The following is a 144,179-nucleotide window of genomic DNA, read 5'->3' on the forward strand; positions in this document are numbered from 1 at the left end:
TTCCATTCAGAAAAGGTTACATGCTGAACTACAAAGCAGGAAATTATTCCTAACTGAGGTCATAATTTCCTGATTTTTCTGAATGGGATCGTTGTTGGATGGAACGAATATCGACAGTGCATGGGAAACATTTAAATAACACTTAAATAATGCGATATCAAAATATGTTCCGAGAGTTCGAAGAATAAATAGAGTAGGAGTCAAATGGATGCGTAATCTTATTAAGCAAGAGGTTTGTAAGAAAAGAACGATGTGGAAGGAATGCCGTTTGGAAAAGGATGAAGTCTGTTATGAACGTTATAAGCAGCAGGCTATAATCACAACTGATGTAATTTGTGACTATTATAGCCTTTGCGGAAAGCAAAGTCTGATTATGAAATGAAACTAGCTCTGCGTGCTAAAGACAATCCACAAGAATTCTATCGATATGCTGCAAGTAAAAGAAAGAATGAATATGAAATAATAACTCTTCTAAATTCAGATGGCGTGAGGGTTACAGGTGCAGAAGAGGTTGTTCAGTTAATGAGTGCTCATTTCGTTAAAAGCTATCAACCTGGTGAACGCAACATTGAGCTCACTGTTACCTCTTCACTAGAGGAAGAAACGCAGGTGTGTGAGGCCGAGCTATTAGAGCTGTTGCACAAACTGAATAAGAATTCAGCAATAGGGACTGATGAAATATTAGCACGTGTGCTTAAAGCGTGTTCAGCTGAACTGGCCATGCCTTTGACGAGGATGTTTAATATGAGTCTCAGAACAGAGAAGATTCCGCAGGAACAGAAGGAATGTATGGTAATTCCATTGCACAAGGGTGGTGCAGATGTATCGAACTGTCGACCAATTAGTATCTCAGGAGTGGTGGTGAAGATTTTGGAAAAAATGATTAGGGCCCGCATTCATGACCTTCCCCTAAGGGATGGTCATGTTTTAGCAACTTACTGACATTCTATAACAACGTTACCATTGAACTAGACAAGGAGAATGGATACACCATGACACTTTTGGAGTTTGCTAAGGCTTTTCACAGAATACAACATGGCAGACTGCTGCAGAAATTGGAGAAAATGGGTTTGGTTTATAAAACATTAGCATGGATAAGAGGATGGCTGACTGACAAATATCAAAAAGTGGTATACGAGGGATCTGAGTCTTCAAGTTTAAGGTAACAGGTGTACCACAAGGATCAGTGTTTGGTCCACTGTTAGTCAATCTGTACATTAATGATATTGGGAAGGATTTGACAAGCGACATACAGTTATTTGCTGATAATGCAAAGATAGGTAGGGTAATCAGGAATGCTGCTGATATGCAGTGCTCATGGGAAAATGTCAGTACCAGTAAATGTAAAGTCATTCACTTCGGCATGATTACATATCCAATATCGTATTATATTGATGGGATTAGGCTAGAAGAAACTGGTGAAGCTAGGGATCTACCTCACTTGGACTATTGTGCGCAGGTCTGGTCTCCTTGTTTCCGTTGTGATTCTGATATATTTGAGAGAGTACAAAGGAGAGTGTTAAAAATGATATCAGGGTTGTGGAGACTGATTATGAAGACAGACTGAGAATTTGTAGACTGCAGCCACTGCAGAAAACAGGAGAAAGAGGGGTGATATGATTGAGATTTACAAACTGCTGAAAGGGTCATACAGGATTTCAATTGATGGGATTTTTCAATTTATTGAGGGTAGGGAAAGGAAGAGAGGGCATCCTTGGAAGCTGAGAATGAAGGCCGCCAAGAAGGATGTGAGGGCTAGATTTTTCTCTCAGAGGGAGAGGGTGGTGCGTGATTGGAATGAATTGCCATTGGATGTTGTAAGTGCAAGCAGTGTGAATGAATTCAAGAATTAGAATGATAGCTGGCGTGTGTAGTATGTGGTCTCTGAGTTCCTGGCGGTCTCTCTTTAATACTACTACTACTACTAATAATAATAATAATAATAATAAAGTGTAAAATGTAAAAATTAATTTTCTGCTTTGCAAAATTTCAGTTAAATTCAGTAAGCTCAATATGTTTATTCCATCAAATTTAATTCAAATGCAGTCGATAAGTTTTGGTCACTTTATGCAATTTGGAAATATGGCTCAGATACGCTATTCGCTTTTCATCTTTTTATCACTTAGATACAAAGAAAAAGTAACGTCTCCAATTGTATTTGTATACCTTCGGGTACCTTCTCTATTGCTTCATCGGGATCCTTTCCCATATTATTAGCAAAGTTTTCATCTCCCCGTTCATCACCAAAAAGGTCAGTTTTCTCCAAATCTAAGGGACGAATTACAGAAGAGTTAGGTTCTTGGGGTGGAAACTTAGAAGGCGGCGGAGGAGGTGGATCCATTGGCTTTTTCACAGTTTTATTTACTTCTTTCATCGAAGTCAAGGGATCTATGGAAAAATAATAATTATTTTAAATCTATTTTAAAGTCTTTCTGTTGTGTGAATATATTAACAACATAAATATTTAAAGTGTATGTTATCACACTAAACCATTTTAATTAGATAGGTTTCTAATCACTATTTTCAAATATAATTTTGTTCTGAAATACGTGTTTAACTTGTAACGCCAAGTAACCTCATCATATCTAATGCCCATATTATCGTCTCTGCTTTTGACCAGTCAATTATTTTAATTCATGATCCAAATAGATACTTAATACTTGTGTCACAAATATTACACATTATTTTATCTTCGAAAAACAGAATCAGAATAATGTGCAGTTTTAGAAGGTCTAGAATCTCACTTCCAACATTTTACAATTTACAAATTATTCGTGTTCAGAGTTTTATAGAGCGACTAATGTCATCATTCTAATGGCATACATTTTTGGTATCCCAAAGGTCTTCAGCAAAACATGAATTCTTTGCAGCTTGGAGTACTAGTTGCTGTAATGTTCAATTATTCTAACAAGAAAAATAATATCCTTGTGGAGATTATAATCCCTATTCCCATAATATACGTTGTACATATTTCAACTTAATCAAGCTATTATTATTCACTCTTTAATCAAGAGAAAGATATACGCTGGAACAGTTATACGAGCATCAATGCAAAGTTAAGGAATTAGCTACACCTGATAAAAAACAAAAAGAAAATTTGTTATTTAATTAGTGAACTATCTTTGATGTCTTCTCCAGATGTTAGGCGATTGTAACAAGCACTAGCACAGCCGCAACATTTAAGTGATGATTCGATTTGTGACGTTGGGTCATTATACTTTTAAAGAACATTCACATTTAGTTTCAGTTCACATACAGCGCAAACTTTAATTCGATATAACTGAAAAATTTATTCATTAATTTAACATTTCCTATATTGGCTAGAAAAAATTTAGTATGCAGAGAAATAGCGAAATATTTTCATTTTACCTTCATTCCGAGGTGAAATAAAGGCGTGGGTTAATCCTTTTTCTGCTGATGATCTTTTTTGTGGGTTCTTCCGCAGAAACAGCTTCAGAAATTCAACCATACGTAAAATTTCCTCCGACGCAATCTGACAGTTGGGATAGCATAACTTCCATTTTCTCTGTAGTGTAGACGCATTCATCATTTTCTTGATCGTTTTCACAGAACTTTGCTTGAACATCCTGTTCATCTTTCGTCTGTATTCAAAGACGGTAAAGACTTCCATGGCTAAAATTCCAAAACTCCACAAGTCCAAATGTTCGCCGTTACACAGCCCATATTTCGTCCAGAATGACTTGGTTTCTGGAGGATAATAAATCTTTGGTAATGGAGAGCGATTAAATGCTTTGATGATGTCAAGTCCACGAAAATCTCCAAGTACTGCTCTGTGATTGTGGTCAATAAGGACGTGGTCCGTCCGAAGATCCATATGACAAAGGCGTGATTTATGAAGGTAAGCTAATCCTTTAAGGACGTCCCTTAAATACGCCTTTCCGGTCTTCAAAGCATCGCAGCTTAAGCGGTATTCTTTCTGTGCTATAATTTGACTTAAAGTTCTATAATGCAATGGAATGAAGAACAAACTAAGTCTCCTACCTATATTTACGGTGTCCTGAAGGGGAAGAATATTCGGATGATTTAACGTTTGCCATACAATGTTTTCTCCGATGGTACTGTAATCAACAACTTTGACTGCAATATCTTCCTTCGTTTCGTTTTTCAATTGAACTACAGATCCATATGCGCCATTTGTCACGACTTTAACTAATTCGAAATTCCTTTCCTTTTCCAACCAGTCGATGGCATATTTTATACTGGGGTTTGTTCCAGCTTCTTCCTTTGTCTTAGCTTTGTTTTTTTGGCGCCAAGGAAAAGACAGAAATCTGTCCATTTTTCCGGTCTGCTTCGAAGAAACCTTACAAAGATACGATTGCATTGTTAGTCATTATGAATGCATTTGAACAGTAATGATTTTTAAAAATGGCCGAAGATTATTTCTCGCAACAGTGCAATTTTAAAAGTGCATTGTTCACTTCATATTGTCAGTATTCTGCAATAATATGAAATGCTCATAAAACTAATATTTCTCATATTTTCAATCTACACCAGGGCTGTCCAAAACACGGCCCGCGGTGCAAATTTGTACGGCCCGCCTGTGGGTTTTGATGTTCGCCAGCGAAAAAATAAAATAACAATTTGAATTGAATGCGTATTAGATATTTTAATTCTATCACCAATCGATAATCTCGATGTCGGTAATTTTATTTGGTGTTTTTACATCGTATACCCACGTGTTTTTCAAATATCAAATGTTTCAAAGAAGTGTTCTTACACTTTTTTATTCTAACAGAAGTGAAAAAGGAGAAGATTTTTTTTTAATTACTACCAAAGGGAGGTAGCCAAAATTGGACTTAAGATGTGCTCAATGCTCGGGAACACATATATTTGCGAAAGCACTTTTTAAACGGTGAAATTCATTAAATCAAAGTACAGATGTTCATTGACAGATAATTCTCTTGCAAATTTACCGCGATTGGCAACAACAAGCATCGAAATTGATACTGGTACTTGGGTACCCGTATCCCGTATCGAAGCCGAACTATCCCAGAGCTCTCTTTTTTTTGCGGCCCTCGGATTACCTAAGGTTGGACTACCCTGATCTACACCTTGGAAGACATTTTATTCATCTCACAGAACTAATAAAACTGGGAATAATTCTGTTGTAATTATAAGCATTTTATAACTTCTCTGTGGCTTATATTGATTCATTTGAAATCTTATTCTACCTTCTTCTATACAAGTTATTTATGTTCTTAAATTAACACTTAATTTATTGGAAGAAAAGCAAAGTTAATTTTTTTTTTAAAATGTGACTCCTATCAAAGAAAAAGTGTTGGTAGTCACACTGAAAATACTGTGATATGAGTATGCGATATGAAAAAAATGTAATATCAGGGAGAAAAAGTAATTCCAACTCCATTACGAGACTTGAAAAAACCCAGATAAAGGTTCTCCGCTTCGCGATCTAGACGGGATTCGAACCAAGATCTTTTCTGCCAACAGACATCCTCAGAACAAACTGGGCTACCCAAGGCTCCAGTGTGTGTGTGTGTGTGTGTGTGATATCCCCGAAAGTTATTTTCGAATCTCTAGCTTTGTGGATTAAATCAATTTGAAGTCATATTATATGCATTTCAATTTTGGTTTCAATCTGATTGACTTGTAATGAAAACATTTGGTATTCATTATCACTATATTTATTTTCTCTTGGAGGTTTTCTCTTCAACTGGACTATTTGTAATAGTAAAATCAAATGAACAAATATCTGCAGTGCGCGTGCCAAAAACGGATCAATGATTCATAAACGTTCTATTACTCTTTGACACACCAGTAGGGAATACAAATACGATCATCACTGGAAAAAGCTTTTTTTTTTTAGGTGTGTTACGAATATCACTCCGGCGAAAGCTACGAAAATATTGGCAATCGAAATTTCTATAATGAATAATTGTCGTAAATTTTTAATTTTCGATATTTCTTATAAACTTTAAAATATCTTGCAAGCGTTACGCGAGTTGGATCATGTGGGTAAGCTGCAAAGTCAAAATCTCGACGTGGACCAGTTTTGAACCTCAACAGCAGTTTCGCGATTGTCTGTAATGATTTAATTCTTTATTTTTCTAGGAGAGTGGTCAGTAAACGACAAGCATAATAAACTTAATAAGCTATTCGTTATTTTACTTTCATATAATTGTCATTACTATCTGATTCATTCGTCATAACAACAGACGGTTCCACAGTGAGCTAATATGTACTTGTTTCATTTTTTACGGCAGAAAAACAGGAAAATCAGTTTAGTATAAACCAATCATAAAGTGTATGCCAATCTGACACACACTCATCAATCGGCAGACCATGCTGCCCATAGTTAAATTTGGGTGGTGCAGTTTTTTACCAGTGTCATGTGCAGATGGGTGACTGGACATGGCATTCCTGACAATTTCTCTTTCGAAGAGACTGATTTTGTCCGCGCGCGCATTTCGCTGACATGATACATTCTTGTAAAGGTGATAGTTTGCTATGTTAATGCTCAGTAATTAAAATAAAAAATAGATATCTACATTTGTCATACTGAGTGCTGAATAATTGGGTTTTTGTAAACTAGCCCTGTACTTGATGCACGCATAAATCTGTGGTACCAATAAATAATTCAGTTTTCGTCTTCATAAACGAAGAAAGGCTTTCGAAATCTGTCGCGGTGAATGTCGGTGAAAAATTGGATCCCATCCATTTCCCATGGCTGATTGAAGCGCTGTCGTTTATTTCTTATCGCCTCTGCTTGAGCATTTCTAGGTCGAAGCGGTAATCTTGGCAGAGATCTTAATTAACTACTTGGCTGAGTAAGTAATTGAATTAACCATGGAACTCGTACGTGATAAACAAGTTTTCAAGGGAAGATGATATCTGGTAATAATTAATTACTTGCTTACGCTGTGGTGTATATATACACTTGATAAGCAACTCCGTTCATACGAGACAAATTCATCTCCGGGATGAATTTGTCAATGCTTCCTCACGTCCTTCTCATAATACTAATGCTTACGAAAATGATCCGTTATTTGCTGCTTGAAGAGGTGAATATTGTTTTCGTTTGTTATTTCACATCACTTAAACTCAGTTCTCTTCAAGTCTGCAGTTATGTTAATCAAAGAAAGCACCTTGTAATTCCGTCTCAACGTAGGTGTTTCCATACGTCATTTTTCACATATTTTCATGAGCCTTTCTTTCACTACAAATGCTGCGTTTATATCAAAATTTAATATAGAACAGTACCCATTATTTCTCGCCTTCGTATTCCCTATAGCAAACTTTATAATGTTTGACAAGTTCAAATTAATATTTTTCTCCATTTTTTTTGTAATTACACATTTCTATTAAACTATACCAGTTTTCTTTTACATTTCTTATTGTTAAATCCAGTTATGACTTTTGAATAATTTCAAAAGTCATAACTGGAACAAATTTGGAACAAATTTGTTCCAGTTATGGAACAAATTGTAGCAGGCAGTTTCGAGAAGAAAATTGAGTTTTGTGTTTCTTTTGGAAAATTCAACTACTTGCTGACATCATATGACAGCGAGAAGTAACAACTGCTTTACCTTAACTCAAAAACTAAGATATCGAGAGGGTGACCTTTCCAGTAGGGAAAAAAGAGAAAAGGAAAAAACATCTGTCTTATCTTTCGGTATTTCATAGTTTTTTGATAATAATTAATTTCGAAACGAAAGATGAGATTCCATTCTTCCAAAATTCTGGATTTCTATTAGGAATGCAAACACGTATCCAGCAATTTTAAAAACAAATACTTCTTTCATTAGTAAAATGGTTCATTATGATCCACCTACGAAATTTTGTAAACCAGTACTACATTTAATATCGCAGGTAGCTAATGCTTTTTATATTTTTATTTTTTACTTAATTCGGAAAGCCTGATCCAAACACGAAATGAAATTTTTTTATTGTAAGTCACAGAAATTTAGTTGGATAGAAGGTAAGCTTACCAAGATTTATATCATCCTGTGCTTAACTACAGAAATCCATGTTTACGAAAATCACCAAACGCCACTAATCACTAATTTCTCACGTTTTCCCAAAGACCAATTATTTCTTGAGTAAATTTCGGACCTCACTTTTGAGAGTACACGCGTCTTAATGATTTTATAGGTGTTGCAAATTTCTCCAGATGTATTTTGTTTGGTTTATTATTATTATCAGACTTCCATGGAGTCAAAAACCTCATGAAGTCCCTCAGTCACACGCACAGTTTATCATCATACCACGCCTTAAATATATTCACCGTCTCCATGGAGTACCTCATGTGCCACCCCTGCCCTGCCCTGTCTCATTCTTTGTAAAGGCTCTTCCGCATTAATCTGGTAATAACCCCTTACCAACTTGTACGTCTCTATGACATCACCCCTCTTCCTCCTGTCCACTAGACTCTGCAAATTGTATATTCGCAACCGTTATTCATACTGAACATTCCAGAAGCCACCTTAGCCAACCATCTGTGGGCCCGTTCCAACATCTCTTCATCCTTTTGAAAACTAAACGACCAAATCTGTGCAGAATGATTCATCTGTGAGTTGATCAAAGCCTTATACTATACAATGAAACCATAACATCCTTACTTCTTCACGCCAGCGCCCCCTGCATCATCATTCTTACAATCCACTGCGCTACCCTCACAATTTTAGCAAATGTCCATTTAATTACCAATACTCATTTAGTTCTCTGGAAGGAGAACTTTAAGATGCAAATTTACAAAGAAGAAAATATTCACAGATACAGGCAAATATTCTTCATTATTTGTAGTAAACTGTCGTTACAAAATGAAGGATTACAGTTGTTCAAAACTGCAGTTGCCATTGTTGCCACTAGATTGAATACGTGCTCACGATTACACAGCAACTGAATCATCTCTAAAGTAACAATTTAATAGATTAAATACTGAAAAATATGTTTAAATTTTAAATGCAGATGAACAATACGTCTATGGATAGAGCAGATGTGGAACTGAATTTAGTTTCTCAAAAGTAATTTTACAGGCTAACAGAAAAAGCCACAAAAAATAATACACAAGAACATGGCGTATCAGAGATCTCTCTCTTATGGAAGTACATAAGAAACTACAGCTTTAACAAGAAAGAAACTTCAAAGATTGTTTATTAGTTTCATTCTGATATTGAATATCATAAGAAAAGAAATAAGTAGGAGACTCCGTAGCTAAGTCAGTATAGACGAAGCCCTTTGGTCGGAAAGTCGTGGGTTCAATTCCCCTCAGTGACGTGATGAACCTTTATCTGGTCTCTTTCGATTAAAGCTGAGTTAGCCGGTCTCATGCGGTGGTCTCATCCCAGAACAGGCAAACCGGTCCCTTGAACACACGGATCTACAGATGGGACAAACAGGGAAGCATAGGGTTGACCACCTTATTCTCGATACGGTAGCGGTTAAGTGCAGCAAACTCCTCGATACCGCAAGGTAAAAAGGGAAGGAAGGAATAATAAGTAATAAGTAGCTTGAGTACATAAGCATGTACTCAAGATCTACTGCTCGATGACGATGCCGAATTCACACAGCAATTAAAATCCAACAGTCTTGTAGTATCTTTTTCTCTCTGTATATTCGCACCTCTGGTAGGAAGATGTACAGGATGACCCATAAGTCACGCAGGGTTGAAATAAATGTTTTTTTTTTTCATAATTAATAAAATTTCTCCTTTTCTGTATTTCATTATAACAAAAATAAACATGACTATAAAATAAAAAAGTTATAAATATTTAAACCATTTCGTGACTTATGGGCCATCCTGAATACACACAGTACAAGACAGTTAGCAGTAAAGACCTGAGGCTTTAATCCCATCTATAACGTGGGAAACATTTCTAAGGAATTTCCGACTGGTAATAAGCTAGACGTGTCAGACCGAAATAACGAAGTTCTCGCCCCTGCAAAGCAAACTCACTGGTCAGAGAGTACACGTAATTACAAAGATAACAATCTCTGTAGATAGAAGTTAATTTTATGTACAAAGGAGTTAATTTTCTAACATACCATTATCTAGATTTATATGACAGCAACACGCCATTGAGGCTATTAAATTAAGAAGAAGACAGAGCAGAGATATACATATTCCCACGACTTGGAGTTAATCCTCACTAACATTTCGTGAAAGTTCATAATTTTATAGCCTATCTATATAATCTGTTATGTAACATTTCTCAGATCAAAATCATTGCGATCAGATAATCTCGAATTAATGCCATAACTGAAATCTCTCACAATTTTAGATCAAGTTTTCACTGTTTCAGTAGGAAGCACTGTGTTGGTCTCATTGGGAGTAGTATATTCGCACCTCTGGTAGGAAGATGTACAGGATGACCCATAAGTCACGCAGGGTTGAAATAAATGTTTTTTTTTTCATAATTAATCCTCCGACAAGCTATTCGATTTACCTACTTTGTAATGATTTAAAAACATATACTGTGTGCTGTATGGGACGAGATAACAGAAAAGTATGCTGTGAGTATTTGAATACGGATTAATACAGCACTTAATGATATCGATTCAATGTTTTGTTCTTCTTCATCGTCGGAATTAATTTTTGTATTTGTTTTCATATTGGTTCTGCCCAGGAAAGGTTTCTTATAAATTTATAAAAACCAAAAGAAGATTTTTTTATATTTTCGTACCGTTTTGTATTATATATTTATTTATGGTTTTTCCCAAGTTTATCCTGGGGTTATTCATCCCGCAAAGCAGGTAAACCGGCCTTGAGAACTCAACACTACAGGACATAGGATACACCGGGGCGTAGGGCTGACCACCTTATCCTGTGAATGGTTCCAGGTCCGATGATTAATAATCCCTAGACACCTCAAGGTAAAAGAGGGTAAAAGGAAGATGAGATGAGATGAGATACTGTTGCTTAGTTTATTGAACCTGAAAAAATTCTTAAATGGACTCGCTGATCCACGAGTCACATTTTCTACAGTCGTGATATCCTTAAAATCTAAATTTCCTGACACAGGTTGTTCAAACTTCCGTGAAATTTAAGTTTTTATTGCAGTACATTGGAAAACCTACACAGAAGCGGTATCGTGTGGATTCCTCCTCCTCCTTCAAATTATTTACATACCATCACACCAGAGTCTCCATAGCTCGGTCGCGTGAATGTCGTGAGACCTTTGTCCTTCGGTTAGGAAGACCTGGGTTCCATTTCTGTTCGATAACGTGAGATTTTCATGTGAAGGTGAATTAGCCGGCCTCATACGTCCATGATGGGTGTTTTTTAATCTTGGAAATTGGACTATTTATTTCATCCTGAATTACATATCCCCAACCAAAGAACACTTGCGGCCCGCAAAGAGAGCAGACGGACAGGGACTGAAGCTGGGATGTGATGTGTAAATCTTTGATTGACGATGGACCCTAATGCTATAATCGAAACACTAACAACAATATTTAAGATGGTATATGCTGTATTTCGAAAGTCTTATTTCAGCAGACGTCAAGGACGCGAAGCACCTTTATATCTGGTTTTCGACTGATGTTAGCGGTCTCTTAAGGAGGTTGCAGAGATTTCCTCTCAGAAACCCATGATCCATGATTTAATTACAACCGATTACTTTAGTTGTAATTAAAAACAAATATATCTTACACTTCAAGTAATGAAAATGGTCAGCTCCGCACTACATCGTCTTTACATTATGCATCATATTGAATCTTAAATGGCATTATAGACAAATATACGTTGGCTAAATTAATGTGCACGCATTAATTAGGCCAACCTATCACTCTCATCTGAAAATAGCCATTGCATTTAAAGCAAAAAGTGTCTATTCTGATGGGGTAGGCAAATTTAAATTCAAATTTAAAACTTTAGTTTGCTTCGATTTCCTTTGAAACATACTTTTGAAACTTAACTTAAGCACATAATAATTAATTAAAACGGTAACCCTCGAAACAGCTCGGAATTTTCGACATTACCAACATATCTTTTATAATGTTACAGAAACATAAAAAGACTTCTTTCCAATTAAAATCTAAAATTCAATGAAGAACAGGTGTTTCTGGTGGAAATATTGTTGGTGGCTTGTCAAGAAAAACATTAACGATGGAAGAAGCAAAAAGAAATTTCAAAAGGTTAAAAAAATGTCTTAGGTTTCCACTCTCAGTGATAGATAAATTTCGTAGAACCTGTCTTACAAAAAATTCAAAGAAAATAAGAGAAAACTTGTTAATTTATATCACGCTTTGATAACTGTTCAAAAAAAAATAAAATGTGTTTATTTATAAACAGAATCTGGAAAGTAATTAGAAATAGTTAGCTCTTTTTGATACTTCTTTTTCTCCCGAATTAAATATAAAAACACATTCCATTTTACTCAAACCGTCTATTATATTACAAAAAGTGTGTACATATATATGTGTAAATAAATTTTTTACCTTGGGAATAATGTATATTAGGGTTACCAAGTAATTTTATAAACTTGGTTATTTACTCCTAATCCCAAGTAAGCAAACAGTTAAGTTTGCGCCTGAAACGTAGTTCAAGTCTAAATGTGGTGCAACACCAAGGCAACTCATTGTAAAGGTGCGTAAAGCTCTGATCACTATTCTTAGTATTTTCCATTATGTAAAGCACATCTCACTAAGAGATGTACACTGCAATGCATTATGGGTGGGGTCACTACCCAGACCGGTTTCAACCTTTTTTGAGGTCTCCTCAGTGAGTAGCTAGACCCTAAATACCAAGGTTTTAGCAATACAGAGCCTTATCAACTTTACCTATGCAAGTTGCTAAAAGGTGTTTTTATTTTTAATAATCTCTGAAGGAGATATAGATGTAAATAATTTTTTTACCTTGGGAATAATGTATATTAGGGTTACCAAGTAATTTTATAAACTTGGTTATTTACTCCTAATCCCAAGTAAGCAAACAGGTAAGTTTGCGCCTGAAACGTAGTTCAAGTCTAAATAAAGGTGGTGAATATAAAGGTGGTAGAAAATACTAAGAATAGTGGTCAGAGTTTTACCCGCCTTTACAATGAGTTGCCCTGGTGTTGCACCACCTTTAGACTTGAACTACGTTTCAGGCGCAAACTTAACTGTAGTTTTTAAAAGTATTAAAATCTCAATTTTTAGAAAACCTACTGATATTGACAGATATCTTCATGGTTCTTCCCATCACTACCCTCCGCAAAAATTTGGTATTATTTCCAACACACTGGGCCAAATCGTTACTAACAGAAGAAACAGAAATTGAAAATGAACTCCTTTTTCTTAAAAAGACTTTTATTAATAATGGTTTCTCTCCTAATAAGATTGAAAATTTTCTTTCTCTCTGTCACTCAACTGCTTCTGAAGATCCCTACCCCCCCCCCCCAGAGCCTTTATTTCTTTGCCTTACATCAGCTCTCTTTCACCAAAACTTGCTAAAATTCTCAAGAAATTTAACTTCAGAACTTGCTTCGCCACGCTCCCAAAACTTCGCCCCATACTTAGTAAACCTAAAGAGAAACATCTTCCAACTCAGTTTCTAGGAGTCTACAAGATTTTATGTGATTATGGAAAGCCATACTACGGCCAAACTGCTAAATCCATCCTTCTATGTTTGGAAGACAACCGCAGAGATATCTCCTACAACAGGACTAGAACCAGCGCTCTCTCTAGCCACTTTATGTTCTCTGTTAACTCAGATGAAGGCCGCCAACACATTGTGGACTGGACACAAACTTCTAATATCCATGTGCGCTATGATGAACTTCAAAGAAAGATTGTCGGATCTAGAGAAATTACCTTAGATTCTTCCCATATCAACAACAGCCTAGGTTTCAATCTCTCTGACGCACACATTGCCTCTGTTCAATACTGGGGCACTCGTGACAGCACGTAGTCAACTTTTATTTGGAACTCAAGCTCATACTACTGTTTTCAAAATGTACTACTGTCTTTTGTACTAGTACTGTTAATGCAATTTTTAAGCCTCTGTTATTTTTTGTATTTTTCTTTGATTGTGATACCTGAAGAAGTTGATCCATTCAACGAAACTAGTAAACTAGTAAATCTTTTTAAATAAACCATGTCATCTCTTTATCTCTCGGTATCAGTCATTTAAACTAATTTATAATATTTTCTACCGAGTAAAAATGAATAATCACAACATATATATATACACTAGGGGGCTACGGCGCCCAACCCCCCGTGTTCCGGAGTGTCGAGTCTTCAAAAGGGGACTCTGCTCCCCCCCCCTTACGCCTACGCCGCCCAACCCCCGAGTTCCGGACTGGTAGGCCGGTTCTCCTTGAATTTTGATGAATCGAATTTTGAAGACTCGAAAGGGTGTTTCTGCCCCTCCCGGCCTCTGCGGCGCCCAATCCGCCCGAGTTCCGGACTGGTAGGCCAGTTCTCCTTGAATTCTGCTTACTCGAATTTTGAAGACTCGACACTCAGGGTAGCCCCTGAGTTTCAAAACGTTTCAAATAACTTGACAAAAAAACGTGACACAAAAACGTTACAAAAAAAAAAAAGGCTTATCAGTTTACATCTATAGGGTAGATATATTAGCCCAAAAAAATCACGAGTATTGTAAGGAAAGCTGAATCAGAGTATGAAAAGAAACTGACTGTGTGTACAAGCTCAACAGAAACCCAAAATAATTTTACTATTATGCTTCAAGTAAAAGAAAGAATAAATGTAGAAGAATAGCTTTAGTGAATGCATCGCTAATAAATGCTCAGTTTGCTAAGGTCCATCAACCTGGTGAATGGTGCACAGCTACCAACACAGTGAATGAAATGGTTATACAGCAGATGTATAACTTGGTTTAGAATTCGTTAATATGAACATTGGAATAGAGCATATGCTATAGGAATGTTACACTGAACTCGTTAGGGTCTTCACAAATATTTGTATAACTTGAATCTCAGTTCAGGAAAGCTCCCCAGTGGATTAGAGTCCGATTTTCCATTGTATAACGGTGGTTTAAAACAGGTAGGTCTAATTATATCGGCAATTCAATATCTCTGGAGTGGTGGCACCGAAGATTTTAGAGAAGTGGCAAGAATTCGCGTACAGAAATGTATTGACGGACAAACTCTACTTCGAAAAGAACAGCTTGGATTTACTAAAGGAAGGTCGTGTTTGAGCAATTTGCACATATTTTATAATAATATTAAGGCTGAGTTTAGATAAAAGGAATGATAATACTATTAGGCCTTGCTATTTGATAGGATATCAATTGCAATGCTGTTACACAACTAACGAACGCATATCAGAAAGTGGTATATGAGGACAGGTGAATCTGTCAGATTTAAGGTCATCAACGGTATGCCGTGGATACATTTACCCAGGGATAAATCCTTGGGTTCAATCTATACATTAATGATATTGGGAAGGATCTGACAGGGGATGTTCAATTGTTTGCTGATGATGAAAAGATTGGTATGGGAAAAAATCAGGGATTTAACTGATATAATATACAGCACTTACGGAATGATTTGAATAAGCTTGAAGTGTGGACAAATGATGTCAATTCGATTTACATAAGTATAAAGTTATGCGCTGTTTCTGGAGTTCAGAGAGGATAAAGATGTTATAGAAATGATGCAAAGTACAGTTATTTCAATGGTGATATCAATATTACGAAAGGTAACACCCTTCAAGATGAAAGGTATAATCTACCTTTCATCTTGAAGGGTGTTATTAGGATATAAGTTGATGAAATTTTTCGTCATTATCCCACTTTCAATATATATATATATATATATATATATATATATATATATATTGAAAGTGGGGTAATGACGATTTTTTTTCATAACCATGTTTATAGCTCCTAATTTTGCTACTCACACATCAAGCTTTATTTTTCTTCTCCCATCTATAATGTTCACTCCATGGGGCTTGCGACTTGCAGGCACGGGCATGGCTAACCCGGGGTCCCAGAGCTAAGTATGATCTATTTCAAAGCTTTTGGTCATACTTTTCTCTAACTCTTCCACTTCCTGCTTCTACCCTCATACTAACATTCTTCCTAATGAGGATTCTTTACTTAAAACTTTCCGTCTGTCTCTTTTCTTTCTTACTAACTCTAGGAGGAGGTCCTCCATTCTCCCTGAAGCTATTAGAGGACTCGATGACTAGGGGTGTTTCCTCCTCTTTCAACTAACCACTAATATCTATAGTAGTGGGCAGCAGCGTTACTTGTATTAACCTCCTGTAGCATATATGTTACAATACTGCGACGTGGAAGGCGAGGGGAAACCACCCCATAATATTCCCAAGTAAATGCAGCAATGGAAGTTAAAAATGAAATCAAGATTGGCGATGGAGCGTTCACTGAAGGAGTCATTCCCGGCAGGAGAAGTAATCGGGCTTCTCAGGTCGATAGCCAACGAAATCCTGGTACTCATTCAAAAATAATGACAAGAAATAAGCTGAATATTGGAAACATGGAATGCAAGAACACTACTAGAATAAGGTAAAAGAGAAAATGTGAAAAAAGAAATGGAAAGACTTGAAATAGACATTCTGGGCATTAGTTAGACGATATTGGAGGGACAGGGTAATTTCTGGAGTGGAGATTTTCGGATAATATATCAAGAACAAGAGAAGGGCCAGTCAGGTGTTGTAATAATGCTTCATAAAAATGTTGGAAAGTTAATCACTACAATAATTAACTATAGTGACAGAATCATGGCGATAAGCATTCAAAATGAACCAGTAAACCTCAATATTATAAGTCTACATACCAACATTACAACATAGCGATGAAGAAATAGAAGAAATTTATGAACAAATAGAAGAAATCTGGAGCAGCTTTAAAGACAGAGACAATACAATAATAATGGGAGATTGGAATGCTATAGTGGGAGAAGAGAGCAATGATAATGTTTCAGGAAGATTTGGTCTTGGAAGTAGGAATGAAAGAGGAAAGCAATTAATAGAATTTTGCACACAAAAACAGTTAGTTATAACAAATACACTACTTCAAGTTCCAAAAAGAAGAAGATACACTTGGAAAGCACCTAGGATTCAAACAGATATCAAATAGATTATATATTGGTCAAGAAAAGATACAGAAACCAAATAAAAAATTGCAAAAGCTATCCAGGTGCCGACATTAGTAGTGACCATAACCTTGTCTTAATGAAAACAGAACTGAAACATAGGAAACAAATCCAAATATACAAACCAATAAGATGGAACCTTGAAAAATTAAAGAGTAAAGAAGTAAAGAGAGGATACCAAGAGGCAACTGATCATAACATTCCAGAAAACATAAATAGTCAGAATAATATTGAAAACCAATGGATATGATTAGAGTTAATTACAAATTCATCAAATCAATTATTGAAAAATGCAGAAAAAGAAAAAAGAAAACATTGGATAACAGATGAAATATTTGGCCTTATGGATGAAAGAAGAAAATATAAAAATGCTGTTAAGAAGATGTAGCCAAATACAAATATCTTAAAAATCAAATTACAAGAAAATGTAGAGAAGCCAAAAAAGAATATCTGGAAGAACAGTGTAATAACATCGATGAATTATTTAAATAAGAAAGCATAGAGAAAGTCTATAAAGAAATTAACAAACTGACTTTCAAATTTAAGAAGAACAGCAAAAACAATGCTATAAAAGATGAAAATGGAAAATTACTAATAGAATCTGAGGATATATTAACGGAATGGAAGAATTATCTTGAAAATCTCTATAATGGCGACGAACTTGAGGTTGATATCAGCATAGGAAATCAAAATGGAGATAATCTAGGACCCCCAATAATGCGAGAAGAATTTGATAAAGCACTGTCCGAAATGAGTAAGGGAAAAAGTTCAGGTGTAGATAATATTCCTATAGAACTGCTACAAAATCTAGGTGATGAGACAAACATCTTACTCTATCAATGAATAGCCCAAATCAATTAATAGCTCTATCAATTAATAGCCCAAAATGATACAGGAGAAATACCAAGGGAGTTTATGAAATCAACCATAATACCAATACCAAAAAAGAATAATGCAAACAAATGCAGCCAATTTAGAACAATAGCTTTAATCTCACATGTTAGCAAAATTATTCAAAATAGAATTTATTCAAAAATAGATTGTCTATTGGATGAAGACTAATTTGGATTCAGAAAGAATAAAGGAACAAGAGAGGCAATACTCTGTTTAAGAACAATAATAGAGAGAAGATTAGACCTTAGTCAAAATACTTACAATTGCTTCCTTGATTTAGAGAAAGCGTTTGATAAAGTAAACCAGCAAACACTCCTAAAGTGTCTAACTAATTTCGGCATAGATTTGAGGGATAGGAAAATAATTTATCAAATTTACGAAGATCAAAATGGACGGAATAAAATCAATGATAAAAAGAAAATAATAAATATAAGGAGTGGAGTAAGACAAGGATGTATACTTTCAACACTTTTATTTAATTTATATATTTAAAAGGCCATTCAGGAAACTAAAGATAAAATAAATAGTGGCATAAAGATAAATGGTCAGCAAATCATGTGTATGAGATTTGCTGACGACATAGCAGATCTTGTAGAAGAAAACAGAAGAACGTCAAAAACAATGCTAGAATTACTAAATAATAACTTTCAAAAATATAAAATGAAAATCAACACAGATAAGGCTAAAATCATTGTTACAGGCAAACTCCCTATCAATATAGAGCATATAGACATCAGCGGGAAACAAATAAAACAAGTGAAAAGCTTTAAATATTTAGGAAGCCTAATAACAGAAGATGGCAGAACAAAAGAAGACATAAATTCAAGAATGAACAATGAAAAATCCCAATTCTCTAAGATGAAAAGCATTTTAACAGGAAACCTCAACCTACAATTGAAAAAAAAATTAGTAAAGACATTGATATGGAGCACTGTAAGGATGTGAAACCTGGATTCTAGGTAGAGAAGATGTACGAAAATTGGAGGCTTTCGAAATGTGGCGGTGGCGCTTTAAATCTATCAAAATTAGAAGGGATAGGTGGTTTGGACATATATTTCGACATGATAGACTTGTGAAAAGAATAACTGAAGGTAAAATAGAGGGGAAAAGAAGAAGAGGCAGACCAAGGAAAAGCTTTCTTAACCAAGTCAAAGACAGCACGGGTTTAAGGAGTTACCAGGAGGTTAAGAAGAAATCCAATGACAGAGCAGAATGGAGGAATTTGCTGATGAGCTACCAGTCCCAAGACTGATGCAACTGATGATCTATGCAACTTACAAAATCTACGTAAAATATTTCACGCAATAACATTACATAATCGTCAAGTCTGTATAGCATTAAATTATTCAATTAGCTATTTTTTTATTCTATTAGCATTCTACCGACGACAGCAACAACTGCAGCGTTTAATATGTTATCCGGGTATCGCCCATGACATTCACTGAATGTCATGGGCTATACCCGATAACATATTAAACACTTAAATGTGCTGTGTTACGTAATTAAATTGGAATTATTTCAGAGTTTTCATTACATAGTTATAATCATATTCGGAAACGTATTTGATCAACCCATTTCGCAGTTAAATTATCATCTGATCCGTTGAAATAACCGCAGGTATCACGAATTGAGAGTGAACGTTGCTCAATCTCCACACGTTTCAGATTATAAGTATTTCTTAAAGGACATTTCGGGCATCCTTCCGTCAGTAGTCATAAATCTCTCTCTCTCTCTCTCTCTCTCTCTCTCTCTCTCTCTCTCTCTCTCTCTCTCTCTCTCTCTCTCTCTCTCTCTCTCCCCTCTCTCTCTCTCTCCCTCTCTCTCTCACGAATCAAATGCTGACGACTGACAATTAGTCCTGGATTGCATAATCTTTGGTCTGTACACTTTTCGTATCTGTACGTTATTGTAATTATTCCGTTCAGTCGTCAGCTCTACACAGTGGGTAAATTGGAGATTAGTGATCTGGAGCATTAAATCAAAACACTGCATAATGTTCAGACTCACTGCATTCTTAACAACGTAATAGTGTGGTATCCATGCTGCAATCTCGAACTAGTTATAAATCAATGACATGGTTTATAACCATGGGATTTCCACTTACTTGTAATGGTCGTAGTCATCTGTGGGGTCACGTATAAAGTGGCCGCTCAGTGTATACCGTACACGTTTCGTACCTAGTAAGTCATATATTTTTGAAAACCCAAATGACAGCATCGCGAAGCTAGCATTAATATGTATTTACGTTTCATTCTTTCAACAGGAGGATTTGCTCTGGAAGAAGGTGATTGCCTGGCACTTAACGAGGCCGAATTCTTTCGTTATTCTCCAGGAGGTTATGATCCCAAAGAGGGTGTGAGCGCAGAACTATGTAAAAACAGATGTGGGTCTCACTTTTTGCCCTATGCAGGGGTTGTTGCAAATAAGCAATGTCTTTGCGCGGACAACCCTGAAGGTATGTTTTAATTTTATTATCAGTTTTAAATCTTTTTATTTCACAGATAGCCACACAATGACTGAATATGATTAATCTCCTTAACTTTTCTTTAAACTGTGTGAAGATCATTTTAAAATCTCTAAGTCTATACTAAAACTATTTGTATTCTCGGAGTTATCAACAGAATGAACATTGGCTATTTTCACTTTTTTCTTCAATTAGTAAGTTTATTGTAACTTACATGCAAATCATAATATTTAACGCTATTACTGTTAGAAACAAATGTTCCTAATTATTGATGTAAAGAATGCTAGTATAATCTTAACTGACATGCCAGCAATCCATACAGCACATATCCTCAGTGGCCATTTTAACAGGAACACCTCCCTATTTAGGAAAACAGATCGTTCCTAAAGACGTTGAGTCATGTGACTGCACTTTGCTATAATAAATCAGGAAGACAGGTATCCCGACTGTTCTGTACATTGTGCTAGATGCATCATTTGAGATGGTATGATTGACGTGCGAGTACGTCACAAACGTTTCTGGGATTTTCACGCACGACAGTGTTCAGGGTGTACCAGGAGTGGTGAAATAACCAGATAATTACAAGCAAACAGTAGCCCTATGGACGGAAACAGTTCATTGATTCACGAGGTCAAAGAAGAATGGCAAAGATAGTAAAACAGGAGGGCCACAACCAGTCAAATCACAGCTCGGTACAGTGATAATCAGAACTTCATCTCGAGTGCACAGTGCATCACACTCTCTCACGGATGGAGTACAGTAACAGACCCGAGTCTCAGTGACGTCAGCTAACAACTGGAATATGCGACTTCAGTAGACAGGTGATCACCAATGCCAGATAGCTGACGACTGGAAAGGTATCACCTGATCTGACGACCCAGTTTGCGCTGCATCATGATTACTTATAGCAGAGCAAGAATCATTGCAGCAACAACATAACACCATGGACCCTTCCTGCCAACTAGCAAGAGCTCGGGCTTATTATGGGGATGGGTGTAATTGCGTAGGGAATATTATCCTGACACCTGTTCACCTGGTGTCAGGTCCCCTGACACCAAGTGAACACCACCTGAATGCCACAGGCTCTCTTAGCATCGCTGCTGATCATGTCCACTAATTCATGACTGCAGTTAACTCAATGTCAAATGGATACTCCCAGCAAAACGATGCACCATGCTACAAAGCGTGTAGAGTGTTGAAGTGGTTCAAGGAACACGACAGCAAGTTTTCTTTACTTCAGTCGCAAGCTCAGTTCCTGGACCTCAATCCAATAGAGCACTTCTGTTTGGGAGGAGCAGTTTGCAGCAGCAACGTGACGGCATCGTCTGTGCAACAATTTCGCGATGTTGTCATTGTAAACGTATGCATACTTCATCAAACGCCACAGAGAATACAGACCGTTTTTATAGCAAAAAAACAAGGGGTTTTCCAACTCATTATTAAATGCTGTTTCTAATAAAGTGGCCGCTCGGTGTATATTTGAATTGTATGTTGGTTGTTGTTGTTATGGGTATGCATTTAATGGATATAATTAATCCTATAGGTTCGCTATGCATCCTGTAGCATTTACTTAATTAGCAGATGCTACTGGAAAGTAGTCACTGATACTTGAACATTAAATAGCTGCTTTATTCTCTTTATTGCAATATTCACGTAATAATTCGTAGATTTTTTTATTCACTGCCTATAATAATTTAATTAGTTTATTCTGAATTATATAACTATACGGTGGTTAATTTTTAGTTATAGCTTAAAATTCTTATAGCGCTGTAGCCATTTAGACGCACATTGAAGTGTTAAAGTCTGACCTTTGCTACTGTCATTCTTTGTTGAGTATACAGTAATTCTAATTAGCCTTCCGTTTACATTTATATACTGCTATCGACCCAATCGGATTATTTGAGTATCCCTTTCAATATTTCTGGATATGCATAGAAAGCGTTTGGTTCGTGTCTCTTTTTTATATATGCCAACTAGCGAAATATGATTATGTATGTGTTGCAGCCTGCTGGGGACCATTTATGAAGCTATACAGTATAAGCAGCAATAGCAATTGTTGTGGAATTCCTGAGGTTATTGACTGCATGTTTGGTTTACTCTCCTCATTATGATTTTAAGTATTTAGATTACCAGTGAATTTTTTGCAACTATTCGGTAGTTCCACGAACCGAAGCAATTAAAGGAAACCACAGTTCGTAGGTAATTATTGATATATTTCTTTTCGTTATTAATCGAAATATGTATTTTCTTGAGAAATATATTTATGCTTTAGTAAGCGCATACGATATCACCTCGGACTCAGATAACGAGTAGACACGAACATCATCGGGCTTTTAATAATTATTTTGTTCTATTTTTAGAATATTGCCCTGTAATGTGCACATTTAACGACGTAGTGAGGTAATGCCATTCATTATTCTCTATGGTCCATATTGTAACTTACATCGATAGATATTATTATTGGGGTGTGTACTCATAAAATTAGCATTTAACTTGAGTTATGAAATACTCAAGGCGTATTATAGATTCCCTTCTATTTCTGTTTTTTTTTATTGTTTATTTTATTGTTTTCTTTTTCTTGAAAAAATCCTGAGGTCATCTTAAATTCTAATTTTCATTCTGATTTTTTTTTGCTTTTATTCAAATCTATTTTTATGAAGTACATTATTTTAGCTGCGATGTAAAATATAAAATTACAATACATTTTTTCTACAATTAGTTTTTGAGATATTTCAAGATACAGACGAAGTACTTCAGAAGTACTTCAACTGTATCTTAAAACAGACCAGGTCTGTAAATTCCTTTTCGATGAGCAGTTGCATTCGTAATTATGCAAAATACGTCTTTCGATAGTATGGTTTATTACGAAGCATGTGTAAAAGCTGCGGTTTTGAAAGAACTCTCAAAAAACGGACTTTCACATGTGTTTAAGAAGTGGACGCAATGTTGGGGAAAATGCATTGCGTCTCACGGTAGTTACTTCGAAAAAGACCATGTAAATGATGACGATTAAAGGTAATCTGTTTTCTGTATAAATATAGTCTGATAACTTATTGAACAGCCTCCGTATATTAATCCTAATCGTATTGTTAATAGCAAAAGTATCGTTTGCATAATCAAGAAAATTGTACCTACATTCACTTGTATGTGAATTCAGCCAACTGCAGATTTTAATAATTATGATTACTGAAGTTAAAATAAATAAATTTATCTGGAAAAAATTTAATGTATTTTATTGGTGATATGTCCTGGAAGAATGGGAAGGGGAGGTTGAATTGAAATTAGTAACAGATGGGATAGAATATATATATATATATATATATATATATATATACATACAAAAGTCCTAATGGAGTGCGACATGTGTTTTAGTTTACAATTTAAACTAAAATTCCGAGAATGAATTTACTTTAGTGAAATTATAGCCATTGTTATCTCTGCCTGTTAACAGCGTATTAAAAAAATAAAAAAACATATTTTTAGGAAAGGTAAAAAAAAAGGTACTTTATAAATGTTTAAACTGTAGCTTAAGTTGATCAATCTAAGGATGCTAATAATTTATACTAGATCTAAGAACGAGCATAGCCCTAAGAACGAGCTCGGTGAGTAATTAAGAGTAGCGCCAAGGCATACCTAAAATTGGCATCGACAAGTGGTTACTTTAGGTGATATTTTTATTTGAAGCAAATAGCAATGTAGTAGAAATATGTCTCTACCAGGATTGATTTTATTTCCTTTGGAATGCTTAAAAAACACGGTCAAATCTGCTCGAGACAACGATTTCCATGGCTTTTTTTTTTCAACTGAAAATGGTAAAATGTAATGCTGCCTATTAGAATATGTACTGGGAAGTCAGGGAATGCATCCAAAAGATGTCACACCACAAAATAAATATTTAATAGAAATCAACGCTCAAAGTTTTTTTTTAAAAAACTCATCATATTTCGAGGCCATTTTTTGTTTTTAAATATATTTGCTTTGGTTTTTAGTTAGTCCGAGAGAAGCTGTTCATCTTTTTCGTTTCATATCCTGCAAGTAAAAGCACACACCAAACTGACGTGAAGAAAGAATTCCATCACGTATGACACTGTCAGTCAAAGAGCTTCCTCAGTTAGAAATATAATATGAAAGTGCATGCTTTGCCTGATGTTCAAATGTTCCCAAAATCCCCAGTTTTTTTTTTATGAAAAGCTAATTTTTTTCTGATTTAACATATTTTTTTTAAAAACAAGATACTCACAAAAACAAAAAAATGATAGTGAATATATATTAATCAAAAGCAAAATTATTGTATCCAAAACGTTTCAGTATTTGAATAAACTTTGTATCACAAACTGAAAAAGCTGAATAAGTGATTGTTTTAGCGCTGATTTGAGTTTTGAATTAAATTTTTTTTCTTATGATTTTCAAGTGAATTTTTAATTAAAATGCAATGTGTAATTGAGTTCTGAAGTGGTTAATTATTATTTTTATGTTTTAAGAGTCTCTAAAGGTTTTTTTTAATTTATTTTAAACTTTTCACATTTTGTTAAAGTATAATTTACAGTAGGTTTAGTTTTACATACATATTCTCTTGAAAAGGAAGGGAAATTAATACATTTTAGATACTGCTTACGGTAACAACGTCAAGAAACTGTTTTCTATTTGCTCGCTATGGCATTGTTTTTTTCTTGGATAAGAATAATCAAGGTAAGCCAACATGCACACAGTGTAATACATTGGCAATAATTATATTATAACGACACGACCACTATATAGAAAAGCAGTTTTTTTCCATCTGCTCCTGTATGAATGGATGTCCAAAGCATAGTCTGCCAATCCTGACTTGCTGTAATGACAGTAGCATATGTATTGCTTGTGATCTCCTAGGTGAACATTAACAGATCCCGTCGGTACATAGTAGCTCAGGGTTACCAATTTTAAGTGTGATTTGAACGTGGTGTGAAGATTATTTCTTAATAATTTAATTTAATTAGTGGATACATTAGCACAGTATTGATATAGAAATCAACTATAATGTCTGAATACTTTTATTGTGAATTTAATAAAGATTTAATTTTTTTATATAAATGTATAGGTGTTACCTGTGAGGATAGCAAGTGACTTGACTGTTGGACAAGTTTATAAGTGGGATTGATGTGTTATCAGCTATGGTGTGTAGGAAAATATTAGATTTGTGAATTTCTGAGACACAGTAAATACGAGGTGATTTAATCTGAAAGGGCTTCAGTTTCTTTTAATGATTGCTTTGGACAATAATTTATGAACTCTTCTATTTATCTATTTTCTAGAAAGCTAGTGCGCGCGCGCACACACACATACATTGGAAGATGCTTGCATTACGATAGCACCATCCATCATCTAGCCCAGGAGTACGGGCACCTTAGAGTTATTACTTGTTCTAGTAATGCAACTGCGGAACTCAAAATATCTTCGGTACACTTCTTTGGCCAATGGCTACAGCTACTAAAAAATACATTAAAAATAAATTGTTTTCATATTAACATTTTTATAAATTTATAAAATACATGTTCCTAACTACCTCCCCCCCCCCCTCTCTGAATAGAGAAGAACCAAATCACTACTATTATTTTCCATATATACGGGGTACATCTGAGAAGATAGCAAAATCACTAAAGAAGCAATCTTCACACCACTTTTCAAATCACATTTCAAACTAGCAACTTTGATCCTGTCACCAAAGTACGTACTCTGTCACATTCTGCAGTGTATAAAGAGTTCTGCGACAGCAACATGTCCTACTATGAATAGACAGAAGGATATGTTAAGGCAGCCTTGTATAACAACAGAAATACAACTGCTACCATCATTACGATAAATCAGGACTAGACAATGCCTTAGATACCCCCCCTCCCCTCTCACACGACCGCATGTAAGAAAACCAATGTGCTATATAGAATTAGTTAAAAGTCGAAAGTATTGTGAGACTCGGCAACAACTAAATACTTTTGAAATACTCGCCTAAACTCAGCGTTATTATTTGTCACATATTTGCTGTTTGTTGTGATAACAACAAACAGCAAATATGATTCAAATATGTTCGGATTATATACATTTAATGAATTTGAGTTAGACATTTAATTTACTGGACATAATTAGAATACACATGCCATATCGTTCAGTTTATATCTACAGAGTGAAACGAATGTTTCCGAAAAACTTGACATTAGGGTGAGTCTGTGCACTTCTGTACATAGAAACGATGCAAGGTGAACAATATGCATATTATGTTAATCAATTCTCATTGTTTTTTTTTTAATATCGTGATGTAGGCATATTTGGTATTATGTACATTGCAGTAGTTTAGTAATGACACTAACACTAAAAAGAAGGGAGAGGACTGCTTACAAAAGTCTAATCAAATTAATTTTATGCGAACAAGATAAGACTATATGCGACAACAAAAAAAAAGGGCTCGATTCCTCTGTAAGCGCCATACTTCTGTGGGAAAGTCAGCATTATATTTTGCAAACCTTTCCAGTACAAAATTTGAATTTAAAAACAAATCATGTTTTAAAATTCCAATTTCGTACAATAAAAGATAGTGTATGTGACAGTATTAATTTACGTTCTTCACATATAATGCAATTGTACTGTGTATTACGACAGAGGGAGAATTTGTACATACGCAGAAGCGTATACTTTCGAAATGCGTGCCGATTTAAATCTACAAATTTTAAACTTATAAATCTAAATAATACAACAGTGCAATCGCAAAGACTTCTGCTGTTGTATGTGCACTTATACTGTAATTTTATGAAAATATATAGTAATAATGTAATTCGGTTATAACTATGGAATATTTTTGCACTTAAAGCAATGTGATGTTATTAATGAAGTTGTTCTGTTTTTCATTTCATATAAAAGCATTTTTAAGTTTAATTAAAAGTTTTGATCAAAATAATCACATTTAGGCTCTCAATCCATTGATGTTACATGAAATAAGGTTTCAATCATTTTTGGAGAAGTATGTTCTTCGAATTTCTTGTCCTGTTAATTAGTATTCAGTGAACTGTTTATCAATAAATTTTGTTATATATAAATTCCTTTCCATGAATTATGTTTAATGAACTGTCTTTCGATTAATTAATTTTTGGATATTTTTCGGAAGATTTTCTGCTCTTCACACCATTCTAGCTATAGTACTTACATGCACCATGGCTTACATTTCTTCATGTGGAATAATTTTTGTTTCGTATTAGAACATAAAAAATTCTCCAACGCCTTTTACTCCCTTATCCCTACCTTTTGAAGACAAATAGTCAGTGATGTCTCTATCCTTCACAGACAGTGAACTGAGCTTATCAACGACCAAGGCTTTCAAGGGGAGAAGTTTGACAGGCAACTGACGCCATCTTGTTGCCCTAACCTCCCCCCCCTCAAAAAAAAACTCCTACAAAAGAAAGTTCCTCTGAGTCGTCGATTTTATAGAACCGATGGAGATCTTTCTCCGGCAGCCTAGCGCTATGGCAGAAAACCATTTCGATAGGGCTACACAGCACTTGTTTCAGAATTATATGATATATCACGTTTCTTTGTAAAGTACAGTGGATTAACCTTCGTTAGAATTACAAGGTAACTAAGCACTCATCACTGTTTGTATATTTGCAGTTGAAAGAATGCCAGCCGTCAACAAAGAGGACTGTCAGTCTCCAGATCAGCTAGTAACGTTTTACAAATCGTACATTGTGATTGAGATAACTGGATTGAAAATCACTCCTTCCGAATTCGTCATGAAGACTCAGACCGAAGTTTCATTCGACATTTCTACTGACACAGGAGAAAACTTAGAATTCAGCATCGACTTTGGTGATGGAAGTACTTTAATCACAAGAAACTTGACTAATCTTTGGCCTCACAAGTTTTATATTCCAGGAATATACAGAATCGCAGTGTCTGCTATTCCACTAGGAGCATTCGAGGTAAGAAAATTACATTAGTAATGCTCCTTGTTATTTCTATCATGTTAGATTACGAATTTTAAATAAACTATTGCAATGAGGGGATGTTGAACGTTTTCTTCTGAAATCAGTATATTTTGGATAAACAAAGCCATTTATATATGAGTAGCCTTCCCGAGCGCTATACTTTTACATTTTAGAAAGAAAATAAAGGAAGTATATTTACGTTTGCATCATTTTTTAGTGGTTATCGTATGTTTATAGGTTTCATGCGGTGAGCATGTGATTGACAAAGAGGACATGTTATTTTGGAAGGGAAGAATATTAATCGATATTGAATCATTATACAATACAAGAATTGGAGAGAAATAAGATGTCACATGGCCAGCCTGGTTGGCCGAGTGGTTAGTGTATCGGCTCACCAACCAAGGGGATGCAGGTTCGAATCCTGCCCAGGGCATGGGTGTTTGTGATTGTCTTGAGTGAAAAATACAGGCTGATCATCATCAAGAGGTCACGTGTTCCCGGTCGTTTGTCGAAGGTGGCAGAGAAGCTCTATCTGTAATTTCAAAGATGCAAAACTAAAAAAAATATACACTCTATATATAGACGAGATTGTTATTATTTAATAAATAGATTTTTCCACTAGGTGGGGGATCCCCTATCTTTAATATTACATAGAGAGTAGTTAGTGATTTATTATATTCGCTATTGGTGGGGTTAACTCAATTGGATAAAGCGAATAAGATTGTCCATTGTTATCGGCATGTCCATTCTCTTATACTAAAACTTTATCGTCTTAAATGTTTTCTTCCCGTAACTTCCCGATAAATGATTGTCAACAATCAAAAACAACAACAACCACAGCTGCAAAGTTGTCTTGAATGCTTTAACTTTCCTTTTAAGGCTACTCTAATGAAAAATGATTTTGCTTATGCTTGTTTATCGGAATCAACTTCCGATAAACAAGTATAAGGGACTTGCAGATGAGGTTTGCTTTCTATTGATTTAAGAATAAGTAAGTCAAATAACTGTTTGATTAATCTGGTATAGCCATATAAATGTTACTATTTCTTGTTTGTCTCGCTACCATCGCTACTAATCATCGATACCATGCAGTTTGTTCACTGTATATTCAAACTTGGAATGTTCTGTAGACTGTTTCCTGTCAGCCTAAATCAAATAATGCGAAAAACAAATTGTCGCTTGCTGAATAATATTTTTGAAATGACAACAAGCCACAAGCCTTACAAATTCAAGGAGCTATACTACCTCCCTCATTCAGAGTGGTTTTTAAACACATTATATACACAGTAGGATAGCGCCCACAATATGATGACTCGAAAATACATATAGCATCCCCTCGGCCATTCAGGAAGGGCTGTTATATTTGACTGCTTGGTTAGTCAGAACAAGTGTCCTTTTGAGAGTAGAACAAGGCTGAAAATTTAGTTGACACTTCTATCGGTTAACTAGTTCCGGGAGATTGGATGACAGGATTCTTCCGGTTTTGATTACTGTTTAGTGCTGAATTAATTTTCTTTTCTTTTTTTAACATAAAAGTATGCCAAAAGCATTGTTATTATCCGAGTCCCTTTCTGCATTGGGTCGAACATGTAGAAAGAGACTCAAATACGGATATATTTCTAAATGTAGTCAAATCGCTATTTCTTCAAGCAAAAATTACTATTTGAAGCGTCTTCAAAATTGTTATACGTATGGTATTGCTGTAATTGTCATATGACGGTAGAATTTTACGAACCGTAGTAGCATACTCTCTTTAATTTGAATTATCGCGGTGTTCTAATCTAATCTAATCCTGTGACCTCAAGAAGGTTGCAGCTGATGAACAGTCCTCTCCCATGTCTCTCTATCTCTTGCTTCTGTAAGATTCTTGCCCGTCCAATCTTTGATGTTGCCTTTCCATTGCAGTCGGGGTCTTCCTCTCATTCCCTCCACTATCCCCTGCAATACTATTCTGAAAAGCTCTCCAGAAGAACCCCTCATCAAATGTCCTGCAAACGCTATTTTTCTTCTTTGGATACTAGCCATATAGTCTCTTTTCATTTTGAATCTTTTAAGAATCTCTTCAGTGCTCACTCTTTCAGTCCAGCTGATACGATCCATTTTTCACAAGCACCACATTTCAAATGCATTCAATCGGTCACTCATCTCCTTATTGGTCGTCCAGGACTCACATCCATACGTCCCAACGCTCCAGATCATTGTCTTGAGGATTCTTACTTTTAACTGTTTGTTCAGATTTCTGTTTCCTAATATGTGATATATTTGGAAAAATGCTGCTTTTACTTTTTTAATTCTGTTCTTAATTTCATAATTCATAAGATCTATTGCCTTCTGTTATCCAACTCCCAAGGTATTCAAAACTTTTTACATTTTCTATTCTCTGTCCGTTCAAAGTCATTTCCATCGCATCATTTCCTTTCCTTGAAATCTTCATCACTTTTGTCTTCTGAATGTTTATTTGCATTTTATATCTCTCATTTCCAACCCTGTTCAGTCTTTTCAAAATTCTTTGCAAGCCTTCCTCTGTTTGGTTTATAAGTACAATATCATCTGCATATATTATATTATTTATCAGATGTCCGTTTATCTTTATTCCATCTTTCAGATCTTCCAAGGCCTCCCTTATCATCCATTCACTATAGACATTAAAAAGGAGTGGGGACATCCCACGCCCTTTCCTCATACCCTTTCTTATGGGGGATCCATTCATTATCCTCTCCTTCAAATCTGACCTTGGCTTCTTGAGTTTTGTATATTCTGAACAGAATTCTCATAATATTTTTATCTATTCCTATTTTATGCAAAATATCAAATAAAACAGGGTGATTAACATTATCGAAAGCTTTTTCGTAATCCACAAAGCATAGATATAAATCTTTATTGCACTCGATCATTCCCCCAATATCCGTAGTGTTGCGATAGCTTCTCTGGTTCCCCTGTTTCTCCTGAAGCCAAACTGTGCTTCATTTAATTCCCTCTCTATCGTCTGTTCCATTCTTTTATATATTATGTTGATTTGGACTTTTGCAACGTGGCTAATCAAGCTGATAGTTCTGTGCTTGCTGCAATCCATCGTTCCAGTAGTCTTGAGAATAGGAATAAAAATGGATCTCACGAAGTCTTTAGGTATTCTATCCTCCTCCAGACTTCTATTAAAGATGATGGATAGAAGTTTTATTCCTTCCTTTCTCAATGCCTTCAGCAGCTCTCCTTGAATATCATCCACTCTTGGAACTTTCCTATCCTTTATTCTTTTAATGGCTGCTTCGGTTTCTCATTCCTCAATTTCTGTGGCATCATCATTTACTGTCTGATTATCCTTCTGTATGATCATATTCCAGATTATCTTCATCTCCATAAAGTTCTGTAACATACTTCTTCCATCTTATATTTTTTTCCAACAAACTCTTTACTCTTTCATCCTTCAAAGCACCGCTTTTTTCCTTCTCTTCTTCCCCGAAATCAAGTTCTAGCCTTCATCGACCTTTCTCATATCCTTTGCTGTATCATTTATCTCTATTTCCTTGCAGACCTGATTGGGCCAGTCTTCCTTTGCCTTTTAGCCAGAATTTTTACTTGTTTATTGATCTCTTTATACCTGACTTGGGCTTCATCGCTGTTCTTATTCTTCCATTTTCTCCTTTCGTCCTTTTTTCTATTACTTCCTCAGTAATCCAACGCTTCCTTCCTCTCCTCTCTGCCTCACCCAGAAGACCTTTAGCACATTCCTGGATTTTCTCTCTTAGATCAGTCCAGATTACTTCTAGGGGTCTAACCAGTATCAATACTGCTGATCTTATTTTCTAGTTCAGCTTGATATTTCTCTGATATGGTAATGATTACCATTAATCTACGATTTAATCATTATCGCCCTTTGATGAGATCGGACATTATAAGCAGTATTCTGGTAGTTTTTACTTAAGAACATTATGTAATAACACGTCCCCATTAAACTAAGGCATATATTCAACACTAATCATTTCTGCATGACTTTTTATGATCTGTAAGCATGCATACTCAGTGAAGGAGAATTCCGTTTCGAACCCTTAATAGTGCAACCCGTCGAGTCTAACTCACATACTGAATATATGTCTCTTTTTTACTTGGTCTTCAACTTAACAAAGCTTTATATATTATTATATTGAAATGTATTTCAATAGGCAATGGAAATTTCTTCACATATAAACAACAGCGCAACTGTTCCCAATCATTGCTGCGCAACCTGACATCCATCAGTTATCATTAACATGTCAAAACCCTGACGGGTTTTACCCAGAAAGACTGCGTTTTGAGCAGTCATTTCTCGACTGACAAACAATGTGGTTAACAAAACATTAACGTAAATTTTGGTGATTCCTACGTAAAAATACCCTCAGTTTATGAAAGATAATTTGAACCTTAAAATTAAATTTAATTTCCAGTCTGTGTAGCTTATTTTCTTTCTCTTTTTTCCAGACTTATAGGAAGTTTGCCCATACAGAGATTACTGTAGTGGATCCAATAACCGAAAAAGGAATTATGTTTGAATGTCCTCCAATAGTGCGACCACACCAACTCATAGCATGCAACCTTACAGTACCAAGTGGGGGTTATCTCACTTTATCTATGGATTTCGGAGATGGTACCACGCGAATATTTGGCGCACCAGGTAAACACTTCTTTTCTGTTTAAAAAGATAATAAATTATTCTTAATAGAAGTTAAGATTCCTTCTTAAGAATGAAAGCAAGAAGTCAACTTCTTACATGCTTTGAACATGTTACTTTTATTGTGGTTTGTCTCTTGTAATCTGTGTAAAAAGAAAGTATTTTACTTTTGTGATTTTAATTAAATTTTGCACCCTTAGATATTGTGACTACGACACTTGGAATTCCTATCCCGGATGCAGTGGAGGAAGACGTAATGATGGTAGAAAATTCCGGTTTCCACTTTGTTGTAATCCCTCATTCCACAATTAACGACAAAGGACTGTTAGCGGCCGTTCGTTTGTATGCTGTCCTTCCGGGAGATCTTGCTATTGTGGTGAGACAAACGATCTATTTGTTCGGCCTCGTTATGTCATCGCTTTAATTTTTTTAAATTCTATTTACAAAGCAAAGATTATTCACATTACTTTATATGACTGGGGATATGAAGTTCACTGTTTCGGGAAGTAAGGAATGCAGTAAAGAATTAAGAAACTTCTTTACTGCGTTCTTCACTTTAATAATATTAAAGCAGGTACGAAATATCTAGTCTATTAGTTTTACATAAAGAACCTAATATCCAATCTAGGCTACACAAACATGAATCTGAAATTATTTGAGTCAATTAAAAAAAAATAAAAGACCATGTTATCCCAGCATAATATTGGAATATCAAGTAGAGATATCAAAATCATTGTGTGTATATATATATATATATCCAACAAATAATATGCGTATGCATGACCATTAATCTCATCTTTTTCTCAGGTTCTCCGCAAGAGGTGTGGATCGGCATGTATTCAGGAAAGAACATTTGTCAGCTGCAACGAGTCGCATGTGTTCTGTCCAGAACGTCATCAGTGTGTCAACTTAAAGAAATCAAGGTGCGAAGAAAGCGTTGAGAATAAAACCTCTTATTCCAATATGAAAATCGTCCATAAAACGCCTTTGTCGGTGATGGGCGAGTATCAGTATGTCGCCTTGCCATCTCCAGTAGAAGTATATCCGGAAGATTCCATTGGCTTTTTATCACAGACGAGCGCCATCGCATACAGAAATAATTTTCCTGGAGAAGAAGCAGATTTTGGCAGTAGCTCTGCCAAAACCAAAGATTTAACTGAAACCAAAATACGACATTACTTCCAGGCTATCATTAACATACCTCTGGATATTAACATCCAGTACAGATTTACACGGACGGGTGTACACAACGTGTCCATGACTATAAGTAACGAATTCACTTCTCCCAGCATTACTAAAGTCGTTACAATAAACGCTCAGTATCCATTAAATGGTTTAAAGGTAACCATTTCTCCGTCAGATGTCGCCACTAGCAGGGAAGTCACGATAGAAGCAGTTGTCGATGGAGGAAGTAACGTTTTATTAGAATGGGATTTTGGAGATGGAAATACAGAATCAGATCTTCATCAAGGTAAGTAAATTTTTTAATCTTTCCATTTTATACTGGTAGACTTTCATAATTTATTAATGAAACAATGAAAACAGGCGATTATTACAGTGAATGTCCATCCACACATTTTAGCGATATTCAATTTCGAGATTCCTATGCAAATTTACTACACCACACGTATTATGACATTATAAATTGCTACTGCAGTAAGGACCGTTATGATAGTCGAATGCTTCCACTCATCTATATTCAAACTGTAAACTATGTTTCTAGTTTGATTTTTCTCTAGTGCTTGATTTGCTTTGTTGCTTATGAGCAATATTTGTTATAAAATTTTGTGTGGCCGGTATATTTTTTTCTTTCTTAATGGACCGGTAACAGACCACGCAGTGCATCTTGGGAAACGTTATCAATGGAACCCACAGCTTTTCGAAACACATCAGGTGTTCATTTAAGACAACAGGTGGACAAGAAAATTACTGAGGGAGACTAATGCCTGTGTGTTGTGATCAACGTGATCAGAGACCAGCAGTGCGAACTAACTGACTTTGCTTTCAACATGATAATCGGCGGTAGACGTGCAGATTGTTGCTGACTGGAATAATTTTCGTGTGCAAGAACAATGTCTAGAATACACCAAGAATAGTCCTATAATCAAGAGCATCTATTTAACGGGGCAATCCGTGCAATCTAATGGATGAAGTACCATGACAGTGCAATCCAACAACGATTGATATAATAAGGAGCACAATGAATCGGGCCTCTTAATGGATGTGGTATAGCAAACGACACCACAGATGTCCACTGCTTGTTAGCTAAAAACAGCAGAACAACAAAAACAAATACTCTTTTTGTTGTCCTGCTAACGGTAGGACTAGGGTGTTGCAAAAATAATACGAATGAATTGAGACACTGCTAGCTGGAAGGCTAGTAATAGTGCTGTGGTGTGGGAAGTGTTTTCTTGGTTTACTTTGGGTCTTCTAGGAAGGGTGAAACGACGTCAATGCAATAGCCTATCTAAACATTAGCACCAAGTAGGTACATTCCTTCTTCATTCTCAAAAGATCTGATAAGAGGTAATTTCAGAAGCTGTTGTGCTACGTAGTGCAGCATGACAGCACACACAGTTCATATCGTTCGGGAATGGCCACAGAAGCTGAGGATGTCTTTGTCATACTTTAGCATGTTCAGTCGCCATTTTCAACCAGTGGGAGGATTCGAACCGAGCTGTCTAAATCACTGATTCGTGGCAGTCCAATATAGATAAATAGAGAGCTGCAGTCGAGAATGGACCAGCATTTTTTGGAACCCTTTTAACATCGCAAAACATTTTATAGGATGACGATGTCAGTGTGTGAGGAATAAGGGAGGGGTCTTTCTTTATGCTAATCCCCCCACGAAAGTCTGTAATCCTATAATACATTAATACTAGTACCGTACATGGGCTAGCAGCTAGATAATTAGGGCACTCTGTTCTAGAGAACAAACCTAGACATTTTATAGCCACTTCAGGCCTCTAATAAGCAGGGTCTCACACCGAATAATAAAATTCATCTACCACCTAAAGACATTCACAAAACAGCTTCGTATGTGTGAATATAAAAAAGAAGAAAAAAATCCATACTCACAACCGCATATACGAAAAGCGGAAATATCCACTCGGCTAATCACGCCTTGCAAGGTAAACTTGCAAGTACGACTTGCACGTTTACCTGGTCAACTTGTTACTCAGTGTATACAAAATGGGAATAATGCAGAATTATGTTTCGCATATAATTATTAGTCATATTTTAAATTTCTTATAAAATTTATTGTACTTGGAGAAAAAGAAGTTTTATAAATTGAACAATGTGTTCATTGTATTTTTAAATTTAATGGTGACCATTAATAATGCAATGGCGGTGTTATGAGTGTGTCTAACGTTCATTTCGGTATGGAATTTTTAATAATTCATGTCAAACAGCATAACTAGAATTCATTTAAAAATGCAAAGCTGTTTCATGCTAGTCATGGATTTGGTGAATTATTTTAATTAACAAAGGCTTCTTGTCTCTCTTTCAGATATTGAAAGAAACGAGAAAAAAATCAAGATCCATTCGTATCAAGAACCTGGGGTTTATGTTATCAAAGTGACTGCTTCCAATCCTCATTCAGAGTACTCGGATCGAAAAACTCTGAGAGTTCAAAATCCTGTGTTACCTTTGTGGACGATTACAACGAACTCTCCACAAATTCTTCCAAGTAAGACACCATCATTTGCATAATCTAAATCGGATTTTGTAGCAAAAAATTTCATTTATTACCATAAAAGGCTTTTTTTTCAGTTATCTGTAGAGAAATGTGAAAAGTTTAATATATGTTTTTCCATTTGTCAGAAATTTCATGGGAATATTTTGATGTAGCTTATCACGAAAGAGTTTTCGTAACTCTATAATACATTCGTTCCGTGGGTGAGCTAGAATTATTTTTTTAATGTTTTATTGATTTTTAATATGAGGCATAATTGATGTACGTAAAAGCATATGCCATCTATCAGTCTAGAATGCTCTCCTGTAAGGCATAGATATAAACAAACAAAGTAATTAAAATAAAAAATAGCAGTTTTAACTTGTTAACCTATGTATAATCATGATACCACGGCCTTAAACTTGTTTATAAATATGCTATTTTCAAATAGGTTTCTGCATAAAATCATAGCAGTTAAATTTTTTGTAGATATACGGTTGGCATTTCGCGCATTTTAATTTCTAAAAAAAGTACCTGTAAAAATAATGCAATAAAGAATACTTTCTTCTGGCAGTCAGGATACATTACATATATTAGACGGATAATATGTTCAAGCTCTTGTCGTTATTTCTTTTTGACATGACTTCTATTTCCAATGGATGAATGCGAGAATGCTGCTTTCTGATGCAATTTTTAAAGATGAATTAAATATTCCATTAAACCATCGAAACAAAGAATGGTTAAGTATTATTTATTTATTGGGTCAGAGCTCTTAGGTAGATTTTTTTTTCAGCACATTCACCTCACAAAAAAAGCTCAAAGTTGAAAACACTGAGATCGTAAAAGTAACGAAAGAGCAAGAGACATATTGCATGCATTCCCTGAACAAAACGCTAGAAATAATTTGAAATTCGACATGCATTATTCATGTCAAAATTTGAGATTTTAGGGAGCCAAAAGTTTGAATCCAGGCATATTCCTCTTTTTTTCCCTAAAATAATAATATACCCAGCCCTTTTATAAGGTGTTTTTTTTTTTTTTTTTTTTTGTAAATCAAACATGCAAGAAAATAAAACAAAATGTCCTCTACAAACAAAACTCGTTGGTGGGGAGATAATTAAGAAATCTGCTAATAAGTTTTTGTGAATAAATGGAGGTTGTAGTACGGAAGCGAAACAGACAGGACAGGAACTCAGTTCCAAATCACAAACCAGGCGAAATGAAAGAGGAAGAAACTTTGATTCAGTTTGTTTGAACGGAGATAGGGAACCAATGTCGACCAGCAGTTTCTCATGAGTTTCGTATGAGAAAATGAAGAAGTAGCAACCATTTCAGCAGAACAGAGGCAATTAAAATACCTACAGAAGGAGTCAAAGGCAGAAACATCATATTTGAAAAGAAGAGGCTGTAATGTCAGTGAAAAAAGGTAAGCCATCTATTAAACGGATCGCTCTGTTTTGAACAGCATCAAATTTTAAGAGAGATTTTTGGTAGACTACTCCAGCTGGAATTCATACAGTGCTAGAAGTTGTAGAAACCAAGAAAAGTAATGTCCGGAGTCGAAAAGAACCTCTGTTAATGTTAAATTTCAATTATCATTAAACAATTTTCATAATTACAAATGGTGAAATTTTCATTTGATGAAAGTAATTATCATTGAACAGAGATTATCGCTCAATAAATGTGACCGACTGATAATTAACTGCTAAGCAACCTGCCATTAGAAATCGCGCATAAGATCAGTAGCTTTTTTAATTGGAAACAAAAAAGGTTCTAATTATAAGGCAGAATGGAGAGTGCGCTTATGAACTGCTTCGCATTGATGACCTTGTGGTAAACATGCCTCTGAATATGTTCCATGGAAAGGTTTGGAGAAACTTGTGGTATTGCATCTCAAGACATTTGATCGAGTATCGCATAAAGAGCTGCTTACCAAACTCCATTCAACCATTTATAAGAGGGTAGGCCTACTGATCGTTCTGAATGTTATGGGTCAGGGCGTTCTCTCTTTAGATTTCTCCAGCAATGCTGGTGTACTCTATAGTTCTATTTTATTGCCCATCTTCTTTCTGCTATATGTGAATAATGTTGTCTCACTAACCTCAAATATTATGCACAGTTTTGCTGAAATAGCACACTCCATTCCTCCATTCATTTGACCAACCTTGAAGTTCTTAAACATCCCAAGCTATGAGATTTCATCCAGAACCTTAGGCATTATCTCCGTGCTATTTTTCAATGGGATGATGACTACTACGAATGCAGGCCTAGTTTCCATCTTTAGAAAAAAAAATTACAAACAACTTTCCCCTTAATTTTGAAAATACCCAGCTCGACAGACAAGATCAAAATATTTTTCCTCTCTTGTCATGCCTTTCTTACTACAAAGCCATCACATCTGTAACTTTTTTGGCATCTAAACTTTTCTTTCAACTATAGAATAGTGTTTGAACATCTGTGGGCGCAGTAAAAATGTGATGCTTTCTAGACAGGAAGATTCCTCTCTTACATCCACATTCTACCTCGAACCATTGTCTCACAGGTAGTCTGTTTATGCCTTCTGTTTAATGGGACCCGTTCAACTGAACTAGCATTCATAATTCCTCCACTTTCTTGGATAATTCCAAATTATACTGATGTTGTAGTTAGTTGTTATATCTATTAATTGCAGGAGCTGTCGGGTCAGATTTCTTGTTCGGTGGGATGATAAATCCTACCACGACTACGTCCGTTACGGTGGTAATGGACTAGTGACTCTTTTTGAGCAAAACTTATAAAAGTTTATCGAGTCCTCGATAATATTTGAACCTAAGGATAAATGTCACGTTGTCCTTGCATGTGCACCAATCTTGAGAAGAGAAACTGACGATAGATTTGAAGTTGCTTTTCTAATTTTGTTATTCTTTTATAGGGATTGAAGTCTTGTCTTTCAGCCTTAACATTCTTGCTATGTATCCTATTTCAGTTTGATCATTTTAACGCAGCGTTTCCCTACCAAAAATTTACCACCGATCAATCAACAAATTAATGAATTGAACCAGTTAATGTTTATTTAAATAATAATAATGAAATGTACTATTTTTTATAATTAAAATTATAAAAAAACTAAGCATATGAATATAAACATTTACACATTAGCAAATAAAAGTATATTAATATCCCGAAACGCACACACAAATATTTTTTTATTTCAAGCAGAATTTTTAGTTTGAGTTAATGCGATATATATTACCTCTAAAGCTAATTATAAGTCGATAAATAGACAACTAGTTTTATTTATTATTATTATTTGAAACCAGGTGTAAGGAAAAACATAAATTTTCACCACCTGCAAAGGTCAACGACCAGCGATCGAAAAATATATTAATTCTTGATTAGATCTACCTATTTTAAACAAAGATTTGGGGAATGTATTTTAGTTAGACTTTGGGAGAACTCATCTTCGAAAATGCGAACATACCTAGTTCCAATGAATCGTTTTATTACAACGGATGACATCAAAAATAAACTCGGGAAACATTCAACATCTGTCGTGTTCTCATGGTATTAATTATTAACACTTAGTACGATGATGATACATTGTGTTACGTTCTAGATTCCTATTAATTATTATCTTGTCATTTATTTTTAGGTGACATCCTAATTACTCTGGAATATCCTGACTCGGAAAAATTACCAACAAATGCTTCTTCATTAATCCAATTTGGAGACAAACAAACCTTAAAATGGGATGTTCCAAATGACGCCAGAAATCTTTCAGAATTATTTGTTCACAACTACAAGAAATACGGAAGATATAAAGTGAAAGTGAAGATCTTCAATCTGATTAGTACCCAGACGTTTATTGAAGAGGTAAATAGCGCTCCATTCATCAATGTATTTACACTTAGTTTTGGTGGAACTATTAGGGCGAATATTTGATTCGTTTTTATTTTCTTTGGAGAAAAATTTAAAAAAACAAATGTGACGCATACAAATAACTTTGATTAAGACTGGTATTGGAAGTTAAACTGAGGCACTTGTATGAATAAAATATTAAAGCCTTCACATTTTTAAAAAAAAAATTTCGTTATCGTTAATTTAAAATATTTAAATTAATTTTGAGTTTAAGACTTCTTCCCCAGACATCTCGTGTGGTATTTATAGTCAGAAATGCCACATGAACGGGATCCGATTACAGTGGTTACAGAGATGCATGCGCAGCTGAGATGAGACTCGCCCATATTTGAAGGTTGGACAAAACCATTGTCCATATTTTTGTTGAGCCTTGATATGGACGTGCGATTGCCCATATTTCAATAGAACAGTACATATTTTTCTATTAAAAATCCGCAAATTTTAATAGTTGGTAGTCTGTCAGCAACCCTACGATAAATTATCTCTTGTTTATTTAGATACAAATAGCAATGTTTCAAATTAGTTTCGCCACAGACAAACATCATTGGGAAAGTAAAAAAGTTGTGTCTAGAAGATTACAGTACGTGAATATCTTCGACACTTTATTATTACCGATTATACATTCTTCTTTTACTACAAACGGGAAAGAAGAAAAAAATACCAATATTTGGAAACTTTCAAAACCCGATCAGGCATGGACATGTCATTTACAGGCAAGATTCAATTAGAATCTTTTCTAATTGAAGCAATTAGAATCGCTTCAATTAGAAAACATTACAGTCAGATGTGAATTGGTTACTTACTGAAATTAATCGCGTTGATTATCCAAAACAATATCAGTTTCCATTACGGTTTTGTTAACGTGACGAATAATCCCAAATCGATGTTGATTCCCTGCAGTTTAACAATAACTAGCTTTGGTTAGCCAGATAAGAAACAGAGTATCACTGATGGATTTATTTTTCAGTGAAACTATATCGATACTGATTAATAAATATCGCAGCAGTTTCATTCGATATCTATATCGATATTTTTTAATCTTTAGAATGATTCCAAACCTTTATGTCATACTTCAATAAACATTTAAAAATATATTTTAGAAATATGTAGTTGAGAATACGACAGATATCTTTGTAAATATTAACAGACAAGTGCTAGTGTTATGGGAGAGAAGGTAATTTAGATAACTTAATTGAATAGAGCAAGCTAAGGAGAAACTTTTGGATTTGGAAGTCTTCTAATGAAGAAAATACATTTCTCACTTTTAATCTATTAAAAATGTCGAGTTATTTTGTAAGACATCAACACCAAAATCATGATTATTGGAATAAAGACAGAAGCAAAGTAATATACAGGGTGTTCGGGATAAATTTGACATATTTATAATTAATTATATTTTTCCGTAAGTTACATGTATTAACACACACTTCTCTTCATTTAAAAGTTTGGACCCTTCTTCATTCATATACAATATGTCAGAAAGGATGGATAGCTGGAACCCACCTGAATCATGGAAGAGAATAACTTGTATCATGATGATTCGTGCCCGCCATCAAAATAAGGATATTACGACTGCTGCCCAATGCTCCCTGAATACAGTAAAAACAATCAGGCATGAACTAGAGACTTGCAATGGTGACTACGAGGATGTAGCAAGAAGAAAGATCCCTAGCAGACGATCTGATTGCGTTCGTACAGCAGAATTCCTCGCAAATCTGCAGGAACAGGTGTTGAAGAACCCTGGCATTGGAATTCGGGCTTTGTTCGTGGAGTTGCTAACTGTAGTCAAGCCCTGGATAACAAGGGTAGCCAATGGTAGGCCGTATGTATGGCAGCAGGATTCGGCCCCTTGCCACACCTCTGGGAAAAGTCAAAAATGGTTGTCTGAAAATTTCTACAACTTCACCAGTCCAAATGTTTGGCCTCCAAACTCCCCAGACCTTAACCCCATGGATTATTTTGTATGGGGCGCAGTTGAAAAAGACACCAATCGCACTTCCAGTAATACAAAAGCCCAGTTAATGGATAAAATTAAAACAGTTTTTGCGGCCCTTCCCAGGGAGACTGTAGCATCAGCTTGTTCGAGGTTCCGAAGCAGAATTGAAGCTGTGATCGATGCTAATGGTGGTTATTTTGAGTAAATCTTGTTGATAGTATTGTAATTAACTCTGCCTGTAATGTTTTTTTGTCAATTCATTAAATTTAATAGATAAAAAGAAGATTTTCTTTTTCCTTACGAAACTGTCAAATTTATCCCGAACACCCTGTATATATATATATATATATATATATATATATATATATATATATATATATATATATATATATATATATATATATATATATATTACTTTTCAAATCCTTCTCCCATAAAATGTATTTTATTTTGAATTCATTCATTCATTCATTTCCATCCTGCAGGTGGAATTGGCGACACTGATGACTGATCTTGATGTAACTGTACTTCACGATCCTTGGATGAAGCAAAAGAAGAAAAAACAAGGATATGTACCTGGATTTGGTCCTGAACACAATCATTACCCAACTGGCAGAAACATATCTTTTTATATGTCTGTCTCTACAGGTGAGTCTTACTGATCTGAGGAAATATCTTTGTGTTGCTTCAAAAGCGGGTTATAGAACTAACAGCTAAAATATATAATTCTCTTTCGATTTTTAGGCTCGGCCGAACGATTCATTGTCCACTCAGGCAACGGAGACGTGGTCCAGAATAGTTCCAAGAAGGTTTTCACCTGTTCTTTTACCGAAGTAAGTTTCGTTGAAGATCTTATTCCTTAACACTTTTAGTTGTTTAATAGAGACATGCACGTTAGACTTGCCATATATACAGGGTGTTCGGAATAAATTTGACAGTTTCGTAAGGAAAAAGAAAATCTTCTTTGTATCTATTAAATTTAATGAATTGACAAAACAACATTACAGGCAGAGTTAATTACAATACTATCAACAAGATTTACTCAAAATAACCACCATTAGCATCGATCACAGCTTCAATTCTGCTTCGGAACCTCGAACAAGCTGATGCTACAGTCTCCCTGGGAAGGGCCGCAAAAACTGTTTTAATTTTATCCATTAACTGGGCTTTTGTATTACTGGAAGTGCGATTGGTGTCTTTTTCAACTGCGCCCCATACAAAATAATCCATGGGGTTAAGGTCTGGGGAGTTTGGAGGCCAAACATTTGGACTGGTGAAGTCGTAGAAATTTTCAGACAACCATTTTTGACTTTTCCCAGAGGTGTGGCAAGGGGCCGAATCCTGCTGCCATACATACGGCCTACCATTGGCTACCCTTGTTATCCAGGGCTTGACTACAGTTAGCAACTCCACGAACAAAGCCCGAATTCCAATGCCAGGGTTCTTCAACACCTGTTCCTGCAGATTTGCGAGGAATTCTGCTGTACGAACGCAATCAGATCGTCTGCTAGGGATCTTTCTTCTTGCTACATCCTCGTAGTCACCATTGCAAGTCTCTAGTTCATGCCTGATTGTTTTTACTGTATTCAGGGAGCATTGGGCAGCAGTCGTAATATCCTTATTTTGATGGCGGGCACGAATCATCATGATACAAGTTATTCTCTTCCATGATTCAGGTGGGTTCCAGCTATCCATCCTTTCTGACATCTTGTATGTGAATGAAGAAGGGTCCAAACTTTTAAATGAAGAGAAGTGTGTGTTAATACATGTAACTTACGGAAAAATATAATTAATTATAAATATGTCAAATTTATCCCGAACACCCTGTATATATTTTTTGTTTGAATAACTGCTTCACATGTAAGAAAAAAACTAAATATAATTTATTACTCCTATATATTTCGCTCAATATGTCATGAGCTTCTTTCAGGGAGAAGAAAAACTGGTAACAACATTTGAATTCTGAATACAAGAACAAGTTACCGCATGCGTATATATCACGTGTCTCGATCATGTATGCAGAATTTAAACGTTGTTACCACTTTTTTTGTCTTCTACCTAGTAGAAGGAAGTACTCAGAGTTCAGAGACATGGGAATTAACATATAATTAATTTAAAAAATAATAAATAAATAAAATATTTATTAAAATAAATAGCGAAAAGGCTTAACTTCGAAGATGCAAAATGAAAACATTTATTAAAATTATAGAATTAATATTACAATTAATTTTTATAAATTTTGCATCGCCGAAGTGAAGTCTTTTGGCTCTTTATTTTACGCATCAACCGAGAGTTCGCTTACGAAAAATACACCTCTCCGATGTTTCAATTCCTTAGTACTGGGAGTTTTCGCTCTCTTAAGGTTTCTGCCTGGTCTCTGACGAAAACCAACGAGTTTCAAATAGCTGTCAAGCCAGTGAAACTTTATCAAAATAGGAGGCGAATATATGAATGATGTCATAGAGTGCATGTCTCCTATGAGGTCCGGCTAGGGCAACTCATAAATATCGGCGAGTGTATTTCCGTAAGCTCTCTGGTCAAATTTCATACGAAACTTTGTAGTTTCTACATTAGGATTTGAAATAATGCTGGATTTAATACCACTTAATGTTTGTAGATAAATAAAATATTTAAAAAATATAAAAAGTAAAAACAATTAACAATAATCACTTCCGAACTTTACAGATAGGCATACAATCTGTCCGATTAAGATTAGGACAATGGAGTAGGGCTTCACACCAATGAAAGAATAGACAATGAAATGTGAACCTTCTGTAGTGTGTTATCTTGGTACGGTTCTAGTGAACTCTGTGTTTAGTGTCGATGGCATGCACCTTCAGATTCCAAAAAAATCTTACATAATCTTGATGTTCTTCACATCATCATTCTTCTCAAAATAAATATGTATTATCAAAAGCCTTGTACACCGAGCACACATAATTTGTTCTTCTGAGTCTCGTCTAACAGAAGAATTAATTAAAACCTGTTCTATTATTAAATATTTTGATAATTATCATCCCTCTTCCAGACTGTAATCTGATATCAAACGGATCAGCATACCCTACCATAAAGAAACATCGGAACCATCGGAACAAATAGCGTGTACCCATCGCAGACATAATTTGTACCCCACCTTCAAACCGCCCAGAAGTTGTCATCTTTCTTACCACCTATCGAAGATCATCATCATAGAATCGAAGAGGACCATTTTTGTATTCCGAAACTTCAGGTTTTGCTTCTCATGCCATCGACACAGAGTTCAATGGAAAACCATCTGGAACAAAAGATATTATTTCTGGAAAATTTTCATGTTACTCCTCTAATATTAATTTTTATGGTTATTTAGCTTATTTTTGTTTAGAAGCATCCCTTTTATGATGTCATTGGGGTGCTGATGTTTTAAAGATTTAAATGCATGAAGAATATAAGGAAGGAATAATTTTGGACATACTTTTGAAGGATGATCCTGGTTATCATCTTATTGAGCAGCATCCGTCGTATGGCGATGAACATTTATATTATTGCTGAAGTATGACTGAGAGGAAGCAGAGGGGGGGGTGGAAATGTGGAGATAGAGATGTGGGTGAGACAAAGGCATGTGAATTTAAAAACTGGGTTTTAAGGGTAGGTTGTGAATATTTTTGGGAAAGAAGGTGAAAGAGAAATTTTTGGGGAAAGGAGAGTATGATGAAACAAGATTAGGAGTAGGAGTAACGGGGTGGGTGTGAGCCGTTTCGACTGTGTATCGACTTCAGAGCCCGTGAGAAAAGTGCTATGGAACAAGATGCTACACTACAGTAAGTTCAAATTCAATCGTCCATTTTTGAATCGTGTGAAGCCCTGCGCCACCGTGCTAATCTTAATCGGACAGACTGTATCCCTATTTCTAATTTTTTAGAAAGTGATTGCTGTTAGTTGTTTATAATTGTTTATATTTCTATTCATTAAATATAAATATTTTATTTTATTTGTTATTTTTAAATTAATTAAGTATACATCTATTCCCACGTTTCTGAACTCTAATAGTGTTTCCTCCTACTGGATAGCCGTGACCGAGACAGGTGATATTATACGCTTGGTGTGTGACTTTTTCTTGTATTCAGAATTTAAATGTTATTACCAGTTTTTCTGTATACTCCCTGAAAGAACTCGTGACATATTGAATGAAATATATAGGAGTAATAAATTATATTTAGTTTTTTCTTACATGTTTGAAGCCATCATTCAAAAAATATAATGCGTCATTATACTATTTCACAGTCAGTATATTAACCACCCTAGGCCAGATGGATAAAATAGCAAATATTTTATGCTTTGTATTCATATTACTTTAATAGCATCTGAATATCATTGCAATTTCAGTGGGTATTTCACATCCATCTATTTCTTCTTCTTCAAGTGTCATCCCCTTGAAGGAGGTTGACAACCGTGTCACGGAACCTTTTTCTTTCTTTTGCTGCTCTGGAACATTTATGGTAATTCAAGCCAGTCCAGTCCTTAATGTCTTCAAATCACATTCTCCTGGGTCTGCTTCTCCCTCTTTTTCCATTCAATTTTCCTTCTAATATTAATTTCTGAATGCCTTCTTGTCTAGTTAGATGTCCAAAATATTTAAGTTTTCGATCTTTAATTATTTTCATTAATGTTCTTTTCATTTTGGCTTTCTTTAAAACATCTTCGTTTTTCATTTTCTCTGTCCATGGTATTTTCAAAATTCTTCTGATGGTTCACATTTCGAAAGCTTCTAATTTTTTCTCTGCTTCTTTATTTAGAGTCCAAGTTTCACTGTTGTAAAGAAGGCTTGACCAGATATAGCATTTTATTAATCTTTTTCTTGTGTCTATATTAATGTCTCTGGATGTTAGAACAGTTTTCATATCAGTAAAGACTTTTCTTGCTATCTCTATTCTTCTTTTTATTTGTTTAAGGGAATTTGCTCTGTCTGTAAACATTTGTCCCAAATACGTAGGCTGTTCAATAAATAATAAGACTATATTTATACAGAAAACAGATTACCTTTAATCGTCATCATTTACATGGTCTTTTTCGAAGTAACTACCGTGAGACACGATGCATTTGTCCCAACGTTGCGTCCACTTCTTAAACACATGTGAAAGTCCGTTTTTTAAGAGTTCTTTCAAAACCGCCTCAGCAGTTTTAACATGCTTTGTTGCTTTCAAAATGGCGGCCTCTTAGTGGTTTCTTGAGCTTAGGAAACAGCCAGAAATCGCACGGTGCGAGATCAGGACTGTATGGAGGATGTGGTAGGATATCTGTGTTGTTCTTCTGCAAAACGTCCACTACACAACCAGCAATATGTGGCCTTGAATTATCGTGGTGCAATAAGAAGCCATTCTTCAGCAATGGACGCTTCCTTTGTGAGGGAAGACGTTGAAGGTCTTCCCTCACGTTCAAGATCTTCCACATTTTGCCTTCCTTCCTTAAAAGTTTTATGCCAGCGAAAAACACTTGCCCTCGACATTGCTTCATCGTGGAAAGCTTCGCGTATCATGTTAAAAGTGTCCGATGCAGATTTTTGCAAACGCACACAAAATTTAATCGCATAACGCTGTTCCAAGGACGCTTCCATTTCGAAGACTGGGCGTGCCTCGCAGGCACGCCGAAACAAGCTGGCGTTTATTCACGTGACACTCTGGCACATCAGCCCGTATACGCCATCTATCAACCTCTTTTGTTAATACACACAGCAACATTTCTTTATTCCACAGAAATTAATATTGTGATTAGTGGTTTCGCCACAGTAAAATTAGTCTTATTACTTATTGAACAGCCCACGTATATAAAAGACTGATCATGTTCAATTTTCTTTTTGTTAACAGTTATGTTTAGTTTCTTATTTATTGGTTCTTTTGATATAATCATGCACTTTGTTTTCTTTAGGTTAATAATTAGTCCCATGTCTAAGCTTCTGTTGTACATTTCTGTGACTAAGTTTTTGAAAGATCATCTTCAGATTCAGCTATAAGGACTGTGTCATCTGCATACCTAAAGTTGTTGAAGTTCCTACCTCCGACTTTTACACCCTTCAGTTCTGAAATATTTTTAAAAACGTGTTCACCATATATATTGTACAGGAAGGATGATAAGACACATCCTTGCCTTACTCCTTTTTTGATTTCAAAGTTGCCAGAATATGTATTTTTATGTCTTATTGAGGCCATTTGATTCCAGTATATATTTGTAATTATACATAGATCTTTTCCTTTTAACCCATTTTTCTGTAGGATATGTATTAATTTCTTGTGATCTATTGAATCAAATGCTTTGATGTAATCAATAAAACAAAGATATATGCTTTTCTGGTTGTCAAGTCTTCTTTCGCATAATCTTTTCAAATTGAAGATTCCTTCTCTTGTACCTTTGTCTTTTTGAAAACCTGATTGAGTGTATTTTATTTCTACTGACAAAGTGCCTTTTATTCTTTCTAGGATTATTCTCAGTAGTAATTTTGCAACATGGCTTGTTAAACGTATTAGTCTATATTCTGAACATTCAAAGGTTTTTGGAATTTTGGGAATAGTGGATTTCCTTAGATCATCAGAGATGTATCCTGCATCATACATGTTATTAAAAGTAACTTTAGGTCATTAAGTGTGTTTCATTTACTTTCTTTAACAATTCAATAGGGATCTGATCAGGGCCTGGTGTTTTACCTGTTTTCATTTGACTTAGAGGGTATTCTATTTCTTCATATGTAATTAGTTCACCATCCATATTTTGTATATCTGGTGCGTCTGTGCGATCAGAGTCAAACAGTTCTTTTCCATATTCTTTCCATCTTTTTATGATATCTTGTGTTCTCTAGTAGCATTTGTCCATTTTGATCTTTTATACAAGGATTATGGTTGAAATTTTTCTTTTTATTTGTCAGGGCTTGTGATTTATTCATTTCTTTACTATTGTGTTTCTTGTCCAATTCCTCTATTTCTTTACATTTTTCATTTAGCCATTTGTCTTTAGCCTTCCTGCATTCATTTTTTATAATTTTACTAAGTATTCTATACTGTTGTGTACTTTTCTTTTTTCGTCTTTCATTCATAAGTTCTAGTATTGATTCGGCTATCCAGGATTTTATCTTATTGTATTTAATTTTTGGAATACCCTCTTTAGCTGTCTTATATATTGCACTTCTAAAATTTGACCACCTGTTTTCAATTGCCTCTGTGTTACAAAGTATATTGTCCTCTGTTGTATATCCGACATGATCTAATTTCTTCCTAATTTCTGAGTTAAACACCATTATGTTGTCAGGTCTATTCAGAGATGTGAAGTCAAGTCTTTCAGTATGATTGTTTTTAGAAATGTTTTTTAAGTTTAATTTTTAAAGTAGACACAACCGGGTTATGGTCTGAACCTATATCAGCACATGGGTATGTTTTTATGTTGGTTATATTATTTTTGTATCTGTTATTTATCATTATGAAATCTATTTGGTTTCTTATAGAGTTATCTGGGTTTGTCCAAGTATACAGTCTGCGCTTTGGATGTTGAAAGAAAATATTCATTATGCGCAAGTTGTTTTGAATGCAGAATTGAATCAATCCCTCACCTCTTTCATATCTGTCGCCTAGTCCAACTTTTCTAACAACTCGATTTTCTTCCCCTTCTCCAACCTTTGCATTCAAGTCACCCATCACTATGAGTATCTCATTTGATTTTACATATTCTATAGATTTTTCTAAGTTATTATAAAAATCTTCTATTTCTTTATCATTGTAGGTCATCGTAAGGGCATAAATCTGGATAATTATGATGTTAAAAGGCTTTGCGGCTAATTTAATAAGCCGCAAAGGGGCTGTAATGGGGCTGTGGTCCATAAACGAAAGAATAATATGGACCACAGCCCCATTACATATTTAAAGATGTCTTTCTTAATCATGAAACCCACTCCATATTCATCTTCTCTCCACCAGAATATACAAATGTAAAGCCATCTTTTTCTAGTTTTCCCATGTTAGGCCATCTTGTTTCACTAATTCCCATCACATCAACTTTAAGTCTTTTTATTTCCTGTATAAGGTTGTCAAAATTCCCTACTTTATATAATGTTCTCACGTTCCAAGTTCCAATTTTCAAGACCCTGTTTCTTGTTTTCAAATGAGGAATATTAGATACCGATCTTCCTTTCGGATTTAAGTTGACATCATCATTTACGGGTGGGTAAAACGAGCGCTACAGTGCAATTGTAGCGCTCGTTTTACCCACAGTTTCATTGTATTCTTCCCTGTAACTATTTACAGCTTGGGACGTTGCAGAGGTTCCAACTTCCAGAGCATAGCTTGTAAAATATTTCCGTTTCTCCATGGTGGACATGGTTGTCCATCTATTTACGGAGCTGTAAACATGTCAATATCCTTACGGTAGTTAATGTAAAAAGACATCCACATTTTCTTGAAGACAACATGAAAGTTAGTTATGCACATAACGTTTAGAGTATTTACTGATATTTGACTATTTCCATAATGCAAGAAAATACCCTTAAAAACACGCAATGTTTGTTAGAACATAGTTAAATATATGAAGTTTTATTATCAATTAAGAATTATATTTTTCCTTCAGGGAAATACTAACAGGATCTTGATTCTGCTGATCATATCAACTAAGAAAGACGCAGCTTATCATATATCAAAAGTTAACGGAGAAAGCTATAGCAGGGCAAAACATTTAATTTCGGAAAGTTCATTCATTTAGAAATGACTTCGCTGTACTCGCGATGTTAGCTTATACGCAGTTCGGTTCAGTAATTAAACCTCCAACTTATCATAAAGTAATGAAATTGCCATACCACTCTTTAATATTCATAAGTCAAGTATTGAATATTGTTCATATTATTTCAAATATTCATCTCAAATTTAAAATTAGAAATTCGCAGTTCATTTGATGCCACGTTTCCAGGTAATGGCTAGAAAAAAAAAGTTTTTTGCCACCTCCAGGAAGGAATTGTAGAACTTTAAAAAAAGATACAATAATTTAGATCAAGGTTGCGTTAAAATGCTTCGCTTGGTTTTACATAGCAATACTACTACTGCTAGTGTTGATAGTTTTATTCCACAATTCTCATGTTGTCTGTTTAGAGAATGGTAATTCAAGAATCTCCACTTAATAATAAACAAGCCAATCAACACGTGTGAATTCAAAGTGAGTTGAGCTGCACGATTGCGTTCATAAGAGCAGGGATGCGTTGCTTGAAGTATTTATCATATTGAAGAAGCATTCTCGCCTTTGTGAACGTTAAGTGTTTCTTGGAAACTGCCCCTCTTACAACAATTATTTTTATGCTTTATGGAATGGTAAAGATTTTTACCATTCCATAACTTATTATTGCATCAAGAGGGATTTTTTTCCACAGTGAATCGTTTTGTTTGCTAAAATTTATTTCGCTCTTATTTTGAAAAACAAAGTTTTCAATCTGGCCACTGCGAAAACGAAGGCATTTTAAAAGACGCTAATTTTAGCAAAATGACAGAATTAATATTCCTAGCTTAGCACTGCAAATTTTTATTTTTACTGTTTGAATTCTTCTTGAATGTTTTGTTCCTGTTTTTTTTTTTGTTTTGTTTTCAGCACTTAGTATATTATTGACAACGTCTATTACATGAAGTATCTCTTAGCAGTAAAGTTAAATTCGCGCACAAATCAACAGTTCAAAATTATAATTTCATCATTTCATTTCAGGCCGGGATGTATAACTACACAGTGTATGCGTGGAATCACGTTCAGAAAAACACAGAACCTTTCGAAGTGTTTCTGTACGTCATGGAGCCAGTGAAAGGAATCGTGGCTGTAGACAACGTCAACGTCACAGAAGAGGATGAAGAGAAATATTTCGATGTTAGCTTCGATGCCATCGGAACAGACACGTGCCTTCTTGTCGACTATGATGACGGCACAACACTTCGTTCCTACGGAATTCCGGAACTCTGCAGCCAAAACGCTACCACCGAAGATGTAATATACGAAGGAGAGATTACCGATCCCCTCTCTCTTCAGCATACTTATACGCTTAAAGGAAAGTTTGACCTCTTCTTAAAGGCGTATAATGACATTTCTGAAGCTACCTTCACCTTGACGTTCATCATCTCCAACCAGACGTGCAAACCTCCAGAGTTGGCGATCAGGAGCAGGATAGCTCGCTTCTCAGCGGCCAAGGAAAATTACAGATCTCGAGCTGTGGAACTCTATTCCTATACAACGGTCAAGTGTAACGACTCGAGCGAGACAATCCGAACCTGGCAAGGATTTAGGTTGAATGAAACTGCTGGGTTTGTTGAAGAAGAAATAGATCTCACTCCACTGGACTCTTATCGCCGATCCATGCTATATATTCCGCCATTCTTTTTGATACCTGGAGTCTACAAGTTTGTCTTTAATGTCAATGTAACAGGTACGTAAACTTTCATTTCACTTAGTAGTGGCCCATATGTCAATCTTAAATGCGCTGATTAAACTCGCTGGATCCTCGCATAGCGGTGTAATACTTCATGGAAGTATTACAATTGTATCCGAATAGCAAATCTCAGTGGTCGAAGAGAAAGATTTGTAGAATAGGATTCGACTGGAATCATGTGCTGTTTGTAGACTGTTTTCTTTTATTGAATAACTTAGATCAGTGACCTCAGTCGAAATGTAAGCTGTGAAGCCGTAAGTAAGCCGTTATGAATTATCGGTTATTATCCAAATTGGTTATTATTATCGATTATTATCGGTTATCCAAAACAATAAGAACATAGCATACGCATTAATACGTTAAAAATTACATGTAGAGTAAACATTAGGTAAGTGATATTAAGGGCAAATAAATCCAAAACATAATTAAAAAAAAACGGTGAAGTCCAAGATACCATAAGAAAATATGCCAAGTTAACATTTCGATTTTTCTTTTATTGTTTGATGTTTCATTACTGTAATACCTATCTCCTACTCGAAGATTTTATTTTCCCCTTTTTGTATTTGATGCGGATAAGTGGGTATGGGAGGAGCATTTTCTTAAATCGAATCCAAATTAAATCTATCAAGAGTATGACCAAGCATGGATCATCTATCAATGAAGTAGGGAAGAGGAAAAGTATAAATCTGCAAATCCGATACTTGAAATTCCATAACAATTGGTCAGCTAGAATATGTTGACACCGAGATAAAATTTATTTTAATGAAATAAAGAAGCGCAGTGTTTTCTAAGTACTATTTTATAATTATGTTACATCTCTTGGTAAAATCTTACTTAAAATCGAAAATCGTGGAGTGGAACAGTTTGTGATCTCTGTAAGAAGTGTGCTTAACCATCTTCGATATCATTACTATCATTTTCCGTTGCAAATGGAAAATTATACTAACAGACTAAGCGCAGTCCCGAGGATGTTGCGACATTTTCCCTTTGAACAATCTTCATAGAGGTCTTTTCAAAGAAAGATGATAGGTCTCTTCACCCTGAAACTTTCATATTTCTATCATATATAAGGTGCCCATATAGCACACGCAATATAGAGTTACAGCAGATAAGAGTAGTCTACAAATATAATGGAGTGGGTACAAAATCTTAAGGTGCCTCTGATTGACCATAGGCTCAATTGATTGCCCAAACCTTACCTGATTTGGTCTTCATCTATTTTGTAGAATTTCTAGTACAGTACTGGTAAAATTTAAAAAACTGTGGTGCAGTGTTGCAATTTTTCGCTTTTTTTAACAAGAAACTGAAAATCGCCTCGTATTTATGAGACCTGCGAATATCTAATGTTGTGAAACGGCCAATGTCATTTATACCAAGAACAATTTCATAATTATGTGGCTTATTATCATTAACATTATTATCCATGAACAAACGTCTTACAAACGATTTTAGCCCGTAGGAAAAGGAATGAAAGTTGTATCCAACTACTAATCAGATTCCAGTTGATTCTCTCTGCCTCTAAAGCCTATATATATATGTAATTAATTTTTTTAACTTGGGGATACTGTATATTAGGGTTACCAAGAAATTTTATAAGCTTGGTTATTTAACTCCTAATTCCAAGTATGCAAACAATTAAGTTTGCGCTTGAAACATAGTTCAAGTCTAAAGATGGTACAACACTAGGGCAACTCATTGTAAAGGTGGGTGAAGCTCTGATCACTATTCTTAGTATTTTTCATAATGTAAAGCACATCTCACTAGAAGATGTATACTGCAATACATTATGGGTGGGGTCACTACCCAGACCGGTTTCAACCTTTTTTGAGGTCTCCTCAGTGAGTAGCGAGACCCTAAATACCAAGGTTTGACAATTGACATTTATGACTTTAGGGGTGAAGCAAGATGCTTTTCATATTCCCCGCTATCTGTTGTGGTTACAGTGAAGGTAAAATTTATGAGCAGTTTGCTCACCCTGAATGGGCATGGAGATTATGCATCACTAAAGGAGATTAATATAGCTTTTGGTCTTCTGTATTTGAATATGTCCTTTGGATCGTATGGTGCAGCTTGCTGAACCAAATCGTTGGGATGTGTGGACGTCTTTAGGAAAAACTTGGATGCTAAGGATTGTAGAAAAGAGAGAATATAGGGAATATTTGTGTCTCTATGGAGTTGATTGTTTCTAAGATACCACGGGGCGTTCAGAATCATTCTCAAGCACTTGTTCTGCACTCGCTGCATTTTGATAATGTTAGTATTAGAGGTGTGGCTCCAGGCCGTAGAGGCATAGGTGATTATGGGACGAATTGTCATCTGGTATAGTTGCAATTTGATTCTGTTGCTGAGCTTGCTATTTCTGTTAATTAGCGGATAGATCTGAGCTATGGCTTTAGATGCCTTTATGCACGCAGACTTAGTGTGCAGATTGAAAGATAGCTTTTTGTCGAGAATCACACCCACGTAATTTGTTTCTGTCTTCCAGGGAATTTTAGTATTCAATAGTAACACATCTCCTACAGGAGACATTGGCCTTTTTGTTTTAGTAATACAGAGCATTATCAACTTTACCTATAGAAGTTGCTGCAAGGTGTTTTTATTTTTAATAAGAATCTCTGAAGGAGATATAGATGTCATTAATTTTTTAACTTGGTACAAGTTAAAAAATTAATTTTAATTTTTTAAAATAAAAATTAATAAAAAATTACTAAAACATTGGTATTTAGGGTATAGCTACTCACTGAAGAGACCTCAAAAAACGTTGAAACCGGTGGGAGCTCCATGAGGCTCTGCTTGGGGATAGGTTTTTGCCTGTCTCTCAGTGGGTCCACCGTTGAGATTATGGCTCTGCTTGGTGGTGGGGTGAGCCTACCACTGGGTAGAGCCAATACTGAGAAGTTCTTCTCGGTGACGGGTTGAGCCTGTCATTGAGTAGAACAACGCAGAGTTGGGCGATCTTTCGGAATCGTCTTATTTTTAGAGCCCGTTTCGCTTTTACATTCAAAAAAGGTTGAAACCGGTCTGGGTGGTGACCCCACCCATAATGTATTGCATTATACATCTTTTAGTGAGATGTGCTTTACATTATGAAAAATACTAAGAATAATGATCAGAGCTTTACCCACCTTTACAATGAGTTGCCCTGGTGTTGTATCATCTTTAGACTTGAACTTTGTTTCAGGCGCAAACTTAATTGTTTGCATACGAGCAGCAAGGTAATCAGTATCATAATATGCAAACCGCCTTAGTGAATACACGCACTTTACAGACATAACAGATTCATCCTTTTAACCTTGGCAGATTTGGTGTAATCTAAACGATCTCTGCAGTCACTCAAGACTTGACCGTAAATTATGCAGTTCTTTCAGGAGGTGGGGAGATTTTTGTGACAGTAGGCAGGGAGTTCACATTATTATATATTGCACTTTATGACAGAGAGGAGAGGGATATAAAATCAAAAAGTGCTTTGTGTAATTTATGGACGACCCTTCGCCTCGTCATTAGCTCCTCATTCTTTTTAATGGTTTAACCACGAACTTTGTCGATCCAAAGTTTTCAGCTTGAGTATTCACTAACTCACACCTTCATTCACAGACTTCCTTTTACACTTTGAAAAAAGAGATGATAATGGAAAGCCCTGCTCATCATGTAATTGTATTTCAAAGCGAGTCATGCCCATCCCATCGCTTCTTACTTCACAAGACACGCGAATCATCTGATTCACCGGATGTAAACGAGCTGAAAGTCAAAGGTCAGCTTTGAGCGTCACCTAAATAATTAGGTGAAAACTAATTATAACAGGACTGCAGCTAACTGCCTTCTGCAGTGGCTGGGAAACAAATAATGCATCAGTGGCATGAAAACGCCTCCAATGAGGGAAGACTTCAAAATTCATTTCAGTACTCTGCAATATTTTTTGGCAATTTTATTCATATAAATAGGGGCCCAATTAAATTGACTAATTTCGTCCTGTCCGTTGTCATGTGAATTTTTATGGTATTCAGTATGTTTTATATTATAGAAAATTATTACGAAAGGTTGCGTTATAGAAAAGAAATGCAAATTTTGTATATTATAGAATATGTTTATGATAAATTAGAGAATGGGAAATAGAACAGTTTTAAAATGAGCCATAGCTCTTGTTTTGTAAACCAGTTGGCCAGTCGACCTGCATAAAAACTACAAAAAATGGGGAAAGTGTATGTGTACAAGGTGAAAAATATCGCGCCTCATTGCATGAAGTATACACACACACAAAAAAAAAAAAAAACTGAGAGAGAGAGAGAGAGAGACTGAATTAAAAGTATTTAGAAGATGACAATAAGAGTCCTATTGCGTTTGTAGTGAAAAGAAAGAAATGTGATATTGTTGGCATTATTATGTAACGAGGGTTTATTTCCACACAGCTTTCATTTCCACTCCACCGTTGCAATTCCACAAGGCCATCGACACGCACATCAAAATCATTCCTTCTCCGGTGATAGTTTTAATGGCAGACGGTGCTCAGTCAAGAATTGTTCGAGGATGGGGACAAGGTATCGTTCTTGATCCAGGAAGATTTTCCGTTGATCCCGATGACATCACTAATAAGGTAAGCACTTTATCTGCAAACCTCCAGAAGATCTGATTAGTATTTCATCTTTAACTCTCGTCCATAGAAATTGCATAATTTGTTTAATGATGTAGTTATTTTGATAAATTACCTTAAGCGGGGTGTGTGTGTGTGTGTGTGTGTGTGTGTGTGTGTGTGTGTGTGTGTGTGTGTGTGTGTGTGTGTGTGTGTGTGTGTGTGTGTGATTTGGTCAGTTAGTTTATTACCAATTAATTAATTTGAAATATGTAGGCTGCAGTAATGGTGTGTGATTTTTTTTTTTTTTGCACATGTACCTGAGATAGACGACGTTTTATAGCTGTTGTGTATGATAACGGATATCATGTGATATTTTCTCCCTTAAAGCAAAAAGATATCGGTACAATGTTAACATTATTACTTTTGACAGCATTAATCATGTGTTAACATTTAGTTGGTTCAGATGATTATACTTTTTATAGTTTAGAAAAAGCTGTTTCAAGTTAATGTTTCAAGTGTATCTGTCGCTCTGTGTATCTTATGTCGGTATTTTTTTCTATTACATACTTGGCTGCTACATATGCAATTCATATTCTATTTTAGTTACATTTTTATTGTTATTATCAAAAAAAGATATAAGTTATTAGGTAAATCAACTTAGTAAGTGAATGAGTTAACGACTATCAATTTACTCTAGGGATTAAATGACATTATGTATAAGCATGAGAGTTTCTTTAAAAACATTTCATTTTTATCTCTCAAAGAATTTTACGATCACGTGGTTCTGTAGACGTTTGCCTTCCGAAGTGTTAAACCGGGAAATTAGCGACGATCTTCAAAACGTCTCATCTCCGATTCTTGACAGAACAGAGTTGGACAAATTAGCTGAAACAGGGGAAGCGGACGAATCGGATGTTGGAGGATGTTTCGGGAAAGGCCCAGGTATGGTAGTAAACAAAGACATTTGCAGTTTTATTAGGTAGTTCTTAGTGGTTGTATTTTAATTTAGCTTGATGATGCGACTGTACCGAATACACTACTCGTAATTTTCATAAAGTAATATATAAATCTCATAAAATTATCAAAGCTTATTTATCTTTTCTGCTTAAGGTCCCCCCCCCCTCTTTTGCTAAACTTAATACATAAGCGCTGGAAAATAATCAAACCATCTTAATGATTTATATCAGTAGGAGAATTTAAACATGCACACTCGTAACGAACTGTTATCAGAGGCGGGCAATAGGACACAACGTAAATTCTCTGGAATAAAGTAGTCGCTATGCTAAGGTGGAAAATATGGTTTTAACAATTGCATTTTACAAAAATCACACCTCTTAGATAACATTGAATGTTCATCTGTGCACGTGTGAGATTCTATTAAAATTTTGATGAATAGGTTTATATTAAATATGTTATCTTTTGCAATTCTTGCTTTATCTAAAGCGTGAAATGGATGTGAAGAAGCCCATGTTATAAACTAACGTATAATCGGTGTATTTTATTAATAGGTGAATGAAAGGTGAATCATTATAAAGATTGTTCAAATATAAAAAAGATGATTATCAGTGATGCTGCTCAAATTATAGGAATATTAAGAGAAAAACGTTCTTCGGGAGAAAGCTTTGAAAACGTTTCTTTTTTCTATGAAAAGCTAGGAAACCGTTTTTCGTGGATTTCGATCAAGTACGAAGGGTCGCTATGGATAAAAGAAAAACAATCTTTCACAAGAAAGAAAACGATAAGCAACGCAATTGCTCTGAAAATATTACCGCACGTTTAATACCCGGGTAGACGTAAGAAAATATGTGAATACGGTCTGTTTCACGTATTTTTAAAAGTGATTCAAATTGAATGACACGGCCACTCTTAAATGGTCTCTTGGTAGGAGTGGGAATAATAATAAATCGCCACCATGAAGTGCAGGACAATAATGGGTGGATGGAATGCATTAAAACATATAAAAATACCGCGAATAGCAAAATTCCCAACAGAAAACTCTTCAGCAGATGCTCACTTCCTACTATGTGATGAAATACAAAACCAAGTTTCTCCAACCAAAGAGAAAAGTCCTTTTCCCGACTGTGCAGCGGAAGAACTAACATCGAAACAGTTAAGTGTAAATTAGTCGGGCGAAAATAATAAAATGCAACAGATGGACCGAAAGATGAGATATACATACTGGATACCAGCAGGGAAAAAACAGAAGTTAAACGACATAAAGAACGAGAGAAAGAGAGAGAGAGAGAGAGAGAGAGAGAATAGAAAAATTTATCTTGTTTGTAAATGCAAACAAGAGAAAGTCAGCGAATTGCCATGCTGCAGGGGTATCCGACGGTCGCATCATTGCTTGTAGATGTCATTAAGTCGGTAGATGACTTACACCGGTGTTTATGAAATTATGGTATTTATTAGGGGACGAAAATTGGATGAAAAAAGTACTGTTTGGTTGCTAGAGCAGGATTACTTAGTTATCTAGCCTTTATCTCCATCCTCTGTACTAAACGTAAGACAGTTTAAAATCTTTGGATCACTATAAAAAATAAATAAATAATGAAATGAAAAAATAATTCTGCTACTAAGGCAATGATGAAGGAAAGAAGACCGATCAACATGGTATGAGGAAGTAACATTAAGAATTTTCTTATCATTGAAAACTGGTGTTCACATATATCAGTAAGTTTCCATGGATAACGAAGATCGGCCAAAATGGAGTGTGATTTGAAACAGGAAACATCAGCATTCACTGACACTCATAAACTTTGAAGTAGCCATTGAAAACGGTAGTTTGAAATTGTGGATAAATTGCGGACATTCGTATAAAATAGCGCCATATAAAATCTTAAATAATAATAGCATGAATAATAGTAGGTAGTTTGTTCTGAAATTTTTAGATTTCTCCCATAAATATATTAATGATACTTAATGTGAAATTGCATAGCATACATGAATTTCTTTATTTATGTATGCTAAAATCAATTTTGATGTATATCGTAAAAAAATATCGTAATGATAGAATTTTTTCTTGTCTAATTCGACCGATGTTTTAAGATTGTTTTAAAAGCAATCATTAGTACATTATAAACATGAATTTTAATTATTTTTATTATGTCCGCTATGCCATAAATGTAAATAGAATATGGAGTTCACATATATTAGTAAGTTTCCAAGGATAATGAGGATCGGTTGAAATGGAGTGTGATTTGAAATAGGAAACATCAGCAGTTCACTGACACTCTAAAATTTGAAGTAGTTAGTGTTTGAAGTGTTTGTTAGAAAGTTGCAGTCGATTCTAATATGCTATTGCAGTACGTACACGAAGGTCGATTTTTTCTTGCAGAACAGGAAAATCAGCAGGAAGAACTCACGCAGTTAATCACACAGATGTTAGTATGTGCACTGGTTTCCATAAATTAAGGAACAACGAGAAAAATCGCGATAACTTGGGGGGGGGGGGGAGAACTAGAGACCCGCCAGAGAAGGAGAGAAGTTTTCAGATGGTAACATGTGAGTCGTTCCGTGGTTCACAGACTGTGGAACCAATTCCAGCAGTCGCAAACAGCATCCAGAAGATACAGCGAAGGAAGGTCACTGGCTACAACCGCAGTGGGTAACCGATATCTCCGATTACCTGCTTGCCAAAACTGCTTCCACTGTACACAGGTTTCACGTAGGCCTGTTTGTTAGATGACCGGTAGTCTGCGTGCCCTTTCCCCACACCACAAGAGAGAACGCTGGAAATGGGCAGGCTCCACATTGGACTCAGGACCAATGGAGGTCGCTATTATTTACAAAAGTCCCGATTTGTTCTACAAAGCGATATCTGATCTGGGGAAAACCAGGAACATGTTATCCTTCTAACATCCCTAAAAGGGGATCTTATGGTGGAAATAGTGCAATGGTTTTGGGAGGAATCTCCTTGGGTGGACTCACCAGTGTGTAATGTGCTTCTAGTGGAACCACGCATCCTTCAACCTATAGAGAAAAGGTCCTGTAAACCTGTGTTCTTCTTTATGCAGGTGCGATAGCGGAGATATTTAACCTACAAGATAGTATTTGTCCACATCGAGCAAAGGTCGTGTACCCGTATGTTTAAAAAGATACTATCGTAGTATGGACTGGCCAGTCAAGTTTCCTTACCTTATTCCTATTGAGCATGTCTGAGTGCTCTAGGTAGATGTGTTACTACTCTCGACCCATTTGTTTCCCCAAAACCTTAGGGGCTTATTGTTGACAAGTTGATAACAAGAACCATTGAAGGAGCAATGGTTCTTGTTACCAACTTTGCCAACTGGACACCATCATAAACATTATGAAACATCGTTGCGAGAGTTGTATTGCTGTGAGGGTGACCACATTCTTTATTGAGGCACTTTGGCAATCTCATTTTGACTTTTTTAATGTACCCATTTGTTACTGAATTAAACTGTTTATTTACAATTTTTGTGTTATTTATTTCACATCTCGTATCATACTGCTTTTCACCGAATTGCATAAAAATTCATCGTACAAGTTTGAGCTGTTGATTTTTCTCTCTATTTCTTAATTTATGGAAGCCACTATAGTTGGTGGCACAGCCTTAGCTGCTTCAACGTAATTCTGCATAACAAGTCCTGTAACCTTTTCAAGTGAATTAAAACGAACTTTATTTCAAATGCTAATCGAATGATGAACGTGTGTGAACTGAGATTTAAGTTTTAAAGATTGGATCAATAGTTCTCAACAAAATAGAAACGAAAAGGTTTTTCAGTGGAAGGAGGGGATAATACAGAACCATTCGTTTTGCACGAACTAACAACTGTAACCTGACTTCGTATTATTTTAGTCGTAAGTTACATTTTACTAAGATACAAATTTATGAATCGATACATTGGTGTGAATTTTGCGAGAAAAAAAATCTCGAAATAATATTTAAGAATGATTATAAATATAAATTAATAATTTTGAATCGGAAAAGCTGGTTTCGAGATGATAGCACGAACAGATTTTCCTGGCCTGTCGTTCCATATTAACATAGATAATATTACCACATTAGGAATGAATGTGAATAGGACAAAAAATTCTATAAAAACAGTAAAATATCACCAACTAAACATCAAGAAAGAAAGCTATCTGTCTGCTTATGTTTTCTATTATCTTTAACCTATAATTCATTTTCATTTATGTCCATAAATTTTCTTAATTCTTTCCATTCATTTTTATTCATTCATTTCATCAGCATCACCAAAATTCAACTCACAGCGTAATCACAAGTATTGATTGCATAAACTCGTGTTTTGTCTGATGATTTATTTTCTCATTTCAATTTTACTGTACACATGAACATAATGTGGAAAATGCAAGTCACAGTCTCCTTTTTACACAGGACTGCTCAATATAACCGGAGGCAGCGTAACCTGGAATACCACCGTCTTCCGTAAGCCAAACACTACCTATGAGATCATTGTGAGGATCGACATGTCCGACAGAGATCCATCTTGGGGAGGAATACAGATCGTTGTACTGGAACAAATTCCTCCTTCAATATCTGTAAGGTAAGTCATACTGTTTTTGCTTGATGACGCACAGTTATAATTAATGCTAACACATTATTATTTTATTTCGTGACAGGTTAAAGGAATTGAAGAAAGCAACTGTAATGGATTTAGATTAGCAATTTAAATATTTTAGCAAAGAAGGATCAAAATATATATTTTTAGTCAACTGTGAAACTGAAAGTTGGATAATACAGAGACGTTTCTTGCATTACGAAATGAGTGATCTACTTAATATGCTTCTTGAAAGGTGCCCCCTTTATCCTAAAGGGGCGCCGTTAGATTCAGTCCTGGAAGTGTTCAGTTTTCTTAGATGGTTTCGCAGTTATGAGAACTATCTGGACCACGTTGCACTGTCGTCAGTGCCTACCTCCCCCCCCCCCCCAAAAAAGAGGGATTTCAAAACTGATCCTCATCAGTTATGGCGACGAAAGCGCAGAAAAAGCTAAGGATATCTTGTGTGGAAAACAGGTGCATGCTGTTTAATTGCAACTGGTGATCGAGCACATTGTCTGGACATTCCTAATTTAAAATTATCTTTATTCACTGTTTCAATAAATAATTGATAAAATAAAATTTAATCTTCAGATATGAAAGATGCCTTTGCAGGCAAGAAATGTCATCATTGGTGTTCCCTGCCTGAATCATCCGCAGATATTCAACCCACCATGAAGCCTCTCTGAAACTTATCAATATTTCTCGTGAAAGTGTTTTTATATTTTATATGTATAGGAATAGGCATAATACCGTCAAGGGATGTTATATATTAGTTCCCGACATTTAATCTTTTAATTAGTTTGGAAGAAAATTGAACTAATAAATGTGGTGATGCAACTTAAAGAAGGGTAAGCACATATTTTCCAAGCAAATAGATGACTGAAGGTTTGCTATAAAATAATAACAAAACAGTTCATTCTCTCATGAAGTTTTGGTAAACATAAATTTATTCTGTACCATTATATTTAAATTTGAAGCAAGAAATGTTTAAACATTTCAAATGATCCTCTTAGTCCAATGACTTCAATTCTGTGCTTATTTCAGGTGCCAAACAGAGAAGCTCTGTTATCCCAACGACCCAGTGGGCCAGAAGATCAATCCCGTACGGGTAGGCCTTCTTGGCTTATGTAGTGAGGGATGTGACGTCGAGCTATTTTTTCAGTGGCAAATATACGGCGTAGAAGGTGGGGAAGGAAATGAAACGTATCTCCCTGAAGCAGAAGAGTATATAGTAGGTAAAGAAAATTCTTTCTCATTAAAAGACAATATCTGAGGTGGATATTCCATCGCAAATTTCCTTGTTGCACGTTTCCAAACCGTAAAAAATACATGGCGCTTAAATCACAATCTAAATATGAAATTACTAGAAAAATGGTTGTCAGAAACTAGGTATTATATTACAGGAATAATACACGTTTGCTTTATTTCTATAACAATCACTTTATTCTTTTTTATGATTTGTAATCGATGAGTCTTCACTGCAGGAAGTATTTCTATAATAATAATGAAATCCAGAACATGCGTAAATTTTCATAGAATTCATTGAATTAGACTGTTTTCAAACACCGCTACCAGATGGCGCCACACAATCAGCCTTGAAGAAATTGATCTCTGAACAGTTCTAGCAATCTCACACCAACTCAAGTCGCAAACTTTACAGTGATACACTTGCACCATGTGGGGGGGGGTTAGAAGTTGATGATAAAGTAAAAATTTCTTATCATTTTTTATGAATAATCATAGGTTGAAATTTTGAGAAATATTAAAGAAGAAAAGCTGTTTCTTAGAGGAATGGAAACGAAACTAGTTCGGAGAATCTGAAGTATGGATGATAATTAGGGGTTTGCGTTTTTGTAGATTCGGTCGTTGGGGGGGGGGGGGGGGGGGGAATAAATAAAAGGAATTGAGTAGTTGAAAGAAAGGATCCGTGGGGCACTTGGGAACTAATAAGAACGTTCGAAATTAAAAAGCAATCCATCATGACATGAAGCGAGTATTTCAAACGGAAACCAACCACCCAATTGCAAAATGCGGAAGAGACGTCGTGCGATGAGAACTCGTTTGGGAAGGTTAATGAGACATTTTAGAAATATGAGCAGTAAAACCTTGAATTCATTCGAAGCTTTTCTATGATATCTTAATACTGGAATATTGGTTTTCCAATATTTTCCGCAATTCTCAGATTTATTCTTCTTCCAGACCCATACCTAACTGTTATTTCTTAGAGACTGAATATATGCTCTGCATCGCAATCTGTAAACATTTATTAATAAGTATATTAATATAATATACTTATATTATATTAGTATATAGGTGTTTGGCTTTTCAACGTGGAGAGAGTTGGTTAATTTTTCTAGGAATTTCCAAGTAAATCGAGATCACAACCTTCAATGTTACTTCTCACTCACTATTTAGTTTATGATATACTACTCTGAAGTACTGCAGTGATTTTATAACTTATCTTACGCTTTGCACACTGTTCAACATTAATCCTCTTCGTACATCACATCGATCATACGCAAATATGTAATAATAAATAAAAGCAAATTAGCATTCTGATTATGGATACAACGGCTGTCATATGGATTTTCAAGATAACTAAAACTCAAATAAAACTTAAAACTTCTTATAACATTTTTCTGATTGCGTTATTATTTTCTCCGTCTTTTTGAGAAAACTAAAAGTTCTTGACATTCTTTAGACTTATAGTCAACTAAATTCGTTTTCGTCAATTTTTAACCATTTCTCAAGTACAAATCTTTCCTTGGGGTGCAAGAAAGGAACCGCCGACGGAAAATCAAGTAATTTGTATTCAGTTCTATTTCATCATTTTGTAGAGTGATATAAGTAGAAATCTTCCTCAATCTTCTAGAATACAACCTTCTCCGCAGATTATACCAAATTATTATTATTAGTTAAATAACTATTTTAACATTAGGAACTGTAATGTTTATTATATTTCACAGTTCGAATATCACATACTCCAGCTGCTTTTCGTTGAATCTCTTAAGAGGAAGTCCTGGTTTTCTTTTTTCCTAATGGCTTGTATTTTAAGGCTTGTTTTGGTAATCTTTCTGTTTTCATTCTTTCAACTTGTTCCATCCATTTATGTTTATATTTTTTAATTTTTTCTATTACTGATTTTTGGTTTAATTCTTTCATAATTTCTTCGTTTCTTTTGTGATCAAATAGAGTATACTTCAGTTTTTCTCATAAACTTCATTTCTTCTGTTATTAATCTTTGTTTGTCTTTTTGTTTTATTCTCCGGATTTCGCTTCCATACATTAAGACCGGTAGGGCTAATGAATTGTATACTTTTAGTCTGGTTTGTTTTTCAAGTAGGTTTGGTTTAAATATACAGTTAATTAAACCTGTTAGTTTTAAATATTTTGCAATTTTTACGTTTATATCTTTTTCATTTTCATATGTGATCATACATCCTAGGTAGTTAAATGAATTTACCTGTTCTAGGATCCTGTTACCTATTACTATTTTAGTTCTTCTGGATCTTGTCCCTTAAAGGCCATCGTTTTTGATTTTCTGTTGATATTATCATACCATAATCTTTGGCTATCTCATTTAGATCTAAAATTGCTTTTTGTAAGTTATCTTCAGAATGTGTGATTATTATTTGGTCGTCGGCGAAAAGGAGAGTGTTTAAGTTCACTGTAGGAGAAAGTTTAATACCTTGATATAAATTTTTATTCCATTTTATTATTATTTCATTTAAGTAGATATTAAAAAGAGTTGCTGAGAGGGGACATCCCTGTCGGACCCTTTGGTTTATCTCTAACGTATATGATAGCTCGTTATTTAATCTTATTTGTATTTGATTATTTTCATATATACTTGTGATAGCTTTTAGGATATTATTTTATATGTTAAATAAATGCTTCTTTTAACTTTATAAAATGCTTTTTCAAAGTCAATAAATGCAACATTTCTAAATTGTATTCTCTTCTTTTCTCTATTATTAATTTTAGGCAAAAGGCCGGGTCTATACATGATCGTCCTTTTCTAAATCCATTCTGTACTTCTAAAATAAGGTTTTCAGAATATTTTATTAGTTTATTTAAGATTCTGCTATATATTTTGTAACAGGAATTCAGTATACTTATACCACTATAATATTTAGGGTCATCTCTACTACCTTTCTTAAAGATAGGGATCACGAATGCTTTTTTCCATTCCATTGGGGGGGGATACTAGTTGAATAAATTTTATTTAAAAATAGGAGTCTTTCTTTGAACTTTATTCCTGCATATTTATGTAATTCTGAACCCAACTTATCTTCTCCAGGTGATTTTCCATTTCTTGTTTCTTTAAGACTGATTTCTAATTCTTCTTTAGTTGTTTCCTTTTCATTAAATGTTTGCCAGTTATCTTTTTTTTTTAATTTAAATATTTATCTGTCCACAACTCTCTTTAGAAATTTAGAAATTCTTCTAATTTCAATTTGGTGTTTAATTTTATGTTTTCTTTAGCATCTGTACTTAAGTGTTTCAAAATCTTATATACATTGGGTCTTATTTTATATAAATCATGTTCTAAATTAGAAACAAATTTGTTCTATGATTCTCTGTCTTTTTCTGACTACTCTTTTAGCTATGGCTCTTATTCTTTTATATTCTATTTCATCTTCTAATCTTTTACTGCTTAACCATTTGTGATAAACTTCATTTTTCATTTTGATTATTTCTTTGATTGTATCATCCCATTTCTTCAGTTTTTTTTTCTTTTTATTGACTATTTTGGTTTTTCATAAGCTTTCATTTGCTGCTGCTGTATTTAGCATCGTTTTTTATATTAAGACATTCCATTTCTATTTCTTAATTTCGTTTTAGTTTATCTAAATATTGGTGAATTCTTGGTTCATATTGCCATTGTATATTTGTCATTTAATAATCTAGTTTTATAAAATAAAATAAAAATTTTACATTTTCTTTCTATTCTGATTATTTGTAGCCATTTAGGTGGTAATCTTAATTTTATATTAACAAGGAAGTGGTCACTGCTTATTTCATATCCTCTGTGAACTCCAATATCTAAAGAGAACTTTGATATCTTTTCATTTCTTATGAAGTAATCTAATATTTATTTCCATCCTCTTGCTGCCCAAGTATATTTATGTGTCTTTATGTTTATATAAATAATTCATTATTTTTAGGTTATTATAAACTACAAAGTCGATCAATTTTCACCATTCCTGTTTGGAGTATGTTCTCCATGCACTCCTATATTATTATTAATTTTCCTGTTTCCAATTCTTGCATTTAAGTCTCCTGCTAAAATTACGTAATCATTTTTATTTATTTTATTATATATATGTTTTGTAGCTGATTATAAAATTCAATATTATCATCTTCTCTTCCTTCTTCTGGAGCATATAAACCAATTATTGTTAAATAACCTCTATTTTTATTCTCGCTTCTATTATTCGTTCATTCCATAATTTATATTATTACTGTTTTGTTATGAATCCAAATTATGACTCCTGCTTGTGCTCTGTGGTCTCTGTTAACTCCATTATATATCACATTAAAATTTTCAGTTCTCATTCTTTTTAATTTCTTTTTTGTTTCAGTGATTACTGCTATTCGAAAACTTCTTTCATTTAATATTTGGTATAATTATATTTCTTTATATGCTATTCCTCTTACGTTCCTGTTTGCTATATGTATTATATTTTGTCGTTTCCATTTTCGTTTTACCTTTTCCATTTCAGGGTCGTTTCCATAGATTCATTTCGATTACTTTGCTCTGTTTGCTTAAAAGTAGAATTATGTTCTCGATGGATAGTCCAGTTGTAGGACTGTTACTTTAAGGCTTCCAAACTGGCCTTCTTTCAAATTTAAACCCAAAGGAGATATAGGGTATATTGCAGGGAAAGAAATAGATTATAGTAGAATAGAGTAGAATTATAGTAGAGTAGTTTATAGAGGGTACATAGATATAGGCAAGAAATGGAAAGACCCCATAGCCGTCGAGTACTCTAATGGCATAAGGGTCATAAAATAAGAGTTGGCTGATAAAACTTTATAGGAAAGATTAAAGTGAGTGAGATCCAGTTAGAGAGCCATGGGAGTGCCCCTTCAGTTATAATCAAGATGAATGCTCTTTATGGCCCTGTTGGTCCATCACGAGTCCTTATTTAGTATATCCGGACCACCATATATATATATATATATATATATAGTTTTGTGTGTGTGTGTGTGTGTGTGTGTGTGTGTGTGTGTGTGTGTGTGTGTGTGTGTGTGTGTGTGTGTGTGTGTGTGTGTGTGTGTGTGTGTTAGGCTCTCCTATTCGCCACCAAGGGGATGTGCTCTCTAAGGGTTGCAGAGTCCCCCGAAAGTCACTCTTTTTGAATTTTGTAAATGTTTGCTAGAAACGAAAATATATTCGCTTATTACCAGCTTTTTACATGAAAATCATTTAAAAAAGAAAATGTTTATTTATGAAGATACGCTTGTATAGAATTCTAATTCTCCGTCTTCTTTTTTTTGCAGGAGCTAATGAAGTGAAGATGGCCTTAGGTGAGAAGTTCTTCAAAATGTTTTACCCGATGTACGGAGATTTTATTGTCAAACTGAGCGCAGAGAATGAGTACGGACAAAAGGGAGAATCGGACATTTTCCTGCACATAAATCGTCCTCCTGAGGAAGGCAACTGCACCCTAATACCAGAAGAAGGACGAGCATTAGTCGAGATATTCGAAGTGTCCTGCATGGGATGGATAGATCCTGAAGGCGGGGATGTCGAGTATTTTTCGTTTTGGAGTGAGTTTATACGGATGAAAACAGAAAAATGCGTTCACGCATGATTCCGTGACAATTATTTTCAGGAAGAATTGTTTATCTCATACACTTGATTTCTCTAATAATGTCCATAGATTTCTTTATCTAAGAGATCTAATTAAATAAACTCGAAAAAGAGATTAATTCGTTACTAATCTGTGTGCGCTGTTTGTGTGTAAGAGTCCGCTTATTTTATTGTCATTTGCTATTCCGTCAAAAATCATTGCCGTCACTATTTTGTGTCACGATTATTACTTGATATCAGAAATTATTCTAATTGATATTAATGCCAGTAAGTTCATGTGCGTAAGTCTATGTAAACACAAGAACTAATTCAAAATTCTCCTGCTGATAATTTTTGCAGATAAACTGCAACACGCACATTTTACTTTTAAGTCATCTCGGTATAAAACAGTACACGAATCATCTCTATCACACTAGGCATAATAACGCTCAGTTTTTTTCCTTCGTTTTTTCGTGCCCGCAATGCTTCTAGGGTACTAGGTACTGAGCCCGCAGAACCCTACAGTTGTATATGAAATAAATTCGGATTTGCCATTCATAAACTGTTTAAAACAAAATCACTTTCGCGATGAGAACTATTTTAGGTATAATTTCATCAAAATTAGAAAGTTGAAACCTTTAGCTAAAGTCAATCATTCTACTTTTTTTTTATGTTGGGCCCATATACGAGAGGTTGGCTGATCAACCTATGGTACTTTAGTCCCGTATATGGGTAGCGGGATGGGGAAGGAGGAACCTGTTGACATTCGATTTAAAAGCCTGCATATTGTATTCCTTGGGGAATACGTCTGGGGAAAGACTGTTTCACAGTACAGCAACAGCAGCAGCAGGGATTAAAGATGATGAAAAGAAACTTGTTCTGTGGATTTCAAGGCGTACTGTGAAAGGATGTTGGCCGGCAGCTGCACGTGTTCCAATGGGCTTAGTACAGAGTGGGGGAATTATTGATGCTGTTTCGGATGAACATTTTCCATGGAAATGTTTATAGAATATACAAATTGCAGAAACTAAACATCTATGTGAAAGTGAGGGGACTGAGTTGGTAAGAGAGAGGTCATTTATCAGTCTAATTGCTCTCCTCTGTATTGAGTCAAGAAATTTTGAGGCAGCTTTTAGGAGCCCCACTCCAAATGTGAGAGCAGTATTTGATAGCTGGGTGGATTTGTGATTTGTATAAGGTAAACAGCTGTTTAGAAATGAAGTAACGTCTTGAGCGAAAGAGAAATCCTAGTTTTTTTGGACTTCGCAGAGTTCATAATTTGTTTATCACAGTCTTGTGAAAATCTAACATCTTTATTTATCAGTTTTTTACCGTCAAAAAACTGTTAAATGTTCTACACTTCTTTGTTTACAGTATTACTGATTCTTTCTGATCTATGAATGCTATGATCTACTGCATTCTTCGCATACATCTCTCTCTCTCTCTCTCGCTCTGTGTGTGTGGGGGGGGGGGGGGGAAGGAGATGATGCTCGGAATTACCATATTATCCGAATATCGTGCAATAAAATGTTTTTTTATGTTACGTTACCGTTGATATTCAGTTTTCTCAAAATTCTTAAATATCATGCAATTGTTCGATAATGTGGGAAAATAATTCATCAGCCTTTCCATAATATGAAAGAAAATTCAATGTGTATAACTGAAGTAATTTTTTCTGGCTATTTCCTAGGATTCCCCTAGACTTATTCTTTCTTTTCTTTTATCGGGTAAATTGACTAAAACTGGGAATGTCTGCTAACAATAAGCAAAATATCAACAACTAATAAACTAACGAACATATCTCAAAGTCGCTTAGTTTCAACTGGTGTCGACCAGTTGAGACTAAGCGATTTGAAAGAGTCACGTGCCGTCCAGAATTTAAAAAAGTAATCACAACCTAGAAGTCAACAAGGCATCTTAAACCCTCTCCAGGGCTGGACTAAACCGTTGCAAACACAGAAGGTTAGCTTTCTACCATTGATATGATACTGAACAAAAACGTAAGAAAAATGTAACATTTTTGATCAACAATAAACATTTCCTAGGGGGAAAAATAGATTTCAATCAAGTTGAAATAAACAAACCAAATAATTCACTTTCCTAATTTTAGCAAGTAGACGAAAAATCTTAATTCAAAACCAAGAAAAAAAAGGAGGCTTAAGTTTGCTTAGCTGAAATACACGTTTTAAAGGATGCTTTCGTTATTTCCTAGTCGGGGTAGCCACAAAACTCACGCAGCTTTTGTCCTTCGGTTGGAGAAACCGGTTCGAATCCCGTCTGGAACGTATGAGTTTTTATGTGGGATTTTTCATCGAATACGGGTTGGACGGTCACATAAGGAAATAACCGGATTTTTCTCTCCAAAACTTGAAGTTTTCTTTGCAAAACATATAAACAGGACGGAGAAATCGCGTGTTTACAAAATATAATATATATTAGCCTTATCACCTTAATTGCTTTGTCTGTAATTACAAGCACTCTCCGAGTAGAGAGAAATAGTGTCATTCATTATAAGAGGTAAAAACACTTCTCTTTTAGACCATGTCCATTTCATGTAATGTAGGTTTATCCTGAAGAAAGATATTTATCCCTAATACAGCCATTATCTCTTAGGACATGCACGATTCATATTTAGTGTTATCATAGAAAAACTGTCGTGAATTAATTTCGCCTGAGTAGAATGAGAACCAACATGAAAAAGGATATAAAAAATGATTTCATCCTAACATGTTAATAGGGACCACATCAGTTTGTTTATGAGCGACATACTTTTGTATTTACAGCAAACAATATTAAATTAAAAGTGTTTGATTTTAATATTACTTATACTTTTTTCTTTCTGGTTGCAGCTATGGATACTACAACGAATGTGATCATGTTTCTTAGCACTGGTCCAGATGGCAACGCTCAGCTCATTCTCCCGTTTGGAACATTTCAGATCGGCGTCGACATCAGGGATAAAGAGGGATCACTGACAAGAATTAACATCACCACTGTCGCGGTAAGAAAGAAGTACTAAGCAGTTCACAATAAAAGAGTAAACTGTTTCTTCCATTTTACGATAATCCAAGAACTCTTCTCTACGAAACCAAACTTGGAAGTTTTTCAATCCAATCCGAGGTCTCAGGCAGACTAGCGACGTAGATTTCCGCTTCAAACACTCATGCTGGCACTGAGAAACTAACTCACATCCTGCTGATTGGGAAAGAACACGCTATCCACTCGGACAACGAAACCGACAACAGAGGTGCTTACATAGAGGTGCATTAAGTCATCACGAAAAGATGAGCAAATACGAACTAAATGACGGTATTCACTATATAATGAATGGAAATCATCTTTCAATAAAACTACACTACCAAGACCATAACTGATTTACTTTTTTGTTAATAATATCGGTAACACCAGAAAGAGATCAATATATCGCCTTATTCTTCGTAAGTGAGTAATTTGTTAATGAAGTTAAAAATTAAATTAAATTATTATCAAAATGAAAATTAAGTAATTATAACTAAAAAAAGTTAGCTAAGTGGTTACGCGCTCCGCAACCATATGCCTGGGAAAGAAGTGTCCTGGGTTCGATTCCGACGTGAGAACCTTTGGATCTTTCTCAGACAGAGCCAAGTTAACCGGTCTTGGGCATGGACTGCAGGGTTTTCTCCCCAGTTTATCTGAGGTTTTCCTCCCGTGAGCAGGCAAACCGGCCCCGTGAACACACAAAGGTACAAACATAAAACACACCGGGAGGCATAGGGCTAGTCACCTTATCCTCGGGACGGGTACGACTTAGAAGGGCTTAAGATAGCTCTGTAACAGGCCAGTAGGCGGGGGAGAAGAAGAAGATGACTAAAAAGAATCTCAATTGAAAATGATTTTATCGTTGTCAATTTTTAACAAAACTTTGCGTCTTAAATCCCATAATTAAAAGTGTCTTATTGTCTGCTGTTCTACGCAATAATTGAGAATAATGCATTGGTATTAATTAGTTGATTTAGTGGAAACGGGGATTACCAAACTACATGAATCAGTAAAACTAGGACACGCGCAAACGCTGTTCGATCAGAATGATTTTTTAAATATCCCACAATATTTTACTTACACTGCTCTCTCACAACTGCGCAGTACAGAAGATTATAACGTAACAGAAATTTCCTGTGGAAGTTCTATTGAGAGCCTATATTAGAAAACTTTCATCTCAATTCCTTAGTCATCACCTCGACTCTGTTCATAAACCGTGAATTGCACTTGAATTAGATAAGATATAAAAACAACTTTGAGAAGATATACTTCGAAATATTAAGAAATACACTACACAGTTTATTATGTGGATTATCTATGAATGAAGATAATGTTTAATAATTAATCCTTTCATTAATCCATTCCTCTTCGTTTTCGGTAGGTCGACTTGCCCACCAAACAGGAGTACGGTCATTTCGTATCCACCCGACAACTGGAACAAGTCGAAGCTTCGGGAGATCAAGCAAGGATGAATCAAGTGTCGCAAGCACTTTCGTCTATAATGAACATTCGCCTTCCCGAGAATGAAAACGAAACCTCCTCAGAAGAGATCATTGTAACCGAAGGTAAGGTTACCAGCATGCCGATGTACCGGTTATATTTCAGGAATGGATACTCGTCTATGCTGGAAATTCTAAGTTTGTTGCGACAGTAAATCCTGCCAAATAATCATGGAAATTTGAAAGATAAACAACAAACTGTAACAAATCTTTCGCAAGTGAAGCAAGGTCGTAAAATAAAAATAACTTACAATACCTTAGAATTTCCCAATGTTTTTCTGACAAATCCAATATAAGCACTGATTTTTTAAATGTCTCAAAATTAATAATATTCACCAAAATATTTTGAACGTTTATTATATTTCATTCCCTTACAGCTCCTGAATTCTCCGACAACGACATAGAAGAAATGTCAAAGGTAAGAATAATTAATTATCCAATAATAATTGGAATATACGACTTTTTCATTTTTATCATTGGAATAGTTACCAGTTGATTAAATGTTTACAAGACAGAAGATGCCAAGCCCCATACATGGCAAGGCTTTACCGAAAAAAAGAGAAATCTCAATAATTTGCCACATTTCCGATATACTGTATACCACAAAGGAATTCAATTTTGTAATAATAAACGAGAGATCAAGCTTTAAGAGCGATTGTGTTACGTGATGCATTGCACACTTGAAATGTAACTGACAAAAATGTATAAACATGATAGAACTTCCTCAACTTATTTTTATAATGAATTGGAATGTGTTAGCAATTATATTTTTTTTCTTCTACAGACACGACTAAAGATGGTTAAATCTGTTGATAGTATTATGAACACTGACACGCTCAGTCACCTGGAGCAGATTGGAAGTGCCCTGACTGCGATTGCCGGCCAAGGAGACGGCATCGACAATGACGGAAAGGTCAGTTAAATTAGTTCTGAAATTTAGATCTCTCTCTCTCTCTCTCTCTCTTAAACTTATCTCTATGGTGTATTTTGCTAACCAAAATATTCGTCTATGCACTCTCCGTACAAAAAAAATAAAATAAAAAAGAGCATTATTTATCTACACGAACAAGAAATAGAAGTGTAACATACCGCGAATCCTGTAATATGAGGAGATCGATGAAGGTTTTGAGGAAGGGGAAGCGATCAAAATTCTCGGCGGACCATTCGAAACTTTTTTTGCGGGGAAATCAGAGAAATCGTCGTTGCGTCACTGGCTGGCAAGAATACATTGCTTAAGTGAATTCAGTTTCGCCGTCACAATACTTCGCGTAATAGCTGCCAATGGGGATGAAAAAGATGGATCAAGAATAAGTTTGTATCACCTGTAAAAAAGGAGGTCTAACAGTGCCTTAGGCACTAACAATAGTAGATCTTGGGAGTGAATTTTAACTTTTAATGACGACATCGACAAATTCAGTCAAAAACAAAGCGTACATCCTTATTTTCGCAAAATATTGTTTTCATTTCAAAATTATAGGAAGCGTGATGCAGTGTACAATGCACGGCACGTGATATCAATGATAACACGATATTAAAATACACAAGAAAACAGACAGATAGTTTTATAGTAGACTTCGAAGAAAGTGCCAGATAAAGTATCCCCTGTGGTTAGTAAAAATACTTGTTTCCCGTTGGTACACGAATTCCTTTTCATAAGAAATCGAGACTACTGCCTGAAGTTATTATTTAGCCACAGTTAATCAAGGAGAAAAATAATGCTATAAATAACTCCTGCGTACAGTCCTTCATAGCAACCTGAACTGAGTTGGCTATGATAAATAGCAAACTCGGTTCTGGACGACTGTGCAACGTGTAATCAAAGCAAATTCAGCTCTCATTGCTACAAAGGGCTGTGCGCAACATTATTTTTCTACTGACGATTATCCGATCGATAAAATTGTGGATAAATTAATAACTACAGAAAGCAGTCTAGATTTGCAGTGAAAAGAAAGTCGTGTATCCACGGGAAGTAATCCATCTCTATTAGCCGCAGGGGATATTTTATTCAACACTTCCCTAGACGTATAAAATGGTAGCTCGGCTTTCTGCATGCTCATACGAACTTGCCACATGTCCGCAACCCGATTAGCTAGTAAGTTTACTGTTTAATCAATGTCACCTCAGTCATAAATATTCATTATCAGTTGATCTAGTAAGTTTACTAATTTGAATGAGTCATTTTTAATCGTAAATATTCATTTTCAGTTGAATGTACCCTAGTAGTAAAATATCTCGCACCAAATCCGCATCATCTATCTTCAGTTAATGTTGTATGATAGTCAGCTAAGCTAATATCAAATTTTGATAATACAATAATCCCTACATAATGATATAAGTCCTTTAGAATGTTTATGTTCAAAATACAGTTTATTTTTTACTTGAGTTGCATTATGTTTTTTTAATAATTTTCATTTGTTTTTATTGCATATAAATGCAAATCATTTTATTACGATAAAACGAAAATGTAACGAATTCAATTTTATGGTATTTCAGGAAGAAATCATTCGACTTCTTAACAAAACGGTGCATCTTGCCGCTGATATTAAAGTGGAAGCGCCTCAACAACTCCTGGACTTCTGCATGTACGCAGTTGGCGCTATGGGAGGGATAGTTCAGGTATGAAATCACCAAAACCCGACTAAATAATAGGAAGTGAATATGTTGCTTCTGCATGCCGCTAACATTATTACAATACTACTGCACTACAATGACACCAATTCTCATAATAAGACAATTTCAATCACTCTTAGAGATCTTTTATGCATAGTAATTTCACTAATTTATGGCAGTTGAAAAGCAAATATTTCGTTTGAAATGTTCACTTCGTAAAAGAAAAGCACTATAAGCATCATCACGTGAATAACTTGTTTATCCAACTGCAATTAGCACAGTACCATCTAAGCATGTATCGCTTTTCAACCACCAGAGAGCACTCCTTAACTTGCAAAATAGCCCATTACAGCCACTAAACAGTTCTTTTCGCGTACAATGTACCTGTTATTCTATTGCTCTCAAGCAGACTGTTTCCTTAATTATATTTCCTTTTTTTCCGCAACGAAGAGAATGACAGAACAGCTAATCAATGGCGTAGTTCTTCCAACTGACAGAGTGAAAGCCCTTGATTTCGAGTACGATGTTCAAGCTCCCTTGTATGATGAACCTGAAAAAGGTATTTGTCAATTTAACCACACCAACTTTTACATGTCAGCACAAAACAAACTACTCTAATAAAAAGTTTCAGCACTTTTTAAAACCACCTTGCTTATAAATCTAAAACACGCTATAAAAGCTAAAGATTTTTAAGATATCTATTTTAACTTAAGCTGAGAGCTTAAGTTAAAATAGCCCATTACAGCCACTGCTGTCATGGGACAAAACTTGAAAACGTCTATAAAAATTAGTCGTGAAAGAACTTGACAATAAAATATTTTTACTTACTACGGATAGCTTTATTTTTCCCCCCTTCGAGAATGCCAGTGGCGTGATAACTGGTAGTCACAGTCCACCGTTTTTTTTTTGTTGTTTTTCGTTTTTGTTTTATTTTGAAATGAAATATTTTTGAAAAATTAAAACTTAGTCGTGTTGTTAATCTAACCAGCAAAGCAGGAAATGATTAAAAGACATAGAAATTGCAATAGGAAGACTTGGAGAAAAGGGAAAAGCTAATAATAATGGTAAGTATCTGCTAGATTTCTCTTCAGGAAATCAATCATTATCAACGCCATGGGCATAAATTCACATAGAGAGAAAATGAAAGAAATAAGAAAAGTCTCATTCACTGTGTCATTGGCGATAGCAAAATCTTCACGCTGCTTCAGGGTAGAAGTCTGCACAGAGTGTGTACAAAACTGCTAAGCAAAGTTGAGCAGCTTTCTGAGTGAACTGTATACTCAAATACACAAATATTATTCAAGAAAAAAAAAAGACTTTGAAAACAAGAACCAAAACTTGGAGATTTGAGAGGCATGTAGTGAAGTTTTCTGCAAAGATCCACATGGTGGACACAGGAAGTTAAAGAGGCAGCCAAGAAAAAAGAAGAAAAAAGCGTATAAAAAGTTTTTGGCAAGTCAGTAAGCTTGTGCTCTTAGGGAATACAGAAACAAATATAAAAAAGCGAAGCACAGTAGGAACTAGATAATGGAGGTATAAAAGTTTGACGGTGGCTACACTGCATAATTCGAACGGCCTGGTCCGAAGGTCGTATTCCTGATGATTGGAATTCGACCATCTATAAAAAATGGAAATAAAATAATGCGAGAATTACAGAACAATTTCCCTACTGAGTGTTCCCGGTAAGATACTTATAAATGGGACACTGTATCGAACATACTTGAATAAACACTAAGAAAACTTGTGGAAGGGAAGTTTGGCGAAGAACAAGGTAGGTTTAGAACAAGTAGCGGTTGTCAGGATCAGATTTTCACTTTAAGAAAAGTAGCAGAGAAATCGCAGGAATGTAACAAGGATACGTTTCCAAGTTTTGTAGATCTGGAAAAGGCATGTGGATCTATGTGAATTACACTATGAGGGAAATTAGTATTTCACCTAATATCAAAATTGAAGATGTTAATCTTAGCTCTTTGATTTATGCAGATGATGTTATACTCCTAAATAGATCCTGTACAAGTCTGTAGGATCCCTTAACTATAAATAACTGCTGGAACAAATTTGGCATGAAAATCAACAATAAAAAGGCAAATACTATAAAAAAAAGCAGAAACATTGAAAACGTAAACTGCATTTTAAATGGAGAACCTGTAGAACAAGTAAAACATTTCAGCTACTTAGGCATGATTTTTAGTGAAGATGGTAAATTGAATATGGAAATAGACAACAGAATAAGCAAAATCAGTATGGTAGGAATTTAATCGAATACATTTACATAAACAAATAAAGGAATAAAAGAGAAATTAGTCAAAACACTTTTGACTAATACAAGCGGATTTTGTTTTATCTGACGTATACAAGATAGTGTTCAAACGAATTTTAACTTTTGGATCTGAGAGCTGGGTTAAAAATAAAACACTTGATCAATGACTAGAAACCTGTGATATAAGAGTTCTGAAAAAGATTAATGGAGTGAGCAGATATTATCGATGACAATGTCATATTAAAAACGAGAATATTAGTAAAGAACTTGACATTGTAAGCATCCAGGAGTGTGTGAGAAGAAAGAGCGAACTTCAGGTTTTCGTCACTTAAACAGAATGAGAGAGGTAGTAAACAAGTGATTTTGCTTGCCATGATATCAGAAAAAAGATTTACTGGAAGACCAAGATTCAATTGGACTGACACAATGAGAAGTGCAGTACCTTTTAGAAGATCAGAATATAAGATCTGGAAATATCCAAGTCCTGGCGGATAACAGAGATAGGAAGTTAGTAATGGCGTAAAAAATTCATATACTGTGTTTTCTCGTAATATCTCTGGCACATCAGGAATTTAATGATATAACTAATAAAACTTTCACAAATGTACAAATTATATATTAAGGATTATTTTTATACATTTATGATATCTGTAAATTTATGGATTTTGAAACATATTAAGCATACTGGAATAATTTACACACAGTATGCAAAATATCAGAAATTTTTTTTGACATCAAGAACCGTACCATACAGTGATCTATTATAATTTGTGCTTTCGTTCGTTTATTTAAGGATGCTGCCCTCTAATATGAGTGCTGTCGTTTGAGCTAAAACTGTATTTGTTGTCTCAGCAAATAATATTTTAATTTTATTAAATTTTATGGCTATTTTACATAAAATTACTCAATTTTTAAAACATTATTGAAATTTTAGAGGCTTCGATACATGAAAAGTATGAGGAAGGAATAATTTTGGACATGCCTGTGTAGGATGTTCTTCTTTTGAAGCAACATCAGGCGTATAACGATAAACATGTATCACTGCTGAAGTATGACACAAAGGAAGTGGGGGGGGGGGCGGAATTGTGGAGATAGAAAAGTGTGGGAGCTAGAATTGCGGATAAAACAAAAAAAAAATATATGTGGATTAAAAATCGAGTTTCAGAGAATGAGCTGTAAATTTTTTTGGGAAGAAGGCGAAGGATAGAATACTTTTAGAAGAAAGAAGGATAGAGAATGATGAGTCAAGATTAGGGGTGTTCCCTGTATTCTTCATACTCTATCCTTCTCCTTTCTCCTAAAAGCTCTATGTTTCCCCTTCTTCCCAAAGAATTTACAACTCATTCTTGAAAACTCGATTTTTAATCCACATACATTTTTTTGTTTTATCCGCATTTCTAACTCCCACACATTTCTATCTCCACATTTCCCCCCCCCCCTTCCTTTGTGTCATACTTCAGCAGCGATACATGTTTATCGTTATACGCCTGATGCTGCTTCAAAAGAAGAACATCTTACAAAGAAAGGCATGTCCAAAATTATTCCTTCTTTATACTTTTCATGTATCGACGTCTCTAAAATTTCAATAATGTTTTAGAAAATTGAGTAAAAGCCACTGACATTATACAAGGGGCACTCCTAAAGAAAAATAGACAAATAGTCACACAAATTTAATATTCGTTTAGAGGAGTAGCATGGAATATTTTCCCGAAATATTTATTATAATTTCATTTGGAAATGTTCTACGTACACATTTTTAAAACGACATTAAGATGTTTTTTTTTTTTTCAGATTTGTCACATTAAGTAGTGTTATTTTATTTTCTGTTCACCATCTCCAAAAGTTTGGAGACGATTCACCTAGTAAGATGAGTCTTTGGATGACTCCTTGAAGAAGTTAATAATAATAACTAGATGTTGTTGGAAACCTTCTGGAAACTAAACCTAATAATAATCTAGGACACTTTATCCTGCGAATTACTAAAAAGAAATGTGTTTGTGAAGCAACTGAAATGAAGAGAGTCTTTGCTTGGTAATAAAAAAAAAGCGAGGTCGTCTCTCTCGCGCACTCATTTTCGAAAAGAACCATTCGTAATAAATATCTCGATTTCATTCCCGTTTTATTACGAGAAGATTCAGTATCAAGCCCTTTCAAACGAAGGACAAGTTAGCCAATCAACTCTTAGAGATGTAGGAAGATTTTCCTGTTAGAATTCTTCCAGGAAACCGTCCAGAAACCATACGAAGTTTGCATTATAATACACTCGCTTCATAGAATCAACTGCTGTGAAGTATTAAAAAAAAATTAGAGAAAGTGGTATTCTTCGATTTAAAAAAAAATACAAATTTCCTTGAACCGGTAGTAAACTAACTATGTTTGCATTTCCTTAAGCTTTTTTTTTTAAAATCATACTGCAAGTTAGTTAAACAGTTTATGTACGATACCTGACATAGGAATAATGAGTCGTTACTTGTATTTTGCAATTTATTTGTTCTCCACTATGACCAAATTAACTTTTTGTGAAAAGCAGATCCACTAAAATAATGCCCAACTTTACTCTCCATGAATGAATTATAAATGGAGATGAAAGTTTAAAAAAAGGGTAAACATTAATTATTACTGCTGTACTGTGCGTGCTTGTGACAACTTGGTTTCAATTAACTTTCTTTCAGATTGCGTGCCATTCAGTTATGCTATATTTATACGTTAATTATCCTTTAAACAGAGAGCTTATTCGACGGGACGATTCCACTGCAAGAAGCCTTGGCCAAAACGATCATCGAGAAGGAACGAATAGAAGTAAGTATGAAGACCCCCTTTCTCGTGTAGTCTTCTTTCTCATAGTAGAAAGTAGTTGTAATTCTGTTTCTGACGCTTTAGATTTTTACTAGATTATGAATTAATTTCATCACTTTTTAATCAGTTTTATCATTTCGAAAAATACAAATTTCCATGAACCGGTATCAAACCAAATATGTTTGCATTTCCTTAAGATTTTTTTTTTAAATCATACTCCAAGTTAGTTAAACAAAACAGTTATCTAGATGTTGATTTAATTTTTTTCTATATTTTTTTCATATCCTCCGCTTCTTTCTTTGATATTTTTAATTTAACTCTGCCACAAACTGAAACTATTTTTTTCGGTCATCTTTCTGACTGGACGAACAGCATAAGTCCGATCGAAATGTCTCCCTCTTAGGAAACGTTTTACGAAGAATTCAGGCGATTAGTGATGAGAAAGAAACATATTTGTAAAAAAAAATACTTGAGATAGAATAAATAAAAAAGATGAGTCAACATCCAGTGTCTATAGAAATAATACGGTATATTAAGCTAACAGCACTGTAAAACTCATAACCATCATATTACACAATGAAGTAGTGATCGCAGCAAATTATTTTACATTTAACACACCACGATCATGAAGCGTTCTCCCTCTGACCGAATAATAATACGATATCGTAATGAAGCACGTGGTTCGTAATAACTAGTCTGTGTTACTATACAAATTTGTATTGATAGAGTAAATGAACATCTCTGATTTCATTTTTCCTTTTCAACATTCCTATCGAATTTCAGTTAGCTCGACTTCAAAATAGTTAGATCTACTTCAAAATCATTACGTTCACATGCTGTCATAACTTTTGTCTTTTTGAGGTTAAGTTTAAGACCATATTCACTTTCTTCTTTAACTTTCATAATAAGTTTCTTCAAATCTTCTTTGCATTCTGCTAGCAAGGTGGTATCATCTGCATACCTCAAGCCCTGCCATTCTTAAAATGTATTCGCTGTACAAGTTAAACAGGTATGGAGATAAAATACATCCTTGTCGCACCCCTTTACCTATTGTGAAATACTCAGTTTCTCCAAGATCTGTTCGGACAGTAGCTTCTTGTTCATAATAAAGATTCCTCAAAAGGATAATGAAATGCTCTGGGACTCCCATTGTTCTTAACACATTCCACAGTTTCACATGATCTACAGAGTCAAAAGCCTTGCTATAGTCAAGGAAACAAAGGTAGACATCTTGTGATATTCCTGTGCTCTTTCTATTATCCACCTCACATTGGCAATTTGATCTCTTGTTCCTCTGCGTTTTCGAAATCCTGCCTGTTCATCTGGCATTTCTCTCTTCATGAATGGTTCCAGTCTTTTCTGAATGATTTTAAGTAAGACTTTACTTGCATGAGAAATCAATGCTCTAGTTCTGTAATTTTCGCACTCCCTTGCATCGCCTTTCTTCAATAAAAGTATATAAACTGATTTTTCCATTCCCTAGGCCATGTAGTTGTGATCCAAATTTGCTGCCATAGAGCTGTTAAAATTTTAACTGCCTCTCCTCCCATGGCTTTGAGCAGCTGAATGGATATTCCATCTCCCCCGGTGCTTTCTTACTGGATATCTATTGCAGTGCCCACCTCAGTTCACTCTCCACTGGTACTGGTTCCTGTGTATAATTCTGCTCTTCAAATTTCTCAGTAATTTTGGAGTCGTTTCTTTAAAGGTGTACTGTATACTCTTTCCATCTTTCTTTGATGTCTGCAGCTTCTGTAAGATATCCTTTGTTGTGTTTGCTTTTCAATATTGTCACCTTGGCACTAAACTTTCCTGTTAGTTCTCTGATCTTTTTTAAAAGATCTCTTGTTTTTCCTTTCTTCTTTTGGTCTTCTATTTGTTGGCATTCCTGGTTAAAGTATTTTTCCTTGTCTCTTCTGGCTTGTCGTTGAAACTCTGCATTCAAATGCCGTACTTCCTGCAAATTTCCTGTGGCCTTCATTTTCCTCCTTTCCTGAGCAGTTTTGATGGCATTTTCTGACAGCCATTTGCACCTGTTCTTCTTACACTCTGTTGGGATATTCTTCTTTGCTTCTGTTTTAATTATATAACTAATTAACCTACCTTACTGCATACCCTGATTTGTTTTCTGCTCTGGTTCAGACCTCTTAAATAAATGCTGTTAACTAGTAAATAAAGTTCCTTTTCTCAGTAGTAAAATAAATCTTTAGGTTAAAATAAATTTTATTTCTATTTTAAAAATGCCTCAAAATAAAACTTAAGATGAACCTGCACTAGTTCTCTCAGGAAAAATCGTAAATAATAGAATAATCAATAATTATGAATTCTTAATTGCTGTGTGTCTTTAAAACATCTTAATTTTTCTTTATTTTTTGTTAAAGGCAGAACCACAGATTCGCGACATGGTCGATCTCACAATAAAACTTGTTCTTACCATTTTGAGGAACATTGTGGTAGGCGAGGAACCGATGGAATTCATTGCCCCCAGTGGCCTTGGCCTCACCATTTCCATGTAAGTGAGGGCGAGATTAAATCGCTTTCATAAAAATCTCGGAATTATATCATAAAATGTGTTTCAGAACAATTTTTTTCTGGTAAATTAGTTTAAAAAAAAAACGATGCTTTCCAGGTTCAAAGGAGGAACACTCAGCAACAGGTCGATTCAACATGGTGATGCAGTCTACATATTCCCCGAAGTCTGCGATATTCTCAACGAGTATGGCTGCGCAGGGAACGAAACCCTTGGAGTTATGGTATTGCTGCTTTTCGTACTTCTTGAATATGAGATGATATTTTCTTGATAACTGAGTTTACCCTTCAATTAAAACTTTCACGTGAGAGAGAGCATGGGGGAATCCCCATGCTCTCTCTCTCTCTCTCTCTCTCTCTCTCTCTCTCACTAAACCAGGAAATCGTGGTGTTTTTGTGGTGTTTCAAATCTTTGAAACTGAATTCTTCGTTTAAATTATTTTTAATCCTTTACACCAAATTAAAGCTGTTATTTTATTCCAGGCGGTATCGTGGCCTGCCATTCTCCAGTCTTATGGTGATGGAGTTGATGTGTTAGCCAATGACACGAAAACAATGCAGCTGATGGTGCTGGACGAAGAGATGAACATCATGGACATCAAAAACACCACTGGCCTCTTCAGTATTATCATTCCGCGCAAGTCCGGTAGCAAAGAAGAAAGTGTGAGTACTGTCCATTAATAATAAAATATTTTCCATCAAATAAGAAATAAAATATTTTGCGTGATTAATTAAATCCTTCGGACACTCGTGGTTGTCAGTTCTCGATATTTTAGGTCAGATTAAATTTTCTATATATTCTTGCTGTTTTTCACATGTGTAGCCACTGATTAGTGAAAAAAAAAAAACATTTACCTTATATTTCAATGTTCCATACTTATGTTTAAAGTGGAGATGTGGTTGTTGTTTACAAAGAGACAACTAAGGCTATGAGACTAGTGTTTCATGCCTGTAAAGTGCGCATGTTTTCTTCTGGCCGTTATGCCTGTTTCGTGGATGAAAAACCAAATTTTCGGGAGGAACAACCATGCCACGTCTGTATGACACAAGCTAAATCACCTTATAATGTTATTTGCATCCTACATGGGATTCAAACCGAGGTCTTTCCAGCCAATAGGCATCGTGGATACCAATTGTGAAAGCAGGGATTACAAAGTCTTTATATTGCAGAATTAAAAATTTTACTTCTCGTGTAGGGTGGAAAAATTTAAGTTGGCGATACTATTTTCGGTGTAAGATGGTGTTTTCAAATATAAGGTAAATACATTATACAGGAACCCGCATTTTGCAGGGCAGAATGAATGTGTAAAAAGTACACAGACGTGCAAGTGTGATCCGGTTTCGGTATGTTAAGGATATGGAAGGAAATCACCACCACTTGGTAGGTGGTGTTGATTTCCAGGGCGTCTTCGTAAGCCACGCACATACAACCATCTACACGCGCTACTTGATTCTGCTTATCCCCTGCAGTTTGTTCAGATCTTCCTTTGTTATTTCCATTCCTTTGGACCATTAAGAAACTAGCAATTTACTCACTCTCGTTTCTTGCTGAAAAAAACATTTGGCTCGAATTTCTTCTACTTCGGAATACAAGTTTCAGTGCTATGATGGGTCATAACCTTGAACTTCTTTGGTGACTACATGAAAAAAGTAATACCTGGAAATTTGACGGGTATCTTACATGCATTTGTCAGAATAAAGCTCACCGCATTCGAATTCATGTTTCTCGTACCTGATGTAACATTGGGATTTCAAAACTTATTCACGTAGATGTTATCCAGTTGAATAAGTTAAAAGTTGTTAGTAGATATTCAAGTAGTTATGTTTCGGAAGAACAGTACGTGAAAAGATCAGAGTAACTGAAATTTTGAAGATTTCAGTTTCAATCACAAATATGCCTTGATGTTTATTTTTCCCCTAAACTTACGAACCATTCTCCAAGATAGTTTATGATCTCTTTACTTATTTTACAATTATTCTGTAATTGCCTATCCCCCTCGCCCCACCAAAACAACTTTCGCTCTCTACATATGCTTCATTTTTACAACGAATCGTGTGTTTTCTTTAATTACAGGCCTTGCCTCCTCCTGTGTTCACCCATGCGCAGATGAAGTGGTTTGAAGAGATGGTCTATCACCAATTTATCGTGGAAAAATTCGAATCTGCCGTAAACATTGAAATTACTCCAACTAACCCAACAACTAGAGTATTACTGTTCATCAGACACAGATTCAAACCTTTGCTGCACGCCTATGACTTGATGATACCACTAGAAACTGCAAGAGAAGTAAACGGTAAGTAACTTAGAATTCTTTACGTCCGTAATGATTTTATTAGCACTTATGGTATTGTGTTGTACATAGTGTAAAACGGAAGTAAAACCGACTCTTAAATCAACTGATGCATTCCCAAATTTTGATTTCTCTTTAAAGTTAGTTCTGTGGAAATATTTCGGTTCTCTCTTGTCTTCCAGGAACGTACGACATTTTCCTACCAACTGACGTTATTCGTAACCGAACGGGCTTCTTTTATCTTGGAGTAATAGAAGCGAATGAAACTGCCGAAGAGGAGATTTTCCCCGATGACCTTTTATTTGATAGTGAGATGAACTTCACACACGGAGAAACAGTTCGAGAGTTCTCTACGAATTACTCGGTTCGCATATACACATCCGGATGCTATTTCTTTAATTATGCACTGAAAATATGGTCAGGAGAAGGCTGTTTTGTAAGTATTGGACTGCAGTGCTCTTCTTCAAATAACACAACGAAAAATAATAATAATTAAAGTGAGTCCATAGGTTATCAAATAACTGCTGGTGAAATAAACACTATGAGTATAGTCTTATATATGAATCATTTAAAATCTACATACACACACACACATACTATTAATAACAACTCGGCATAACTGAGGAGAAACGGTTCTTTACGGTTTACAATGAATTCTCCTTACAGTTGGGATGTAATAAGCTAATCGTTGACATGAGAAATTCGTGGATTTTAACAAAGGAAAGAGTCGTTTCATTACAAGTATTTTGCCAGTATTCAAAATTAAGCAGTGAAAACTCGCAACTGCAACCTATTAGAGAACATTCAACTGGATATTGTAGTTCTCTTAGAGAACTAAATAATCAGCATTAAAATTGGATAAAGTCTGAATTATATACAGGGTGTTCGGGATAAATTTGACAGTTTCGTAAGGAAAAAGAAAATCTTCTTTGTATCTATTAAATTTAATGAATTGACAAAAAAACATTACAGGCAGAGTTAATTACAATACTATCAACAAGATTTACTCAAAATAACCACCATTAGCATCGATCACAGCTTCAATTCTGCTTCGGAACCTCGAACAAGTTGATGCTACAGTCTCCCTGGGAAGGGCCGCAAAAACTGTTTTAATTTTATCCATTAACTGGGCTTTTGTATTACTGGAAGTGCGATTGGTGTCTTTTTCAACTGCGCCCCATACAAAATAACCCATGGGGTTAAGGTCTGGGGAGTTTGGAGGCCAAACATTTGGACTGGTGAAGTCGTAGAAATTTTCAGACAACCATTTTTGACTTTTCCCAGAGGTGTGGCAAGGGGCCGAATCCTGCTGCCATACATACGGCCTACCATTGGCTACCCTTGTTATCCAGGGCTTGACTACAGTTAGCAACTCCACGAACAAAGCCCGAATTCCAATGCCAGGGTTCTTCAACACCTGTTCCTGCAGATTTGCGAGGAATTCTGCTGTACGAACGCAATCAGATCGTCTGCTAGGGATCTTTCTTCTTGCTACATCCTCGTAGTCACCATTGCAAGTCTCTAGTTCATGCCTGATTGTTTTTACTGTATTCAGGGAGCATTGGGCAGCAGTCGTAATATCCTTATTTTGATGGCGGGCACGAATCATCATGATACAAGTTATTCTCTTCCATGATTCAGGTGGGTTCCAGCTATCCATCCTTTCTGACATCTTGTATATGAATGAAGAAGGGTCCAAACTTTTAAATGAAGAGAAGTGTGTGTTAATACATGTAACTTACGGAAAAATCTAATTAATTATAAATATGTCAAATTTATCCCGAACACCCTGTATAAGTAATATTAAGAATTTATTTCTAATTTCATATAAAAAAATTCTTCATGTTTTTTCTATGGGATGATTAATAATTGCGTCTTTTAAACATTTCCTTTCGAGATCAACAAGTTCGTTACTTTTCTCGCTGCGTGTTGAGCGCCTCCAAATCAAGCAAATGGAGGTGGCGGGTGGGGGGGGGGGGAATAAAAGAACTTCATTTGTAAATGTAGTTAATTTATTGTAAATAAATTGTAAATAGAGTATATTAATGAATTGTAAATAAATATTGTAAATGTAGTTAATACATTTCGATTATGTATTGGATAATGACAAAACACGTCCACGTTTATAAAATCTACATAGATTGTTGAAAGTTTTTCACTTGGTTATATTATAAATTAAAGATACCAAGAAATTATATACTTGGTTTAATCCATTATCCAAGTGTAAGCAAACAAAGTTTGCGCTTGAAGTATATTTCATATATGTTTTCGATCACTAAAACTATTATAAAAGTAGTTTGTTTTGTTAACCACGTCAGAAAGCCTGAATTATTTGAAAACGTGCGATGGCTGCCCATCTGAAAAGAAATTTGTTCGCCTATGATACTGAAATATTCTCACAAACCCAGAAAAAACTTTCGGAGAACACGATCGTAATCTAACAACTCAAACACGAAAAATAGCACCTTCTTTACGTATATACTATCGTACCAAAAATTAAGACACATGCAGGTATAAATAAAAACGTGTGTGTATTGACAAAAATTAATGAAGTGTCCTATCTTCTTTAACCATAATAACTGTTCCAAGTTATTATGACACATTAATAAGGCTTCATCTGTTACTGACTATATATATATATATGGTAAAAAGCTACAGACGCTATCCCACCCACCACTGTTCTCTATTAATGAATGTAAATTTCACGGCTAAAGAGTGGTCATTTGGTAGTGCTCTAACGGTGAGTTAGGGCGCTACCCATGCCGGTTCTATGGGGTTCGGGTATCTGCTGACCACTGCAATGTTCCGATGTCAGTCTCTCCAATCCACCTGTTCGCAATAATTTTGTTTGAAGGGCGGATAATGTATAATTATTAGAACGCAGGACACGCATAATTGTTCAAAGTATTAATAAGTTAGACCTTGTAGTCAGGATTTCTTACTGGACATAATCGATGAGATTTATTCCATACCATACTGTAACTAATTCATTCTGCATCATTACATTATAATAATAATCCTCTTAATGTCTGTCTTTGTGATCATAATTTATAGGATTACTCTCGTGTGTGTGTGTGTGTGTGTGTGTGTGTGTGTGTGTGTGTGTGTGTGTGTGTGTGTGTGTGTGTGTGTGTGTGTGTGTGTGTGTGTGTGTGTTCTCTTGGCCAGTTTGCTGGTTGCGGGATGAGAAAACACAATTATTTCCGGGAGGAAAACCCTTGCCACCTTCATTACCACTAAATAAAAATTTATTTGGAGGTGACGAAGTAGAACGCATTCTCCAAACATACCCAGTACCGAAAGACGTCCATCCGACTGGCAAAGTGTGCAGCGTGACTTGTCACTCCACAAGATTAATTTCTATTGCTTTTTCAATCTACTTTCGGTGTACCTAGTGCCATGGCAGCCAACGATGCCTATTCGTTGCTGATAAGAAAGGCGTGTGGGCACTCATGCTAGAATATTTATGAGACGTGTAGTTTTGCTGCGTACGTGTCGTGAAAGCACTCGTGGGATTGTTCAGTCTGCAAACCAAATTCCCCAATGTCTGACGGCGAGATGAAGTAATTAGCTCCAAGAGCACTGACTCTTGTCAGTCAGCAGTTGAAGCCTGAGTGGTCGCATGTGGGGCTCAGCGTCTTTTGTGTGTTTCAGCTCATTTGCCAACTGTGGAGTTTGGAATTGCTGAAAAAACAGCACTTTACATTTTCCTCGAAATTACGTTCCGACTATTTCTGCTCATCTTTTCCATACAAGACGAATTCTGAGTAAGATACAGATCTTTTATATGATTAACAGATTGTTACACGAATAACACATTTCCTTACAATGAGACGGATTACGCGTCGGGTCTTCAAAAGTAGGCATTTCTAATATTCTTGATGATTGTTTCTCTGCTTTCTACGTTTCATTTTAAACTCTGAACGGATTTTTATGTGATAGAAATGCTCCAGTTTTGTAAAAAGTATCTCTTGCGTATTCTAAATTGCCTCTGATATAAAGTTATAATAAACTACAGATCTGTAATAAAAATAGAGATCTTGTAATAATATGCGGATATTATTACAAGATCTACTGTGGTGGAGGGCTTGAGTCGCGTCCTGTTCAAAGCACCATAGTTCACCTCCTAGGAAAAAATTTTTTCAGCTATGCCTGATTTATTGTTTGAAGAAACTTTGGGGGAAAAAAATTCGACACACTTATCTTCTCATCTCATCTTATTTTCTTTTTACCCTCTTTTACCTTGCGGTGTCGAGGGTTTATTAATCATCGGCCCTCAAACCGTTCACAGGATAAGTTGGTCAGCCCTAAGCCCCGATGTATCCTATGTCCGTAGTGTTGAGTTCTCAAGGCCGGTTTGCCTGTTTTGCGAGATGATAAACCCCAGAATAAACTGGGGAAAAAACATACTGTCCACGCCCAAGACCGACTAACTTGGCTATGGCTGAGGAAGATCCTTAAGTTCCTCACGTCGGCGACGGGAATCGAACCCAGGACACTCCTTCCCCAGGCATATGGTTGCGAAGCGCACAGCCACTAGGCTAACCCCGCGGACACACTTATCTTCCACGTCCAAATTCTCACTGCAATGCACAAATTTAAGTACTTTAAACATTGTACAAATCTACTGTAACTTTTCACTGGAAGGCAATGAGGGGCCAACGTTATTAATTACTATTACCTTATTAGAGATTACAATAATTGGACCTATTATCAATATAGGAGATAAGGTTCATTAAATAAGTCATAACCAGGAAGAAAGTGTTATGAAATTTTAAACATACCACCTTCTATAAAAGATATTTTACCATTAAAAAAAAACAATAAATACACACTTTACCCCTGCTCGAGAGACCAAATATGAAAGTTTTTCTATCCACCCGGGCCTCCAATAAGCGGAGCAGTGAAATCATTTCAGTGAAACGAAATCATTTCCTACTTAAAGACAATCAACATCCAATGCCTAGGGTGGACTTTAAACCCACAGCCTGCTTGTTGAAGAACGGGTATGCTAACCATTCGGCCAACCAGGGTGGTAACGATTTAAATTCTGTTCTTTTCCGTGGCTTATTTTATTTGACACATAAAGGACAGCTTAATGTTATAATTTTCTTATTGCAAGCTGTTCTGGAATCTAACACTTTTTATATTAGATACTCCCGATAGAATTATGCTTGTTCTCGGTAGTTTCAATTTCTCTTATGAACTTTTAGCAAAATGTGTATGTTTTTACGTGTTATTCAAATTATATTAATTACTAATGAGAAACTTCAGTTTTTTACTGTTAAAATGTGTATAAAATCCTATTGTTGTCCGGTGATTTCACTAATATTAATTGCTTTTCATCTTTCTGTTCCATCCCTCCCTACAGGTACACGAAGCTAATGCTTTGGTAACTCACTGTAAATGCAATCATCTGACTTCATTTGGAGGAGGATTCTTTGTTAGTCCGAACACAGTCGATTTCTCGTACGTGTTTGCCAATGCCGGATTTGCTGACAACATAACGATCTACATGACTATAATAGTCACTCTATTTTTATATATCGTTTTACTCATTTGGGCGCGGTACCAGGACAAGAAAGATGTGGAAAAGGTACCCTTTAGAGTTCATTCCATAAGTTGTTATAAGTAGTTGCGGCCTAATAATTAAATATTAAATTAACTGAATAATAAATACATTTTTATTTTATTCTGTAGTAGTTGTAATAATTTGTGGAAACTATGTTGAGTCATCTTTTAAAATCTATTCAAACTCAAACATTCATTTATTAACAATAAGCTGTAAGACCAGAAAAGGTGGGAGGTAATTAGTTTACTCACTCAGTTCAGGAACTGAAAGTATACAATTATTATTGGATAGCCCATTGAACTGAATCGCTTTTGTTTACTTTCTCTCTTTCTTCTTAGTTGGGCGCTACTCCGTTGCCTGACAACGATCCTGACGACAGATATCTGTATGAAATCACAGTGTTCACTGGCAGTAAAGATGGTTCAGGAACGGATTCAAAGGTACTTCTTTTATGTCTACATTTTGAAATGCACAGAAAATCTTGCATGTTTAGTGTATTTTTAATTCAAGTGTAAATCGTCATCACCATGTTCATGCGAACTCAAATATAAACTGATAATTCAACTAATAATGTTCTTATTTAAAACTAACTTATTCATTGCAAGCATATTAAACATATACCTACAACCAGTATACGTTTGCAGCAACACAGGTATGATTATTGTCCATTCCATCCGACGTCACCTTAAGCAAGTTTTTTCAATGGGAAACTGACTCTAAACATACAATTGAAAAACACGTTATACCTCATGACCTTCACTTACTTGGAGTTAATGTTAAGATCTCCATATTAACTTAGCTTGTGTAGTTCTACTATAATAAAAAATGGACAATGAATTTGTGGATGCGAACATCATATTTTCATTTAACTCGCCGGAAGTTTTTACTTGGTTTTTTTTTTCTTCGATTATATCCAGGAAAGTTATTGTCGTCTCTGGAAAAATTAATTTTATACCTGAAAAATGGTATTCAGATCAAAGCACACTCCATTCGTCTACAGCTGATCACTGCTTTGAAGAACAGCAGCAATCGACTTTAAAGACGGAACCAAAATGCCAGTAGTGTGGTATTCTGTTTTATTGCCATTTGATTATATAGACTGTTATATTTTATAATAAAAAAGACGTGGAAAATACTCAAATGATACAAAAATGATTGAAAGAAAAGAAAAAAATTCCAAAAAAAAAAAAAAAAACATAGACACGAAAAAATACAGTACATATGATACCAGATTCTTGTATAAATAAGGGATTACTAAATTAATCACTTACTCTTAATCAATAACCTAAGACCCGTGGCAATTTAGCAAGCTGGACGACGCTTTCGTTCAACTCGCTTGTTCTAAGCACCGCTACGTCACAAATAAAGCTATAAACACTAATTTTCTGGATGATGTTGATCCTTTGTAGTGCAATTTGAACTTGAAAAAATATACTTATCGAACATCGCTAATTAGCTTCTTTCCTAGTGGATGGTTAAAAATTAGAACTTAAAAGCTTGACCCTTCCGTTTATTACGGTTCCATGAAAATTCATCGAAAAAAAACAGTTAATCGAAAGACAATTCATCGAACTAGAATTCGTCGAAAATGCAATTCATCGAATGAACAATTCATCGAACTAGAATTCATCGAAAAAACAAGTTAACTAAAATTTCATTAAATTGATTTAGCCAAAGCGGAACTGCTAATATTTCGAAACTTTTCTTCAAAAATGTTATGATAAAAGTGATCCATTTAGAACAAAAACTGAACCGTGCAGACAACTTCTGGTACCAATAACTTCTACTAATTCCGCTAAGTCAGAGAGTTATTGTAGTACATAATTTGGACATGTTATTTCTTTGTTTCCCCGAATATAGCTTAACTAAAAACTGGACCAGTTCGACATTTTCTTGTAAACGTTTCAAATAGCGAATCTGGAAGCAAGAAAGGCAATTGTGCCAGTGTATTTTAACTGTAAACTGCATGTATTCTCCTGGCAATTTGTCTGGTTTGTAGAATAAGATGAGTAAAATTAAAATTTATCTCATATAATAATGGCTGTATTGAATTCGCATATTACTACTAGTAACAATAATAATAATAATGGAGTCTGCGTAGGCTGGGCTTCCTCCCGGAAACAAGCAAATCACTCCCATGAACAGACATGAAACAGTTATCAGACAAGAAAGACTGTAAGAAACCATATTGTTCTATAATTATTCCCTATTAAAGTAGCATTGCTATCTCACTCTGCACCGTTCAGTTTTTGTTCTAAATGGAGCACTTTTATTGTAACATTTTCGAGAAGTTAAAATTTTCGGTGAATTGTTTTTTCTATGAACTGCATTTTCGACGAATTATCGTTCGATGAATTGTCTTTCGATTAACGTTTTTTCGATGAACTCTCCCGATACCGTTTATTACATGCTGTCGCTGTGAGCTAAAGTGACAGTATGTAATTTAGCTCACAGCAAAATTATTATAAAGTGAGTTTAAAACTCCGCCTTGATTTTGAAGTATTTTTTAAACTTTCTTATTCGCTAATTAATGCTATGAATATTGTTTTCTCTCCGCAGGTTCAATTCATTTTATCGGGTGATGATGACGAAACAGAAGTTCGCAAACTAGAAGATGGAAAGAGAAAGATATTTCGAAAAGGTGGCGTCGACACTTTTGTGATGGCAGTTGCTAGGTAAGCATCCTAAACCATCAATCAGTAGTTATACTAAGACTAGTGGAAGAAGGTGACTACTTTTTTTCCACGTGACACTGTTTGAAAAGAAAGATTGGTTCAAATTCAATCCACGAGGAAGGAGAGATTCATTAAGAAAAGGATAATTTATTCTGTCTAAGAGGTATGCAAGCTCGGAATTTTCTTACAATAACTGAGTTTTTTTTCTTCAAACTGGCTTTTTAACACACATTTAAAGATTAAGCAACAGGATTTAACAACAGAAGACTGATCATACAACGTTTCCATCTTATCCGGCTGAGATCAGGTTAAATCACCAAACTGTACTGCATTTGAACGGATCATATTACGAGGATGTTGACATTGAAAAAAAATGTGCTTCTGATGTTGTGAATATCTGAATCGAAATAATCGCCTTCCATGACTATGTTGTGAAATGTGACATTAAAAATAATTACGCGAAAAACAAGTTACTATTACCTTTACTTCGAATACATTGTAAAGAAGCGAGACATTAACTTTATTCAGTTACAACCGTAAAGACAGAAGAGCGAAAAAGCAATCAACGAAGTGCTGATGACAATCACTTGAAATGAAATAAAAAAAGACTGTCTGGGATTTTTTTTTATTTATTTACTCAAAATATTCCTCCCTCTCAGACAGCTGGAAATTTATAACGATATGGTCTCTACTAGTGAAATTATTAATTGAATGAAATGAAAAACTCAAAAATTACATTTAAAGCATATTTATTTTTAAGTCAGCGGTGTGTTATTTATAAAGATTAAACACGTGATGGCATCGAAGCGGTCCACCCAATCGATCAACTTCGTGAAACGAATGTGCAAGTTGATGAAAAACATTCTTGCACAGAAAAAGAAAAGATATCAGAAAATTCACATTCACACCATGAATTCGAATTGCTGTACATTCAGAATTAACATCCAGAAAGGCTAAAATTACAAGCCAAAAGCTCATGATTTTTTTATTTGATTATAATTGAAATTAACATGAACGTTCTCTGTCGTGATTGATATCCATCATACGAACCGCATACGATCAGAAATGATCTCAAAAATGTCCTCAGATAGTCCTACGAATGCACTTCGAAGTTCTTATCAACTACAACTATTTTCACTCATTGCACTGATCTAATGTGTCTAATGCAGTCGTTGAATTTTAGTTGCCTATATATATATATATATATATATATACTGTATATATATATATACACTTCTTTTTTTTTATTTCCTTTTCTCCAATTCCGAAATATTCTTCGTTGTCTTGCAGGCCACTTGGACGATTGAATTACATGAGAATATGGCACGACAACTCTGGTAAGGGGAAATTTAGATCCTGGTTCCTTAGCTTCATTGTAGTGAGGGATGTCCAGACAGGAGAGAAGTTTGAATTTGTCAGCAACAGATGGTTTGCAGTAGAAAAGGATGACGGATCGGTAAGTGAAGTCGAGAAATATGTAAATACATTTTTTTATATTAATAAGCTGATCAGAAGAGGGCATATGGTATACTGTGCTTGCAAAGTCTTAAGTAAAATTCCGTTGTTATTCTAGCGTTCACACCTGTTTGATCACAATAGTCGTGATCGGTTTCAAATAAAAAAAATAAAAAAAATTAAAACTTGAAGTTTTATTAAAACTTAAAACTTGAAGTCATGTTTTTTTGTTAGTCATGTTTTCAAATTAAAACTTGAAGTCATGATTTTTAAAATAATGTCATCGATATTCAGTCGGACTTAAACTATGTAATAAAGCATATCTAATGCTTATTTCAAACTCTGTTTCATCCTTTCCACCAGTTGCAATGGGATTTCATATTAAACTGCACGATATCATTTGAAAGTAGCATACTAAATTTATATATCGTTATATTCATGTGTGTTCAAGTTCTTTCTGCTTCATCGTTGCACATATTTTCGCTAGAGAAGCGAAGCTGGTGTTAATGGCAGCAGGAATAACTTTACAAAACACTCCAGTTTCTTCTATAAATTCTTTTATCGGTGTTGATGAATTTCATTTTGCAATGAAATTCATCAAGAATACGGTATAAACCCATGATTCAACCTTGGTCTATGTGCAAAAATTTATTTGGAGACTGGAGTTTTTGAACTGTCTTGTCATAAGCCATGAAGTTGAAGCAAATTCTATAACTTCATGGTAACAAGCTGGAAGTAGTGCATCCCATTCTGCTTTCAAAGCATTAGTAAATTTCACTAACGAAGAAGGCTACTTTAGTTGTGCTCTGTCCTCCAGTTCATCCAGTCGATGTTCTTTTGGGTTCGAGTCTATGTTTAGTCCTGCAATGCACCGAATCCCCCTCTCTCTCCCTCTCTCTCTCTCTCTCTCTCTCTCTCTCTCTCTCTCTCTCTCTCTCTCTCTCTCTCTCTCTCTTCAAATTATGTGTTTGCAAAACCTGCTTTGTTTGTGATATGGAGATATTATCGTGTCAGAGCGCAACATAAAATGCTACAATGCGAGATATGCAGAGTTGTCTGCGCATCGAGATGGAACTCACCTGTCATTATTGACTCATGGTAATGTGTCATAATGGTCGTAACACGTGACGACTACTGATGGTAATCTATACACGAGAAGCAAAGTCAACATCATTACATTGCCAATTCCAAACTTTAATATCAGGACAACACACGTGAAAAACATTCTCCGGCCATTCTTTCATATACAAAGAAACCAGACTACAAGCGTGTACTTCGTTCTAGGACAAATTTCCGTTACTCGACAGTTCGTGTTCTGCAAGCTTTTTTCGATCGAAAATTGTATTTACTGACAAAGGCATTTGGATAAAATTTTGCAAAAGTGTTTCAGGCAAAGCTTTTAGCATTTCTTTGAAAATTCAAAAGAATTTTCGTTGCGATATGTTGTGGTAACCCTCATTGTACTTCCTTTATGCATGCAGCCTGCAAGCCTTTATATCGCTTATCTAAACAGATTCGCCGAGAAATGACGGTAATATGAGATAAGCAGCCTTGCCAATATGTTCTACGACAAGAGAAGGGTCTGAGAAAAGTGTTTCAAGTTCAAAAATTGAATTTTCCTTTCAAAAATTAACATTCTTTGCTCATGTAACGTTTTCTAGTGATCACCGTTTTCAACTTGCCATTTTGATTCATCTTCATTTGCCTCTTCGCTAAATGACCAACACCAATTTGCAACATTTTGTCTGTTCATTGCATTATCATTATTAATCGTGTACACTGACCCACAACGATAATTAGCTAGTCTGATTTATTTTACTGATAAAATTTTACAAAGACCTGCATTTTCAAATCGAGGAATTTTTTTTAATCGACTCCGCCATTTTCAAGGGATTGCGTGGCTAAGTGTACTTAACTAGTGAAGAGTAATTAGTCATGTAATTATTCATGAAATCTTAGTAACATTTTGTGTCATTGTTTGAAGTATGATTGAATTATAATAATCCATGAAAGTGTTTTTTTTTCTTTCAGATCGATCGGTTGTTGCCAGTAGCAGGGAAAGGCGAAGCCACTGAGTTCACTCACCTCTTCAACATCACAACACAGAAAAATCTCTCTGATGGCCATCTGTGGTTTTCCATTTTCATGCGTCCTCCGAAAAGTCGGTTCACCAGAGTGCAGCGAGTTTCCTGTTGCATAGCGATGTTATACTTGTCAATGCTAGTGAACGCAATGTGGTACGGACAAGTTCCTAGCAAGCCAACTGGTTCTGCCATTAGTATGGGACCACTTTCTCTCAGCCCGGAACAGGTATGCTTATAGATTACTTCATTTAGTTTACTTTACAAACAACGGGACTTTATTCATGTGGAAATAATCACTTAATATTAAGTGATTAGTAAATTCTAATAAAATACACAAAAATTACCAGATAAATTAATGACGTGTTAGCATTTGTGAATTTTTCCCTTAGTTTGCAAAGATTCATTTGCAAAGATGCAAATTACTGCATTTCGAATTTTATGATTTGATGGTAATTTCGAGGCCACGTGTATCGATATTTCAGACAGTGACTTTCATTCTTATGCCATCGTTAAACGTGTTCGCACAATGACGCTTGCCATTAAGCGAAGAAAAATCAACATTACCAAGTTCCAGCTAAAATTATTTAGACTAGAAAAATATAAATTAATGATAATTTTATTTTTAGACCGTTCATAGAGTTCTTTAAACTTGTCCAGGAAAGGACCTTTATAATCATGATCAGTCAAAACTTGCATAGTCATAGAAACTACCAAATATTGAAATTCTTGTACCTTTGAATCTCTTTAAGAACGCGAGGAACTTTACTTGGCTGTTTTTAATCAAACAACGCTGATGACATAAGATTTCTGATAAAGATGTCAAGGTTTCGAATGATAAAGAAAATGCTACTCATAGCTTCATCACATATTTTGTAAAAATAGACTGCAGAAGAGAGTACGACAGATTTATAAAATAGAATAAACTGGTCTCATCATTATTTTAACAATTGCAAGTATTTTAGGACAGTTCTGCAATTATTACAGCTTGGTACAAGGCCACCTGCCAGCACTTCAAAGTAAAAGTGATGAGTTTAAGTAGGTTTTCTTTGCTATTGAGATAGGGATTGAAACAAGTAATCTTAGTGCAGATCAAATATAGTTGGCAACACAACCTTCCTAGTTAGATCTTTTATAAATTAGAATGCAGATTGGGTTTACTCGGTGTTGTGCTTGTTCTGAAGTTTTTCGGATGATTTTTCAGGGAGAGACTTGACGACGCTGAAGTACGAAAAGCAATTCTTCCCTTCATCCTTCCCTTTTCCCAAACTTCTTTTTCAGTCTCTTTCACCTCCATTATTTGTTTATTTTTTTATTTTAGTCGTCCAATATAATTTGAATGCATCTAGGGACAAGGGTGTTAAATCTATAAATGAGCAATTTCTTATTGCCTGCTGAAAGTAAAGTAATATTACTGAAAAAAATGCGGTTGGACTGTTCTTTTTATTTTTGAAGGAACCTCGCTGTACGAAGGAAAACTAATTCAATTACAGTCTTAGTTGACTCAGTTCAGGAGAGCGCAAGACAATGTTCAGTACTAATTACATATTAACTATCATAACCGTCATTCAAATGTTATAGTAATCAATTGTAATGATTAACAATTCGGTCGTAAACTTCAGAAAACAAAAAACCTAGTGGTGCATTATAAATGAAGCAACTTGAATATGGTATATAACTAACTACCTCTGTTTTTGTTACTGTTTTTTCTTTGAATAGATTGGCGTTGGAGTAATGGCAAACTTCATCGTATTTCCTCCTACGTTTTTGATGATCACCTTGTTTAGAAAATCTCGGCTGCGTCGCCTGCGGCCATCTCACATCACGGAAGCTTTAAAAAAACAAAGTAAGTAAAACTTTCCTACTTCAGCATATTACTTCAAGCTTTGTAGTAAATAATAGACCTCATAATTCCTTACTTATAAAGATACTGGATAATTGCAAAACACTTCAAAATCCTTTGGTTTCTCTTGAATTCAGCTCATTAAAATAAAAGAGCAATTTATTACTATGCTCTTATCGGAGCAATGCTAGTTGTTGCTATCGCGTTCTGCAGCATTGCGCGTGTCGTATCCTAGGTCTGTGGCGGTTAGATTTATAATGAAAGCAGACCAAACTTGGTGTAAGATTAAGCCTTGATTTTTGTTGCATTGTGTAGGGATCCGAAGCATTTGCGAGGCTTCCTTGAACTGTCTTGTCAAACGGTTATGAGGCATTTTTATTTGTTGCCAAACTACTTGATGGCCTGCGGTAGGTGTGTGGCATGTCAAGCCTAATTTTTATGCTGTCTTCGTTTTTCAACCTCTCTTACGTGTTCAGACATACGGATCTTTTCCGAACTTCCTGTTTGGCCTACATAGCAAATGCCATAAGATCAATGAATCTCAAAAACCCCTGCGTATTTTTAACTGTATTTTTTTTTTTACGATGTGGAGGTTTTGGTGAATGTAAGAATCTGGAAATTTCATGCAAAGGTAAAAACGCCACTTTGATGTTGTACTGACTGTGCAACGTAGCACGTTGTTTGTAACATTCTTGATTTAAGGTACCGTGATTGCATCCTCAAAATCTTAAGTAATTGAAGATGCATTAAGAATTTTAAGAATTTAGCCATTGAATACGAAGTTCTATCTCACGTAGTGCAGTTCTTCATTCCATTTAATTGACGTGGTGGATATTTCGTATACTTTATCTCGTGATGTTTTAATCATGTCAATCTTTTGTAATGAATGATGGTGGTGGTGTGAAGAGGCATAAAAATCTTCCTGTTGTGGTAGGTTTACTGTATACGGGAAAGGATAAACATTTTATCTTTTTCGTATATTTCGACAAGGATATCAAGGAACAGTAATTTTTGCGATCTTTCAGTTCAACAGTGAATTTCATACCGGGATGTAATCTGTTCAGATAAACTTTGAAAGTAATTAACTCATTTATTCTGGTTATTTATTTATATATACGAATTGTAAAGTTCTGATAACATCTAAAATATGCAATTGATTGTTTCTAGTTTCTTTTCTGTACGACTTTTGCTAACACCCCTTACGATGTAAGTCTGACGATTTACGAAACTTGTACAGTTCTGTTTTTAAACTCGTTAATTATCGTAAAACATATGGTCTCAGTATCGGAAACTATCTATAAAATAGGAAGCTTGTTATATTATACGAGTAAGTCAAATTTTGTCAAAACAGATCATCCACGATCTATATATATATATATGCTATGACAAGTATATGTGATATGATTTCACAACACCATCTGTTTAAAAATATCAATGAGGTCTTAACTAGTGTGAGGATAGTCGAAATCATTTCTTCTAGAGGAGAGACAAAAACTTAAATTTTGTTGGTTGGAGAACGTTAATCAATTAGCGAAATATTTTTGAGAGTGCAAATATTTGTTTACATTAAGAATTAATATGCACTTTATTTATTCAAACTAAATGTCCACTTGTCAGTCAGACAAAAACTAAAAGTCACAAACTATATCATTTTAAAATCCTGTTTCTTATTTTCTCTCAGATAAACATAAGAGTATGTTGTCTAGCCGCCCACCATCTGCCGATTCAAGAGCAACTCTTGTCCACGACATGTTCCCACAATTGGAAGAACGTAAAGTACCAAAGCTCAAGGTGAAGAAGAAGAAGTTCTTATTTCCATGGTGGTGCCGCTACATTGCTTGGGCGTTATGTCTTTCATCCATCTTTGTGTCTGTGTTTTTCCTTTGGGCATACGGAGTGCAGTTCGGTGATGAAAAAACAAGAAAATGGGTGACCTCTCTGTTAATATCGTTCTTCACTTCAGTGTTGATCACCCAACCAATTAAGGTAAGAGTAATTTACTTGGTTAATTTATTTGATTTTTATATCTTGAAGAATGATCTGTTATCCTTCATGAAGAAAACAAGCGCGCACGCACACACACACACACACACACACACGCACGCACGCACGCACGCACGCACACACACTGATGAATGTGTGTGTTTCCTTCTAAGTTTCCTTCTAAGCTTTTTCAATAGTCTTCAGAATATTTTGCCACCTTCCTGCTTCCTGATCTATTTTTTTTGTGTACTTACGAAAACATTTTTTCATGGCTTTTGTTTATCTAGTTTTTCCACAGTGCTTTACTTTCTTATATTTTCCCCTGTATTCTTTAAAAGAATAAGCGGACTTACTTGCCAAGAACTTTCGATATGTTCTTCTTTTCCTGCACCGCTTTTTTAACTTCCAATGTTCCACCATGGAGTTCTGATTTTTTTTTTCTTACAAATAACCTCGCTACATGCCTCTGAATCTCCCAGGTTTGGTTCTTGTTTTCAAAGTCTTTCATTATTTTTCTTGAATAATATTTGTGTATTTCAGTTCACTCAGAAAGATGCTCAGCTTTGATTGTTTTCAAAACTTTCTTACATACTCTTCTTTTCAATATGATATTCCTTTTTATCCCACCGTGCCAATGAAGGCGTCCGTTCTGTCAAAGCAGCGTATATTTGCTAAACGGCAATGTCTTCATTAAAAAAATTCGGGAATAGTTATTTCATTGAAACAAAACTAGGTGCCTTTCTTAACTTTTATTAAGCATTTTTTTAGTTTATGAACATACTCATTTCTTGTTGTGCTCGAGGAAAATGCTGCCTGTCAGAATCTCAAATTGTGATTCATGATTCTTCCTCTGCGAATAGCGATTTTACCTTTTTTTTTTTTTTTTTTTTTTTTAAATGTTACAACGCAGTTTCAATACCGCGTAGGCATCAACGTTTAACGTTCAAAACGTGCGTTTTAAACGCACTTCACCATTCCCTTCCACTAAGTTGTTTGCAACCACGACACCAAAGACTTAATAAGAGAAAGTCTCATGAATAGAGTTCACAGTTTGGTTGCCATTGTCATGTAGTTGGCTTACAAACATTTTTTTGGATATTAATTAACTCTAGATGAAACCAAAAAAAATTCATTTTCGTATTGTGGCATCCCTTTGTAACATTCAATTTCTGATAGTCCGCGCGGTTAGCGTAGTGGCAGTGCGCTTCGCAACCACATGCCTGAAGAAGGAGTGTCCTGGGTTCGATTCCCGTCGCCGACGTGAGGAACTTAAGGATCTTCCTCAGCCATAGCCAAGTTAGCCGGTCTTGGGTGTGGACAGCAGGTTTCCCCTCCCCCCCCCCCCAGTTTATCTGGGGTTTTTCATCCCGCAAGCAGGCAAACCCGCCCCGTGAACACACACACGGATTTACAGCCATAAATACTTAACCCCCCCCCCCCTTGAGGAGGATCAATTCGCCCCAAGAGGGACGGGGAAAGGGAGGAAAAACTCCATACGAATAAATAAATTTTTGATAAAAAGTTGTACAACACAATGATGATCCCATAAAGATCTGCAGATATATTTATCCTAAGGAGATATTAATCCTTGACAACCACTTGAAAAGACAGAGATTTAATTAAAAATAAAATTCGAGAACATTTTCATGAAACCAAATTATCCAAATGTCATAAAGCCCCAAATTAGTGTAAAATTAGTCTAATAAGATTATTTGAGTGGGAGGAAAAATGTTTTTTTTTTTTTCTTTTTGCAGGGATGTTCACAAAATCACAAGCCACCAATTAAAAAAAAAAGTAATTTGCATACAAAGATAGCATATGCAAGTAACACACACTTTCATGAATGTAGTCTATAAAGTTAAGCACAAATAATAAGTAATTTTTAGAGTGTTTTAACTGATATCGATAGCCATATGTTATATCTGTAAACACGTAAACAACTGTTAACACTGTGTGTTAACACGTAAACAACTGGCAGTCAAGCCGCTATTAAGAACAGTAAAGATTCTACACATGCGTTCTTTATTCTATGGCTAGGTTTCTAATATTCTAGATAGGCATTACATTGTACAGTAACAGGTAAGAATATAATCACTCGCGCAACTAAAATTCTTTACAAAAACTTATATATGAACTATCTGCATGTAGGCGGTCACAGTTTGTCTTTTTTTATCTTGATATACAATCTGATAGGGAGACAAAACAATTCAATTTTATTGTACTGCATAAGCGTATAAAGAATTAATACGTAATGCACTAGCTTCCATAACCTTCGTTGTTTCGGCAGTAAATCAAACTGAAGCAACTCAACACTTTAGGAAGGAAATGCGACAACGTAGGATGAACACAATTTGGAATATCCGCGATCCAACTGATGTAAGACAAGCATTCTTCGACAGAATTGTCTTCTGCAGCGTGTATAGTAGATCCGAGATATCCCTCTGCATACTTACCGTTTGTGTCAATCTGCATTCATCTCTTCTGATTATCGTGTTCCGAGTATCTGTACAAGCATGTTGCAGCTAACACCGCATCAGTCGGTTTCCGATATTCATTTGAAATGAAATTAACTGCTACAACTCACGGAATGAAGTCTTCCAAGATGTACAATCTCTCTACGCATGGTGCTAGTCAATGTGGATTAAGTTCATCTGAAGTTCATTGCCGATCAGATAGTAAGCAACTGAATCTGTAATTCCCCTCCAGTGCTATCTCAATTGCCTATTACTCATTGGAGGCACGTCTCTTGGACACATTTTTGTGGTTGCCTTTACTTTCCCTTCCTCTCCATTGTCAACAATTAACGATAACATCCTTTTCGGTAATTTTTTTCCTCGTCTCGAAGTAGACTACTCATATTTTATTTCATTTGTAAAGATGTGAATGATTCTTTTGAAATACTTTAAATGCAAAGGGAATAGGATCCCTAATTCTGTGGCATGCCACACCCAGCAATGTGGTTTGATTGCGAAATGGGTTTCCAGTTTAGAACCATTTTTGCACCTCATAGCGCTCACAGCTTATTTGGTTCAATTCAGAATCTACCAAACTCAGCTGCAATGTTACAATAAATCTTACAATAAATACAATAATTCTTTGTTTTTATATTTTAACGTGGCGAATGAATAGTTATAATTATCGTGCAACGTACTCTAACGAATAATGAAAATAACAACGAAGATACCGTTTATAAATGCAAAATCAGCCCGTTATTAATTTGAACTTAATTATTTTATATCTTCCCCCTTGCTCACAGCCTGTCGTGTCTGCAACACGTTTTTTTCTTTCATTGCGCGTTATTCCCGCTTCCTATGCAGGGTCCGCCTGTTACTTAGATGAGACTTCTTGTTAGTACCATTCCCAACCGACCTGTCGCCTAGTCTGCCGCAGAGGGATATATTTTTGACTGTAGCAGCGTATGTTCACGGGGCCGGTTTGCCTGCTTGCGGGATGAAAAACGCCAGGTAAACTGGCGGAAAAAACCCTACTGCCTACGCCTAAGAGACCGGCTAACTTGGCTATGCCTGAGGAAGATCCTCAAGTCCCTCACGTCCTCGATGGGAATCGAACCTGGGACACTCCTTCCCCAGGCATATGGTTGCGAAGCGCAAAGCCACTAGGCTAACCGTGCGGACTATGTCTGCAACACGTTTTTCTGCACTGCAATGATCACTCCACCTAGAGTTTGCTCATAAAAATGTTGAAATACATTTCCCCCCAAATCACCTGTGCAGATTAAGAAGGATGTAGATTACTAATCAACTTTTTTTAAAGCTGTCGATATCCACGTGTTTCTTTTTATGAAAGGACTTTTTTATAGAACGAACAGTGGGGAAACACATCCACTTTTTTTGACAATACCATTCACCTTTCACCAGACCCCACCATAATTGATTTTTCAAGAAACGCGATTTCATTATTTTTTTTCTAAAAAAAATGCCATACATTTAGCACACAGTACATCATATTATACTGCCTGTTAAATTATATCTTATTTTAGATAGGAAATCTTGGAAATATATAATATGTTAGAAATCTAAGTTCTATTTATAGGAATACATGTATTTACATGTCAATTTAAAAAAATAAAAAGAAAAAAATCGTAATGAATTTTTGCTACTGTTCCATAATCTCAAATATGTTTGCTATTTTAGGTATTCCTGATAGCGATGATTCTGTCTAGCATTTTTAAATCGGTTGATAACGACGTGGACGACGCAGAAGATGACGAGGAGAAGCCAGAATTGGCTGACAACGAAGAGTGGCTGCATAAAGGTAAGCTTTCTGTTTAGACAGTGTAGTTAATACAGTACAGTGAAAACTTGAGTGTTAAATATTTGTTGCTTTTAATCGTTAGTGAAAATTAATTCATCATTAGAATTACAACCAAACTAAGCAGCTAAAAGACGGTGTAGATCAAAGAAAAGTTTAATAGTCTGGTGTAGATCCTTATGGTTTTGAAATAAGAGCGACCAGCTAACAAGCAACCGCCTCATTGCACTGCTGTAATCAATGCGTGAGGGTTAATGTGTTATTATTGTTATTTATTATTTAGCACCTGCATAGCGTCCCAGAGTTACTCCACTCCACTTCGTAATCTACGGAACTGAAGTGCATATTGAATTCGATTCGTCTTTTTTTTTTTAGCTGCATGTATTCTCCAACCCAATTTGCCTGTTTGTGTACGAAAAACTCAGCAACCCAATTGTGAGACCGGCTAACTCATTCATTTAAAAGTCTTTATAAGGGCTCCTCATGTGATAAGAAGCAGATTTAAATCTCTTTGGTTGGAAAATATTTTGGTTTCAAACAAAGAAAAAGGGAGCCTGTGTAGCTCAGTGGATGTGGCGTTTGCATAGCACGGCGCTTGGCCGCACGAAGGAAGACTTAGTTTCGAGTCTAGTCGGCGACTAGAGGAAATTTTTCTAAGCCTTTTTTCGACCGGTTCCCGAGTTAGTCGATCTCTGGCACGGGCAAGCGGGTTTTTCGTCCCGTAAACTCAAGAAAATCGACCGTAGAACCCACATTAATTCAGACATTAAATATATTGTGTTAGGGTTAGGGACCAGGAGATGGCGGCACATTTGAGCTGTCTCTCTTCACTGTGTACCGCTTAATTAGTGATAGCCTTGGTCCATCTATCTCTGATTGGTACCAGTGGAGATTGAACTGCCCACTCAGTCTCCAAAAATTAGATAGGGCTAAATGGCCTCGCCTACTCCCCGTATACAGGAATAAAAAGGCGTTAGCTGATTTTAAGAAAAACACCTGTTTCGTTTCTATCCTTTTGAAAGTATACAAGTCGCATTGTCCTTCCTATTACGTAATTGTAGAATATTTCAGGATTTTATTATAGAATATTTTATGCGGGTTCCACTCACAAAAGGTGAGAAGCCTATAATACAATAATACCATGGACGGACTAAAGTTCGAATAATCCTGCTCTAAAGGATAAATCTGGAATTCTTTCAAGTCACTTCAGGATTGAAATAACCAGAATAAGGTACCACGCAAGTTGTTGAAATTCTGTCGCATAAAAGACATCCATGTCACATGAATTCGAATCCACACTCTAAGACTGTCTAAGAAGATCATCTATGGTAGATCGTTGGCTTGGAATTCATCGTTTGGAATTACGGCCGAAGCATCTAAGCCGGTGAAGCTAGTGCACTATATCTATTAGCTGCATATGTCCGTCTAGCATATCTGCCTTTATTAAATGGTGAAATACTCGAGTTTCGCAATAAAAACCTTACCATCTCTGTATGGCATCAACTACCCCACCCTCACTTGAAAAGCGCTTTAGGTTCTTCGCCTATTTCGCGTCATATTCGAAGGATTCAAAACAGTTCTTTCGAATCAAAGGACATCCTCCATATGAGTGAGCAAAGGAGGTTCACACCTGGACGATGTTGATATTGAAGTTCATTCTTAATGACAGTTTGAGTTACTGAAAACTCAAACTCTGTCATCATTAATTTGCCATTCGAAGTTTCACTGCCACGCTATAAAAATCACGTATTATTGACCTCTGTTTAAAATTCTAATCATTCTTAAATTCTAATAGCTACGACCTTCATTATAACTCTTATGTCAGAATAAAATATCCACATTTGTAGCATATACAAACATCTCATTGGACTCATAGATTTACCAATTATTAATCCCTCCCCCTTTGTTGGCCGTATTTATTTCCAGGGTTGGGATTCCATCAACGTCGGATATGAAACTGCTGTAAAGTGTTTCATAAAAAACAAGGATTAATAAAAAATAAAAAAAGAAAGAAAAGAAAAAAGAACAACATATTTTTGTCAATGTTACCTACGCTTTTGATATTCAAGCGAGTCCTGAAATGGCCGTCAGAGCAGTGAAACCTAAAAATGCCTTATGTTGCAAAAATTATTCAGACACCTGAGTCTTCAGAAGTGTACACGTTCACCTGCCACTCGCTGCGATAAGAAATACTTCCTTCCGCCGATGTTGATAAACGGACCCAAATATTTTTTCCTATTCCTTCATCCAAATGGCAACCTTTTTGTAGTGACATCGCAGGCTTTCTCTACAGGAATCATATCAGATCTAGATATGATTGGTGGTTGGTGTTGGCTTATACACAGCCCTTCTGTTGAAGCCACGACTAGGGAATTCGGTACTTAATGTTCTAATACAATCTGTGATACCTAAGGTCGCCCGAACTCTTGTTTTTGAGAATATCTGATGCTGTTTGACAGAAGAATACACAATCGTCTTCCACATCTTTTCTGGGTTTATGTTGTGTAGATAACAGTTTAAGTTTCTATCCATGCTTCAATAATACAACATATTTTTGTTGTATTATTGAAGACTAATACAATTGCCCACTTCGAGATCGATTATCTTGATAGCATCTATCATTTCCAATATTGAACAAAGTTGTAGTCATTTTGAATGCATTTTCTTTCTTTTATATTAGAGAGGAAGTAATGCCTTCTTTATTTTTCTCAGAAAATATAATTCACTCAAATATAGCTCTTACATGGATTAGTCCTCAATCTTTGGCGAGCAATCTTTCATTTTTTAGCAAAGCTTCCATCGTTCTCTATACATCTTTTGTAATTGTTTATTGAGACGCTGCTTGCCGATCCTCAAAATCTTTACTCCAACGCCAGAGCTCTTCACGAACAGCTCCTCTTGTTGTCTGCAAAATAGCGTCCTCGGAGGGCATCCTTCAGCGAGACCAAACAGGTCAGAGGGTGCCAATCAGGAATATGGGAGAGATTTAGAAAATCTGTTCAGACAAATGTTGCAAATGCATCCATTTTGGGGCAAACTCGTGTGAGGTTCATATCTAACCTGTTTTATTACTCGTCTGACACATATACATTGTTTCAGAGAAGTATGAATTTCCATCGAATTCAGATCTTTCACAGAAAGGAATTCAATCGCAATCCTCTGCTTCGCACGCACGTCATTAACAGCCGTCAATTTGAACTACTACTGTGCCGCACTCATATGGCCGATCGCAGCGCTGTTCACTGTGGTAGAACTGGAGACTATTACTGTCCACAGAGACGTGTAAAGCTTTCTGAAAGGCTGTAGTAGAAATGATAAAAAAGGAGGCATTGCTTTCGTCTCCTCTAGTACCTTATCTTATCTCTGCCAACCTGTTCGCAACTACCAGTTGCAAACAGCTTGGCAGAGATAAGATATATTACGAGATAAGCTACAACGAGAATAGCGGAGTGCTCTTCATATAAATTTTGCAGTAACACATCGTAATGAAAAGCAAAAGGGCAAAATATAATTTTTAAGAAAAAAGTATACGATTCTACTCAGTAGAATCGTTTCTTTTTATTGTAAATATGGAGGCAACTGCTGATAACGAAAGAATGAGTCTTACATGCTTACAGTCATGCTACATTAGACGCTCGGGTTCTCATAACAAACTTTTGTCTTCGTACTATAATTCGTTAAATACATTATTTTATTCCGTAACTAAACTATAAATAAGATTACTTCACGTATACGTTTATTGTAAGTGTAAATTAAATCTGAAGAGAAAGCGCCTAGGAGTTGGCACTTCTGTGCTGAGTCTTTCCCATGAAGATTAAGGAAATTCAATCTTCAAAGAATGCAGGACCTTTAAAGAATGATGAGTAAATAATTTGACAATAAGCAGTAATGAAATTAATCATTAAACCAATGGGTTGACTTTGATGCAACCTTTATGCAAATATTTAGATTGCGAGATTGGCCAGACTAGTTGGAAAACTGAGTAACGGGTTCGAATCTTGCAGCAAGGATTTTGGGAAAAATCTTTAAGTGGTACACGATTTTCGATGTCAAGTAAGAAACTGCGCTCTGCTTATTAGAGATTTATAACTTAATGTATGTCGCAGTGATCCGAAGCACGCAGAGCAGCCTTTTTCTGTCTTCTTAGGCTTTTTAATTTAGAATGGAGTCAGAAAAAAATTTTATTTCATCTTTGAATCTGGAACTTAGATATTTTCGAGATGTCCCCGAAATCTTATCGATACGTTTTTAGACTTATTTATCTTGACCCATGTCCCAACAATGGATACATGACTGCACAGCAGTGTTTCTGGTATACCTTGGTATTTCCATAACCTGTTATTATAATCAAATCCAGATTATTTACCTATAATATCAAACTATTAATCTGTTATTCATAGGAATTGATGTGATTAACTCAAAAATTGTGTCTCCAGCGTGAACATTTTTATAGTTAAAAGAAAATATTCGGGTCTGGTCCCCAACATTTAAATTGTATTTATCTCGTCCTAAGAAAGTTATAGAATGTGAATGATATGTGTTATCTTGGATAATTTGGTATTTTAATAGACCTTACTCCTAATAGGCCTTTTGTATCAGAGTTTGTAACTTATTTCATACATTACAACTCTGGAGGCAAAAAAGAGGGGGAAATAGACATCATTATCTCAGTTTTATAAGACTGGGATAATGATGTCCATATTCTCATCCGTTTCGTTAGAGAGCTGCGTTATAATCAAGTGATGTCACTAAAATGGAAATATTAAAGCTGTAGATCACTAATGTCGATACTGTGTTCATCAAATCATTCAGAATGATCTGATGAATAACCGTCAATTACTACTTGTTTATCAAAGCAATCTATTAATATGGCATAAGAGGTGGGAATTGTTATGCGTCTGAGTAAAATCGATCAATTCAATGTACTGATGAAGGGTAGGTGTGTATACACAACGACTTTGCAAAATATTTGGGGAGACTTTAATCATAAGAAAGAATGATAATAAATATTTCAGTTCCTTCAAATTGCTAGTTTTCAGTTTAGTGTACACTTTGCAACTTCTCAATAAACAAACTGGGCGCGTATTTTTACTGTTGCTTTGTTTCAATTTGCTTTCAGATACCTTGTCCCAAACAGAAAGACGAAAGCTGTTGTACAAACCTCCAGACTTGGATTCGGTGGAAGAAGCAAAACTCGAGAGACTAAAAGAAATGCAGATGACTGCTGTCATACGTGAAATTGTTGGTTACATGTTCTTCATCTGGATTTTGACAGTGCTCAGCTATGGCAACAGAGATCCCAGTTCATATTATCTCAGAGAAAACTTAAAAAATGCGTTTGTAAAAGAAGGGGACTCTTCGGTTGATTTCACGCAGGTATGAATTGTTCACTAAAGGGATTCGATGTGTAGTCATTTTAAACATTTTATAAAATGATTAACCAAATATACACTAAAAAGTAATAGACCCTCGGTTGTTATTCTTAAATTCTGCAAAAAGTACCTTCATATATATGATTGTTTGTTTACTAATCCTACAGATCAGCAGTACTGCTTCGTTTTGGACGTGGACTAGAGATGCACTGATACCTGAATTAATAGTTGGAAAATGGTATAATGGTGATCAACCGTTTGGCTTAAGGGGATTTCTTGATGACAGGGTTAATAGACTTATGGGATATGCGGTCTTGAGGCAAGTCAGGATAAAGAAAAGTAAGTAATGTTTTTGTTTTGTTTTGTTTTTAATAATTAAAATTTTAACTACAGATTTGATAGCCATTAATTTATATAATTTCTAGAGATAGATGGAGATAGAGAAAGAGATTCCAAAGCATCACTTAGAATAAATAAATAAAATAAACAAATGAATAAATAAAATAAGATAATTTGAAAATCAGTTCTTATGACAGAAACCTTAATTTTTACTAAACTTAAAATAATTTTTGCAATATTTAGTAGTTAATGTCGTGTTAATATCAACATGTGAACTTAGTTCTTCTACTTTACAGAAACCTGCCAAGTAGAGGATGTTATGAAAGTGGTGATAAACTCCTGCCGTGGATATTCGAGAATTCTGGACGAAGATAAAGCCAGTTACCAACCAGGATGGAAAGAACTAGCAGACAATTCTACGAAAGATGAATATCATTATCGCACTTCCAAGGAACTGAATGGATTACCTTTCTGGGCTCTAACCGATGTGTATGGAGGGGGAGGATATGTTTTCCCGCTTAGAGGTACACGAGAACAATTGCAACAAGAGATGTTTCGTCTGGAGACTTCAGACTGGATTGATGCTGGTACCAGAGCTGTTTTTGTTGAATTTTCCATATACAATGCTCAAGTCAACCTGTTCGGCATTGTTACTATGGTGGCAGAATTCCAACCTGGAGGAGGAGTCGTTCCTTATTACCGTATCGAACCCATCCGTCTCATGCGATACCATCAAGGATTTGGTCTTTTTGTTCTAATTTGCGAACTTACGTTTGTCATTTTTATTATTTATTTTACTGTACGAGAGGTGAAGAGTTTCCTTCTGCATAGAGGAGATTATTTCCTCAATTACTGGAACTGGGCTGAGATGATGGTCATTTGTCTTTCGTACAGCGCTATTGCATTTTATATGTACAGGACTTTTAAGACTAACAAAATCCTGAAATTCTTTGAGCGAACGCACGGAAATGGATATGTTAAAATGCAGTACGTGGCTTCCGTAGATGAAATTTTTGGATTTTTGGTCGCCTTTCTCATGTTTATTTCCATCCTCAAGTTCACTCGCTTGCTGCGTTTCAACAAGAGGATGAGCGTTTTGTATAGTACGTTGGCACTGTGTGCGCAAGACCTGAACTCTTTCTTCGTGGTCTTTGGAGTTGTATTTCTAGCCTTTGTTCAGATGTTTTATTTGATTTTCGGGACATCCCTCAAAAGTTTCTCGTCATTCGTTACCTCTGCAGAAACTTCCTTTGAGATGATGCGTGGCAATTTTGATTTCGATGAATTGTGCATGGCAGCACCAATTCTGGGACCACTCACGTTCTTTGTCTATGCACTCATCACCAGCGTCATCCTTCTCAATATCTTCGTCACTCTCATCATCAGCGCATTCCAATCCGTGAAAGGCAACGTTGATAACCAAAGCAATGAATACGAAATCATGAGTTTCATGTTCCAGAAATTTAAAGCCTTCATGGGTTTGGGCGGCGGAGGAGGCGGTGGCAACACGAGTGCTTCGAGCAAAAAAGACGTGTTTGGAAAGGGAAAGAAGAGCTTAGATGATCAGATCCACGAATTCCCTGAGAAGGTGGATCGTCTTTTGCATCATATTAATAGTTTCTATTTCGATGGACAGTTAAATATGAACGACAAGAGTGCTCTCAAAGACATTTATCGCACCAAGGAAAAGCCTGCGAGGAGCCTGTTTTCACAGAGACGAAACCAGGAAAGACGGGAATCTTTACTCTCGTGGGGAGAGATTACGGAGGACCTCTACCCAGACATGTGATTACTGTATGTTATGCACAGACAAATGAAAAAATGTTTCATTATTTATGTTTGTTCCCAGATAACCATAAGCATTCTATCTGTATTCCTTGTAGTGTTAGCTCTGCGTTATGAAATAAATGTTTTCATTAAAGTAGTTTTAAATCAGCATTTTTATGACCTATTCGTTATACGTTTTATTTCATCCCTAACAGTGCAATCTACTGACTTCATGAATAAATTTGTCTCTAAACATGTGATATTTTCATAGATCCATTTTTCACAAAAGTGCGTGCTCTGTTGGTAATGCAAGCTTGCAGCTCCGGATATTTCAGTAAATGAATGAAATTTACGGTTTCTCTTCGGAGATGACAATAGCGTTGAAGAAAGAGCCACTTCAAAGAGATAAACCGGTTGTATAATCTAATTATAATATTCATTAGACGTATGAGTGTTTTCCCGCAACTTGTAACTAAACTTTCTTTTCTGTTCTCATTTGATTTCGTTTTTAAAAACAATATACGATATCCAGTTCTCATTTAAAGTATTAAAACCAAGGTACAATCTACACGACCATTTTCCTGAATATAAAAACGAATACTCGCACAAACATTACAAATGTTGCTTTCTTTCGTTATATTCGTCAACTATATTTCGATCGCTAACTGATTTTGATAAGAAATCTCAACTGAAAAAATGCTACAAGCCTGCTTGTTCCTTCACCTTACGTCTATTAAAATTAATCGGAATAGATGATGGCGAACAATAAAATCATTTTGATATTAAACAAAAACTCGAAAACCTCGAATAATAAATAATGGCACTGAAATAATAGAATCGCGACCACTATCAGCTGACATTTAATAATAAAAGAGCTGTTTCTTGTGGAAGTAGCATTGAGCAGCACTGCTAACCATTCTTATCAAGGCCCGAAATGGTGATGCATTTTTAATTCCTAATCTATTCGAAATTAGACCTGCCTGACGACTATGAAAGTCAGTGTCAGTACCTGCTAGCTAGTCTGGTGGGCCAAGTGATTAGCATCTCCGCAGTTAACCTATAGGCTGTTGGTTCAAATCACATTGAGTTTTGGATATTATATTTGAGTAAATCTCTAGATTTTGATCTTCCATTGTGATACTTGCAATCATGTTATAAAAATGCGGAATGACAAAACAGTACCATATTGAGTGACCTGAGAAGAATTGTGGAATTTACTCTTGGCCTACACCACGTTATATAGAGGTGAGATAAGTTTATAATTTCATATTGTGGTTGTGGTTGTCAGTGCAGTCGGATTAAAAACTGGATTACAGTATTTCCGAAAACTAAGAGAAAAGATAACTTGTAACTAAACTTTCTGAGGTATATATATATATATAGATATATCTGAGATCCTTTCTTGAGATGTATTGGGGATTTCGGGCTATGCTGTCGTTGATCATGGCTGACAGGATTTGAACCATGGAGACGTGAGCGGACTTATTTGAAAAGGAGGAGGACCGAACAAATAGGATGCTATTTTGAATAATGAAGAGAATGTAGATACAGGATCAAAATAGTCAGGTGAAAGGCATGGAAGCGTGAAAGTGGAAAATTTTCCTTTCTTTCACTATGTTGCACTGGTAGATCAGAGGTTTAAATGAATGCTTATGCAGCAGAAGCTTTGTGTTAGCTTTTAAAAAAAAAGTGGAGTGGTTGTTTAAGCTGATTTCGATGTTTGCTGTATCGTATAGGAAAAATGATATGGGGAACTCGAATATTTATGGATTTCTGTTCTTTTTTTAATAACTGAATTACAAGAATCGGAAGCATATAAGAAAGGTGGTATGTTTATATATTGAAAAACAGATTTGAAAGGAGAAGTAATCCGTGGGCAAGTTGATCCCAAAATCCTTAATCACAAATCTTAATGTTTAGCGAGAGTTAAAATCAGTCCACCTACGAAAGCTTGATTCGGATGAGTGGAGAGGCATTTTATGGAAGGGTGAATCGATCCGAAGAAGATCTGGAACATCTAATAAGAAGGTCTTGTGTCACGGAGTTCGTTTCCTCGAACTGAGTTTCTTTATAACAAAAACGTTGTAGAAACTTGGTAAACAGAGATTACTTCATTTAATCATTACATTTACTGATCAAAGGACTTGGAAGTCGGGTAATAAGATTAATGTTATTTCTATAAACAAACAGCTTTGATTTTCCATACATTGTAAATTTGCAGGGGCTTGGTTGCCCGACTGGTTAATGTTATCTGCTATCCAGCCTGCGGGTTCCAATCCCACCATGTGCATGGATGCTTGTAATTACTCTTAGGTAGGAGATGAATTTCATCGCCCTGCTTAAGACCACCTCAAGCATACTTAGTGGTCTGAAGAGGATTGAAAAAGTTCTGTGCTTGTCTCTAGAGGAGAGTTTCAGGACGGTGTACAAATATCATAAAAAAATACAAAATATAAATAAAAATTATATAATAAAGTATTCTTAGCCTACCCTCGGTATTACTGTACCTATATGTTTACAATCTTCCGTGGGTTAGGCATATAAAAGTCTTTCAGTCACTAAAATAATGATATTTAGACTTGATTGTTGTTATTTTTTACTGATTAAATATTGCATTAGAAACTGTTGAGTGATATGGAAAGCACACCCACATATTGCTATCACAGAAACACAAGGATTAAGCATAATTATTATTATCGTCTTCTTCCTTGTAACTCCCACGGAACATGTCACTTGAGTATAATGATAGTAAGCGATTATATTAATTACATTCTAAGTAACCTATTCTTAAGGTGCATTTTTATCATTTTCATGTGCATCCCACCCAAGAAAAGTTCTAAATATTATCGCAAATAGCATAGGGGATAGATAATGGAACCCCTTCGTGCTATTTTGGTCCTCATAAGCAGACGTAGTGGGCTTACACTGGGATGAAAACTAACTTCACTTGAAGATATTCACGAGCATCTATGATGTCTATAAATGGCCGAATGGGTAACTTTATACTTTAGTAGCATCCTAAATTATGTCTCACATAGGACCAGCGGGATAATCAAGTTATTTTATTACTTTTTCTTAGGTAATTTCTTTTTATTATTTTTCTTAATATCAACTCCACATACGAGAGGTCTCAAACCCTATAACAGGTGGAAGAAAGGAATTTGTTGCTGGGTTTCTTGATGAGAGTTAATAGAGTTAGAGGCTGTAATCGTCCGGAAAACGATTCTGGTCCAAAGAAAAGAGGTAGATGGAATGAAAGAAGAGGATGATAAGTTTGTTCGGTGAGTCTGAAGCTGAACGGTATCTAGATGTTCACCAACAGCTGTCCGCGTTCATACATGATAAAAGGAGAGTAGAGGAATGGTGGCCAGCGTCAAAACTACTAATAGAATAGACAAAATGCAGAAACAGTCTATAGGAAAGCGACTGGAGGGAGGCAATGAGAGAGAGAGAGAGAGAGAGAGAGAGAGGTCATAAGCAAAGCTATGAATAGGACTGAAAATACACTGCTTTGAAAGAAGTCAATGGATATCGGCAAGGTGCATCGTGCCATGTAACGAGTCAAGTGTTTGTAGCCGGTATAAATTGGAGGAATGCGATGCTCCCAAGTCAGTGCAACTGTGTCCGGGTGAAATGGCTACGAGAAGAGAACTGACGGAGTTTGAAAGAGGTGTTGTAATAGGATGCCACGTTTCAGGCGTATCTGTTCGGAAAATTGTTCGCAAATTGGGCCATCCCAGGTCAACAGTCAGTGATACCATACTAAGATGGAAGTGCAGGGAGTCCACTATAAGTCCACTATAAGGATAATATGTAAAAACCGCCATTCGTCGGTGGACACGTTTTGAATGCGGAGTTTCGGGCGTCGACTGGAACATGAAGCTGAACACTCAGAATCTGAACTGAGGTTCACAACATGGATTTCCATGGACCGCAATATGCAAACTCTACATTACCCGAAGCAACATGCAGTGCCGTCTTCAATGGTGCAAAGAACGTGTACAGTGAGAAAAAGCTTGCTTGAAAAGTTGTGTTATGGAGCGAAAAATTACGCTAGATCCTCTACCGAGAAGACTGACGGGTGTGACGGATGCCCGGAGAACGTCTCTTACCGGAGTGCATAATTCCGCTATGAAATTCTGAGGTGGCAGTGTGATGGTATGGTCCAGTTTTTCCTGGTAGGGCATAGGACCTCTGTTTGTTGTGCCACGAACATTGAACTCCGAGAGGTATCTGAACATTCTGGACAATGCAATAGTTCTTACTCTGTGGTGTTTCTACGAAAATGGCTATCTCTTTCAGCAAGACAACGCACTGTGTCATAAGGCTGCTGTTGTAACTACGTGGTTTGTGGGCATGAACGTCACCACACTTGACTAGCCTCCAAAGAACCCTGATCTTACCCTACTGAACATCAGTGGGATGAACAGGAGCGTCGAGTGAGGTGAAGGGACGTTTACCGCCAGAGCAGTCTAGGATCTCATTGCATGTTTACAGGAAGAAGGGTCCAAAATTCCCATTGATCGCTATCGTACGCTTGTGTAAAGTATGCCCTGTGGGATTCCTGCAATCATCTCAGCGAAAGGAAGTCCTACATCTTATTAAGGGAGGGGGCATGGCCGTTTGTTCCTTACACTATCATATCCACTGACTTCTTTCCAAGAAGCGTATGAGAGAGCTAACTGATGTAGACGAGAAAGATGATAGGTGAAAGCTCGGAGGACACGGCGGATACGTTGGGGAACTCCACATTTATGGAAAAATAAGATGATCCTCTCTACCATCGCACTCAATGAATGACCAGAGAGGAAGCTAGCAATCCAAACTGGTGATCGCTAATTAACTGACTGATGGATCTCCATATAGTGAAGAAAATAGCTATTGATGACCATCAATTTTGAGAATATTGAGCAGAGGAGAATGGAGTGTGAGTTTGATGGCCGACTTTCGTCTGTTTAGGAACAGGCTGGATAAAAGCTTTCTTGCATGATGTTGGTTAGATGCCAGGTGAGTAGAAAGCTTGTAAAGATGATACAGGATGGATGTTGGTTCTGGATCACACAATTTATAATCTTAGTAAAATTTGAAGGAAGACCATCTGAGCCTGATAAGGTATTTGCATCAAGGCTATTTTAGTATTTTTCTGGTGTTCTCCTGAAGAAAGATCAGAGGAGATCTTTCTTCAAATACTGGGGGGGGGGGGATTTGTGTAACAGTGAGAGAGAGAGAGAGAGAGATTTGTCTTGGTCATTTAAAACAAGAGATGGAAGAGAAACTGATGCTAATTGGTCTACCTTATCTTTAGAATATGTTGCCGCTCTCCTATCTCCGACAAATAGAGAGAGAGAGAGAGAGAGAGAAAGAACAGGAACGATAATAGGGTACTTTTCCCAATAGCCTTGTCAAAGAAAGAGAAGACTCGACTCCCATTTCAGCATGAGGCAAGCTTCTCATTTTGCCCTTACAAGGTCTGTTTTAGATTTCTTGATGATTTTCTGCTATTGCTACAGGATGTACTGTGCGTCAGAGGCTTCAATTTTAACTTGAACCATCCAATGTATGCTGAATTTTAGGCTGGATTGCATTGGCAATTTGTTGTAAAACCAATGCTTAGATAACTTCGCGGATTTTGAGCACAATAGGGAAGCACTCATATCATCAAGAATGGTTTCAGTTATTAAATCATAGCAAGTGATTGGATCAGGAGACTGTAAAGAATAATCAAGCCACGTAAACCCTGAAAGTCATCATCGCTGTTGGCACCATCGTCGTGCCATAGGATATGACGAGGTGATATTGGCTGGAAGATAGAGGATCTGTAGAATGTTGTGGTTTGATTTGCAGTTAATATCTACCAACACACCACAAGTTAAGTCTGAGCACTATGCTGAAATATTATAAAAGCTAAAGGTGATGATTTAAATGCTCATTCTGCCATACAGTAGTTTTTCTACAATACGACAAATGTGCAGCCTTTCGCAAGTTCATTAATAAATGGAGATATATAACGTTTTGGTTTTACAGTTCTGTTTCCTCCCCCCCCCCCCACACACACACTCACACATCACATAGGTCAAGACTTGGTCAATCATAAGATATAGTTAAGAAAGCTGTGAAGATATCATCCATCAACATGAATCGCAAAGTACCAGAATGTCGACAAAATAGTGCGGATCACAGAGGTGAGTGTTAATAAATAATTGCGTAAAATTGTTGAATAAAACAAGGAAGTAGCTGTTTTTGTATCAGTAACGTATCTACTCCCATGACAAAATAAATAAACAGGAGGAATTACTTTTCATTTCACATTATTATCCTTAAGTTTACCCATACTACAAAAGCATCTTATAGCAACTGGAAATTCCGTTTTATGGGGGTTATAATATTTAGAAGTCAACTTATAAAAATTGTTTCAGTTATGTAACGATTTGAAATTTTTCAATCGGAAAATTGTGAAGCATTCAAAGAAATGAAGAAATTTCTCGTGTAAATTTTGGCTCCGTTTGGTATTCTCATTATGCATGGAAAAGGAAAGGGCGAGAGGTTGCTATAAGGGTATTTGTTCATAGTTGGTTGATTGAAAGTGCCATCAAAGCAAATAAGGCTATGTCTATCCAACTGCACGTATTCTCCAGTAGTTTTTAGGATGAAAACTCGAGTTACTGAGAAGAAAGCCCTGACATCTCCGTATGATATTCGCTAACACATCTTCATCTGCCAAAGTCCTAATAAAAGTTCCTCACGCCCTAAATGGGATTCGAACTCAGATCTAAAAAGTTTGATCTGAAATGCAGAGTAAACGAACTTTGCGGCAGAATATTTAGAAGGGCGACTGTTGATGAAAAGATCAAGAGTGTTTGGAGACTGGTTATGATGAACTAGTCACTGTCCAATTGTCTTCTGATTGAGGTTCCAAATGCCTTCTGACTTAGTGCGATTTGGAAGAAGAATATAATATATTATAGATTAGCAATTGGCTCAAGGAAACTTAGCGTTTTTTAAAGGTGTGACATCGACAAAACAATCAACTTTCCAAAGGAGAGAAATTTTAAATTAAACTCATTAAAAGCTTCGAGAAGAGCGTTAATAAAGAAAATGATCGTAATAGCATTAAACCTTTATTTCACCCTTTATTTTTTAAAACAAGTAGAGTTAGCTAATTTCAGACAAAGGGCATAAACTGGTGGAAAGGGGTGCGGTCTTATCGTCTGTAAACACATCATGAGCAACAGTATTTACTCCATAGTATACTATGGAGTAAATCCAGAAGAGTATGCGAAACATAACCATAAAATCATATTAGCAACAGTATCATGTCCGCTCCCCCCTTTCAGTATCAAAACATGAAAGGGGGGGAGCGGAGTGCAAATGGATATACTTGGAAATGCTCTACCAATGAAGTTTAACTGAGGCTCGGCTGTTGTTGTTACCCCATGGGAGTTTGAGTTCGCTCTCTTAAGGTTTTTACCTTAAGGGAGCAATTTGAATCTCCGAGGAAAGTGTTTTCCGGCACAGCCCGGTGAGGGGCTTTGTTGGTGAATGCTTTTCTTCGGAATAAATATGAACGGTTCGGCTCGGTGGTGGTGGTGGGCCATCACTGAGTGAAGCCAACGCTTTAAGCGCCTTCGTAGTGCAAATGGAAGAACATTGGTACGTTGCGCTCTTCGATTGGAATAGGCCTAAGTTCGATTCTCATCATGACGGGAGGAATCTTTATAATGACTTTTTCAATCGAAGGTGAGTTAGCCGATCTCATACGGAGGTAGCAGGGTTTTTTCTCCCGGAAACTCGGGTTTTTCATCCCGAATACAGACAAATCGGCCCTTCAGAACACACGCAATTTACAGACAAAAAAAAAAATAGCTGTGGTGGTGGTAGTGGCCAGTAGATGGCGCTGATGTTGATGGTTGGTGGTAGATGTTCGGTGTAGTGGTGGAGACGGAGAGTTGTACAATAGGTGTCCTCCCGTGATGAGTCTTCGGACTCCTTGGAGGTGTCACGAATAATAATAATAATAATAATAATAATAATAATAATAATAATAATAATAATAATAAAACATCTAAAATTATCGTGAGAAAGGCAGTTGAACTTCTTGAAATATGAAACCTAAATAAATTGTTATAGTTTAATTCAGCATTAATAATAAAAGTAATATCTCAATGTTTTATTAAAAAGCGAACTAAAGACTTTGTACTCAAAACACAATAAAATTAGCTTTTTACCATGAGATTTAAGTAAACTACCTCGTGAAGAGTACTAGTCTTTTATATACTGATATCGAGGTCACAACGTGTAGCATGCATTAGAGTAGGGTGCACACCACACAAGAAAATGGAACTCATCAAACCCTAAATTCTCCTGCTAGAATAATTTCAAAAACTTGCGAAATAAAAGAAAACCAGAGTTTTGAGAAAACGGAGATGAGTGACCAACTGCGTTTCTGCTTTAGGGGAATCACCTAAGTAAGATATCTACTTATATATTACGATTAGTTGGCACCAGAGAGGCCATCGCACCACACAATCAACCACCTGGTCTATGCTGCATCCTTTATTATCCACCACAGTTTTTTTATCTGTTCATTTCACTTATTTGAATATTTAACGGAAAGAAATGTCACGTTTCTGGAAGGGAAACCCAGATATTTCAGGAAGGAACCATGCACCACACTTTCAGTCGAAAATGCACACTTGAAGATTCCTTGCATGAAGACGAGAAGTGAACTCAGCTTTCATTTCATCTGAGCTACGGAAGCACGAAGGAACACGAAATTTTATATATGTATCTAGAATTTCAGGCACGGTGTTTTTACTGAAACACATCAGTTTTACTAAAAGACGTTATCATTACCTTTTGATTGCTAGAAGAGACAGATTTTCCCTGCAGCCAGTGAACTCAAAACATCTGAATTTGGTGAATGCTGCCCTTCTTGGGATTTCAGGTCACCATTCTTATTTAATATGAAAACCAAATACCAAATTAGTATTACCCAAATAACCAACCCACTTTAGTGTTTGAAAATCGATCTTTTCATATAATTTTCGTTGCATGTTATGGTGTAGAAAAATAAATTTCCAATATCTCAAAACAGCATTGTTAGTAGTTAGTTTATTTTTGTTATTATTTTGTGATTCCAGAACTGATAAAGGAAAAAATGAGGAAATCAGTGCTGCAGTAAGAATGTTTTAAACGCAATTTCGGAATTACTATATGGAAAAGAAAATCGGGGGGGGGGGGACATTATCCACCAAAACCTTCCATGCAGTATTCATTAACACAACGCTGAAAGTGGGGAAGGACGCCCTTTAAAGTGCTCTTCATAAAGGAAGAAGCGCAAGTGAAAACATATTTAATATAATATATAGTCTTAAAAACCAATAAACGCACGTGCATCACAAGAATAAGTAGGCTTTCCTCATCGCCTGTAACCCACATTAACGACTTGCTGATACAAGAAATTACAGGTCACAGCTATTTACTGTGCAGACGTTACTGCAATAATAATATGCTTTGAAATTTATGCCCCACTCGCTTCTGACTACAATTGCGAATAAATTAATATGGGAGAGACACTCAGTAAGTAGTCTATCATGACAGCAGCTGCCGGAAGAAGAGCACATACTGCAGAAAATAAAAAGAAAAAATGTAGATCAAACAGTTACTACCTCGGAAGAGAGAGAGAGAGAGTGGCAAAACTCGAAACAAGTTAATAGAATGAGCGCTCCACCCTACACACTTTATTTCTTAATATCTGCAAGATGAGATGCTACCATGGTCATATGCATCGGTTATTGATTCCCAGTATCGCATACTGTAGCGAGCTCACTCACAAGTAAATGCAGGTGACTTTAAAAAAGAAATACTGTGTTTCGACATAGTAGCTTACTTGATACAATAGTTAGCTTAATATGCGGATAAAAACTTCGAATTGGCTGATCCTGTGCAACCAGTACGAAACACAACTGAGTTACGAAAGCGATCGGGTTTAGTTCATTGCTGGTCACTGAGAGATGAAGCTGGATAAGCCATTTCAGGAAACCATTCAGGATGGAGACGTCACTTAAACGTCGCTTGAAAGAAAATGAAAACACGTCCTAATAGTGAAAGCTACGTAATACGCACGAACACGGATATTCGGTTTACAAGGAATGCATGGTAATGATCCTCCATTCACCAACTCAAAAGAAAGCTAAGCTGTACTAGTATATAAAGTATGGCTCATCTGTATAACAAAACGTAGGAATTCTCTTCTGGGATGCAGGCCAATACGATAGTTAATCGAACTTAACAGCAGATTTTAGAGATCGTAACCTTAAAATATATTATTGAGTTTGATCTAAGACAACGAAAGGCTAGTCGTTCCCTTAAAATAAATAAATAAATAAATAATAATAAAAACGTCAAAATGAAGTCAGACGCGAACACCACAGAAAATTGGTCCGTCTGTTTCGAAGCCGTTCAAATTTCCTGTAGCATGCAAGGAAACTGAAGAAGGATCTGCGTGGTGGCAAATTAATCAGGATCTATGGTCCAAAAGAGATTTCAAGAATGGGTGGATAATAATATGGTTCTCTGTGAGGAATAGCATGGCTTTGTGAAGGGTCGCTTATGCCTTAGTAATCTACTAACTTTTTATAATGGAGTGACAGCTGATTTGGATAAAGGGGATCGCTATACTATGATACTGCTGAATTTTGCAAAGGCGTTTGATAGGATACCACATGGAACTCTATTACGCAAACTGAAACAAATGGGGATAAGGATTTAAGGATATAAAAAACTGGTGGAATGGATTAAATGAAGTCTGATTGACAGATACCAAAACGTAGAATGTGGAAAAGCAGAATCCAAGAGAAGGCAGGTGACTAGTGGTTTACGCAGAGCTCTGTGCTTGCACCACTACTGTTTAATTTCTGAATAAATGATGTAGGAAATTACTTGAAAGAAATATTCAGTATGATGCAAAATTAGGTAGAGTAACAGTGAATCAATGTGATGTGGAAAGCTTGTAGGATGATTTAAATAGGCTGTCATTGTGGCCAAAACATAACAGATATCAAATTTAATGTGGAAAAGAGTAAAGTTATGCATTTTGGGATACAAAGATTACTGGATGTATATCACATTGAAGGAACTGCACTCTGGGAAATTAATGAAACCAGGCATCTGGGAATAGTAGTAGACAGAGCTGAAGTTTAGAGGACATATTGTTAAATTGGACAGGATAGCTCACAGGATTACTTGGTTATTGAAGGACACACTAATAAGCAGAGATAAAGGAGTTACCATTCATCTTTATAAAAGCTTAATATGACCACATCTGGATTATTGTGCTCAAGTTTAGTCACCTGGGTTTCTCGGGAATGAGCAAGTGGTAGAAAGCATCCAGAGGCGAGTAACCAAGTGGTCTGTTGAATGCTCCCTATGAAGATTGCAGATTGTTTGCAGGTTGCAAAAGTTGGTGGAATAAGACAGAAATAGGGGAATATGATAGAAACATTTAAGTTACTTCAGGGATTTTATAGGATTAATACAAAGGAAATATTTCAACACTTGGCTACAGGGAGTAGGATGAGAGATCATCCCTGGAAGTTGAGTAAGAGTGTGGTTAGCAAAGATGTAATGAATTGATTTTTTTCGCTTGGGAGATGGTGAACGAATGAATGGAAGTGGATTATTTGCCACGAACTTAAGTGCTTCAGATGTAATTCCAATCAAATCAAACTGAACTCGTAAAACAAGAAATTAAACGGCTCACGGCTTGTGGGGCCGAGTGAACATCACCTCTGCTTTGCTACTGCTGTAGGCTCGAATTACACCGTGATACTGATGTTTGTGAAAGTCTTAAGGTGATGAATACTTTTCGTGGTCAGTTAAGCAACCACTTGCTTATTGCAGGCCTAAAGTATGATAAGAAAAAATTCCATGTTTGGTTTCGGGCTATCTAAGACCTCCCTTTTCCCTCCCCATAGTATAGTATGCCACACTTCTGCGCATGTCAAAATAAGTAGGATCCACTCCGATTATAGGCTAATCAGTCCGTATTGTGGGATGAGTTGTTTATTATTACACGTCGGAAAATTAAACTTCTCTTTTATGAACATTGTAGTTTTTAAAGTGGTAACAATTTTGCTTGTATAACAGTTTGAAAATTTTACATATAAAGCACCTGATTTCGCATGTTAGTGATCAATTCGTACATCGCCTTATTTCTTTCTCCCCTTCAACATGAACTGACTCTTCTTGGCAGTCTGCCAACGAGAGCTCTCGCTTCTGTGGTCGGACTATAATAACCCTTTTGCAGTTTAGCCTTTCAAAGACAGAATCATTATAAACAAACAAACAAACAAAACATCAATTTTGCAGTTCTTTGTGTATATGTGAGCAGATGAAGCAGCTGAATTTAAAGTCTGCGAAAACTTGTATATAACAACGTTTCCTCTCTCCAACCAAAAGGCTGCGGTTCGAATCCCGCCTGGGCATGGATGATTGTGATTGCCTGTGAAAATACTAGTGGTGGTGGTGGTGGCAGTTAGATGGCGTTGGTGTAGTGTTTAGGTTCGTTGGTGGATCGAGTGGTGGAGACAGAGTTGTAGAGTAGGCGCCCTCCCTCGATGAGTCTTTGGACTCCCTGGAGGCGTCAAGTAATAATAATAATAATAATAATAATAATAATAATAATAACTGCATTTTTAATTTAAAATATCCGACTGTAATATAAAAAATGCACTCATGCAAAAAAGAGAATAAGAACATTTGTATTGGAATAAATAATCACTTTAATTTGTACAAATTAGTAGACAATGATCATCGTTCTGTAGAATACATATCCGCATTACATATATTCAGTGGGATTCGTGTATGCTCACTCTTTCTTTGGAGAAAAAAAGCCCGAATAAAGAAAAGAATAAAAGTACATTTTCTTGAGGAATCACAGGTAAACGAACAGGTCTGTAAAGACAGACTCTGCTCCACTTTAACCTTGAGATGCCTCGGAATTATTTGCATCGGAAGTGCTTTCTACAATAAATATTTCATTTTGAGAAAACCAAATTTATACTGATGATGTTCTTCCCAAGATATTTTACCGAAATATTTATGTATCAACGTTTCTCTCTCTCTCTCTCTCACACACACACACAGACACACACACACACACACACACACTTATGTGTGTGTGTGTGAGAATACCTGTAGTTCTTTAATGTCCTTCGTAGTGAGGAACAGAAGAAATTATTAGCAGCTCTAAGTAGGACAAGCTTTATAAATAGATACTGCGTCATGTGATCGTTCGAAATGGCTTTCGTTCGGGTCACTCCCACACATCATACACAACGTTTAGCGAACTCGTTCCGCATTCCAGCATAAACAAACTCCCTTCGTAATGTTACAAACTTAATCCTTTAAACAACTCGAACCATTTCACACGAAGATGTGAAAGCGAAGGAGTTCGTATGTTTGTAACTAATTCTTTTGTACTGAATGACTTTGGTGATTAATTCAATCTAAAAACGGAAAATAAATATGTTCAAGCAATCAAAATGTAAATTATGTGCTGCTAATCAAAAAAAAAAAATGAATAAATAAAATATAGTATCAGCTGTTCGTAAGAAAGAGCGGATCGTCAGTCCCGATTTAACCTCTATGTGCTCTTCATTCTACCACTTTGTTGATACGTCTTCCGTGTTCCCTGGTGTTTTAACATCCCTCCAGGACGTCACTGATACATTTCCGCCTGCACTGTTGAAGCCCGACCAACGCTGATTCAGTGCTGATGCAGGAGCTAAATTAAGCCGTCTGCTCTCAGCTACAGGGATGAAACACGCAACACTCGTGATCACATGACCTGACGGATTACACCAGCAGATAACGACTACGCACTTTGGACGAACTGGAACACACGTAGAGAACGGCCGGTGAGACATGGACAGCAAGACGAAGACTGCCCATGAACCACTCCCACACGAGGTATGTGCATGCACTTAATTTCTCGAATAACATCGCCCCTTCGACAAGGTGAGACCGAGAGCAAGCTAATAATAGTCTACGACTAGCAGCACGTAAACAAGGAATACTTTTTAATATGTGCGTGCGTGTGTTTGTCTGTGTATAAATGTATTATTTAATGAGAAGAAAATAAAATAGACTTATAATTTCGAAACGAAATCCATGAAAGAAAAGTGACTGATAATCCTAAGGTATCTAATACGAAATAGGAAAAATTCAATTAAAATGATATCGAATATAACAGCTTATGAGGTTATATGATAATGAATACTGACACCAACAATGATTTATACGTGAATGCCATTAAGTTCTATACATTTTTGCTATTTTAGAGCAACAAGGAATTTACTTCCTTGTTGCTCATTCTGTACTTGTAAGTCGCATTTCAATCGCTCAAGCAGAAAGTAATGTTTTATTACTGCGTGTGTGTGTGTGTTGTTTCGAAGAATTCTCTTTCTAACCTGCTTCTCATTGCAACTGCGATTTACATTTTGTGGAGTAAGTGGTGGGAATGCAGTTTATTGAGGAATCCTGTTTTGCGTTTATTCTTTATGTCATCGCTGAAGAACAAATCTCAGTATCCTGCTTTTCCCCCCTTTAAGGTCTGAATGATTTTTTTTTCATTCCGCAGAATAAGAAATATACCGGAGAAACCTCCGATTAGCATACACACACATCAACTTCAGCTTGTTGTGTGCAGGTGTTTCGACCGTAATAAACTTGAAAGGAATACACTTCATTAACTTTGTTTAATATGGAGAGCCAAAATGACCCAAAGTAGTAAACACAGGAATTTACCAAAATAGGCATACAACGCCTTCGTCATTAAAAATTAGATAATTTACTAGGATACTGTGTTTCGTTTATTTAGCACTTTATGCATGCAGATGTCCGACAACTTGTAGGAATTTGTTCCGAAATATATCATGTTTGATATATTTCGGAACAAATATATACAAATTTGTTCCGAATATACAAATGCAGTTAAAATGAGTACTAAGCTAGCTTGTTTAAATAACCAATAAAATAAATCATACGTGTTTTATAATAATAAATATATCTATGTAACGAAAGATGACTTTTAGAAAACAAAGGAGGTGTGAAACGAAAAGGTTAAGCTCCACTTACCGCGTGAACTGTGCATTGACAACCTTTAGTTGTCATAAGTTGCAGTCTGACTGTTCAACAATGGCATTCTGCGATAATGTATCTGCGGGTCACTTTTTTTTCACAGCGAATGAACCCAAATGTTTAATTCATACTGTGCAAAAGTGACTTCAGCGCAAAGAAACCAGGGGTAAGCACTCTTTCATCAGCCACTTATGTCGTGGATGATTCACAATAATAAATGATAAATCATTGTGTTTGAAAACCCAAATTTTTTTTAAATATCTTAAGGCTATTTCCATCAATCTTACGGTGATGACTTTTTGATTATACACCTTGGAAGTTCAAGTTTACGTCGCTCGCTCGAGCTAACAAAAACTTGTTCATTGCATGTTTTAGAAGTTGGTTTTAAAATATTTAATCAGCGATCCACAAAACGCATTTTGTTTGCTTTTATCAAATCTTAAATTATTGCTCATAATGAAAGTTGAATTAATATTTAATGACCTAGTAATAATGCAAATGAAAATAAAATATTTTATCATTTATTTTTTATCCTTATTATTTCAAGATAAAATATTTTATCTTGAAATAATAAAAGTATCAGTGCCTGCTTATTTTGACGTGGATTTAATAGAAAAGAAGGATATTTAGACATTAAAATCTGCTTCGAATTACGTAATAATGCACGGAAGTTGAATAAAATCCGGTGGTTTAAATAATAACAGGAGGAATTTAGTGTTCTGTTACCGGGATAAGACCTCACTTGATACTGACGATATCCTTTATTTGAAAAAGAGATGGTTCGAGTCGGGTCTTCGGGACCGAACAGAAGTTGAAAAACCTTTATAAAGGCTTTTCATTAGATGGTCTCTGAAAACTTAACAGTATTTTCCCTCTCGGAAGCTCGGGATTTTCTTTCCGCTAATGGGAAAACGGCCAGAGAATATGCTCAATTAACAAACACAGAAGATTACTATAATAACCATAACCATCCTATGCAGTTTGATTTGAATCAATACTTATAGCTTTAATTTCCACGTCGAAGTTGTTCAATAATGTTAAGCATATTTTATGTGTATCCCACCTATAATAGCATGTCAGCCTACAGTACTTTAGTACCGTTAGCACTATATCCATATCGATGTAGATACAGCCGTGTTGAACATGTAGACATACTGGTAGTCGATTGAAGTTTTGTCTTTGATTTAATGTGCACCAGGCTTGCATCATTGTATTTTGATCACTGACAAGGCACAGTTTTGCTCGCGATGCAGTCAATAATCCTAGAGGCTTACATTTATGAATTTATGACAATCCAAGTGGAAGAGTGGAAAATAGTATTCACCATAATTTTTCTTTAATCATGTGATGAAGATGTGTTGATAACCAACTGAGTGAGAGAATGAACCATGCATCTTCTAACAAGTGGAATTCTACAGAAATGATTTGTCATCTGTCTCTCGTGTAATGTTTCTTTGCGAACACTTACATATCTGCTCATGTACCACCAGCATAATAGGGTATCCAAACTATGACCGTAAAACAAAATGAACAATTCCGTGATCGATAGATCGGCCAAATTAGACACGTGGCCATTGGTTCCCATATTCATTTATGGAATTTCATGAGAACATAGTATGTGAATGCAAGCTGAAAAGAACGAGCCATAATATACTTAGTAATTTTGCTTTTCGTGTAATGCTATTTAAAAAATAAATAATTAAAACTTAAGTCTATTATTCCCCAGTGAGCATGTGTGAAGTCGTGTACTTCATGATCTTGAAAAGATATTTCACACACACTTATTTCACCTTTCTGATTCTACGTCACCAGAACCATGGAATAAAAATCTATGATTTTTCTTTATGGTTTTATTGAACTATCGTTCCTTCTTATATTTATCAAAGAAGAAACTAGATAACTATTAAATCGATAAACTCGCATCACAACTAGCATTCGGTTAGCCTGTCCAAGTCTTTTAACCGAATGGTAAGGTTTTTCTCCAGGAAACTTGTGTTACTCTCAGTGCAAAACAGACAGATGAAGAACACAAGCCTTTAATAAGCAATACGCTCACTTGGAGGCCTTAGCGACCTCGATGTAATTCTAAAGAGCAGCAATATATATTAATAACTATACTACGCCGCCCTGCTACCTTCGATCGCCTGTGTGATGTCCACGTTCAAAACGTTTGGGCGTCACTTCTAAGCTGTCACGTAGAAACGATATTATTCTTTCTTACTGGTCACGTGATATTTCTCCGGCTTTTTTTTTATGGTAAATCCACTACCAGGCCATTCGTTATTCTTACTTTCTCTTTCCCACTGATTATTGATCGCAAGCTGTCATCCTGGCGAAAATATCTTGAATACAATATATTATAATACTGTTCATGAACTAAATTCACACATATTTTCAGCTCGATAAAATACAATATTTTACTGGAGCAACTTTAATTAATTAATTTAAGAAGAAATCGTTTTTTTTTTCTTCTGGAAAGTTCCATTCACCGTCGGTAGCTGTAAAATATGAAGATTCTTTTTATCATAAATAAGCCAGATTACGTTTAATTTGCGCTGAAGTCAACAGTCTTGTTTACAAATGGTAAAGCCTCCGTAGTTCAGACAGTATAGATGAGCCCTTTGGTCGGAAAGACCTGGGTTCGATTCCCATCCATGACGTGAAGAACTGTCTCGATCTGGTCTCTTTCGACTAAAGGTGAGTTAGCGGTCTCATACGGAGATAGACGGCTTTTTCACCCTGAAACTGGGGTTTTTCGTCTCTCATAACAGGCAAACCGGCCCCTGCACACACACACAGAGATCTACAGTCATAAAATGCATATTTAATCCCTCATTAGGAGGGCTCAACTCCTAAGGGACGGTCGAGGAAAGGGAGGAACCCCACACGAATAAATAAATAAACAACAAATGGTATGAAATTCGATTGCTAAATGAGTTTCTCCAGATCTTTCCACCGCAGATGTGCGATAAAAGTGTTGTCAAAAAGGGTCCGCTTGATGATCGAGAACAAGAGAGCAATGTGTGTGATCATTTATTGGGTGAAAAGCTTACAAAGAGACTGAATGCTGCTGCTGCAGCACGACCGAGCGCTCAAGAGTGAACGCTTGCAAATGTGCAGCCACGTGGCAGGAGATGAATTAAGGGGAGGAAACGAAACTCACGAGAGATGATTTCCAACTCATTTCAGACTGCTGTAATAGTTTTAAACATCCAGGACGTCAAATAGGTTCACCTCCAGTTACGGATAATCCAATAAGATTCACGTGCACGTGCAGTGCAACACCGCAAGCGATATTAAGATACCTACAACTGTTATTTAAAGAAACAATGCAAGATTATTAGCGGCATATTGCATTTACAACACCAATTAACATTCCAAGAAAGATATTTTTTTTTTTTATTTAACTTGTTAAAATAAACATTACACGATAGGCAACAATGACTATTTACATATTATAAGTATATATTTACAGAGAAAGAAAAACATTTTCCTTTCGGGTGTACAATAGAGATATAAATGAATATTCAAAATTAACAGTTCAGTTTCAGTCTGAGTTATCATTCAGATGAAGCACATTGTCGTCGTCAATCCAGAAGAGGGTACCAGTTGGATTCCACTCCTCTAGGAATTTCGCGACAGTTCTTGTTTCTTTGAAGTGCTCAAGTTCCAATAGAAGCCTGCTTTTTAGTTTCCGACGAAGGATGTGCATGAGGGTTTGTGAAGTTTCAGTGATGGATGGGTGCTGGTTACTTCTTGTCTGTTTTAGGTAAAAGCTGTAGATGACGTCCTAGCGCAGATGAAGATGAAATTGCATGTTCTGTGTCTGTTTTCTTCTGTGTGGACTAAATTCCAGTAGTCTTCTTGGCTGTGTGTGTAGTTACAGGTGCTAGAGGCGGTATTCAGGGCATAGGTGATTATCACTTTGTTTGCAGGGCAGGTCAGATATGTGTGTTCCAAGGTGCCTGAAACGTCCTTCAAAGATCTACAAATTTAAGCTAAGAGAAACGGATTCCAAGAAAGATAGATAGATAGATAGATAGATAGAGAGAGAGAGAGAGAGAGAGAGAGAGAGAGAGAGATTAATGAGGCAGAAGGATAACTCCTTCCTTGGTCATTCGCATAGTTACGTGCGTCACGAACGCAATGAAAAGAGGCATGCGGGGGAAAGGGATCTGATAAACCTAGAAAAAAATGACATTAAAGCAACTGATATAACTACAAGAAAGAACATCTTAAAACCCTTTAAACCCCCATGTTTCATCGACTTGTAATAATTTGTTTTTAACCAATGTTTTTAAGCCATTACCTTCCTTGGGAGAGTTTTGTTTTGAGTCCATGTTTTTTTTTTGTTTAGGATATATAAGAAGACATAAAATTAATTATTTTTTGTTCTAGGTGTTTATCAGAACTTTCCAAACCTCCCCCTTCGTATGGTGTTTGTAAAGTGGTTGCTACTATTGACCTTTCTCGGGAAAAAACTACTCCCCAATTTTCATTCAGTTTCAACAAAACTGATTAATTCATTCTCGAGTTGCGGACAGATAAACAGAAAGAAACAGTGAGACTAACAGATACTGTTAGCCGAAGAAAACCATACAAAACGTTTAGCACTTTTTAAAGAGGAAAAATCCATAAAACTGTATTATGAACATGCATTCGTATTTATGGAAATTAAAATGAGCTCACGGCATAAAGACTCTCTTGAGACTGGATTCACGGGAATCCCATTAATTCTTCCTCTTTTTGGATCCCCTTTTGTCAGTATACCAAGCCCGCAAGAATGAAATAACTGCCGAGGAAGCCATTACCTTCCTCGGGAGAGTTTTTGTCTTGAGTCGTTTTTTTTTTTTTTTCGAAACCTGCGAAATATTGATTAGCTGCTACTGTTGCTTTCATAAATTTTAGGCCTGGATTATTAGATATTTTAATATTTCAGATGTAAAAAACTGAGAATCGTGAAACTAAGTTATAATATTCTGTAAAGTGTACTTTTATCGTAATTTTATGTGACCTTGCTAAAAAGTACATCTCGCATGTAGGATAGTAACAAGTTTAAATTATTTCGGAGACTAAATGAGTGAGGGCGAGGACTCAGTACTGCCAACCAGAATTTCTTTATTTAAAAATTAAAATGATTTTAATTAAAATTATGAAATGATTTTTATTGCATGTTCAACTTTGCAAAATCATTTGTATAAGAGTATTTTCATAATTTCTACGTTATTTAATGAAAAACGGGAAGTGAAAGTCTCTTGAGAAACTCAACCACCTCCTCCCCTACTTCTATGAGATACTTTAATGGCAAATTTTTCTCCTAAAAGCACCTTCTTTCTTAAATTATCTTGTAAATTGACCAATCCAAATCTATTTCGAGTCTTTTACAGCACGGTTTCTCAATGCATTCTCAAGTCCTTCGACATTAAATCACAGGAATTCATTGCACTGGTTCTCTGCAACTGTGTTTGTTTTTCCTGTGAGTTGTGGAGAAGAACAACGCAGTTTTACCGCCTAAGCAATTACAGACTTTAACGTCGGAACTTATGTGGAAAGAGTATTGCTGATTGCGTGCATTCTCAACTTTGATTGGTGATAGGAAAAAGTCGACTGCATTAAACTATTTCTCTCTCTCTCTCTCTCTCTCTCTCTCTCTCTCTCTCTCTCTCTCTCTCTCTCTCTCTCTCTCTCTCTCTCTCTCTCTCTCTCTCTGCCACCTTCTTATTCAAACCGGCTATAAAACGTTCAGTTGTTAAGCCCTTAAATGTTCATAGAATCCTGTGGATTGGAATATATATATATATATATATATATTAAAGATACCAAGCAATTTCATAAGCTAGGTTTTTAATCCTTTTTCCCAAGTAAACCAAACAGACAAGTAAGTCAAGTTTGCGGCTGCACGTAGTGCAACACTAGGCAACTAGCTTACTCCACCTTTACAACGGGTTGCCTAGTGTTGCACTACGTGCAGCCGCAAACTTGACTTACTTGTCTGTTTGCTTACTTGGAAAAAATGATTAAAACCTAGCTTATAAAATTGCTTGGTATCTTTAACATAATATATACCCAAGGTAAAAAACTTTCTACATATATATATATATATATATATAGAACAAAAACACTACAACAAAAAATGATATTCAAGGAACTATAAAACCACAAGAAAGAACATACTAGGACATAAGAATATAAGTTACCTTGCTAATTCTGCTACTCGTATGTTCTTCCATGTAGTTTTATGTTAGTTGCTTTAACATAGTTTTTGTTATTTTTGTTATAGGTGCTTATCAGAATCTTCCATAATCCTCCCGTGTGTGTGTGTGTGTCACATTTGCCTTACGACTTCGCAGACTTTAGACACTTTTGCTGCCGTTTAGTTTTGACCTTTTGAAAATAAATTTATCGAGATTAGACACACACACACACATAGTGAACGTAAACGTCTTAAATCGAATCCTAAATTACCATAGGCTCATGAATATCATGAAATGTAATAATATAACAATGTAATATAAACTATTTGTTTATTCTTGTTACTTGGAGACAAGTTCCATCACTTTTATTCCGGATTAGTGAAGGCGTAAAATGTCGTGTTTCTCTTATGATGTTGTTGCTTTCCGATTTCTTTAAGTTTTTTTTTTTTTTTAGTCCCAGATACACTTTTTCTCTTTCAGGACATTTTTCAAGACTGTACTGTACTCTAAATAAACTGACAATAAATGAAGAACAGGCAAGTGCATTTTTTTCGGTGATGCTTCATTAAATTTATTTGCACTGGACGTTTCAAGTTCCTCGTTTTTCAGATTGAGATTTAGATTCATGCTAAGAGTGAAATTAAACTCACTTTAATTCGCTCTATTCAATTATCAAATTCAGGAGCCAGCATGAATATGTTGTGGGTATCAGAAAAAAAAGGTTTGATCGTTATTCATTCGTCAACTTGTTTATCAAAGACAATATCTTTTTAATTTGATTTTTTTTATAACTCGAACAACCAATTACGTTTTAATCTTGTTCTCTTTTCATTGTCTCTTGCAGAGGGACAATACTAAAGAAAGTCAGATTTTGGTGTGGATATGGAACGCCCTCGGAGAAGTTAGCTCCTTTGACTACGAGCAGTACATCAGAGACGGAGTGATGCTTTGCAGGTAAGTTTCTCATATAAAATTCCGCACATCCCTTCTCATCCAATAAAAAAGCAGCCAAAAATTCTCAAACTTTAGAACTGACAAAGGTGCAAAAATCTGCTTGCTTCAAACTACAACTTGAATTTTTGTTAATGTGAATAATATCGTAGGACCAAGTACAGTAGTCCTTCCTTATCCGCGGGGATGCGTTCCAAGACACCCCACGGATACCTGAAACCGCGGATAATACCGAACCCTTATGTTTTTTTTTTTCCTATACACACATACCTATGATAAAGTTTAATTTATAAATTAGGCACAGTAAGACATTAACAACAATAATTACAATAATAAAATAGAAAAATTATAAAAACATACTGCAATAAAAGTTATCGGCATGTGAATGGAATCTTAACAACCTCGATTTTTTTTTTTTCCTTATGAAGTCGAGAACTTCCCCTTTTCACTTAAATAAGCACTTTACGGCTTCTCTTTGGCATATCCGAATTACCAGCATCACTACTCTTACGCTTTGAGGATTGGGACCATTATTAAGTAAAATAAGGGCTACTTGAATACAAGCACTGCGATACTTCGACAGTCGATCTAATAACCGATATGAAATGAGCCATAAGGCTTCATTTCAGTGATGTAAAATTACATCGCAAAGTGGATATTAGATCCAACATTATTTCAAAGTGAATGTTTGTCGAAACTATGAAAGTTTCGTAAGTTGACCAGAGAACTTACGAGAATACAATCCTCGGCATCCCCGAGTTGCCTTAGCTACTTAAGTCAACTCAGGGATTGTATTCTCGTAAGTTCTCCGGTTAATTACGAAACTTTCATAGTTTCGACAAACATTTGGCTTTGAAATAATGTTGGATCTTTAATATCCACTTTGTCGACGTAATTATAATTTTGTTTATTTCTGGAATTTTCTATTTAATATTTTCGGACCGCGGTTAACTGAAACTACAGATAGCGAACCCGTGGATAAGGGAGGGGGGAGAACTACGGTAAACTAAAATACACGGTCTACTCCTTAACTAAAAACTGTTCATCCAGCCCTACAGCAGATATCAAGAATTTGGGTTTTTCACCTTACAGATCAACCAGCAGAATAGTTCAGTCATCCCAGTAATAACATACCTACGAAGTGTCTTTGCCAGGACATCCACAATGATACAGACATGTTAATCCTCATACTATAACTTTCATCGCTTACTAGAATAGTTTAAGGAAGAATAAGAATAGTTTTTGTTGTTAGATCCATAAACTAGAGATTGTTGGCTAACCTATAGTACGTTACTACCGTGTATAGGAAGGGAACTGGGAAAGGAGGAACTTGTTCGCTTTGGATTTGAAGACCTGTGCATTGTATTCCTTGGAAGAGAAGCTTATTCTATGAGTGTGGAGATGGACTATGAAGGGATGTTGTGGCAGCTGCATGCGTTTCAATGGATTTCTTAGAGGGAGGTTATTGAGGATAGTTCTGATGAACATTTACCATGAAAATATTTATAGACGATGCATGCAGCACTAAACGCCAGTGAGAAAGCTGTCAGGATGAAATTGTCAGAAATGAGTCAGTAATCAATCTGTGTGCTTTCTCCTGTATTTAGCCGAGTATTTTTAAGGAACTTTAGGCTACCTCGAAGATACTCACCTAATAAACAACCCTCAATATGGATTCTGCCAGTGCCGATCAACTGGGGATCTGCTCACCTATGTCACCTACAGCTGGATAAGTGGGTTTCTCCAACTGTCTCACGATATTTCATGTTAATGTCTCACTTGATGTCTGCAAGGCTTTTGACAGGGTCTTATTAAGTAAACTCCCATCGTTTGGTCTGTCCCGTCACATCTGCAATTGGATGTCATTTTTCTTACTGGACACATATTGCACGTGATGGTGGACTGTTCTCTGTCTTCCAACTATGCAACTAATGCTGGGACAAACCACGGGAGTTTACTTAATAGACTCATGTTGAAGACCCGATCGAAAGTTTTGCAGACATCAAGTGAGATATTAACACGAAATATCGTGAGACAATTGGAGAAACCCACTTGGGTTTTTCCAAACGTTTCTATAGTATTTATCCAAAAGTAGGTGGCATAGGTGAGCAGATCCCCCATTTGATCGGAACTGACAGAATCCATACTAAGGGTTGTTGATTAGTTCAGTACCTTCGAGGCAGCCTAGGAATTGGATGTCGATTGTCCTTTCCATTAATTGAGAGAGGACTGAAGTGGTAGAGAGAGAGATTGGACGATAGTTTGAAGGTAAGGATTTTTCATGCTCTTTAGTAATGAGTTGCACATGGACTAGTTTTCTTGCTAGCTGAATGAATGCCATTCGAATATTCAACCCGTAATTCATGAAATAAATACAATTCAGTTATCTTAAGATCAACAATACAACAATTTGCACGACGATCCTCAAGCACCATTTTGACACTTTAAATTAACGGTTTTTTATTGGAAGAAATATCGTCTCAAATATACACTTTTTACAGAATCATTTCCTAAGAGATAACCTTCACATTTTTATTATACTTATAGTAGTAAAACGTAATAAAAAAAAGTAATAAAACGCATTAAAAATGTAAATATTGATTTATTAATAGACAAAACTTGTGTTTATTGAACGTCATAAATATAATGGGAAAATGTGGAAAATAAATTATTAGAATACTGCTCACACTCACCTTATTTCTAGCTACTACTGGTCAAATACCACAGTTTGATGAGAATATTTTATTGTACTTCGTTAGATGATCTTGTACTACCTTTGAAAATCTCTGCACTTTTCATTGTGTACCTCAAGTAACCCGTAGAGCGGAATTATTTTAATCTTTGCTTAGTTTCTTCAGGACAGAGCTTTCTAAATGCAAGATACAAGTAAATCTCATATACTCAAATATATTTGATCTAAATGTTATATTTATTCATTTGTCAAATACAAAATCTGAATCATTCGATTTTAGGTTGATGAATGTGATCAAGCCAGGTTCAATAAGTGGTGAAATCACTTCAGGAAATAATCTGAAACACAAACGTCAAAACATCATGAAATTTCTGAAGGCATGTGAAGATTATGGTGTTCCTAAAGAAGTTCTTTTCCAGCCGGACGACCTCTTACTCATGGGAAATCTTCCCAAAGTGACACGGTGTATGTTCGTGTTAGGAAGTCAGGTAAGTTTGTATTCTGTTGTTGTTGTTGTTGTTCGTATTGTTTTTTAATTTATATTTCGTGACTATAAGGAGCAAATAAAGTTAAGCAGCTCTCATATGTGAACTGTAGACCAAAACACACACAAACATTATTGAATAAAAAATTAGTTTGAGAACAGGAACCAAACCTTGGAGATTCAGTGGCAAGCCCTGAAAAAAAGACTGATTGATTCAGCCAGAAAGGCATGTGGTGAAGTTGTCTGTAAGGATAGAAAAATCAGAACTCCATGGTGGATACAGGAAGTTAAAGAGGCAGTGAGAGAAAAGAAGAAAGCATATCAAACGTTCATAGCAAATAAGTCAGCTTGTGCTCTTAGAGAATACAAAGACAAATCTAAGAAAGCTAAACACTGTGTAAAACTAGCTAAACAAAAGTCGTGGAAAGATTTGGTAAGAACATAGAAAATAAATATCAAGAAGGTGGCAAGATATTCTGGAAGTTGTTGAAGAAGCTGAGAGCTGGAAGAAAGAGTGCTGTAAAAGGAATTAGAGATGATAAAGGTGAAATGAAAACGGGAGAAAAAGACATCCTCGAAGCATGGAGTAATTACTTCGAAAAATTGCTAAATGAAACAAACAGTGATGACAGCACAGTGGTAAGAAACACTCAAGAGGCATGCAGTGAGGAATATATATCCATACTTGAAGCAGAAAAAGCCATCAAAAGCCTGAAATGTGGTAAGGCAGCAGGAGTAGATGACATTCGACCAGAAATGCTCAAGTATGGAGGTAAAAAAGGGAAATAAAACTGTATGTGAGAATTACAGAGGTACTTCTCTACTGAGTGTTCCTGGTAAGATTTATGCAAGTATACTTGAGAAACGGTTGAGAAGGATTATTGAAGAACAACTTGGTGCAGAACAAGCTGGATTCAGGCCAAATAGAGGCTGTCAGGATCAGATTTTCACTTTACGACAAATAGTTAAGAAATCATGGGAATATAACCGAGATCTGTATTTAGGTTTTGTAGATCTGGAAAAGGCATATGACAAGGTGCCAAGAGAGAAATTATTCAATACGCTACAGTTATATGGTGTTAATGGGGCATTATATCAAGCAATACTTAGTCTTTATTTGTGTTGTAAATAAGTAGTTATAATTGAAGGAATTACGGTAAGATGGTTTAATGTTAAATCTAGTATCAGACAAAGATGTACATTATCCCCTCTGTTATTCATTATCTATATGGAACACATTATGAATGAAAGTGGTATTAAACCTGATATCAAAATTGGAGATGTTAATGTCAGCTCTTTACTTTATGCGGACGATGTTATACTTCTAAATAAATCCACTACAAGTCTGCAAGATTCCCTGACTAAATTGAATAACTGTTGTAATATATATGGTATGAAAGTCAGCAATAACAAGACAAAGACAATGAAAATAGGCAGAAGCATTGAAAATATTAACTGCATTGGGGATGGAGAATCTATAGAACACAAGTAATTTCATCTACTTAGGCAGAAGTTTTTGTGAAGATGGTAATTAAATATGGAAATAACAACAGAATCAACAAAGCTGGTATGGTAGTACGTCAACTGAATAAATTTCTATGGAATAAGAGAGAGAGAAATTCCTCAAAACACTAAGTGAGTTGTATACAAGACAGTGTTCAAGCCGATTTTAATTTATGGATCTGAGAGCTGGGTCAGAAGTAAAACACTTGACCAAAGACTAGAGACTGCAGATATGAGAGTCCTGAGAAAGATTAGGGGCATGAACAGATGGCATAAATGGAAATATCATATTATAAACGAGGATATTTGGAAAGAACATGACATTGTCAGCATCCAGGAATGCGTTAGCAGAGCATCTCGGGTGGTATAGTCGCTTAAGCAGAATGGGAGAGGAAGGATTAATAAAACAAGTGTTCTCTGCCAGGTTGGTAGGAAAAAGACCTAGTGGATGACCAAGCTATAGGTGGATTGATATGGTAAAAAGTGCCTTATAAGATAGAAATATAAGATCTGATATTGTTGGAGTCTTGACAGGTAACAGAGTGATTTGGAGGAAAATTGTAGATAGGAAGTTAGTAATGATGTAAATTTTTCATGTAGTACTATCATATCCTGTACACTCTTTGAGGGCATGTCAGGAAGTTGATGTTGATGACTATAAGGAGGCTGTCAAGTGTCGTGCCTCGCTTGGTTTTTTAAGCGCACTTCAAAACTTATGGAAATAAAAAAGAAAATAAAAGAAATGAGATGGTCAACTCTGCTAATCTGACAGCTCTTACCATCTGAAATCATCAGAACTTTACAATAAGTTTCTGAAGTGTGTGTGTGTGTGTGTAAAATTTTGTTTGTTTCATCTTGAAACTTTCTAACATGATCTATTCCTTACGAAGCTTTGAACCGTTGGCATACCGTTACCTTGATCAGAATCACACAAAACGTCAATATGCAGAAACTGACTCATCTAAGATTGTAGATCGCAAACGGATTTATGGAAAGAATAAGAGTAACATAAGCTGTTAGTCTCTATATTATGAACTATGATGGATATTTATTATTCTTCCTTGAAATGATATTCTGCTTCAAATTCTTTAATTCTTTTCTTCAAAGACTACTGATGTGAAAATTTGAATACTATCGATGTATTCAGTCTCCATATCTGAAACTGCAATACTGCACATTATTATTTTGCAGGTCGAGAAAGATTCTTCCTACAAAGGACCGAAGCTTGGAAAAGAACCCTATGAACCTGTAAGCAAGTGTGGAAGACGTCGCGGTGGGATGCCTCTTGGAGATGATATCTACGTAGCTCACGTCAGCTTGGATAATGTAAAGCACATGTTGAACAATCCTCCTCCAAAAAAACGCTATTAACATGGCAGAATGGAAAATTGTATATAAGATGCTCAGGCGAGTGAGACTGTAACCTGTGTCTCTGTGATATTCCTATTCTCTGAATTGCCCATCTATATATTTTCCAAATAACATTGCACGAATGTTGTTTTAATTAAAATACAAAACAAAATGTATATGATGCATGATTTCATGTTCATATTATGATACGGGCTGAAATAAACTTTCTGTGTTACCGGGGAACAAATGAATATTTTCAAAACGGTTGCGAAATGGAAGCAAAGCTGCATAATGAAGTCACGATGCAAAACTAAACAAGATCGAAACACTTAAAACAAATTAAATCCAATTCCTATTAACATATTTAGATTTTAAATATGTTAATAGGAATTGGGTTTAATTTGATGACACTTCGTTAGGTGAGCATCATTAACAAAGTGCAAAAACGTTTTCGCTTGCAAGTCGACGTTATCGACATTAAAAGGTTAATAAGTTTTGCTTTTTTTTTGTTCTTTAAGGTTTTCGTACTCATTCACTTATTTACTGTTGAGGATGATTCCTGTTTCATTATATTGCTTGTGAAGTAGACACGAGCACTTAGCTGAGGCTACTTGTCCTTGTTATTAAATGACAGGTATCCATCTTGTCAGAGAAAAATAATATTAAACTCTAAAAATATAATTTTCAGACCAAACATCTAACAGCTGGTTTGTGGGATACTGCGAACCACACTATTAAATTAAAACCGGCAGCCTCTTCTACTCCCAGCACCTGATTTAACAGACAGGAAAACAGTGGCGGCACCTGGTAATAGCAGCCGTGGGCTGGTTAATTATGTCATAATCACATGGAGTGAAAGAAAAATGAAGATCGCAGCAGAGATAAAATATATTTAACAGTATTCATTGAAAACGCCCACCGCTTGACACACGCAAGATTAATGGGGTTTAATTAAGTAGCTTTTCCATGCAGCCTTGACATAAAGCTAATATTTCTGAAAACCAGACCCTCCCAGTTTGTTCTTTCCATCTGCATTTCATTACCCTGTAATTAGCTTCAGAATGCTTCAGAACAGAAATTCCATCTTGGCAACCGCATGCAAGGACGGAATCGAGCTATTTCTCAAACAATTTCGAAAGTTCAGCAAAGTGATGCCCATTTTAGTGGTGAGTTTATGCCCAAAGTCGAAAGAAAATCATAAAACAGAAACGTGTTCATTTTACAGATCACAACTGTAAGAATTCGTGTTGCTAATCGTCTAACAGTTCTTATAGTTCTCATTTAAATGAATAAAGTTCCATAAAATAATTTTTTCAAGAGAAAATAAATTCTTAACGCATAAACTGAAAATTATATGTCACAGCCTGACATATCATTTCCATTTTCTCGTTACGTAACCAGGACATCGGCAGGATAATACGCAATTTAGACACAATCCACCACATCATAAGGTCGTGGACCTTAAGGGCCTATAAGTACAGAGGATTATTATTATCTGTTTAAATCTCAAAAGAGATTAAAATATATTGATATCGTTGTCATGTCATGTCATGTATTTCTTCCAATGTTCTTCCTGAAAATAATTTCCGTAAATAATTGCAGTGAGAAGGGACAGACTTTAGCGCAGCAGCTGCGATCAGATTATGTTGCGCAAATTGTGAGGTTGGACAGATTGTAGGAGAAGAGTGGAGTGA

General features: G+C 35.7%; 2 protein-coding genes across 2 annotated transcripts; both read left to right on the forward strand.

Annotated features, from left to right (window-relative positions):
* The first annotated feature begins 20,171 nt into the window (after positions 1–20,171).
* Positions 20,172–114,209, forward strand: LOC150099839 (polycystin-1-like). Its single transcript, XM_090403501.1, has 39 exons — positions 20,172–20,391; positions 28,033–28,343; positions 32,805–32,997; positions 33,195–33,370; positions 33,802–34,465; positions 36,506–36,685; positions 40,302–40,522; positions 42,989–43,151; positions 43,248–43,336; positions 52,200–52,908; positions 57,318–57,502; positions 58,246–58,423; positions 62,844–63,012; positions 64,054–64,244; positions 69,517–69,786; positions 72,658–72,809; positions 74,208–74,374; positions 74,704–74,743; positions 75,110–75,238; positions 76,819–76,941; positions 77,386–77,494; positions 81,921–81,994; positions 84,373–84,503; positions 84,621–84,744; positions 85,004–85,183; positions 86,595–86,814; positions 86,994–87,247; positions 92,183–92,407; positions 92,722–92,823; positions 94,943–95,058; positions 96,349–96,514; positions 98,545–98,823; positions 100,314–100,444; positions 101,220–101,238; positions 102,130–102,423; positions 106,575–106,695; positions 111,812–112,068; positions 112,232–112,403; positions 112,700–114,209. The coding sequence occupies exons 1-39, from the start codon at positions 20,172–20,174 to the stop codon at positions 114,190–114,192; spliced, it is 8,997 nt and encodes a 2,998-aa protein (XP_090259627.1). The 3' UTR covers positions 114,193–114,209.
* A 13,761-nt stretch (positions 114,210–127,970) lies between these two features.
* On the forward strand, positions 127,971–142,661 carry LOC150099840 (myophilin-like). Its single transcript, XM_090403823.1, has 4 exons — positions 127,971–128,141; positions 136,350–136,459; positions 139,429–139,636; positions 142,327–142,661. Exons 1-4 carry the CDS (start codon positions 128,097–128,099, stop codon positions 142,504–142,506), a joined length of 543 nt encoding a protein of 180 aa, XP_090259949.1. The 5' UTR covers positions 127,971–128,096; the 3' UTR covers positions 142,507–142,661.
* Positions 142,662–144,179: the final 1,518 nt, after the last annotated feature.

Source organism: Typopeltis vanoorti, chromosome 14 (assembly GCF_054136105.1).
Source record: "Typopeltis vanoorti isolate ZY-2024b chromosome 14, IOZ_Tvanoo_1.0, whole genome shotgun sequence".
Taxonomy (NCBI): Eukaryota; Metazoa; Arthropoda; class Arachnida; order Uropygi; family Thelyphonidae; genus Typopeltis; species Typopeltis vanoorti.

What these genes read in the sequence shown, in the direction of transcription:
- LOC150099839 (XM_090403501.1), top strand. Translation starts at nt 20,172, where the DNA reads ATGTATTTACGTTTCATTCTTTCAACAGGAGGATTTGCTCTGGAAGAA. An exon ending in CGGGAGATCTTGCTATTGTG is followed by an intron (nt 33,371 to 33,801) that starts GTGAGACAAACG and finishes TCTTTTTCTCAG; the next exon opens with GTTCTCCGCAAGAGGTGTGG. An exon ending in TTAACATCACCACTGTCGCG is followed by an intron (nt 72,810 to 74,207) that starts GTAAGAAAGAAG and finishes CGTTTTCGGTAG; the next exon opens with GTCGACTTGCCCACCAAACA.
- LOC150099840 (XM_090403823.1), top strand. Translation starts at nt 128,097, where the DNA reads ATGGACAGCAAGACGAAGACTGCCCATGAACCACTCCCACACGAG. An exon ending in ATGAACCACTCCCACACGAG is followed by an intron (nt 128,142 to 136,349) that starts GTATGTGCATGC and finishes TGTCTCTTGCAG; the next exon opens with AGGGACAATACTAAAGAAAG. An exon ending in TGTTCGTGTTAGGAAGTCAG is followed by an intron (nt 139,637 to 142,326) that starts GTAAGTTTGTAT and finishes ATTATTTTGCAG; the next exon opens with GTCGAGAAAGATTCTTCCTA.